This window comes from Saccopteryx bilineata, chromosome 4 (assembly GCF_036850765.1).
Source record: "Saccopteryx bilineata isolate mSacBil1 chromosome 4, mSacBil1_pri_phased_curated, whole genome shotgun sequence".
NCBI classification, from domain to species: Eukaryota; Metazoa; Chordata; class Mammalia; order Chiroptera; family Emballonuridae; genus Saccopteryx; species Saccopteryx bilineata.
Genome location: NC_089493.1, coordinates 68,486,812 through 68,591,420, shown reverse-complemented (window position 1 = coordinate 68,591,420; position 104,609 = coordinate 68,486,812). Strand labels below are relative to the sequence as shown.

Sequence of the window (104,609 nt, the reverse complement as noted above, 5' to 3'; positions counted from 1 at the left end):
AGAGGCCCAAGTAGACCATGCTGAGAAAACAAATGGAGAGGCCCTGAAACTACATAGGGGAGAGGCTGACAGCTCCCAGCAGCTATAGACCTCTTGCTTTTCCAGCTCCAATCTGAATGCAACCTCAGTGAGACACCCCAGGCCACAAATGCCCAGTGCAGCCGTGACTCTATTCCTGTCTCAGAGAAACCAAAAGACAGTAAGTGGGTGTGCTTCTTAAGTTTTGAGTAGGTTTGTTACATAGCAATACTAATTGGAAGAATTACTCAGAAATTTTACAATATGTGAATTGTAGTCCTCCAAAATGAGGGACTAAGAAAAAGAAAAGCTTTAGAGGCAGTGTTGGTCAAATAAGTTTGTAAATATGATATATATGTTTGCTCGCTTGTGACTTATATTGGGTCACAATATAAGTGGGGGACAGGCTATAAGCAGGCCAGGTCGTTGTAGCCTAAGGTTTGGTTTTGGGACTAAGCTTTTCCCCACACCCTTGACTGATTGTATGATCTGGGTGGTGCACTCTCATGAGGAATCCAATTATGCCTTGGATAAGTGACTTTGTATCAGAGACTTCCTTGTTTGTATATTGGATTAAGGGATTTTGGTTTTCTACACTATAAAGTGGGACAGACCAGGAGCTTGGACACACAGTTCCTGCTATCACAATTGCAGGGGCTTCCCTGATCCCTTGCCCTTCATGGGAAGAGCTGGTTTTCTGCTTTTCCCTTGTCTTCTTTTGTGGTTTGCCAGTCTTGGTGAGACACCAATAAATAGGATGGCCCCCCATCCTCTGACTCCACCATTTCTTTATCGTCTGCCCAAATCCATTGGGAACCTGCATGTGAATGGCCACGATGGCGGCTCCTGGCCTTACAGGCAGTAAACTCAAGACTGGAAAGAGGTAGAAGAAATGAAAAGGATGGAAGTTGGGCTTGTAGGCCAAGAGGGCTGCTAGTCCAGATTAGAGCAAGAGGACAGAAGGTTCCAAGAGAAATCAGGCTAAGAAGGAAATGAACTGTGGGTCAAGTAAGTTTGCGAATATAATGTATATGTTTGCTCGCTTATAGTTTGCATTGGATGTGGGGAACAGGTTGTAAGCAGGCAGGGTCCTTGTAGCCTAAGGCTTAGTTTTAAGACTAAGCCTTTCCCACACTTTAATACTAAGATCTTCTCAATACTAAGCTTTTCTCCACTCCCTTGACTGTTGCATGATGCGGGGTGGTGCACTCTTATGAGGAATCCCATCAGTTCTTGGCTCCATTGTTTCTTATTCATCTGTCCAAATCAAACCTGAACCTACATGGCCAGGTGTTAGTCAAATAAGGTTTTTGGTGGGTTTTTTTGTATTTTTCTGAAGCTGGAAACAGGGAGAGACAGTCAGACAGACTCCCTCATGCGCCCGACCAGGATCTACCCAGCACGCCCACCAGGGGGCGACGCTCTGCCCACCAGGCGGTGATGCTCTGTTGTAACCAGAGCCACTCCAGCGCCTGGGGCAGAGGCCAAGGAGCCATCCCCAGCGCCCGGGCCATCTTTTGCTCCAATGGAGCCTCGCTGCGGGAGGGGAAGAGAGAGACAGAGAGGAAGGAGAGGGGAGGGGTGGAGAATCAGATGGGTGCTTCTCCTGTGTGCCCTGGCCAGGAATCGAACCCGGGACTTCTGCATGCCAGGCCGATGCTCTACCACTGAGCCAACCGGCCAGGGCCTTCAAATAAGTTTTTAAATATGATATATGTTTGCTTGCTTATAGTTTGCATTGGGTGTGGGGGACAGGCTGTAAGCAGGCAGGGTGGTTATAGCCTAAGGTTTAGTTTTAAGACTAAGCTTTTCCCCACACCCTTGACTGATTGCATGATGTGGGGTGGTGCACTCTCATGAGGAATTCCATTATGCCTCAGATAAGTGACTTTGTATCAGAGACTTCCTTGTTTGTATATTGGATTAAAGGTTTTGATTTCTACACTATAAAGTGGGGCAGTCTGGGAGCTTGCTCTCTTGGTTCCTGAGGTCAGCATTAGAGAGGAGAGCAGAGAAAGGCCATGTGGAAGAGAGGAGAAGCAGCCAAAGATGGCGGAGTGCTGAAGGAGTAGCCAGTTTGTGCAGAGTTTATGCATGGAGAAGGAGATGGGCAACAGAGGTGAATAGGGCTGGTGAGGTAGAAAACTTTGATTCTAGGAAACTCAAATATGTCAGTGGCTTTGGGAACCCTGAATGGAAAGGGAAGTGTCCCTGGAGTTGGAGCAAGCACCAGAGGAGGCTGACCAGGTTCGTGAAATTCGCTTGGAAATGGAGCAGCCACTCCATTGGCTGTTCCATTTGGAGCAGGAATGGAGAAGGAATCACAGGTTTATGAGTTGCAGATTGCCCTGGAGGTTGTGGAGAGCCAGCAGTGGCCAGAGGCCGGGGCTGAGGCTGGAGCTGGGGTTGCAAGGCCCGCAGAGCAGAAGGCGGCAGCAGCCCGGGGTTTGAGCCGGTGGCAGGAGCTGGTGTTTTCAGTTTCTCTTTGGAGGAAATTGAGCTGGAGTTGCGATCCGCAGTCTCCAGAAGATGAGAGCCCAGCAGCAAGGAGTACCTACTAACTACACTCCTGGTAGGTCTACGATTTGGGCAATAGGGGTGGATGCCATCATGCTCTCTGGAGCAGAGATGGAAATGCTGACTGCCATGGCCACATGCTCCTCCTTGGGACAGAATAAGACCTGCCAGGATGGCAGGGATGAGGGGGGGGGGACTGAGGCGTTATGTGCGTGGACTGATTCCTGGACTATGACCGTAGTGGGCACTGGCTCCGTTGTTGGATGGACTCACAGATTTTGGACAATGTAAAATACCCTGATGGGCTTGGGGGGTGGCTTTGCTGGAGGACCTCCCCCTGCCCCAGGAAGCTTTTCCCATGGCTAGAAAGAAGGCCGAGGACATTTTGCTCAGAGACTGGTGAAATGTACCTTTGTAACTGTTGAAACTGTATGATGATTTGTGCTGTTGTAATTTGTGTAATGTGCCTAATTTTCTTGTGCTGGAATATCTGTGCTTTAGATTGTAAGCGAGCAAAAAAGTAGTGGAATGTTGGTCAAATAAGTCTTTTTTTCTTTAATGTGCCTTGACCGCGAGCCTTCAGCAGACCGAGTAACCCCTTGCTCGAGCCAGGGACATTGGGCTCAAGCTGGTGAGCTTTGCTAAAACCGGATGAGCCCTCGATCAAGCTGGTGACCTTGGGTCTCGAATGTGGGTCTTCTGCATCCCAGTCCGATGCTCTATCCACTGTGCCACCGCCTGGTCAGAAATAAGTCTTTAAATATGATATATGTTTGCTCGCTTATAGTTTGCATTGGGTGTGGGGGACAGACTATGAGCAGGCAGGGTAGATATACCCTAAGGCATAGTTTTAAGACTAAGCTTTTCCCCACACCCTTGACTGATTGCATGATGTGGGGTGGTGCACTCTCATGAGGAATCCCATTATGCCTCAGATAAGTGACTTTGTATCAGAGACTTCCTTGTTTGTATATTGGATTAAAGCTTTTGATTTCTACACTATAAAGTAGGGCAGTCCAGAAGCTTGCTCTCTTGGTTCCTGAGGTCAGCATTAGAGAAGAGAGCAGAGAAAGGCCACATGGAAGAGAGGAGAAACAGCCAAGATGCTGGAGTGCTGAAGGAGAAGCCAGCTTGTGTAGAATTTGTGCAGGGAGAAGGAGATTGGGAGCAGAGGTGAGTAAGGCTGGTGAGGTAGAAAACTTTGATTCTAGGAAACTCAGATAAGTCCATGGCTTTGGGAGCCCTGAATGGAAAGGGAAATGTTTTCCCACTGTGTGTATTTCTTGCCCTCCGGGTGCAAGCTAGGATAAAGATGATGGCCCACCAGTTCTTGGCCCCGTTGTTTCATTACCATCTGTCTGAATCATATGTGAACTTGCACTGGCCCGGCGGCTGTGATGGTGGCTGTGTCTATTGGCTTTACACCAGGCGACTGTGATGGTGGCTGTGTCTACTGGCTTTACACCAGGCGACTGTGATGGTGGCTGCGACTAGTGGCTTTACATATACTTTGGGTTTTGTATATTTATATCTGATATTTTTTAATATTTTGAATGGGTATATTTTTGTAATTAGTACATAATATTTGTAACTGACACGTTAAAACTAAGCAAACAGGCCCTGGCCAGTTGGCTCAGTGGTAGAGCATTGGCCTGGCATGCAGGAGTACCAGGTTTGATTCCCAGCCAGGGCACACAGGAGAAGTGCCCATCTGCTTCTCCACCTCTCCCCCTCTCCTTCCTCTCTGTCTCTCTCTTTCCCTCCCGCAGCCAAGGCTCCACTGGAGCAAAGATGGCCCGGGTGCTGAGGATGGCTCTATGGCCTCTGCCTCAGGTGCTAGAATGGCTCTGGATGCAACAGAGCAATGGCCCAGGTGGGTGGAGCGTCGCCCCCTGGTGGGCGTGCCAGGTGGATCCTGGTCGGGTGCATGTGAGAGTCTGTCTGACTGCCTCCCCGTTTCCAGCTTCAGAAAAAAAAAACACAAAAAAACAACTAAGCAAACAGAGAACCAAGGCAATTATCAACTCCAAGAAAAACAAAATGAATGTACGTACAGCATACTAGGGGGCTAAGATGATAATAATAACCGGTAGCATCTTGTGCCAGGCATTGTTTTAAGTGCTTTTTATATACAGGTCCACAGTCCTTGATTCAAAAACCTTGGAGATATATGTGTTTCAAAAGTTAGATATTTACCCAGAATGTAGGAAGGAAATACATGGCATTATTATTTTATTATTTAACAATATACCCAGTTGAGTCTGAGCAGTATCCTATAATTAAAATTATTTCTATGGCATAAATATAAAAATCCAAATTAAAAGAGATAAACAAAACTTTAAATAAAGTTTTTAGGTCAGTTCCGAGCAGTATTTGCCACCAAATGAATTATGAAAGAATTTCTATTTCAGAGCTTTATGGATTTGAGAATTAGGTCCTGGTCATGGCTCAGTAGATAGAGTGTTGGCCCGGTGTATGGACATCCTGGGTTCGATTGTTGGTCAGGGAACACAAGAGAAGTAACCATCTGCTTCTCCCCTGCTTCCGCTGCTCCTTCTCTCTCTCTTCCCCTCCTGCAGCCAGTGGCTCTATTGGTTCGAGAGCCAGCCTCAGGTGCTAAAAAGAGCTTGGTACTCAAGCATTGACCCCAGATGGGGATGCCAGGTGGATCCCGGTTGGGGCACGTGTGGGAGTCTAGCTCACTATCTTCCCTTCTCTTACTTAAAAAAAAAAAAAAATTGTGGGCCCTGGCCGGTTGGCTCAGTGGTAGAGCATCGGCCTGGCGTGCAGAAGTCCCGGGTTCGATTCCCGGCCAAGGCACACAGGAGAAGCCCCCATCTGCTTCTCCACCCCTCCCCCTCTCCTTCCTCTCTGTCTCTCTCTTCCCCTCCCGCAGCCAAGGCTCCATTGGAGCAAAGTTGGCCCGGGCACTGGGGATGACTCTGTGGCCTCTGCCTCAGGTGCTAGAATGGCTCTGGTCGCAACAGAGTGACGCCCCAGGTGGGCAGAGCATCACCCCCTGGTGGGCGTGCCGGGTGGATCCCGGTCGGGCACATGCGGGAGTCTGTCTGACTGCCTCCCCATTTCCAACTTCAGAAAAATACAAAAAAATAAATAAAATTTAAAAATTTAATAAGGGCTTGTGTACCAATACTAACTTACTCAACCCAAACAACAACCCACTAAGATAAGTCCTATTATATTCTTATTTTATAAAGAACCTGAAGGAAGCCCAGAAAAGCAAGGTGGCTTAGTGTAGGCCACATAGCTAATAAGAGTTACTTAGTCATAATATTGTAAAAACTGAATATTTTAAGTTTAGTAGTACTACTTGACTTTTAAAATTTTTTTATTTATTTATTTTTATTTTTTACAAGGACAAAGGGAGAGTCAGAGAGAGGGATAGATAGGGACAGACAGACAGGAACGGAGAGAGATGAGAATCATCAATCATCAGTTTTTCATTGGGACTCCTTAGTTGTTCTTTGATTGCTGTCTCATATGTGCCTTGACCGTGGGCCTTCAGCAGACTGAGTAACCCCTTGCTCGAGCCAGCGACCTTGGGTCCAAGCTGGTGAGCCTTTTTTGGCTCAAGCCAGATGAGCCCGCACTCAAGCTGGCGACCTCGGGGTCTCGAACCTAGGTCCTTCCGCATCCCAGTCCTACGCTCTATTCACTGCGCCAGCGCCTGGTCAGGCCTACTTGACTTTTATAATGTCACCCACACTCATAATTTTAGTGAGGACCATATTTTGATATGTAAGGATCCAAGGTATATAAGATTCCTACTGTATAATATGTATAAAGCTGCCATTAAAATATGTGTATGTGTGCATGCATGTGTGTATGTGCATGTGTGACATGTAAGTGGATAGACTCTCTGGGAGATGCAACAGAAGCTGGAAAAATCAGCTGCCCCGGAGGAGAGGAGCTAGGGAACTGAAGGATGATAGAAGAGAAATGTCACTTTGTATTGGTACCTTTTTGTACTGTTTGAATTTTGTCCCAAGTAACTGGGTTCAAAAATAAATTTAGCCCTGCCCGGTTGGCTCAGCGGTAGAGCGTCGGCCTGGTGTGAAGGGGACCCGGGTTCGATTCCCGGCCAGGGCACATAAGAGAAGCGCCCATTTGCTTCTCTACCCCCCCTTCCTCTCTGTCTCTCTCTTCCCCTCCTGCAGCCGAGGCTCCATTGGAGCAAAGATGGCCCGGGCGCTGGGGATGGCTCCTTGGCCTCTGTTCCAGGCGCTAGAGTGGCTCTGGTCGCGGCAGAGCGATGCCCGGAGGGGCGGAGCATCGCCCCCTAGTGGGCAGAGCATCGCCCCTGGTGGGCATGCCGGGTGGATCCCGGTCGGGCGCATGCGGGAGTCTCTCTGACTGTCTCTCCCCGTTTCCAGCTTCGGAAAGATGTAAATAAATAAATAAATAAATTTAAAAGTAGTAAAAAGATAGATACCAAAATGTCAGTACTGCTTAGTTAACCCTGGAACATAGATTAGTTTTAGAATGAACATAGATTAGTTTTAGAATTGGAGGCGGAAAAACCTTTTTTGTGACAGAGACAGAGAGAGGGACAGCTAGGAACAGACAAGAAGAAAGAGAAATGAGAAGCATCAATTCTTTGTTGTGGCATCTTAGTTGTTCGTTGATTGCTTTCTCATATGTGCCTTGACCGCAGGGCTACAGCAGAGAAAGTGTAAGGTATTTTTCCCCTCCAAGGAAGAAGGAAGGGCGTAACCACGAAGTGTGGATAAGCAAAAGCTTTATTTAGTACAGAGCATCCCGCCCAACGAGGTTCTCTAGTCCGGGGGACAGGTTGCCAGAGAAGTTACATGGAGGAAACAGCGTGGGGGAAATTTAAAGGGTTGTTAGGGTGGTCGAGGTAATATGACGAGGTGAAATGTCATTGGCTGACAGACAGTCGCTCTTTTTCCAAAGGACTACTGGGAAGTTTCTTTTGGCAAGCATGGGTGTGGGTGATTCCAGCTAAAATTCCCGGGCCTGGCTCCTCACGTGACCTTCCCCATTGCCCATAGACCTTATAGAGAGTGACCTTGCCAGTGACCTTAGGCTCAAGCCAGCGACCCTTATGCTCAAGCTGGTGAGCCCATACTCAAGCCGGATGAACTAGTGCTCCAGCCTGCGATCTTGGGTTTTCAAACCTGGGTCCTCTGCGTTCCAGGCTGATGCTCTATCCACTGCACCACCACCTGGTCAGGCAGGAAAAACCTTCTTTAGGGAGTATGTATATCCTTTATTCAATTACATTTTTGTTTTTCTTTTACTTTTAGATTTTATTTATTCATTGCTATAGAGAGAAAGAGAGAGAAGTGGAGAGGATCAGGAAGCATCAACTCCCATATGTGCTTTTACCGGCAAGCCCAGGGTTTTGAACCAGTGACCTCAGTGTTCTAGGTCAACGCTTTATCCACTGCACCACTACAGGTCAGGTATTCTTCTTATTCTTCTTTTTTAATATGGGACGCTTCATGAATATGCATGTCATCCTTGTGCAGGGGCCATGCTAATCTCTGTATCGCTCCAATTTTAGTATATGTACTGCTGAGCACTCAACAATATTTTTCTGAGAAAGCAATCAGTGAAGAACTAAGGTGCTGCAATGAAGAATGGATACTTCTCATCTCTCTCCCTTCTTGTCTGTCTGTCTCTCTTTTTCTCTCTCACTGAAAAAAGAAACAAACAAAATATTTTTCTTTTTTTTTTATTCAGTGAGAGGTAGGGGAGGCAGAGACAGACTTCTGCATGCGCTCGACCGGGGTCCACCCGGCATGCCCACCAGGGGGTGATGCTCTGCTCATCCGGGGCATCGCTCTGTTGCTACCAGAGCCACTCTAGCACCTGAGGCAGAGGCCATGGAGCCATCCCCAGCGCCCGGGCCATCTTTGCTCCAATGGAGCCCTAGCTGCGGGAGGGGAAAAGAGAGACAGAGAGGAAGGAGAGGGGGAGGGGTAGAGAAGCAGATGGGCGCTTCTCCTGTGTGCCCTGGCCGGGAATCAAACCCGGGATTTCTGCATGCCAGGCCGACGCTCTACCACTGAGCCAACCGGCCAGGGCCAAAATAATAATTTTTATATAGAAGCTCTGTTTACTTAATTGAATTTTAAAAAACTACCTAAATATAAAGCTGATTAACTCATGGAAAAGTTTTCAGGCTGTCAATAAAAAGACAAACATCTCATAATAAAATTTAAACTGTGCATCAAAACAATGCAAGTCGGCTCTGGCCGGTTGGCTCAGTGGTAGAGCGTCGGCCTGGCGTGTAGAAGTCCCAGGTTCGATTCCCGGCCACGGCACACAGGAGAGGTGCCCATCTGCTTCTCCACCCCTCCCCCTCTCCTTCCTCTCTCTCTCTTCCCCTCCCGCAGCGAGGCTCCATTGGAGCAAAGATGGTCCGGGCGCTGGGGATGACTCCTTGGCCTCTGTCCCAGGCGCTAGAGTGGCTCTGGTCGCGACAAAGTGACCCCCCGGAGGGGCAGAGCATCGCCCCCTGGTGGGCGAGCCGGGTGGATCCCCACAGGGCACATGCGGGAGTCTGTCTATCTCTCCCCGTTTCCAGCTTCAGAAAAAAAACAAAAAAAAAACAATGCAAGTCTTTTTCCCAAATCTTTTTCCTCTCATTATTAATCTAACTCATTTTTATAAGAGTCAAGTGTCAGCTCCAAAGCACTGGTACATAATTTCTTTCTATGCAAATACAAGTTTGGACAGGCAAATACAAACTTGGAAAATGGCCAGTATACGTCCTATAAAAATTTGCACTTAATGTTGAGAAAAAAGAACAGAAGGTAACAAGCCAGAATCTATTTCTTAGGACTGAGGCAAAGGTTGTTGGCTTTGAAACCTTTCCTCTTGAATATAGGGTTAGATTTAGGGACTAGCTTCCTTGAATAGGCAAGATTTATATTCTTTCAGGAAGCTTAAGGGTTACCAGGGAGCTATGTCCTTACAGGACCCGTGCAGCAGACCGGATGAGGTCAGTGCACTCCACACTGCAGAGCTGGAACGTCAGCTTCTGGGGGAAGGAGTTGGAAGGAACAAAGAAAGGAGGACGCAGAAAGGGGAGGGCAGGGCTGCTGTGGGTGTGGGTGTTAGTAGAGGAAGCTGAGTGAGTAAAGTGATATGCTACAAAGAAACAAAGAAACTGAAAAGGAGAAGTATGAGGAAGGAGACAAAAAAAGGAAAAATAGATCTAAAAAAAGGAAAAGGAGAAACTGTTCATAAGAGAAGAGGATAGAAAAAACATTTTTAGCCCTGGCCGGTTGGCTCAGTGGTAGAGCATCAGCCTGGCGTGTGGAAGTCCCAGGTTTGATTCCCGGCCAGGGCACACAGAAGAGGTGCCCAACTGCTTCTCCACCCCTCCCCCTCTCCTTCCTCTCTGTCTCTCTCTTCCCCTCCCGCAGCCGATGGCCCGGGCGCTGGGGATGGCTCCATGGCCTCTGCCCCAGGCGCTAGAGTGGCTCTGGTCACAACAGAGCAATGCTCCAGATGGGCAGAGCATCGCCCCCTGGTGCGTGTGCCGGGTAGATCCCGGTCAGGTGCATGCGGAAGTCTGTCTGACTGCCTTCCCATTTACAGCTTCAGAAAAATAAAATATAAAAAAATAAATAAATAAATTTTTTTTTTTTAAAAAGAACACATTAAAATTGTACTAAAATGGAGGACTATTGAAACAAAAATGAGAAACATTCCAACAACATAACCAAAAAGACAGATAAAAGTTAGGTTTTACAGACTCCCCTGCCAACCAATATTGTTTTTTTATTTTTCATTTATTTATTTTAGAGGAGAAAGAGAGAAAAGGTAGAAGGGGAGCAAGAAGCATCAACTCCCATATGTGCCTTGACCAGGTAAGCCTAGGGTTTTGAACCAAAGACCTCAGTGTTCCAGGTCAGCACTTTATTCACTGCACCACCACAGGTCAGGCCCAACCAATATTCTTACAAATCAAAAGGAACCACTAGGCCCTGGCCGGTTGGTTCAGCGGTAGAGCGTCCACCTGGTGTGTGGAAGTCCCGGGTTTGATTCCCGGCCGGGCACACAGGAGAAGTGCCCATCTGCTTCTCCACCCCTCCCCCTCTCCTTCCTCTCTGTCTCTCTCTTCCCCTCCCACAGCCAAGGCTCCACTGGAGCAAAGTTGGCCCCGGATGCTGAGGACGGCTCCATGGCCTCCACCTCAGGTGCTAGAATGGCTTCTAGCTCTGATTGCAGCGAAACAACGCCCCTGAGGGGCCAAGCATTGCCCCCTGGTGGGCATGCCGAGTGGATTCTGGTCCCGTACATGCAGAAGTCTGTCTGTCTGCCTCCCACCTCCCCACCCCCACACCAGCTTCTTACTTTGGAAAAATACAAAAATATATATATAAAGGAACCACTAAAACAGATTTGGCTCCAACATAAAACAAAACTGAAATTTTCACTTTATTTATTTATTTTTTTTGTATTTTTCTGAAGCTGGAAACAGGGAGAGACAGTCAGACAGGCTCCCGCATGCGCCCGACCGGGATCCACCTGGCACGCCCACCAGGGGCGATGCTCTGCCCACCAGGGGGCGATGCTCTGCTCCTCTGGGGCGTCGCTCTGTTGCGACCAGAGCCACTCCAGCACCTGGGGCAGAGGCCAAGGAGCCATCCCCAGTGCCCGGGCCATCTTTGCTCCAATGGAGCCTCGCTGCGAGAGGGGAAGAGAGAGACAGAGAGGAAGGAGAGGGGGAGGGGTGGAGAAGCAGATGGGTGCTTCTCCTGTGTGCCCTGGCCGGGAATCGAACCTGGGACTTCTGCACGCCAGACCGACGCTCTACCACTGAGCCAACCGGCCAGGGCCCTGAAATTTTCACTTTACAACAAAACTACTAGATCTGTCACTAGATATCCTTATCAATTGTTATTTTATTTTTAATGAACAAATTTCAATTTTTTACTTTATTTTTAATATATTTTTATTTTTCGATTACAGTTGACATACAATATTGCATTAGTTTCAGGTATACACCCCAGTGATCGAACATTTTATAACTTATAAAGTGATTACCCTGATAAATCCAGTACCCATGTGATACTTATTCAGCTGGTGATTTTTGAATCATGTAAGAACACAGCATAAATGCAGAAATATCATCTCATTGTATGATAGGAACACTTGACATGCAGGTTGTATTTCATCTAATCCACAAAGGTATTTCTAAAAGGAAATTACACTATATTTCATTCTTACAATTGCAAAAAAAGCATTGCAGTATTAAAACCCTAATGGTAATATGGCAAAGGCCACAAGATGGTGATAGCGTACCCAAAAGGATCTCATTCATCATCACACACACACTCCCTCTTACCAATTTCCCTTAGCAAAAAATTGGCTCAGGGGAATGGGGTGGTGTGAAGGAGAGAAGAGGTTTGAAAAATCTAATGTTAGTGATCAAAACACTTCTTATAACAAAACTTAGAAGTATTTTTCTTTTTGGTTTATCTTTTTTTCCCCATAAAAAAAAAAAGGTACTTCTCTTTTTTTTTTTTTTTTTTGTATTTTCTGAAGTTGGAAACAGGGAAGCAGTCAGACAGATTCCTGCATGCACCCAACCAGGATCCACCGGCATGCCCACCAGGGGGCGATGCTCTGCCCATCTGGGGCGTTGCTCTGTCGCAACCAGAGCCATTCTAGCACCTGAGGCAGAGGCTACTGAGCCATCCTCAGCGCCCAGGCCAACTTTGCTCCAATGGAGCCTTGGCTGTGGGAGGGGAAGAGAGAGACAGAGGAAGGAGAGGGGGAGGGGTGGAGAAGCAGATGGGTGCTTCTCCTGTGTGCCCTGGCCGGGAATCGAACCCTGGACTCCTGCACACCAGGCCGACGCTCCACCACTGAGCCAACCTGCCAGGGCCAAAAATGGTACTTTTAACTGGCAAACACTAAGAAAATATTTTTGAGCTATAGCACTCTGATTTTTATGTATCTACTGATAAAGCGATATACTTTTAAAGTATCTGCTACATTTTGGGGAAACATTCAAGTTTTTCTCCAGTTGCATAAAATAAACTTCAAGAGTCCACTGAAGATTTTATTTCCTTGACTGCAATTTATTTACTTACTCATTAAGGGTTAATCCCTTACCTTAAATTGGTGTTACATTTTAGTTTAATAATGATTCATACTGACATATGGGTACATTTAACTTTTCAATAGGCGAATATACATGCACATACTTTTATCATTTACTTAACAAAGAAACAAAATTTGGATGGGGCAATAGGTTTGAATCCTGGGCCTAAAATGCCAAGAAGTAACTAAAGGGAAAACAGCCTAATGTTTACTTGAAAGCATAAGACTTTATTCCCCAAAGCAATATTAATCGTTAGAAATATTTTTTTCTATTCAGCATCAAGTAAATTCTTCAAACAACCTTAATTATTTTATTTATTTATTTATTTATTTTTAAGTGAGAAGAGGGAAAATAACGAGACAGACTCCTCCCACATGCATCCCAACTGGGATCCATCTGGCAATCCCTATTTGAGGCCCATCCTTAAATCAACCGAGCTATTTTTAGCACCTGAGGCTGACACTGGGAACTGTCCTCAGTGCCCAGGGCTGACACTCGAACCAATCAAGCCACAAGCTATGGGAGAGGAAAAGACAGAGAAGGGGGAAAGGGAGGGAAAGAGAAGCAGATGGTCACTTCTGTGTGCCCTGACCAGGATTGAACCCAGGATGTCTGCATGTCGGGCCAACGCTCTACCTATTGAGCTAACCAGCCAGGTTCTAAATGTTGACCTGAAGCTGATAATGTGTATCAAATGTCATAGAAACATTCTTATCTTTGATTCTATAATTCAACATCAAAGAATTTTCTTAGGATAATCATATTCACATGAAGATTTACAAGGGTGTTTATTACATTTTATAAAAATGAGAAATATGCCTGACCAGGCGGTGACGCAGTAGATTGAGCGTTGGACTGGGATGTGGAGGACCCAGGTTCGAGACCCCAAAGTTGCCAGCTTGAGTGAGGGCTCATCTGGTTTGAGCAAGGTTCACCAGCTTGGACCCAAGGTCTCTGGCTAGAGCAAGGGGTTACTCGGTCTGCTGTAGCCCCACAGTCAAGGCACATATGAGAAAGCAGTCAACAAACAACTAAGGTGTCGCAACGACACCTAATGATTGATGTTTCTCATCTCTCTCCGTTCCTGTCTGTCCCTATCTATCCCTCTCTGTCCCTTTAAAAAAAAAAAAGAGAGAAATACTGGAAAGATCATAGGGAATTGAGCAAATTATCAGACGTTCATAAACTGATATGCTATGTAACCACTTAAATCGTATTTTTCAGGGCATTGTCATGTACTAGTGAAGGGAATATGAAAAGGACAACTTATTGAAAGGGCAACTTGATATTATCTGTCTAAATTATGAATGGGTATACTGTACTTTTTGATTCAGCATTACAATGTCTAGAAATTTATCTTGAGAAAATAACTTGACACATATGCAAATATATATGGACAAAATGCCCACTGATTCAGGCTACCACAGATATTTGTCAGAAAGAGTTCTATTAGCATACAGGAAAAGCTTTTCACAGTCCCCAATACTTCTTTGTCAACTCAGTTCTTCCAATTTCAAGGCATGATAGAGAAAGAGAAACTTAAAATTCTCAGTAGGATCAAGCATGAGGAGAACACAAAGTTTATATATTTGCCTAGTGAACACAGCAAGATTAGTGGTGACAACCTAGGGAAGTGAAGCACACTTAAGACTAACTTGGTGAAATAATTCATTGCACATCTGTAGTTTGCTATTATCAGACATAAAAGAAGGCTACAAAAGAGTTAAAAGACACCTCTGAGTCAGAGTTTCAATCTAATGATTGCCCTTGCAATAAACAGTCACAATGGAGAAAAAAGTATGACAGAACAGGCTAGAGTTTCATACAATGCCCTACTTTGGAACAGATTATGAGAATCCAGGCTAAGACCGACACAAAAGAAGCAGGTCGGTCTCCCACTGTAGTTACATAATTCCTATGGGGAGTGAGGAATTGAGGCCATCTCTCTGCAAGTGAAAACATGATTTTATGCACTGTGTAAAGTAATGCATATGTTCTAAATACAATGTCAGTATTTAATAACTTTCAAATGGTGCACCATTTGGGCAGGATAAAATATAAGCAAGTATGAATTTGCTTTGAGAATAGATTTTTATTTCTTGGTATACTAACACAGCATATTGCATCATGTTGGAAAAAGATAAACACCTTCACTTCCTTGCCCTTTAGATAATAAAAATAAACATCTTTTTCTTCTATAAGGCAGGAAATTTAGGTCTCAGGCCAGAAAGGACAGGAAGTTGGGTTTTTGTTGTTATTGTTATTGTTTTTCAGTGCGCGCATGTGCACACGCACGCGCAGGGGAGAGAGACAGACAGACAGACAGGGACAAACAGGCAAGAAGGGAGAGAGATGAGAAGCATCAACTTATAGTTGTGGCACCTTAGTTATTCATTGATTGCTTCTCATATGTGCTTTGACCAGGGGGCTCCAGACAAGCCAGTGACCTTTTGCTCAAGCCAGTGACCTTGGGCATTTAAGCCAGCAGCCTTTGGGCGCAAGCCGTGTCATGTCTATGACCCCACACTTAAGCCGGTGACCCTGCACTCAAGCTGGTGAGCCCACACTCAGGCTACCTCAGGGTTTCAAACCTGGTCCTAGGCTAATGCTCTATTTGCACCACTGCCTGGTCAGGCTGGGTTTTTTTAGATTTTATTTATTGATTTTATAGAGAGAAGGGGTGGGCGGTGATGAGAAATATCAACTCATAGTTTCTTCACTTTAGTTGTTCATTAATTGCTGTTGTGTGTGCCTTGACCAGGCAAGTCCAGGGTTTTTTTGTTTTGTTTTGTTTTGTTTTGTTTTTGTATTTTTCTGAAGCTGGAAACAGGGAGAGACAGTCAGACAGACTCCCGCATGTGCCTGACCGGGATCCACTGGCACGCCCACCAGGGGCGATGCTCTGCCCACCAGGGGGCGATGCTCTGCCCCTCCGGGGCGTCGCTCTGTTACGACCAGAGCCACTCCAGCGCCTGGGGCAGAGGCCAAGGAGCCATCCCCAGTGCCCGGGCCATCTTTGCTCCAATGGAGCCTTGGCTGCGGGAGGGGAAGAGAGAGACAGAGAGGAAGGAGGGGGGGTGTGGAGAAGCAAATGGGCGCTTCTCCTGTGTGCCCTGGCCGAGAATCAAACCTGGGACTTCTGCATGCCAGGCCGACGCTCTACCGCTGAGCCAACTGGCCAGGGCCAAGTCAGGGTTTTGAACCAGCGACATCAGTATTCCAGGCTGATGTTATATCCACTGTGCCACCACAGGCCAAACAGAAGTTGGGTTTTGAATACTGTGTCAGGAAAAATTAATATAAAGCATATAAACCTTTATTATGTTTCAAGTCAACAAATATGTTTAGAACCTCTACTATGTGCAAGACCTCTAAGAAGTAGAGATGAGAAAGAAGTAGTACCCATACCCAAGGAACTAGTTTCCAGTCTCCTAGGAGTAATCATCAGAATATGTCAGGAATGGAATATGTCATGGATACATCCAGAATTCTATATGGGGGTCCAGAGCTTGGAATATTGGCAGAGGTTTCGGTGGGAGGGAGCATGTGAAATATATTTTGCAGGATGTAAGACTTTGACCTTTATAGAAGCAATGAGAGTATTGATCTGGCAGAAGCACCAGGATGAATAAAGCATACAAGTAGACAAGCTTGCACACATTTTAAAAGAAGTGATTAACCTGGCCTGTTAATTCCAAGCATTGACTTGGAATGCTGAGGTTGTCAGTTTATAGATCCTGGGCTTGCCTGGTAAAGGCATATATGAGAAGCAACAAGCAACCAATGAACAATTAAAGTGAAACAACTATGAGTTGATACTTCTTGCTTTCCCCACCCTTCTCTGTAAAATAAATAAATAAAATCTTTTAAAAAGAGAGAGAAGTGATTAATTCATTCTTAGTGACATTGGGGGTCTATACAACTTTAGGACACTTGAAGTATCTCCCTATGGGAAAAAGTCTAACAACGTTATGGTCACCTGAGGTTCCATTTAAACTAACGTAGCAAGATTAACGGAGTTCTGATAGATAACTAAATAAAATGAAAGAAGTTGGAAGTATTGAAGCAAGATACCCGTTTCCCAAATATGTATGCCCTTATCTATATATTATCCTGAAAATCCAACTGAAAAGAATGGTGAGAGAAGTGAATTCTCAGTTGAGCAACCTGTTATGTATTGACCTCTGTGAGCCAGAAGTGTTCTGATAAATGTGATGGTGGCCATGATAGATAAAAATGGGCTGAGCAGACAGCTTTGGTTCTCCCAGCAAATATGAATTTAACAGACACGATGGCAGAAATAGATCTAGCCAAAAAACAAAAATGGAAGTGAAGCTCAAAAAATGCTTCTATTAAAAAAAAACTAAAAAATGGCCTGACCAAGGGGTGGCGTAGTGGATAGAGCATCAGACTGGAATGCAGAGGTTCCAGGTTTGAAACCCCAAGGTTGCCAGCTGAAGCGAGGGCTTATACAGCTTGAGCACAGGCTCACCAGCTTGAGCACGGGGTCGCTAGCTTGAACATGAGATCATAAATATGACCCTGTGGTCGCTGGCTTGAGCCCATACGTCACTGGCTTGAAGCCCAAGGTCACTGGCTTGGGCTTAAGGTCATTGGCTTGGGCAAAGGGTCACTTGCTCTGCTGTATCCCCCCGGTCAAGGCACATATGAGAAAGCAATCAATGAACAACTACGGAGCTGCAATGAAGAATTGATGCTTCTCATCTCTCTTCCTTACTGTCTATCTGTCCCTATCTCTCCTCTCTCTGTCCCTCTGTCTCTGTCACAAAAAAAATAAACAAACGAACAAAGAAAACTAAAAAATGAATTAATGGTCTGTCACTTGTTCCTTCACCTTCCCATTTCCTGCCCTCTCCTTCATGGACAATTTAATCCAAAATTACATGAGGCCATGAAAGGTGGGTGTCTGTGATTGGAGTATGAAGCCATGGTGATCGAGAGGTGTGAGGAGGGCAGCCTGGTGCCGATGTCAGAGCCTAAGAAGTGTGAGAAGGCATCTGTATGGCATGTGGCCTGGCTGGGACGAAGAAGGTATCTCTACAAGGAGGGGGATACCAGTGTGGTATCCTGAGTAGAGTGCGAATAGAGTGTCTGCAGAGGGGAAGCTTGATACCAAGTGTTGAAGCCCAAGGTGGGGTAAGATAGCTATATCCACGTGGGGCGGGGAAGGGGAGAGAATGAGAGGAGGCCTTGCATGGGTCCAGAGATCAAGATGGGTGACTAGGAAATCCATGAAGGAAGGCAATCTGGCACAGGGTGTCAGACCAGGGTGAGAAGGATGATTATGTAGGTGATGCTCCAGCTTAAGGCAGTGGAACCAAAACAAGATGCAGAAGATATCTGGGCAGAATAGCCCAATGCAGATGGAGGAGGGTGTTCACACAGGTGGAAAGAGGCAATCACAGGAGATATCTTAGTTTCTTTGCTTTTTTTTTTTCCAGAGTCAGAGAGAGGGATAGATAGGGACAGACAGACAGGAACGGAGAGAGATGAGAAGCATCAATCATTAGTTTTTTGTTGTGGCACTTTAGTTGTTCATTGATTGCTTTCTCATATGTGCCTTGACCGTGGGGCTACAGCAGACTGAGTAACCCCTTGCTCAAGCCAGCGACCTTGGGTCCTACCTGGTGAGCCCACCCTCAAGCTGGTGTCCTCGGGGTCTCGAACCTGGGTCCTCCGCATCCCAGTTTGACACTCTATCCACTGCGCCACCGCCTGGTCAGGCAGGTTTTTTTTTTGCTTTATTTATTTTTATTTTTTTAATTTATTCATTTTTGGGGAAGAGAGAGAGAGAGAACGGGGAGAGGAGCAGGAAGCATCAACTCCCATATGTGCCTTGACTGGGCAAGCCCAGGGTTTTGAACCGGCAACCTCAGCATTCCAGGTCGACGCTTTATCCACTGCGCCACCACAGGTCAGGCCAGTTTTTTTTTGCTTTTTTAAAGACTTTATTTATTGATTTTACACAGAGAGAAGGGTGGGGGAGTTAGAAGTATCAGCTCACAGTTGCTTCACTTTAGTTGTTCATTGATTGCTTGTGGTATGTGCCTTGACTGAGCAAGCCCAGAATTTCAAACTAGTGACCTCAGCGTTCCAGGCTGACGTCTACCAACTGCGCCACCACAGGCCAGGCTGGTGCCTTAGTTTCTAAATGCCATTCTCCACCAAAGGAACAGGAGCTCCTTGGAGAAATGGCTGATTGCAAGGCTGGGCAGATAAGGTACAAAATAACCTTGGACTGTCTTGTGCAACAAGCCAGAAAATACAAAAAGAATGATGGAAACATGTCAAAAAGGATAAAGAAGTCAATTTGAAGGGGCTTCTATCCACAATAATGACAGTAATTGATTATAATCCATTGACTAAAATAAGAATTCCTTAGCCAATATGGATATAAATAAATAAAAGAGGAAGTTTGGTGAAGAATGGGATATTTACATAGCCTCAAAGTATGTGTTCCCCAACAAAATACTTACTTACAGAGGAAAAAGAGTAACATTAGAATGGAAAAGCCTGGCGCACATCACCCTTATCAAGTTAACACAAATAATGGGACAAATTAAAATCATGTGCCACCTGACAGAATGCAATGAGAAGAACACTGCATCACATCTTTTTTTGTGTGTGTGGCAGAGACAAAAGAGTCAGAGAGAGGGACAGATAGGGACAGACAGACAGGAAGGGGGAGAGATGAGAAACATCAATTTTTCATTGTGGCTCCTTAGTTGTTCATTGATTGATTTCTCATATGTGCCTTGACCTAGGGGCTACAGCAGACTGAGTAACCCCTTGCTCGAGCCAGCGACCTTAGGTCCAAGCTGGTGAGCTTTTGCTCAAACCAGATGAGCCCGCGCTCAAGGTGACGACCTCGAGGTCTCGAACCTGGGTCCTCCACATCCCAGTCCGACGCTCTATCCACTGCACCATCGCCTGGTCAGGCTGTGTCACTTCTCAAATAGTTCTGCCAAAGATGTGTAACCTGGATCTGACCATGAAAAAGCCTCAGACAAAACCAAATTGGAGGAGACTTCTACAAAAATAAATGATGAGTGTCAAGGTCATAAAAGTAAAGATTAGGGAACTGTTCAAGACTGAAGAATACTGAAGACACAGCTAAATGCAATGCTTAACTTCTGGACAGGATCCTTTCACTATAAGAACATTATTGGGATGACTGACAAAATTTGAATCGGGTCTGAGGATTAGACAGTAATAATAGATCGGTGTTAAGTTCCTGATTTTGATAGCTGTTCAGTGTTTTGAAACTGCCAGTCCGCAAACTGGTCTCTCAGAAATTTCATCCAGTCCGCAAAAGAGTTAACCATCCTTCTGTATGAAGATTATAGACCCAATAATCTTAGTTGATTTCGCTTATGCTTAGGGTGATTTGTGCCTTAGTGGTCCCTGAAATAATTCTATTTTCACCGATTCCCAAGTGTAAAAAGTTTGAAAACCACTGATGTACATGAATGCTATCATTAGTAAGAAACACACATTAAAAGTATTTGGGGGGCCTGACCTGTGGTGGCGCAGTGGATAAAGCGTCGACCTGGAAATGCTGAGGTTGCCGGTTCGAAACCCTGGGCTTGCCTGGTCAAGGCACATATGGGAGTTGATGCTTCCTGCTCCTACCCCCTTCTCTCTCTCCCTCTCTCTCTCCTTTCTAAAATGAATAAATAAATAAATAAAAGTATTTGAGATGACAAGGCATTTTCTCAGGTTAGTCCTTGCAGGAAGAAGACTCTGAGTCAGAATTTGGTGTCCAGGATGTTTATTAGGGAGTGCCTTTGAGATCAACACCTGTGGTCAGGAAGAGAAGGAAGCAAGTTTAGACAGATGGAAAAGCAAGCTGTGTGGAAGGAGGGCTCAGCAGCCTCAACTCACCCCACGAGGAGCTGTGGAGCTGAAGTAGCCCATTAGCGCTGTGCCAAACTGGGCTGAAATGTCTAGGCTCTAAAACCATGCCTGATTAGTCATTGGATATGGGCTGTCCTCAAAAGAGTGTGTGTGAGCTTTGATGAGGCAGCTCTCTGTAGCTGCAGAAGCTGATAACTGAAGTTTGTCTGCCAGATGGTATTCCTAGTAGCTGGAACAAGAAGTCCTCTGTTGTGGAGATGTGTGCCCCAAATCTCTGTACTCTTGTTGACCAGTGTCACCCTGTTAAATTTAATTTTCTAAAAAAACAGAAGTCCTTTTGCAAAGGGAAATTTCAGTGGCTCATCTCGATGGTCATTCCTTGGGCTGCTCTCAGATCCACTTCTTCATATATATTGAGAAATAGCTTCTCCAAGTTTCTTTTTTTAAAAAAAAATTATTTAAAAAATGTTTTTTTAATTTTTCTGAAGTTAGAATCGGGAAGGCAGTCAGACAGACTTCCACATGTGCCTGACCGGAATCCACCCAGCATGCCCATCAGAGGGCAATGCTCCCTATCTGGGGTGTTACTCCACTGCGTTGCAATAGTCATTCTAGCACCTGAGGCAGAGGCCATGGAGCCATCCTCAGTGCCTGGGCCAACTTTGCTCCAATGGAGCCTTGGCTGTGGGAGGGGAAAAGAGAAATAGAGAGAAAGGAGAGAGGGAAGGGTGGAAAAGCAGATGGGCGCTTCTCCTGTGTGCCCTGGCCAGAAGTCGAACCCGGGACTTCCACATGCCAGGCTGACGCTCTACCGCTGAGCTAACCGGCCAGGGCCTCTCCAAGTTTCTGATTGGCCTCTCCTCCTGGAGGAACTTAGAAGTGAAGCCCTCATTGCTACAGCTGGTCTTAGAGCTGCAGTTAAAATGTACAGCCTCCCTCCTCCACCATCCTTTCTAAATCTGTCTCATTCTCAGTCACCCTACTCTTAGATTTGGTGACTTACTTGGGGGCATAATCCAGATTCTCAGCCCAAAGAGGTTTAAATTCCTAGTGGGCATGTCCTTGTTACATTATCAATTTACCATTGTAACAGGGCAAGGAAGTAACAGGAAGCAACCAAGTAGATTGTCTGGTTGCTAAAACATTCTTCCCTACCTCACTGTATAACAGTAGACCTACCTTCTGATTCGGGTTAATACTTCTGTCAAGATTGTTTCTCTAGCCTGACCTGTGGTGGTGCAGTGGATAAAGTGTCGACCTGGAAATGCTGAGGTTGCTGGTTCAAAACCCTGGGCTTGCCCGGTCAAGGCACATATGGGAGTTGATGCTTCCTGCTTCTCCCCTCTTCTCTCTCTTTCTCTCTCCAATAAAAATAAATAAATAAAATCTAAAAAAGATAAAAGATTGTTTCTCTACTTTCAGCCCACTTGTCCCTGGATACTAGGAGCCTAAAGTACCCAGGCAGCAGTTTTAACCAGTAATTCAAAAGGACTTTTGCTGTACACTCTGGTGGAAATATTCCCTTTGTAGAAACCAGGTCCTCTAACCCTGCAGAGTCCTGAATAGCAGGAACAGGAAGCATAAATTCCCAAGGCAGTGGTCGGCAAACTCATTAGTCAGCAGAGCCAAATATCAACAGTACAACGATTGAAATTTCTTATGAGAGCCAAATTTTTAAAACTTATACTATATAGGAAGGTACATTCCTTATTGAGGTAGCGCCCGCACGTTGTATTTTGTGGAAGAGCCACACTGAAGCGGCCAAAGAGCTGCATGTGGCTCATGAACTGCAGTTTGCCGACCAGGGCCCTAAGGGGTCATTGGGAGTGATCATAAGCAGGGCCTACTTCCATATTTTGCTTCTCAGACCAATGTACAGAGGTTGGCAAAAGTAGGCTTACAGCTGTGAGTACACAAAAACAGTTTATTCTTGTATTATTATTGATTGATTGCATTATTTTCCATATGAACAACTATAAACCTGTGTTTGCCTACCCCTATGTTCTCCCTGTTGGGGACACAGCATCATATAAAGAGCTTTGGTTAGATGTGTTTAGTGCATCCTGGAAGATGGCACTCACAGAGGATTGCATCTGAGCTAACACCAGCTGTGCCTTCAGCGAGACACTCCAAATGCTCTATTAGGCCGGGAGCTTTAGGGGGCTGCAGTCGGTGATAATGCCAGTAGACACCATGGTCATGAGTCCACTTTCACACTTTCTTTATTTTAAATTGGGTCCCCTAGTCTGATGCAATGTTATGTGAGGTCCCTTATCAAACATTGTACAAGCTCAGGGTGAGGCCTGAAGGTAAGACCCTTTCCCAGAATATGTCTTCATTCCTGTAAGAATGAATCACAAACTCTTTCAGAGTAGAAGGGTCCCTGAGTAGTCAACTTGCCACCAAATAATTGGTTGGTCTTTTTCTTTTATTGAATGTATTGGGGTGACATTGGTTAATAAAATTATACAGGTTTCAGGTGCACAGTTCTACAATACATCATCTGTATATTGCATTGTGTGTTCTTCACCACAAATCTAGTCTCCCTTCATCACCATCTGGTATTACCTCTCTACCCTCCTCCACTTCCCTCATTCTTTTTTTAAAAATTATTATTATTATTATAGAGACAGAGAGAGGGACAGATAGGGACAGATAGACAGGAACGGAGAGAGATGAGAAGCATCAATCATTAGTTTTTCGTTGCGATGCCTTAGTTGTTCATTGATTGCTTTCTCACATGTGCCTTGACCATGGGCCTTCAGCAGATCGAGTAACCCCCTGCTGGAGCCAGCGACCTTGGGTCCAAGCTGGTGAGCTCTTTGCTCAAGCCAGATGAGCCCGCGCTCAAGCTGGCGACCTCGGGGTCTCGAACCTGGGTCCTTCCGCATCCCAGTCTGACGCTCTATCCACTGCGCCACCACCTGGTCAGGCCTTCCCTCATTCTTGAGGAATAGAGTGTCATATCTGGAGCTCAGTGGCAATAACTAGACCAGCACTGAGAAGTAGGAACCCATGCTGTTGGGCCCAGAATAACCTCAATCTCTTCTACTGTGGCCAGTTCATTCACTTACTCATTGTGCCAGCAATGGAGTGGTCAGTGACAGAGGCGGAGTCAACTGGCTGAGTCATTTTATGTATGAAGTATTTACATCTGACATTTTGCTTTCTTTTCAATATTCCATGTCCTTTTGTTCCTCTATTCCTATAATGTTGTCTTCTTTTGTGTTAAAAAGGTATCTCCCAATGTACCACTTTAATTCCTTTGTCATTTCTTTATACATATGAATTAAATCTTAATTCTTAATGTAGTTCAAATTAATACCAACTTAATTTTATAAGTATACAACAGCTTTGCTCCCAAATAGTTTCATATTCTTCACCCTCTTTGTCTTCCTTTTGCAGGTACAGACTGAACAGTGACCTTATTGGCTGTCTATTTTTCAACAAGTGACACCCCTTTTTATTTTTCTTTTTTCTTAAAGGGGAGTGAAGGGTTAGGGACAGCAGGATGACTATATTGGGATCACCTTGGGTGTTTTTTTTTTGTTTTTTTTTTTTCACTTTTCTGAAGCTGGAAACAGGGAGAGACAGTCAGACAGACTCCCGCATGCGCCGGACCGGGATCCACCCGGCACGCCCACCAGGGGCGACGCTCTGCCCATCCTGGGATGACACCCCTTTTTAACTATCTCCATAACTCTCTGCAGGTCAGTGCCCCTGGCTGTCACTTTAATTTTGCCACTCTTTATCATAATTATGTCCACATGGTTTCTGACAAATGTGTGATGCCATCTGGCTCAATTATTTCTGGGTTGTATTATTTCCATTGATAATAAGAGCTCAGTTTTATAATAGCATCACCTATCATGAGTCCAGTCTGCAAAAGAGACACCACTGAACTTCATGGTAATTCAGGTGCCCTTTCACCAACATTCTTTTTCTTTTCTTTTTATTTTTTTATTATTTATTCATTTTAGAGAGGAGAGAGAGAGAGACAGAGAGGAGAGAGAGATGGGGGGAGGAGCTGGAAGCATCAACTCCCATATGTGCTTTGACCAGGCAAGCCCAGGGTTTTGAACCGGCGACCTCAGCATTTCCAGGTCGACGCTTTATCCACTGTGCCACCACAGGTCAGGCTTTTTTTTTTTTTTTAAGATTTTATTTATTGATTTTATAGAGAGAGGAGGGGAGAGAACAAGAAATATCAAGTCATAATTGCTTCATTTTAGTTGTTCATTGATTGCTTATTGTATGTGCCGTGACTGGGCAAGCCCAGGGTTTTGAACTGGTGACCTCAGCATTCCAAGGCAATTCTTTTTTTTTTTTTTTTTTTTTAAAGATTTTATTTATTCATTATAGAGGGGGGGGAGAGAGAGAGAGAGAAAGAGAAGGGGGGAGGAGCAGGAAGCATCAACTCCCATATGTGCCTTGACCAGGCAAGCACAGGGTTTTGAACCGGCAACCTCAGCGTTTCCAGGTTGACGCTTTAACCACTGCACCACCACAGGTCAGGCTCCAAGGCAATTCTTTATCCACCGTGCTACCACAGATCAGGCTCACTAACATTCTTTTTTTTTTTTTTTTTTTTTTTTGTGGCAGAGACAGAGAGAGTCAGAGAGAGGGACAGACAGATAGGAAGGGAGAGAGGTGAGAAATATCAATTCTTCGTTGCGGTTCCTTAATTGTCCATTGATTGATTTCTTATACGTGCCTTGACCGGGGGGCTATAGCAGACCGAGTGACCCCTTGCTTGAGCCAGTGACCCTGGGCTCAAGCTGGTGAGCCTTGCTCAAACTGGATGAGCCCACGCTCAAGCTGGCGACCTTGGGGTCTCGAACCCAGGTCCTCTGCATCCCAGTCCGATGCTCTATCTACTGCACCACCACCTGGTCAGGCTCACCAACATTCTTTATTGCTGTGGTAGATGGTGTACCTTCCAGGTCCTCCTGTGGAACAATCTGGTGTGTTTTATGGCCTCATATAATATAGCCACACCAGCATACCCATTTCTGAGTTTTTCTTTTAAACTTGAGATAGTACTTGACCTGTGGTGTCTCAGTGGATAAGGCATTGACCTGGAATGTAGAGGCCACTGGTTCAAGACCCCTGGCTTGCCCAGTCAAGGCACATACAAGAAGCAACTGCAAGTTGGTGCTTCCTGTTTCTCCTTCTCCCTGCCTTTCTCTCTCTCCCTCTCTCTTCTCTCTAAATCAATAAAAATAAAATCTAAAAAAACAAAAACTTGAGATAGCATTCACATGCATAAAATTCACCATTCTGAAGTGTACAACTCAGTGGTTTTTAGTATGTTCATGAGGTTGTGCAACTATCACCACAATCTATTTCAGAATATTTTTATCAACCCAAGATGTAACCCTGTGCCACTTGTCATTCAGTCCTCATTCTCCCCTACCAATAGCCCTGGAAACAACTAATTTACTGTATGTCTCTACAGATTTGCCTATGCTGGACATACTGTATAAATGGAATCATACTGTATGTGGCCTTTTATGACTGCCTTCTTGCACTTAGCATAATGTCTTCAAGGTTCATCCATGTTGTAGCATGTATCAGAGTCTCATTCCTTTTTATAAGTGAATAGTATCTCATTGTATCGATTTAGCATATTTCATTTATCCCTTATCAGTAGATGAACATTTGTTTTTTATCCCACTTTTTGGCTATTATGAATAATGCCATTGTAAATATTTGTGTACAAATTTTTGTGTGGACATATATTTTCATTTCTCTTGACTATATATTCTTAAGAGTAGAATTACTGGGTCAAAAGTAACTTTATGCTTAACTTTTTCAACAATTTACACATTAAACATTTAGTTCAGTTTTTCTCTGCCCTCTCACTGCAGGCTAGAAAGCCTCCCTACATGCTACCAAAGAGAACTTCTAGCCATTTATTTATTTATTTGTTTGGTTTTGAGAAAGAGAGAGACAGGGAGAAAGAGAAGCATCAACTTGTAGTTGCCTCACTTTAGTTGTTCATTGATTGATTTTCATATGTGCCTTGACTAGGATGGAGAAGGCTGGGGGCTCAAGCTGAGCAAGTGACTCCTTGTTCAAGCCAGAGACCTTGGGCTTCAAGCCAGCAACCTCTGTGCTCAAGTCCGCAAACTTGGAATCATGGTGATGAGCCTGTGCTCAAGCCAGCAACCTTGGGGTTTAGAATCTGGGTCTTCAGCATCCCAGCTGAATACTCTATCCACTAAGCCATCACTGGTCAGGATAGTGTTTGTTTGTTTTTTAATTAATTTTGTAGAGAGGGAGAGAGTGATGCAGAAACACCGATGTGCTCCTGTGGACGTCCTGACCAGGAATGGAGCCGGCACCCCCTGCTCATCGCAGTGATGCTCTAACCAGCTAAGCTATCCAGCAGGGGTGAGACCCTCGAGCTTTCACACTTGGTTTTCAGCTGCCTGCTAGTCCGCTCTCAGCATTTTGTTTTCTTTTCCTGAAGCTTCAAGAGAGTTAAGCGATAAGCATCCAGTCCCATTATTATAGTTACTATTTCCTTCATATACTGTTCCAGCATACATACTTTCACTAGTGAGCTATCTCAATTCACCACTGGTGAGTTTTTCTAACTGACTGCCACCTTGTGAAAGGGGCTATCCATGCTCCATTTGTCACCAGTGACAAAGTTCTCCTGCCAGATGAATGGTAAATGATTTAGCTCAAGAACCCCATCTTATGCCTGCTCTCTCAGACCTCTCCTGCCTCCAACTGAGGCAGTTTGGGTTTTCCATGAAGCAGACTCTAGTATAGACTTGTGTTCGGGATAATTATTTGGTAGATCAATATCTGTGGATGGGTGGGGAAAGAAAGAGGATTGGGTAACGGAAGAAGTTGATCTGAGATGCAGGCTGATAACGTCAGGTAACCCCAATCAGAGCTCTGAGCAGAAATGGCCCATGGAAGTCGTCCTGCACAGGGCTGACATAGCCAGGCCTTTCTGTCCTTGTCTTGGTCAGCAGTTAGATCTGGGCCACCTGGGAAAGTGGCATCTCCTTGGGCAAGATGACTCTCTGCAAATGAGGCAGAGAGGGAAACCATGAGGGAAATGACAGCTGACAGTTGTGTGTGGACCACAGTTCCCACATCTGGGCAACAAGTCCTTCCTTAAAGGGCAGTTGGTTGATGCATCTCAATGTCCATCACAGGTACCATGTTAACAACTTACTCTCAAATTGTCAGGTAAGAAAAAAAGTTAATTATGTTATGTGTACAACTTTTTTGTAAGGTTGGTATTATTTTTTTATTTATTTTTTACAGAGACAGAGAAAGTCAGAGAGAGGGATAGATAGGGACAGACAGACAGGAAGGGTGAGAGATGAGAAGCATCAATCATCAGTTTTTTGTCATGAAACCTTAGTTGTTCACTGATTGCTTTCTTACATGTGCTTTGACCGTGGGGCTACAGCAGACCAAGTAACCCCTTGCTCGAGCCAGCAACCTTGGGTCCAAGCTGGTGAGTTTTGCTCACACCAAATGAGCCCACGCTCAAACTGGTGACCTCATGGTCTCGAACCTGGGTCCTCCGCATCCCAGTCCAACGCTCTATCCACTGTGCCACAGCCTGGTCAGGCAACTTTTTTGTAAGTTTGAAATACTTTCAAAATAAGGAACTTTGTTTTAAAGGAACGTACTTAAATTGTGACTAAGAAAACACCTAAAGAAAGAACCTTCTGCTGCTGATACAAAGAAAGGGGTATGGTGTTGGGAGATGAAAATTCATTTGAATGGGTAAAATATGGATCACCAGGAGAGTCAGGGGGAGGTAAGATGGGAAAGGCAAGCTGAGGCTGCATCCTTGCTGATGCAACATACCTCAGAATAGGACAAGAAGAGAAAATGCCCATTGCATCACAGACCGGGCTCCAATTTCACTTCACCACTTCTGAGTCAAGTCTTTTCCAGATTATCTTTTTTCTTTTTTTTAAATTGACTTCAGAGAGAGAGGGAGGCAGAGAGGGATACAGAAACATCAGTCTGTTTGTTTCCCTATGTATCCTGACCAGGGATCGGACCAACCTTTGCCTATTGGGATGACACTCTACCCAACCTAGCTACCTGCCCAGGGCTCCGGACTATCTTTATTTTTCCTTTTTTTTAAAATTTATTTATTTATTTATTCATTTTAGAGAGGAGAGGGAGAGACAGAGAGAGAGAGAGAGAGTGAGAGAGAGAGAGAGAAGGGGGGGAGGAGCTGGAAGCATCAACTCCCATATGTGCCTTGACCAGGCAAGCCTAGGGTTTTGTTTTTGTTTTTTTTAATTTTTTATTTTATTTATTCATTTTAGAGAGGAGACAGAGAGGGACAGAGAGAGACAGAGAGAGAGGACCTGGAAGCATCAACTCCTATATGTACCTTGACCAGGCAAGCCCAGGGTTTCAAACCAGCGACCTCAGCATTTCCAGGTCGATGCTTTATCCACTGTGCTACCACAGGTCAGGCAAGCCCAGGGTTTTGAACCGGCAACCTCAGCATTTCCAGGTCAACGCTTTATCCACTGCGCCACCACAGGTCAGGCCACTTTTTATTTTTTTTTTAAAGATTTTATTTACTGATTTTTAGAGAGCGGAGAGAGAAAGCAGCGAGGAGCAGGAAGCGTCAACTGGTATGTACCCAGGCTGACGCTCTACCACCGAGCAAACCGGCAGGGCAAAATCATTCTTAAAATTGTTTTTTTCCCTCTTCTTTCAGAATTGTTTGCCTTTTATTTTTCCTTTGGAATAGTATCTATTGTATAGAGTACAGACCTTCATCTGAGGCTTCTAAAAAATAAAAGACATTTTTCTTTGATGAATGGGCCACAGGCTAAATGAAAGGAGATTGACTTAAACTGCTGTCATGTAAGTAAATGTATTAATGATAATCCTGATTGCTGGGGTCTGAGAGGTTAGATACAGTTACTCCTCATCCCCTTCTTGCTGTCTTCTTAGCTGGGTCCCCTCGGGGCTCCCCCTTCTCCCTCTCCTAGGCTGAAAGTAGAAGGCACTCTGGCTTTCTGTGGGGAGATGGAGGCCTTCTATCTTTGCAGTAACATGCTTGAGCGCGTCTCAAGTTTCACTATTTGACCACATTTCGTTGAGGAATAAATAAGCATGAAAACAGGGAATACTACACTTTTCAAAAAATTTTTCTACCAATTTGAACGTTAAACGTTGAAAATAAGCCCTAAGCTACCAAGAAAGTATGAAGAAAGTTCTATCTTGTGGTTTATTTTCTTTTGATTTTATTTATTCTTTTTTTTGTGTGTGTGGCAGAGACAGAGAGAGGGACAGATAGGAAGGGAGAGAGATGAGAAACATCAATTCTTTGTTTCGGCTCCTTAGTTGTTCATTGATTTCTCATATGTGCTTTGACCAGGGTGCTACAGCAGACCGAGTGACCCCTTGCTCGAGCCAGCTACCTTGGGTCCAAGCTGGTGAGCCTTGCTCAAACCAGATAAGCCCGCGCTCAAGCTGGTGGCCTTGGGGTCTCGAACCTGGGTCCTCCGCATCCCAGTCCAACGCTCTATCCACTGTGCCACCGCCTGGTCAGGCTATTTATTCATTTTTATTTATTTATTTACATAGACAGAGAGAGAGTCAGAGAGAGGGATAGACAGGGAAAGACAGACAGGAATGGAGAGATGAGAAACATCAATCATTAGTTTTTTGTTGCGCATTGTGACACCTTAGTTGTTCATTGATTGCTTTCTCATATGTGCCTTGACCACAGGCTTTCAGTAGATGGAGTAACCCCTTGCTTGAGCCAGCGACCTTGGGTCCAAGCTGGTGAGCTTTTGCTCAAACCAGATGAGCCCGCACTCAAGCTGGTGACCTTGGAGTCTCGAACCTGGGTCGTCAGCATCCAAGATGATGCTTTATCCACTGTGCCACCACCTGGTCAGGCTATTTATTCATTTTTAGAGAGAAAGGACAGAGAGAGGGAGAGAGAGAGAAAGGAAGGGGGGAGGAGCAGGAAGCATCAACTCTCATATGTGCCTTGGCCAGGCAAGCCCAGGGTTTCGAACCGGCGACCTCAGGAAAGTTCTATCTTGGATAAAAGCACTTAAAGGCACTGGCTGGTTGGCTCAGTGGTAGAGCAGCGGACTGGTGTGCAGGAGTCCCAGGTTCGATTCCCGGCCAGGGCACACAGGAGAAGCCCCATCTGCTTCTCCACTCTTCCCCCTCTCCTTCCTCTCTGTCTCTCTCTTTCCCTCCTGCAGCCAAGGCTTCATTGGAGCAAAGTTGGCCCAGTCGCTGAGGATGGCTCCATGGCCTCTGCCTCAGGCACTAGAATGGCTCTGGTTGCAACAGAGCAACACCCCAGATGGCAGAGCATCGCCCCCTGGTGGGCATGCCAGGTGGATCCCGGTCGGGCGCATGCGGGAGTCTGTCTGCCTCTCCATTTCCAGCTTCAGAAAAAATACAAAAAAAAAAAAAAAAAAAAAAAAAAAAAAGCTCTTAAAGAATATCTGTGCAAAAAACTGAATGAAAGAAGAGCGAGCTGGCTTAGCTGTAGGAAATCAGGGTTTAAGTAGGCAAGCCTCTGAATGCAAACATTAATAACACCCCTTATTTATACAGTATAGTTGATAAGCATTTTCAGAGTGCTTTCAAACACATTATCTCATGTAATCCCTGGAACAATCTTGCACGGGAGGTGAGGTAGGTGTTAATTATAGTATAAATTTTATAACATTGAAAAGATAAGATTAAATGACTTGCCTGGAGTCTAACCACTAAGTGGCAGAGCTGGGGCCAGTCCCCAAGTCTGCTGACTACTGTGTGTGCCAGAACAGGACAGGATTCTTTCCGTTTCAGAGTGCAGCCCTCAGGGGTTGCTGCTGGTGGGGTTGTCTTATTTAAAATGTTCATGGGCTGTTTGAATGCGGACTCAATAGAGGAAAAATCACTGGGCTGGGATGTCCTTAAGCTCTCCACAGTAGTAAATACAAAACAGATGTATCTAAATTAAAGATAATTGCACAAAGCTATGTGGATGAACAAAGTATAGCAAATAAGTTTGATTTTGCCCTGATTTTGGATAATGCATTTAGGATTGTTAGTCTGAAGTACACTTAAATGAAGATGAGCTTGGAGCTGTTTTATTCCAAGAAAGAGAACCATGAGTTATTGTTGTTTGCATATAACAGTAAAATGCTAGGCTGTGTTGCTAAAAACATGAAAAACAAACTGAAAGCTTTTGACAAAATTGTTTTGTCCTGTATTTGACAAAATGGTAATGAAGCTGTACCTGGAATCATTTCTATAATTCTGCCCCAAAACCTTAAAAAAAAAAAAGGTCTACTAAATACACCAGGTCATAGAAAAGGGCAACTAAAATAACCTAAGCAGGAAGCTGCTTTAAAAATAGTACTATAAATTTCAGTTGCCCTGGCTGGATGACTCAGTACATTAGAGTATCATCCCAAATCACAGAGGTTGCTGTTTCAACCCCTGGTCAAGGCACATACAGGAATATATTGATGTTTCCTCTCTCTCCAAAATCAATGAAATAAACATTAAAAAAAATAAATTCAGCCTGACTAGGCGGTGGCGCAGTGGATAGTGTCAGACTGGGATGCGGAGGAACCAAGTTCGAGACCCTGAGGTGCCAGCTTGAGCATGGGCCCAACCAGCTCAAATGTGAAATGTGGGCTCACCATTGAGTGTGGGGTTGCTGGCTTGAGCCCAAAGGTCGCTGGCTTGAAGCCTAAGGTCACTGGCTTGAGCCCAAGGTTACTTGCTCTGCTGTAGCGCCCCCCCCTTTGGTCAAGGCACATACGAGAAAGCAATCAACGAACAACTAAGGTGCCAACAATGAAGAATTGATGCTTCTCATCTCTCTCCCTTCCTGTCTCTGTCTGTCCATATTCTGTCCCTCTCTCTCTCTCTCTGTCACAAAAAAAAAAAAAAAAAAAAAAAAATTCAGAAAGGTGAATATTTGGAGGAAATCCTTAGTCGCCTTTTTGAAGTTTATGTCATAGAAAGCAATTGCAGTGACAAAAAACACTTAATTTCCAACAAACATTTATTGAGAGAACATTATATTCAGGCACAATGTTTTAATACCAGAGCTTACAATGAGTAAAACGGAAGTTCACAGTCATTGTCAGAGAATACCAGGCTGGATGAATCTTTTGTCCAATTCAGCATAGCTTTTCTTGTGTTCTTAATGGATTTGCATCTGGTTTATAGTGCATAGTCTCTGGGATTTGGCTGGTGGGTGTTGGTGGCCAGAGATCAATAAACCCTGGTGAACCTGCAGTCAAGTTCTTCAGGGTATGATCTGAGGGACTGGACTCCTCGTACCCCCCAGAGGATAAAGTGAAGTTATGGCTTTTAATAACCTTAATGTTGTTTACCTGGGTCTGCAGACACCATTCTTCTCTATGGTCTCAGCATCTCTGAGCTAGGAAGGTAGAGAGAGTCCCTGTGTGTCTGAGTTACACTCCCAAAAGTTGATTTCTAACTTGGTTGTTTGAAAGTGAAAATCCATTTTCCCCAGAGAAACAATGTGATAAATGCTCAGGCCAACTCTTAGAAGCCTATTTAGCCCACAAGCAGCTTGACCGTGAGAGGACGAGAACTGTGACCCAGAACATTGTTTCCGTGGGAAAATGTGCCCAGCAGCAGAACAAGGTCTTCCTTCCTCCCCCACCTCCTACCTCCGCGAATGGCTCTAGTGTGTTTACTAGAGGAAACGCAGCACCTGAGTGTGGGCAGCTGGGCGCTGTGGCCTTGGACACCTTATTCACTGGACAAAGATGTATCCATTCTCTTACCTCGCTGCCCCTACCCATCAGTGAGGGGGATGAACGCTGGTGGGAATGCTTCCCTGACCCACCTTCTTCAGAGTAGAACTGTTGAGATTCTTCCAGGAAGGGCGTGTGTGTGTGTGTGTGTGGGGGGGGGGTTCAGGGCACCTTGTTCAAAAAGTAGTAAAAAATGTGGCTGAAGAATGAAAATATAGAGCTTTTTCCTTCCAGTTTCTCTCTTGACGTATTATAAATGTGATAACTATGATAACTATTTAATATTCTAAGTAAGAAAAAAGAAAAATTTAAGTTATTAGCATGAATTTTAGAATTAATTTTTTAATTGGACAATGTCAGTTTGAAATATAACTAACTATAAGAGCACTTGACTCCCATGTAGAATCACCCAAATGATGGCCTGGCCCCGGCCGGGTAGCTCAGTCGGTTAAAGCCGTGGTTTTCAACTGCGGGTCTGTGAAAGTAGGTTAGAGAGTGATCGCAATATGCCAAGGTTGCGGTTCAATCCAATGAATGCATAAATAGGTGGCACAACAAATTGATATCTCTTTATCTCTCTCTCTAAATCAAATATATATATTAATTTTATCTTAGAGAGAGAGAGGTGGGGAGACAGAGAGAGAGGGAGCAAGGAGGGAGAGACAGGAAGGAAGAGAAATAAGATAAACTCATAATTCTATCACTTCAGTTGTTCATTGATTGCTTCTCATATGTGCCTTGACTGGGGGGGGGGGCGACTCCAGCCAAGCCAGTGACCCCTTGCTCAAACCAGTACCTTGGACTTGAAGCCAGTGACTGTGGGGTCATGTCTATGATTCCACGCTCAAACCAGCGACCCGTGCTCAAGCTGGTGAGCCTGCTCTCAAGCGGGATGACCTCCGCGTTCTAGGTCGACCTTCTCTTCACTACGCCACCACTGGTCAGGCAAAAAAAATTTTAAATCACCCAAATGACACAATTCCAGTTTTGTAGCATAAAGTAGTCCCCTCTTACCCACAGGGGATACATTCCAAGACCACCCATGGAGGCCTAAAACCACAGATAATACTGAACCCTATATATACTGTTTTTTCTTATACATACATACCTATGGTGATTTAATTCCTAAATTAGGTGCAGTAAAAGATAATAAAAACATAGAACAATTCTAACAATCTATTGTAATAAAAGTTATGTGACTAGCTTTTGGGCCATTGTTATGTAAAATAAAGGTTACTTGAACACAAGCGCTGTGATACCCTAACAGTGCCTCTGATAACCTAGATGGCTCCTAAGTGATTAAAGTGTGGGTAGCTGGAAGCATATATAGCATTGATATGCTGGACAAAGTGATGATTCACATCCCTGGCAGGATGGAGCAGGATGACCCGAGATTTCACCATGCTACTCGAAAACAGTGCACAAGTTAAAACTTATGAATATTTACTTCTGGAATTTTCCATTGAATATTTTTGGGAGCATGGTAACTAAAACCGTGGAAAGTGAAACTGTGGATAAGGAGGGGCTACTGTACACAGAAAAGGGCGGTTCCTTAAAGAACATCAGAGTATTGTTACCAGGGTAAGTAGACTGGATGCAGGGTAGAAAAAAACGAATTCTTTTACCCTTTCCCTGTCTCCAATTTAATCTATCTATCCCATTCATGCCAGAATTATTGTTCTAAAAAACTAATTATATCATCTAAATTCCTCTCCTGCTACCTTTAGCATGAATCCAAAAGTTCTGGCATCCAGTCAAGGCCTTCTCAGTCTAGTGCTAACTTGTCTTCATTCTCTGGGACCTGTCAGACCTGTCCCTTTTTCCAAAGTGTGCCCTGCACATTTATGCCTTTGTATACTCTGCGCTCTCATCCAGAAACGTCTTTTTCCTGATACTTCCTGATGGAATCAAGCCCAGCTCAAATATTCTCTCTTCCCATCTAAGCTTTCCTGATGTCTCCAGTTGTCGACAATTGTTCCTTCCAAAAAGAGCAAGTAATTTGCATCTCTGCTCAGGAAGCACTCATCTCAAGCTGCCTTGTGGTATACTTATCTGTTCCTCTCCTGCTCTCCTCCACTAAAACAGGGCTTTCAAACTCTTTTTTTTTTTTCTTAATTTTTTATTTATTTATTTATTATTTTTTTTATTTATTCATTTTAGACAGGAGAGGGAGAGACAGAGAGAGAGGAGAGACAGAGAGAGAAGGGGGGAGGAGCTGGAAGCAACAACTCCCATATGTGCCTTGACCAGGCAAGCCCAGGGTTTCGAACCGGCAACCTCAGCATTTCCAGGTCGACGCTTTACCCACTGCGCCACCACAGGCCAGGCTCAAACTCTTTTTTTTTTTTTTTTTTTTTTTTTTTTTTTTTTTAATTTTTTATTTATTTATTTATTTATTTATTTTTACAGAGGCAGAGATAGACAGGGACAGACAGACAGGAACGGAGAGAGATGAGAAGCATCAATCATCAGTTTCTCATTGCGTGTTGCGACTTCTTAGTTGTTCATTGATTGCTTTCTCACATGTGCCTTGACCGCGGGCCTTCAGCAGACCGAGTAACCCCCTGCTGGAGCCAGCGACCTTGGGTCCAAGCTGGTGAGCTCTTTGCTCAAGCCATATGAGCCCGCGCTCAAGCTGGCCACCTCGGGGTCTCGAACCTGGGTCCTTCCGCATCCCAGTCCGACGCTCTATCCACTGCGCCACCACCTGGTCAGGCCAGGCTCAAACTCTTTTAACAACAGCACTGTAACATAGCAGTACTTAGCAATAAACAGAAATACACTTTATGTTGTGATCTGACTGACACACTTAGAGAGGGTGGGGCAAAAGTAGGTTTTCAGTTGTTCGTCTGAAAATAATACAATAATTATTAATAATATGAAAATGAACTATTTTGCATACTCACAACTGTCAACCTACTTTTGCCTCACCCTGTATATACCTTATATTTCATTAATATTAAGTACTTTTTCCATTTTAATATCTCTGAAGTCAGGAATGTAGCAATAGGCTATCATATTTTGATAGAGTTTTAGCTTCCTCAATAGCACATAAAATAATGGCATTATCATAATTTATGACGCTGTAGAGTTGTTGAAATTGGTACATGACTGAAACAAAAGTTATTCAAAACAACATTTGCCCTTTGGCCTGACCAGGCGGTGGCGCAGTGGATAGAGCGTCAGACTGGGATGCAGAGGACCCAGGTTCGAGACCCTGAGGTTGCCAGCTTGAGCGTGGGCTCATCTGGTTTGAGCAAAAGCCCACCAGCTTGAACCCAAGGTCACTGGCTCCAGCAAGGGGATACTCGGTTTGCTGAAGGCCCGCGGTCAAGGCACATATGAGAAAGCAATCAATGAACAACTAAGGTGTCTCAACGTGCAATGAAAAACTAATGACTGATGCTTCTCATCTCTCTCCATTCTTGTCTGTCTGTCCCTGTCTATCCCTCTCTCTGACTCACTCTCTGTCTCTGTAAAAAAAACAAACAAAAAAACAAACAAACAAAAACCATTTACCCTTTGTTATGGGTCATGCACTCTAGTTTTTTGCTCTGTTTCATTAAGAAGAAAATGCAGGTCATAATCCACCAAAATAAATTCATTACTCACTAATGAAGTTGTGGAAAATTACTGAGAACTGAAATTATTTACAGCCGTACAATAGAATTAAAAAATAAGATGACTACATACTTTACAATGCAACCATCTGCATAAACATGACTTTAATTTCAAGAAGTTCTTGCTCAAGATATTGCAAATAATTCAATTGCAGTTTCAGGAACTTTCTCTAAGCCCATTTTTCTGAACAATAGAATGCGGACTGACCTCACCTTCATCAGGGTAAAGAGTCTCCTCCTCAACAAGATTACTCCACTATGTTTATCAAACAACTGTTTACTCTTCCAGGCCTGCTTCTTGACCTCCCTCTTTGAGACACTACTAAGACTATCAACATAGTAGTTTCTCTTTGGTGAGCAATAAACCTGGCTTTGCTTGATCAACGGGTTATTTTGGTGGTCTTTGTTGCAAGGAGCTGGCACTACATTTTAAGCTCCTTTTTTTTTTTTATTCAGTGAGGAGGGGAGGCAGAGAGACTCCCACGTAGGCCCCAACTGGGATCCACCCAGCAAGCCCACTAAGGGGCGATACTCTGTGTATCTGGGGTGTTGCTCCATTGCTCGGCAACCAAGCCCTTCTTAGCCCAAGGTAGAGGCCATAGAGCCATTTCCAGCATGGCGGGGCGGAGGCACACTTGCTCCAATCAAGCCATGGCTGCAGAAGAGAGAGAGAGAAAAGCAAGAGGGGGAGGAGTGGAGAAACAGATGGGCGCTTCTCCTGTGTGCCTTGACTGGGAATCAAACCCTGGACATCCACATGCCAGGCAAACACTCTTACCAGTGAGCCAACCATTCAGGGCTCATTTTAAGCTCCTTGAGGAAAGACACAGTGCTTGTTATTTATTTTCCTCCCCACTTCCTCCTGGTCATCCAATATTGATGGTGGAGGGAGGAAAGGTGTATTGGTAATGAGGGGAGCCTTGAGCAGAGGCAGTAATGGATACATAGTGATTGCAGGTAGGTAAGGAGCTCTTGTAGCAGAGGCTGTATTCACAAATTAGCAATCTTGCAGTTGGAACAAGCCTCCCCTTCTTTTTTAAAAAATTTTTATTTATTGATTTTTAGATAGAGGAGGGAGAAAGAGAATGAAAAAGAGGGAAGAGAAGCAGGAAGCATCACCTCGTAGTAGTTGCTTCCTGTATGTGCCTTGACCAGGCGAGTCCAAGTTTTCCCAACTGGTAACCTCAGTATTCCAGGTCAGGCTTTATCCACTGCACCACCACAGGTCAGACAAGCCTCCCTTTTCTCTTGGTTTTATCAACTCACCATCTCCTCTTACCATCAGATACTCAGATGGTGTTGTTTTATGTACATATAAAAATACATAAAAATATATATAACATTATATATACATATAAATTATATAAAACATTTCAGTTCCATCCCAATCACTTAACACTATGTGATCTATGAAGCGATCTTTTTTTTTTTTTTTTTTTTTTGCATTTTTCTGAAGCTGGAAACAGGGAGAGACAGTCAGACAGACTCCCGCATGCGCCCGACCGGGATCCACCCGGCACGCCCACCAGGGGGCGACGCTCTGCCCACCAGGGGGCGATGCTCTGCCCATCCTGGGCGTCGCCATGTTGCGACCAGAGCCACTCTAGCGCCTGGGGCAGAGGCCACAGAGCCATCCCCAGCGCCCGGGCCATCTTTGCTCCAATGGAGCCTTGGCTGCGGGAGGGGAAGAGAGAGACAGAGAGGAAGGCGCGGCGGAAGGGTGGAGAAGCAAATGGGCGCTTCTCCTATGTGCCCTGGCCGGGAATCGAACCCGGGTCCTCCGCACGCTAGGCCGACGCTCTACCGCTGAGCCAACTGGCCAGGGCCTATGAAGCGATCTTAACCTCACGTTTGAAATTTGAAGATGGGCATAATAATGGATAAGGGCTGCCAAGCTTGGTTCTCATTCAGGAAATGGTGATTAAGTCATTGAAAAAAACATCTATGTTGACCGTCTCTATTTTCATAAACACCTACATAAATTTCACATAAACACTGGAAAGACCCCTTGGACTCGGTAAGCCATGATAAAGTAAGTTTGCTTTTTATCCAAGTGGCCCAAGAAGTCACCAATCCCCACTTCTCGTTACGTCTTCCAGTACACCTCTTTGCAAATTCTACACTTTTGTCAAACTAGCCTAGTCCAGTACCCGCAACCCCCACCCCCAAGTGCTCTCCTCCTGTCTTTGCTCACCCTGTTCCATCGCAGGAATACCCTCCCCCTCACCTCCTCAGTATGGGTTCCTTTTCATCCAGCTGAAAGGTCACCCGTGGCGACCTCACTTAATGCCTTCCTCCATACCCTCAGGCAGAATTAATGGCCTTCTTAGCACTTGGTCTCTAACACGTTTGCCCGTAAGTCGGCTGTTGCCTTGTAGCCAATCCATCTTCCCAGTCCAGCCTTCTTGTTCCCGTCCCATCCCCGGTACTGGGACGAAGGCCCATGCTTCTTGGATGACCAGTGCCTTGCATGCTGCGCAGTAAAGTGTCATAAGGAGTTTGGAACCCCGTGCTCTAGTGCGGGGGGGAACTAGCAGCACAGAGAAGGCCCGTCTTTCCACCTTCTCGCCCAGTCCCAGCCCCAAGCCCAGCCCTAGCCCAGCCCTAGCCCATGTGGCTGACCGGCCTGCGTGCCTCTCCCGCTACCCCCGCGGCGCGCGAGGCCCAGTCACCGGCGTTGGAAATTCCAGCGCGTGCAGACAGGAGAGGCTGGCCGGGGGCGGGGGAACCCGTGGAGTGAGCCTGTGACGTGGGGGGGGCGTGGCGCCAGGAGACCCGCCCCTTCCCCTCGTCCTCTCTCGCGGTTCGGGGTTACATGGCGGCGACTGCGGCAAAGCGAGAGCCTCGGAGACGCCGCTGCCGCCAGCACAGCCGGAGACCTGAGCCGACACTGGGGGCAGTCCGCGGGCCCCGCACTCCCCGGATGAGTCGGAGAAGTCCCGTGAGTGTGTGTGTGTACGTGTTTGGGGCGCGCTGGCCGTGCGGCTCGGGAGGGCGCCGCGGCGGGCCCGGCGGCGGCGGAGCCGGCTCCCTCCTCCATTGTGTGTGACCCTCCGGCGGCCGCCGCTCAACAAAGGCGCTTTTGTTCCATCTCCCGCGCACTCCCTGCCCGCCCGCCAGCCCGCCCGCTAGCCCGCCCGCTTGGGCCTGGCCGGCGCATCCCCGCGCGGGCCGGCGGGCCGGGGTCCCCGCGTGGGGCCGGCAGAGCGGCCGGCGCGCCCCTCCCACCCGGCACGCCCCTCGCCGGTAGCCGGTCCTGGTCCCCGCCGCGCCCGCTGGCCCTGGAGCCCCACGTGCTCGCTGGGGCACCTCTGCCTGTGGCGGCTCCGCAGGTTCGAAGCCCGGCCTGGCCGGCGGGCTAGGGGCGGCGGCCGGGAGGGGTGGCCCGGGGAGCATGAGGTGGCGCGGAGTCTCGCCTTCCTGGCATGCTGCCTGTCGACAGGCTCCCGCGTCTCCTCCCCCATCCCGTTCCGGTGACTCGGCCTCAGCTGACTCCTGCCGGGCAAAGTCTCCACTGGACTCGGCACACTGCGTAGCGCGCGCTGCTTACCCGGCTCGTCTTAAGAGCCCTGAGGTCCTCTGCCCAAGTTTTGAGTCTGTCCCTAAATGCGATCCAGAAAACTCGTGAGTCTTAATTCTTAATTTCCTCCCTGCCCTCTACTGCAGCCTTTCCGTAGCCGCGTTGGGGACCTTGAGCGTATCTGTGAAAGTATCCAAATGAAACTTGTTTTGTCAGTTCTCTATAAAAAGGGCCTTCGCTGTGCATTTTTATCTGATTGGTGAGGTGCGTTGAAAAGTAGAGGTGTTTGGCCGCCCTTTGTTCCTCGTTTCACTAAGACTCGACTGGTTCAGGTGTTAGGTTAGGTAGGAGCTCTGTGAAGCACGATCTTTTCGATGCCTTTTCTGTTTTTTTCCTTTGCTTGCTTATTGGGAAAAACTCCAGTGGAGGGAACTGGTGATGTGGAATTGAAAGCCTACTGCGCAGATTTGCAGAAAAATTCGTATTCTTTCCATCAATGATAAACATGCCCTTAAAATAAGTCTCAATATTAACTTTTTTTTTTTTTACGGTTACAAGATGATATGTTGGTTAAAAAAATTAACAGGAAACAAAATGGAGTGCAAACAGCTTCAAAATAGTTTTCTGATTGCTTGATTCTTGCCTTGATATTTTTTAAAGTTCTGATTGGACTTAACCTCTCTTTCAACGTTGGGAAACAGATGGAAAAAGTAATCTGACTAGATAAATGTAGGGTCCAAATAGGAGATTGAACATCTTTTAAAAATTTTTATTTATTGATTTGAGAGAGAGATGCATGCACAGAGAGAGAAACATTGATTTTTTGTTCCACTTATATATTCATTGGTTGGTTCTTGTATGTTCCCTGACTGGGGAAAATAAGTTTGAATTGGGTGGAATAAACTTCACATATCTTTAGCACATAGTTGTTTAAACATGTTTATGAAGGGCTCGCTGTGTGCCAAGATCTGTAAAATCCTTTCACATATGTATATATGTTACATCACTTAAGTATTGCCTTGTGAAACTTGTAAAATTGCTATTGGTATCCTAAAATCTAGGAAATGCCAGATTTGAGCAGGTTGTGTATTATCATCCAGGTATTACCATTCAGAAGAGAGAAAAAAATACCCTCTGGGAAATGGAGAAACCTTTATATATCACCATATTTTGGAGTTCACTTATTTGCTTTTTTTTTTTTTTTTTTTTTTGGTATTTTTTTTTGTGTGTGTGTGTGTTTTCCCAAAGTTAGAAGCAGGGAGGCAGTCAGACTCCTGCATGTTCTTGACCAGGATCCACCTGGCATGTCCACCAGGGGGCGATGCTCTGCCCATCTTGGGCGTTGCTCTGCTGCGGCTGGATCCACTCTAGCACCTGAGGTGGAGGCCATGGAGCGGCCCTCAGCGCCCCGGCCAACTTTGCTCCAGTGGAGCCTTGGCTGCAGGAGAGGAAGAGAGAGATAGACAGAAAGGAGAGGAGGGGGAAGGGTGGAGAAGCAAATGGGTGCTTCTCCTGTGTGCCCTGGCCGGGAATCGAACCTGGGACCTCCACACACCAGATTGATGCTCTACCGTTGAGCTAATCGGCCAGGGCCAGAGTTCACTCATTTGCAAAAGAAGATTAAGAGTAGTGTTTGACTACTTTGTGTAAGAATCTAGAGAAGATCAATTTGAAGATCAGTTAATTTTGCAATAGAAAAAGCACATGATCTAATAACAAGTGCTTGTACTAAATGTTTTACAGTGTTTTGCATAAGTTCATTTAAGCATTGTGAGAATTCATAACTGACAAAATGGTAAAGTTTGCTGTCTCAGGGTACATTGCTGAACGGATTGGGGTCAGGTAGGAGGAAACTTGAAGTGCTGTAAGTCTGAGTTGCGTGATGACTCATCACGCAACTGACTGCTACTGGCCTTCTTTTAAAATACACTGGGTTTCTAGTTGTTGTTTTTTAATGATAGGCTAAAATGTTTCTGTCCACATTATAATTCTCACACAGCGAGGAACCACAGTTTCTCTTTAAAAAAAAAATGGCTTCTTAAATTGCATTTTAGGAGGTTATGGTATATCCCACAGGTGGAATTTTGTAACATTTGTTGAGAAGAAAGATAAAATTGCTGGTCAGTTGCTACAATTAAATGTTGGATCCTAACAGTTCTTTTGATTATTATTGAGAGAGATTTGTATTTACAAAGGACAGATAGTACTTTTATGGTGTGAGTAGAAATTAATCTTATGTTTTCATTGGTAATGTAAAAGTTATCTTTATAATATTTAGGAATTCGTTTAAGTAGTGTAAGTACAGAAGTATTTAATCCAAACATGAGCATTTCATTCTGATGGATTTATATGATACATAGTACTTCCTCCTAATCTATATGAATTTTCAGTTTTAATAAAAACAGCTTGAAATGGGTATTGTTATAGGTACTTTTTCTTTTTTCTTTTTTTTTTTTTCAGAAACAGAGAGAGGGATAGACAGGGACAGACAGACAGGAACGAAGAAATGAGAAGCATCAATCATTAGTTTTTTGTTGCGCATTGCAATACCTTAGTTGTTCATTGATTGCTTTCTCATATATGCCTTGACCGTGGGCCTTCAGCAGACCGAGTAACTCCTTACTTGAGCTAGCGACCTTGGGTCCAAGCTGGTGAGGTTTTGCTCAAACCAGATGAGCCCGTGCTCAAGCTGGTGACCTCGGGGTCTCGAACCTGGGTCCTCTGCATCCCAGTCCGACGCTCTATCCACTGCGCTACTGCCTGGTCAGGTGGCACTGTTTTCATCAGTGTTTTTAAAAGATAAGCTGAATGTAGAGTTTCCAAATTTAGGGCATACACCCAACTTTGGTAATTATGACATTTGACTGGTTTTAAAAAAAGTAATTATATAGCAGGTTGGCTTAAAATAAGATTGAGGGAAAAAAAATTAAGAATAGCAGTTTTAAAAATAAGAAAAGAAAAAAACCCCATTTCCTCATTTTTCATTTTATGTTTTCTCAAAGTGACTTAAAGAGTTTTGTGGGCAATAAAGTGTAATTTTTTAGTATTTATTTATTTATTTAATTTTTCTGAAGTGAGAAGTGGGGAGGCAGAGAGACAGACTCCCACATGTGCCCAACCAGGACCCACCCGGCATACCCACCAGGGTGTGATGTTCTGCCTGTCTGGGGCACTGCTCTGTTGCAACCAGAGCCATTCAAGAGCCTGAGGCAGAGACCATAGAGCCATCCTCCGTGCCTGGGCCAGCTTTGCTCCAATGGAGCCTTGGCTGTGGGAGGGGAAGAGAGAGACAGAGAGGAAGGAGAGGGGGAGGGGTGGAGAGGCACATGGGTGCTTCTCCTGTGTGCCCTGGCCAGTAATCGAACCTGGGACTTCCACACGTGGGGCCGACATTTTACCACTGAGCCAGCTGTCCAGGGCTTTGTCTGTGTATTTTTAATGTCTGTTAAAACTTTGGAGAGATTCTGGAAGAGCATTGTATGATTTGTATAGAGGAACTTTAATAAAGTTTAACACAAACCTTTTTTTTTAATTTGGTGAGAGGAGGGGAGGCGGAGAGTCTCCCACTCTACCCTGACTAGGATCCACCCTGCAAGCCCTCTAGGGGGCAATGCTCTGCCTATATGGGGCGTTGCTCAGTTGCTCAGCAACCAGTCTCTCTTCTTAGCACCTGAGATGGAGGCTGGGAGCCATCCTCAGTTCCTGGGGCCACCTCTCCAATGGAACCTTGGCTGCAGGATGGGAAGAGAGAGAGAGAAGTGAGAGGGAAAGGGGTGGAGAAGCAGATGGTTGCTTCTCCTGTGTGCCCTGACTGGGAATTGAACCCAGGACATCCACAAGCCAGGATGACACTCTACTACTGAGCCAGTCGACCAGGGCCAGTTTAACTCATACTTTAAAATATATTTCCTACTAAAGGAAATACAAACATAAAAGCATTATAGATTTTCAAAGCATCCTGTCACTTAGAGATTAAACAACTACTTCCATTGTTTGTGTTTTAAGAGTATAGGTCGTTAGCTGTATGCATAATACAGAATTCAGAAACAAACTGGATTCATAGCCTTTCTCTTTTCTGTGAGGTATTTTGCCTTATGAAATGGTGAGCCTTACCACTGCTATCTGGTTCCTTGTTCCAGTTGCCTACTTGAATCATGTGTTTTTCTAGGGCCTCTGTTAAAATAGAAGATGCCTCAAAAGTAAATTCTTTGTGGCATTGTTGGCTGACTCCTGTCAGCTCCTTCAGCCTGTTTTGTGGGCTGTTGTTACATCACTCTATAGTCTACTAGTGTTATGGGGATTTTGGTCAGTTTATTGCTCAGAGCCATTACTGAGATGGCAAAAACAACAATAATGTTATTGTAGTTAACGGTTTTTTCCAGGGAGTTGTTTTTTATGTGGAGCTGATGCTTTTAAGGTAGCAGTGTAGGCTGCCATCTGCATTGTTTTTTTCTCCGTGAACTGCATATTTGGAAACTTCAGTGTGCCCCTCTGATAGTTTTTTAAATGTTTGTCTTTCATGCATGCCAGCCTTTTAAATCCATTTCTGAAAAGTTGTACAGAGATTGAATATTTATATAGTAAATAACATTTTTTTCCATTGGTTTTTATTTAAATTTGATATTTCATTCTATTGGTAAAATGGTACCAAGCATTGAACCACTGGCTGCAGGAGGAGAAGAGTGGGGGAGGGAGAAGCAGATGGTCACTTCTACTGTGTGCCTTGACTGGGACTCACACCTGGGACTTCCATATGCCAGGCTGATGCTCTTATTCACTGAGCCACTGGCCAGGGCCTCAAGTACATTTTCAAGAGTTGTCTTTGTATGCTTTCTCCGCATCTCTTTGCTCTTTAGCCTACTCTAGGTTGGCTTCTAGCACCATCTCACCACTGAAGTTGTTCTAGTCAGGGTTAGCAGTGAATTACATTAACCAAATCCACATTGCAGGATCTTGCAGCATTCATTATAGTTGACCACTGTTTTCTGCCTATTTATTGCTTCTCTTAGCTTTTGAGACTGGTCTTCTTGTTTTTCTCTTACCTCATACATTGTCAACTTTTTTTCTCTTTTTTTTTTACAGAGACAGAGTGAGAGTCAGAGAGAGGGATAGATAGGGACAGACAGACAGGAACAGAGAGAGATGAGAAGCATCAATCATCAGTTTTTCGTTGGGACACCTTAGTTCATTGATTGCTTTCTCATATGTGCCTTGACTGCAGACCGAGTAACCCCTTGCTCATGCCAGCGACCTTGGGTCCACGCTGGTGAGCTTTTGCTCAAACCAGGTGAGCCCGCGCTCAAGCTGGCGACGTCGGGTCTCGAACCTGGGTCGTCCGCATTCCAGTCCTACTCTCTATCCACTGAGGCACCGCCCAGTCAGGCATCAACTTTTTTAAAAGATTTTATTTATTGATTTTACAGAGAGGAAAGAGGTGGAGGGAATGAGAAGTATCAACATAGAAGTATCAACTTGTAGTTGCTTCACTTTAGTTCAGGGGTCCCCAAACTATGGCCCCACGGGCTGCATGAAACCCCCTGAGGCCATTTATCCGGCCCCCTGCTGCACTTCTGGAAGGGGCACCTCTTTCATTGGTGGTCAGTGAGAGGAGCATAGTTCCCATTGAAATACTGGTCAGTTTGTTGACTTAAATTTACTTGTTCTTTATTTTAAATATTGTATTTGTTCCCATTTTGTTTTTTTACTTTAAAATATGTGCATAGGGATTTGGCCCCCTGTGTAAAAAGTTTGGGGACCCCTGCTTTAGTTGTTCATTGATTGCTTGTCGTATGTGCCTTGATCCTGCAAACCTGGGGTTTCAAACTGGCGAACTCAGCGTTCCAGGTCGACACTATCCATTGTGCCACCACAGGTCAGACTACCTTGTCATACTTTTTAAGAGGTTTCTCTCCTTTCCTGCTTCTAAGTATTGGTATATCCTAGAGTTCAATCCTGGGCTTTAGTCCCTTCTCTTTCTAAATTCTTTCCCAGGTGGTCTCATTCAACTTATTGTTTTAAATATAGTATGCACATGGATAATTCTCAAATTTATTTCTGGTTTAGACTTCTTGCTTGAGCTACACTTGCAGTATTTGATTGCCTGTTTGATTTTACCACTCAGTTATGTAAATAGACATTATCTAAATAGACTTAACATTTCCAAAATAGATCTTCTTCCCTATTGTTCTTCTCCTGTCTTCCCCATCTCAGTAATTGGCACCCAGGAGTTACACCTGAATCAATCCTTTTGATCTCTTATTCCTCTTATCTACTTGATTGTTAAGTTTTCTTTTTTTCTTATTTTTTATTTATTTTAGAGAAGAGAGGGAGAGACAGAGAGAGAGAGAGAGAGACAGGAGAGACAGAGAGAGAGAGAGAAGGGGGGAGGAGCTGGAAGCATCAACTCCCATATGTGCCTTGACCAGGCAAGCCCAGGGTTTCGAACCAGCGACCTCAGCATTTCCAGGTCGACGCTTTATCCACTGTGCCACCACAGTCAGTCTCGATTGTTAAGTTTTCTTGATCTCCAAAATATCATTTGAATCTGTCTCCTATTTGACATCATTATTTCAACCAGCCTAGTCTCAGCCACCATCATCTCATGGGCCTACTGAAAGAGCTTTTAACTGGTTTCTGCTTTCATTAAACTATCTTCCGTTCATTCTCTGCCCAGTAGCCAGACTCTTTTTTTTTTTGGAGAGAGGGACAGAAAAGGAGAGAGATGAGAAGCATCAACTCGTAGTTGCATCACTTTAGTTGTTCACTGATTGCTTCTCATATGTATGTGCCTTGATGGGGGTGGGGGGACACGTAGGGTTTGCCAACCAAGCCTGTGACCCTTTGCTCAAGCCATTGATATTTGTGCTTCAATTCAGCGACCCTGATGAGAACATGTCGATAATCCTACTCTCAAGGTGGTGACCCTGCGCTAGAGCTGGCAACCTTGGGGTTTGAACCTGGAACCTCAGCATCTCAGGATGATGCTCTATCTACTGCACCACCGTTGGTCAGGCCAGAATCATCTTTTAAAAATGTAAATGAAACCATGTCAATTGCCTAAAGCCCTTTAATAAGTTTTCCCTATCTCTTAGTTATAAAATTTAGATTCCTGCCCCACGTCTTCCTTTCAGCCTATCCAATTTTACCTCCACATTAGTCCACCCTCCCTTTCTTCAAGTTGCTGTGGTTACACTGGCATCTTTTCTTTTTCTTCAAAATACCAGGTTCTGTCTTTGCTGCTTCCTCTGTTGGAATGTTCTTCTCCCACTTCTTAGCACTGCTAGTACCTTCTCATTTAGGTTTCAACTCCTTAGATGGCAATTTCCCAGCCACATAATCAGCACTTGATCATATCTGATGTTATGTTATTTTACTTGTTAGTCTTTCTTTCTTTCTTTTTTTACAGGGACAGAGAAAGAGTCAGGGAGAGGGATAGATAGGGACAGACAGACAGGAACGGAGAGATGAGAAGCATCAATCATCAGTTTTTCATTGCGACACCTTAGTTGTTCATTGATTGCTTTCTCATATGTGCCTGGACTGCGGGCCTTCAGCAGACCCAGTAACCCCTTGCTTGAGCCAGTGACCTTGGGTCCAAGCTGGTGAGCTTTTTGCTCAAACCAGATGAGCCCGCGCTCAAGCCAGTGACCCTGGGGTCTCAAACCTGGGTCCTTCCGTATCCCAGTCCGACGCTATCCACTGCACCACCGACTAGTCAGGCTTGTTAGTCTTTCTTTACTAAAATGTGAACTCTTTGAAAGCAGAAGAACCTTAACTATCTTACTCTCCACGATACCATCAAACAGTGCCTTGCCTATTTCAAGAACTCAGTAAATTTTTGTGGACAAATTTTTGTAAAGTTTGATTCCTTCAAACTTCTGAAGGGAAAAAGTAGTTAGAGATTGCATTGTGTCCTGGCCTGTGGTGGTGTGCAGTGGATAAAGTGTCCACCTGGAATGCTGAGGTCAACGGTTCAAACCCCAGGCCTGCCCGGGAGAAGCAACTATGAATTGATGCTTCCCACTCTTCCCCCATGTTCTCTCTAAATCAGGGGTCCCCAAACTACGGCCCGCAAGCCGCATGCAGCCCCCTGAGGCCATTTATCCAGCCCCTGCCACACTTCCGGAAGGGGCACCTCTTTCATTGGTGGTCAGTGAGAGGAGCACATTGACCATCTCATTAGCCAAAAGCAGGCCCATAGTTCCCATTGAAATACTGGTCAGTTTGTTGATTTACATTTACTTGTTCTTTATTTTAAATATTGTATTTATTCCTTTTTTTTTTTTTTTTTTTTTTACTTTAAAATAAGATATGTGCAGTGTGCATAGGGATTTGTTCATAGTTTTTTTATAGTCTGGCCCTCCAACAGTCTGAGGGACAGTGAACTGGCCCCCTGTGTAAAAAGTTTGGGGACCCCTGCTCTAAATCAATAAATATAATTTAAAAAAAGAAAAGGAAAGAAAAACTTTTTTTTGTGGCAGAGACAGAGTCAGAGAGAGGGACAGACAGGAAGGGAGAGAGATGAGAAGCATCAATTCTTTGTTGTGGCTCCTTAGTTGTTCATTGATTGATTTCTCATATGTGCCTTGATGAGGGGACTACAGCAGACCGAGTGACCCCTTGCTCAAGCCAGCGACCTGCTGCTCAAGCTGGTGAGCCTTGCTTAAACCAGATGAGCCCGTGCTCAAGCTGGCGACCTCACGGTCTCGAACCTGGGTCCTCCGCATCCCAGTTCGACGTTCTATCCACTGTGCTACCGCCTGGTCAGGCAAGAAAAATTCTTAATTGAAAAAAAAAAAATTGCATTGTAATTAATTAACATGTAATTCTGGATTAGGTTTTTTAGCTTTCAAGTACATTATTGGTACAGTGGCAGAAACTTAAATAGGATCTGAGTATTAGATGGTAGTACTATACCAGTGTTGATTTCCTGATTTTGATTGATTATATTTGGTTATGCAGATGAATGTCCTGTAGGAAATATACTCTATTCTCAAAGGGTTGTGTGTTTGTACTGTATTTGTCAATACATTATTGCTTGAGAAAAGTTACATTATTTGAGAGAAGATCATGGGGTTTGAGTTAAAAACCTGAGGTTCAAATTCTGTCTCTCTCACAGTTGCTTGCTCTTGAATGCATTAATTTTTTTTTTTTTTTGAGAGATAGAAAAGAGATGGAGGGACAGACAGGGACAGACAGACAGTAAGGGAGAGAGATGATAAGCATTAGTTCTTTGTTGCTGCTCCTTAGTTGTTCATTGATTGCTTTCTCATATGTGCCTTGACATGAGGAGGGGGGGTTCCAGCCGAGCCAGTGACCCCTTGCTTGAGCCAGCAATCATGGGGGCATGTCTATGATCCCATGTCAAGCCAGTGATCATGGGGTCATGTCTGTGATGCCACATTCAAGCCGGAGACCCTGTGCTCAAGCCAGCAACCCTGGAGTTTTGAACCTGGGTCCTCAGCATCCTAGGCTGATGCTCTATCCACTGTGCCACTGCCTGATCAGGCTAAATTTTCTAAAATAAAGATCTTAAGACTTATTTTGCAATGTTGTTAGGAAGATTTGTGTTAAGAGTATATGCCCAGACCCTGGCTGGTTAGCTCAGTTGGTTAATGTCCCAATATACCAAGGTTGAGCGTTTGATACCTGGTCAGGGTACATGTAAGCATCAACCAATAAAAGTCCATAAATAAGTGGAACAACAAATCAATGTCTCTCTCACAAATTCAATAAATTTCAAAAAGTATATGCACAGCACAAATCTTCACACATAATACATTTTTTAAAAAGTGAGAGTAGGGGAGATAGTGAGACAGACTCCTGCATGCACCCCTATGGGGATCCACCCAGCATTCTCCATCTGGGGCAGATGCTCGAATCAGCCAAGCTATTTTTAGCACCTGAGGCTGACCCGCTTGGACCAACCAAGCTATTGTCAGCTCCTGAGCCACTGGCTATGGGTGAGGAAGAAGGAGAGAAAGGGGAAAGGAAGGGAGGGGTAGAAAAGCAGATGGTTGCTTCTCGGGTGTGCCCTGACCAGGAATCAAACCTGGAACATCCATATGCTGGGTTGATGCTCTATCCACTGAGCCAGTCAGCCAGGGCAGTTGTGACACTTTATTTTTTTCATTTTTAAACTTTATTTTTAGATATTGTAACTTTTTTTTTTTTTTACAGAGACAGAGTCAGAGAGAGGGATAAACAGGGACAGACAGGAACAGAGAGAGATGAGAAGCATCAATCATCAGTTTTTCGTTGTGACTCCTTAGTTGTTTATTGATTGCTTTCTCATATGTGCCTTGACCATGGGCCTTCAGCAGACCGAGTAACCCCTTGCTCGAGCCAGTGACCTTGAGTCCAAGCTGGTGAGCTTTTTGCTCAAACCAGATGAGCCCGCACTCAAGCTGGTGACCTCAGGGTCTCGAACCTGGGTCCTCTGCATCCCAGTCCAATGCTCTATCCACTGCGCCACCGCCTGGTCAGGCAGTTGTGACACTTTAGTTGTACTTGACTGCTTCTCAAACGTGTCTTGACTGGAGGCTGGGGGGTCTAGCCAAGCCAGTGACCCCTTGCTCAAGCCTGTGACTATGGAGGTCATGTTTATGATCCCATGCTCAAACCTGTGCTCAAACTAGTGACCTCAGGATTTCGAACCTGGGTCCTCAGCATCCGAGGTCGATGCTCTATCTACTGCAGCGCCACCTAGTCAGGCTCTTTTAGCATTTCTTGTAGTGAAAGTCTGCTGAAGACAAATTCTGCTTTTGTGTTTTTGAAAATATCTTTAATTCTTCATTTTTGAAACATTTTTCCTAGATATAGAATTCTGGATTGACGGTTTCTTTTTTTTTTTTTTTTCTTTCTTTTTTTTTTTTTTTTTTGTCACTTAAACGGTAATGTTCTATTGTCTTCTGATGTTCACTACTTTTAGTGATGCGTCAGTCGTCACTCCTATTGTCTTTCCCTAGTATGTACTTTTTCTGTTTTCCCTGATTGCTTTTGAGTTGCTTTTTCTGCCCTTCCCCCATTTTCAGGTTTGATTATGATGTGCTTATTGTATGGGTTTCTTTGTATTTATCCTGTTTGGTTCATTGATTTTCTGGGTGTATGTGTTGATGTCCTTTATCAGTTTTGGATAGTTTTTGTTTATTTTTTCTTTATATACTTATATACTTTTGCTCCATCAGCTTTCTGAACATTGGGACTCTACTTTTCAGCTATCAGCTCTTTGGACTACTTAGACAGGTTTTTTGTTTGTTTGTTTTCCAGTCCCACCTTAGGTTTTCTTTACCTCACGTTTTTTGCAGTGTTTCCTTTTTACTAATTTATTGGGGTGACATTGATTAGTAAAATTATATAGGTTTCAGGTGTACAACTTTATAATACATCATCTGTAGTTTGTATTGTATGTTTGTCCTCCCAAGTCAGTGTATTTCTTTGCCTTTTCAGAGTGCCTCAAGGGGGTTATCTCCTGCTTCCTTTTGCTTTCCCCCACCTTTAGGGGGTATCTGCCTTGGACATGGTGGAGGCTCCTATGCTTCATGAGATGCCCTCAGCTTTCCTGCCATGCCCTTAGACTGTTTTTTTTTTCTTTCTTTTTTAAAGATTTTATTTATTGATTTTGGGGGGTAGGGTACAAGAAGTAGTTGTTTCACTCTAGCTGTTCATTGGTTGCTTGTTGTGTGTGCCTTGGCAAGCCCAAGGACCAGTGACCTCAGCATTCCAAATTGGTGCTCTGTCCCCCTGCACCACCACAGACCAGGCACCTATAGCCTTTTGTACTCACTGAAGACCCATGGGGAATAGTTGGCAGGGTGGCTTGTAACTGGTCCTTCTCTGAATTGAATTGTAATGTGTTACCTGAATTTACATGTAGCCATTAAAAGTTGGTTATAAATTTGTCTGGCTTCTTTTTTTTTAATTTTATTTGTTCATTTTAGAGAAGAGGTGGGGCATGGAGGAACAGGAAGCATCAACTCCCATATGTGCCTTAAGCAGGCAAGCCCAGTGTTTCGAACTGGTGACCTCAGTGTTCCAGGTCAGTGCTTTATCCACTGCGCCACCACAGGTCAGGTTGTCTGGTTTCTTCTTAATTCTATTAGTGGAAATTCTTTGTTCTCTTGCCACTTTGCTAAGAATGAGAATAGCCATGTTTTCTTCTCTTATGAAGAACTTGACATTTTCTGAAATTTTATTTAGATTTCTTTGCATCCTTAGCTGTTTTATTTTTATTTCTTTGTACTAGTTTAAATTTACTTACTGATTTTATAGAGAGAGGAGAGGGACGGGGAGCGAGAAGTATCAACTCATGGTTGCTTCACTTTAGTTGTTGTTTGCTTGTTCCTTGTCATATGTACCTTGGCTGGGCAAGCCTAAGGTTTTAAACTGGTGACCTCTGCGTTTTAGGTCAACACACTGTCCATATGCCACCACATGCTAGGGTATTTTTGTTGTTTAAAAAAAAATATATATATATATTAATTAGAGATTTTATTTATTCATTTGAGAGGAAGAAGAGAGACAGAGACAGACAGAGAGAGAGAGAGAAGGGAGGAGGAGCAGGAAGCATCAACTCCCATATGTACCTAGACCGGGTGAGCCCAGGGCTTCAAACCAGCGACCTCAGCATTTCCAGGTTGACACTTTATCCACTGCGCCACCACAGGTCAGGCCCATGCTAGGGTTTTTTAAAAGCTGATTTTGTACCTGGTCTGTGGTGGCGCAGTGGATAAAGGATTGACCTGGAACACTGAGGTTGCTGTCTCAAAGCCCTGGGCTTGCCTGGTCAAGGCACATATGGGAGTTGGTACTTCCTGCTCCTCTACCCTTCTTTCTCCTTCCTTTCTCTCTCTCTCTCTCTAAAACATCAATAAAGTCTTTAAAAAAAAAGATTTATTAAAAAACTGATTTTGGCCTGATCAGGCAGTGGCGCAGTGGATAGAGCGTCAGACTGGGATGCAGAGGACCCAGGTTCGAGACCCCGAGGTTGCCAGCTTGAGTGCGGGCTCATCTGGTTTGAACAGGGCTCACCAGCTTGGACCCAAGCTCGCTGGCTCGAGCAAGGGGTTATTCGGTCTGCTGAAGGCCCACGGTCAAGGCATATATGAGAAAGCAATCAATGAACAACTAAGGTCTCACAACAAAAAACTGATGATGGATGCTTCTCATCTCTCTCCGTTCCTGTCTGTCTGTCTCTGTCTATCCCTCTCTCTCTGACTCTCTTCTCTGTCCCTGAAAACAAACAAACACCCTGGCCAGTTGACTCAGTGGTAGAGCATCAGCCTGGCGTGCAGAAGTCCCGGGTTCGATTCCCGGCCAGGGTTGCGCCCGACCGGATCCACCCGGCACGCCCACCAGGGGGCGACGCTCTGTTGCGACCAGAGCCACTCTAGCACCTGGGGCAGAGGCCAAGGAGCCATCCCCAGCACCCGGGCCATCTTTGCTCCAATGGAGCCTCGCTGCGGGAGGGGAAGAGAGACAGAGAGAGGAAGGGGGGGGGAAGCAGATGGGCGCCTCTCCTGTGTGCCCTGGCCGGGAATCGAACCCGGGACTTCTGCACGCCAGGCCGATGCTCTACCACTGAGCCAACCGGCTAGAGCACAAAATTGATTTTGTAGTTTACTTATCTTGTCATGATAAGGGTGAGCGTAAATAAGGTGAGCGTAATGGTGTCTTTCACCATTCAGCGTTCTAATTAGAAATGGGAATCCTGAGTCTTTCATTAAAGTCATAAAATTTAGAGCTAGAAGAAACTGTAGAAATCATAGTTTTTACTTTTTTTTTTATATATACTTTTTACAGGAGAGAGAGAGACAGACAGACACAGGAAGAGTGAGACATGAGAAGCATCAACTTGTAGTTGTGGCACTTCGGTTGTTCTTTGATTGCTTCTCATACGTGCCTTGACCAGGGGGCTCCAGCTGAGCCAGTGACTGTGGGGTTATGTCAGTGATTCCATGCTCAAGCCAAATGAGCCCGTGCTCAAGCCAGCGAGCTCAGGGTTTTAAACCTGGATCCTCAGCCTCCCAGGTAGACACTCTATCCACTCTGCCACCCCTGGTCAGACGATATCATATAGTCTTAAGCTACATACTTGATCTGATGAGGAAATGAGACCTAGGAATGTGAAATGTTTTTGTTGCCAGCTTACTAGTCACAGATCCTGGCCTAGATGGCAGATCTTTTTGACTCTTTTTTTTTTCTTTTAATATGGGCTTAGTGAAATCAGACAGGAATTTTTCAAAGCACCAGATTCTAGTGTGAATCTGAGAGGCAACTGTTATTATTGTTATTTGCAAGCTTTTATCAGATCTGGACAAAATAAGAAACAAAGGAAGAAGGATATTCCAGAAAAGTTATATGCCGTTTTTTAAATTATTTTTTTTAAATAGGGGACTCTTGCCTGACCTGTGGTGGCGCAGTGGGATAAAGCGCCGACCTGGAACACTGAGGTTGCCGGTTCGAAACCTTGGGCTTACCTGGTCAAGGCACATATGGGAGTTGATGCTTCCTGCTCCTCCCCTTTCTCTCTCTCTCTCTCTCTCTTTCTCTCTCATTCCTCTCTCTCTAAAAATCAATAAATAAAATTAAAAAAAAATCTTTAAATAGGGGACTCTCCAACCAAGCAGGTGGTTCTTTCTGTTCATTTGATCAGAGTTCAGAAATGTTTTTTGTAGCCTTATACAATGTAGCCTTTAGATCCTCACCAGAGTTGGCTCAAAATTATATTTGACATGCTTGCTGTCTGGAAAGCTGTGATGCTAGATACCCTAGACCAGGGGTCCCCAAACTTTTTACACAGGGGGCCAGTTCACTGTCCCTCAGACAGTTGGAGGGCCGGACTATAAAAAAAACTATGAACAAATCCCTACGTACACTGCACATATCTTATTTTAAAGTAAAAAAACAAAACGGGAACAAATACAATATTTAAAATAAAGAACAAGTAAATTTAAATCAACAAACTGACCAGTATTTCAATGGGAACTATGTTCCTCTCACTGACCACCAATGAAAGAGGTGCCCCTTCCGGAAGTGTGGTGGGGGCCGGATAAATGGCCTTGGGGGGCCGTAGTTTGGCCCCTGCCCTAGACCCTGCTAGGATGAACTGAAGAATAGTAAAATCAGTAATGCCAAGGTCTTATGTGTCTTCATGATACCTACTTGATATAACAAACACTGATAGGATTTTTATTTATTTTTTGTGTGTGTGACAGAGACAGAGAGAGAGGGACAGATAGGGACAGACAGGAAGGGAGAGAGATGAGAAGCATCAGTTCTTTGTTGTGGCACCTTAGTTGTTCATTGGTTGCTTTCTCATACGTGCCTTGACTGGGGGGCTACAGCAGAGCAAGTGACCCCTTGCTCAAGCCAGCGACCTTGGATTCAGGCTGGTGAGCTGTGCTCAAACCAGATGAGCCTGCGTTCAAGCCGGCGACCTTGGGGTTTCGAAACTGGGTCCTTTGTGTCCTAGTTAGACGCTCTATCCACTGCGCCACCATCTGGTCAAGCACTGATAGGACTTTTTATAGAATCCCACTTGTCTGATTATTAGGACTATTTCAGTGGCATAGTCCTTCTCCATTACCTCAACGGAACAAATGGGCTATAACAAACTGTAATGTTTTTGTTTCTTCAGTCTGAGGGGGTTGAAATCAATTGTTGTCTTCATGTGTGGCAGACATATGTGTTCACCATAGGGTGTGGCTTCTGGGGAGTGCCCGGAAAAGAAAATACCATATCTAGAAGTCATCAGTAATGTTTCCCCATGGTAGGCAGAATATGATCAGATTCTCAAAAAATTGAGGGTAGAGCTTGTCTTTTCCAAACTTCCTGCTGTCAAGAAATGTATGCTGGCCCTGGCCGGGTAGTTCAGTTGATTAAAGAGCACCATCTTGATATGCCAAGTTTGCAAGTTTGATCCCTGGTCAGGGCACATACAAAAATCAACTAATGAATGCCTAAAGAAGTGGAACACAAATCGATGTTTCTCTTTCTCTTCCTTCTTCTCTCTCTAAAACCAATAATAATTTAAAAGAAGCATACGCTTCTTACATTAGTTCATTCAGTACAGTTTTTAAGTTGTTTACCAAGTACCAGGTACTGTGCTCAGAAAGTGTCAATAAAATTACTTAATCCCAAACCATTTTAAAATAGAGCTACAACAAAGGGGAGAGGGAATGGTACCCTGGAAAATGAAAAATAGAAGATCTGAAGAATGGTGATTAAATTAAATTGGGGAAGATGTCAAAAGACAAGAAAGGAAAATACTAGAAAAGAGAGGAGAAAGAAATAGTGGGACAGGGAGGAATCTGCTATGATGCTCTGGGACTATGCAGTCCATGAGGTTAGGCTTATTTGTCTGTTTTGCTTTTTGTTAGCCCTTGCTATATAGCTTAATGCCTAAAACAATATCTGGCATATGGTAAGCACTTAGTAAGTTTTTTGAATAAAAATATGTAATGGATGGATAGAAGAATTAAAGCCGTTTTACTAAAAGTTGTTGAAAACATCTTGGTTTTCTCTGCTTCTGGGACCATGTTGGGAATGCATTTCCCCACTCCCTGGAAGTAGAAGTGACTGTGTGACCAAAGGTAAATAAAATGTGACTAGAAGTGGTGTGTCATTTTTGGATGTAAGCTTTAGGCACCATTGAGATATTTTCGCTGTCTCTTTCCCTCACATTGAGTGGCAGTGGTAGAGATGGTAACTACTTCAACAGCCTGGATGACCATTTTGTGGGACTTGTTGCATGAACTAGACTTAAGTCACTGAGATTTTGGAGTTACTTGTTACAAGCCTATCCTGACTGCTACAGAAATTTTGTTTTTCTTCTTTTCCAAGTTAGAGGAAGAAAGATAGAGAGACAGATTCCTGCATGCATCCCAACCAGGATACACCTGGTGACCCCCATCTGGGGCCAATGCTCTGCCTATCTGGGTCCAGATTCACAACTGAGCTATTTTTAGCACCTGAGGCAGAAGTTCCATGGAGCTATCCGCAGTGCCTGGGGCTGATGCACTCAAAGGACTTGAGCCATGGCTGTGGGAGGGGAGGGGAAGAGAGAGTGAATCAGGAGTGGAAGGGGCAGAGAAGCAGATGGTCTTTTCTCCTGTGTGCCCTTACCAGAAATTTAATCCAGAATGTCCATGCACTGGGCTGATGCTCTGTCCACTGAGCCACCAGCCACAGGGCCTGGTGTTTTAATTTTTTTTTTTTTTAAGTTTTGCACATTTACTTTTTTAAAATTCATTTTGGAGAGGAGAGAGAGAAAGAAAGGGGGGAAGAACAGGAAGCATCAACTCCCATATGTGCCTTGACCAGGCAAGCCTAGGGTTTTGAACTGGTGACCTCAATGTTCCAGATCGATTCTTTATCCACTGTGCCACCATAGGCCAGGCTGGTGTTTTAATTTTAAGGTCCTACATGCCACCCCAGATTCCTAAGATCATTCACTAAAACTGATTTGCACCTGGGCCTCCTTGAGGTCCAAATCCTGAGAGAGATTCCTGATAACTCCTAGAACTATTCTACATTAAGAGCAAGAGCTTTGTCAAGAATGCATATGAGCAAGCAGTTAAGCTGTAGCCTTTGCCTTCTCTGCCCTAGAAACGTAGCAACTTTAATGAGAGCTTGAGACATGATTTTAGGGAAGAACAAATTTTCTGTAACAACGTCTCTCAGTGCCAGGGTTAGGAGATAGTCCTGGGTGAATATACGTAGAACCCAACCTTTCCCTTCTCTCTAATAGCAACTGGATTTTGGCTGAGAAGATATGAAGCTGGCTGGATTCCAGTTAACTCAAATTACTTACTTGACCCTGGAGAAGAGCAAAATAGGCAAGAGCTGTTGAGGGAGGAGGGGGAGAGCTGTCACTGAGTATGATCAGGCCAGATGACCCATATCAGCATTTAACCTGAGAAGCTCCAGAGTGGAAGATGGAAGAGAGAACCAGAAAAGTAACCTTTATGTTTAAGGCCCTCATCTGAAATTTGTTTTGCGTATCCAGTCTCCTTTACTGGCTACAGGCCAAGTTGTAACTGGATAAGAGAGGAAAGAAAAGCCTTTTTCTATAGAATGGAGGTGATTGGGGGTGATGGGGCAGAGTGAAGTTATTCTTTTATTTACTACTTTTGCATTTTATAATTCTACTTCATACAATTAGGCTTGACTCATAGTACCTGTATTTCTCTTGGTCTGGAGGCTATGCTAAATGACAGAAAGCAGGAGGTAATTTAGGGAAGAGAAGAGTGCTTGATGAGATAGTTGTGTCTAATACAGTTTCAGGGAACTGTCTTATAAACATAGGAAGCTGGGAACCAGACTGGGCTTCATAGAGAGCTTTTATTTCCATGTGGTGGATCAGTGAAAGAAGACCACTGGTAAAGTATAAAGCCAACTTTGTTCTTAAAAATCATTGCTTGCACTTCATTTTATTCACCAAATTGTTAAAAGCAAAACAACATTGACTTAGCTAATTAAAACTTAATGATCTCTCTCCAAGCAGCACGGTATATGCACTGAGGTTGGTAGTAATGGATAACATTTGGAGGTAGAGAAATTGGAAAGATGCTGGAAGGGTCATTTTAAGTTACTATGCCATCATAGTTTTCCTTTTCTTTCCTTGTTGACGTGTGAAAAGTGCAAAAGTAATACAGAGCCTTAACATTTTCTTGAGTGTAAGCCTTGAACTTTGCTTTTATGAAGTTAAACATGAAAGGAGGTGGGGACATTTCTAGAAATTGATATAGATGGAGAATGCTCCGATTGGTAACTTGCTGGTACAGTTGAGTCATATCTGCATGTTTTAGTGATGCCAAGGAGCTCTGATTGATGTGAAAATTGGAGGTGGTTGGAGAGATCAGGATTTGGAATGTAACTACTATGAGGGTCAATTGGATAAGGAGCAAGCTGTTTTCATGGTCATTCACTAACTGAGCATGGGAAGCTTCTGCCTTTTTTTATGGCTCTTAGAGGCACACACACATCCTGACTCACCCCCCCCCCCCCCAATTAGGACAGATCCTGAATATGTATGCTCTCACAGCATTTCGTACCATTCCTTGGTACCACTTGCCCCCTAAGCATTCCTCTTTTTCTTGTGTTACTTTATTGTTTGTCTCTAGGCATACCATAAACTCCATGAGGGCAGGGCTCAAGTCTATTTTTACTTACCATTTTATCCCAGGTATATCGATCAGTACATAATATATAATTAGCAAATAGTTGCTGAATGGAGGGATTGTGACTAAATTTGAAACATTTACTGGATCTACTTTATTCATCCTGCAGAGTTATAACATTAACTCCACCTTACTGATGAAGGTGGGGGTTAATTGCCAAGCTCCTGGATGAAAAGGTGCTCCAATAGCTTTTGGTCTAATACAGGGGTCCCCAAACTTTTTACACAGGGGGCCAGTTCACTGTCCCTCAGACCATTGGAGGGCCAGACTATAAAAACAACTATGAACAAATCCCTATACATACTGTACATATCTTTTTTTTTTTTTTTTTTTTTTTCTTGTATTTTTCTGAAGCTAGAAACGGGGAGAGACAGTCAGACAGAATCCCGCATGCGCCCGACCGGGATCCACCCGGCACGCCCACCAGGGGCGATGCTCTGCCCACCAGGGGGCAATGCTCTGCCCCTCCGGGGCGTTGCTCTGCTGCGACCAGAGCCACTCTAGCGCCTGGGGCAGAGGCCAAGGAGCCATCCCCAGCGCCCGGGCCATCTTTGCTCCAATGGAGCCTTGGCTGGCTGCGGGAGGGGAAGAGAGAGACAGAGAGGAAGGAGGGGGGGCGGTGGAGAAGCAAATGGGCGCTTCTCCTATGTGCCCTGGCCAGGAATCGAACCCGGGTCCCCCGCACGCCAGGCCGACGCTCTACCGCTGAGCCAACCGGCCAGGGCTACATATCTTATTTTAAAGTAAAAAAACAAAACAGGAATAAATACAGTATTTAAAATAAAGAACAAGTAAATTTAAATTCAACAAACTGACCAGTATTTCTATTTTTTTTGTATTTTTCTGAAGCTGGAAACGGGGAGGCAGTCAGACAGACTCCTGGATGCGCCCGACCAGGATCCACCTGGCATACCCACCAGGGAGCGATGCTCTGCCCATCTGGGGCGTTGCTCTGTTGCGACCAGAGCCACTCTAGCGCCTGGGGCAGAGGCCAAGGGCCATCTTTTGCTCCAATGGAGCCTCGGCTGCGGGAGGGGAAGAGAGAGACAGAGAGGAAGGAGAGGGGGAGGGGTGGAGAAGCAGATGGGCGCCTCTCCTGTGTGCCTTGGCCGGGAATCGAACCCGGGACTCCTGCACGCCAGGCCGATGCTCTACCACTGAGCCAACCAGCCAGGGCCCTGACCAGTATTTTAATGGGAACTAGGGGCCTGCTTTTGGCTAATGAGATGGTCAATGTCAGGTTCCATATTTGTCACTGCTAGCCGTAACAAGTGATATGACGCACTTCTGGAGCCGTGACACTTGCGTCCCGCGTCACCAGAAGTAGTACTGTACGTGAGCGATGCTGAGCTTTGCGGCACCACCACACACAGAACTCCAGGAGCACAGGATGTGGACCTCTCACTGACCACGAATTAAAGAGGTGCCCCTTCTGGAAGTGCGGTGGGGGCCAGATAAATGACCTCAGGGGGCTGCATGCGGCCTGCCAGCCGTAGTTTGGGAACCCCTGGTCTAATGGATAAGAAGGATTTTAAAGAATACTACTCATAGAACAATGAGGCAGATCACTGCTGTTGTAAATAATGGGTTCTTTATTTTCCCAAATATTTTTATTGGTGCAGTCCTCACTGTCTAGTGGCATTACAGTTTGTGTGTGTGTGTGTGTGTGTGTGTGTGTGTGTTTTGTTGTTTGTTTGGTTGTTTTTTTTCCTGAAATGAGAAGCGGGGAGGCAGAGAGACAGATTCCCACATGCGCCCAACCTGGATCCAGCCGGCACGCCCACCAGGGGGTGATGCTCTGCCCATCTGGAGCGTTGCTCCTTTCCATCCGGAGCCATTCTAGTGCCTGAGGCAGAGGCCATGGAGCCATCCTCAATGCCCAGGCCAACTTTGCTCCTTTGGAGCCTTGGCTGCAGGAGGGGAAGAGAGAGACAGAGAGAAAGTAGAGGGGAAGGGTGGAGAAGCAAATAGGCGCTTCTCCTGTGTGCCCTGGCCAGGAATCGAACCCAGGACTTCCACACACTGGGCTGACACTCTGCTGCTGAGCAAGCTGGCCAGAGCCTGGCATTACAGTTATATTGATAAAGATTACCTTCTCTCTTTAGAATGGTCTCATATTTCTAAAGTCTGTTCAGGGCTTTCAATGTAGTCCTCATCTGAATCTATAACGAGACTCTGCAGTTCTCAGCATAAGCACAAACTCCTATCTTCCCCAAGATGGTCCCACCCCTTTCCAAGTGAAAGGGGAGATAGAGACAGACTCCCACCCAGCAACCCCTGTCTGGGTCCAGTGCTCTGCCCATCTGGGGCCATACTCACAACCGAACTATTTTTAGTGCCTGAGGCTCCATGGAGCCATCCTCAGCACTGGGGCCAATGTGTTTGAACCAATTGAGCCATGGCTGTGGGAGAAGAAGTGAGAGAGAAAGTGGAGGGGTAGAGAAGCAGATAGTTGCCTCTCCTGTGTACCCTGACTGGTAATTAAACGCAGGACATTCACGCACCAGGCTGATGCTTTATCACTGAGCCAACCAACCAGGGCCCCAAAGATGAATTTTTACCCACGGTCTACCCCTTTTAGTGCTGATCACTCACTGAGATTTCTGAAAAGAAAATGTTTTCACCCTTTTACTTATTTCTGGTCTATAATGCTTCTTGGTTTCACTAAAATTTAAAGGGGGCATATATGGATGAGAGGGGTTTTTGAGCAGAGATCTCATTCTCATGGCTCTCTCTAATCTGGCTGCAATTTCTACTATTGCTATTCTGTCAGATATTAGTGGTGTCATTTTTGACAAAGCATTATTTGTTTTGGATTATAATTGCTCTATTAGTGAACTAGAAATTTAAGCGAGTACTTAGAGATTTTATTTTTCTTATGTTAAGTCTATAGAACTTTGACTTAAAATGTACATTTATAAAATGTAAAAGCTTGACTGAGCTTTAAGGAATTTTCTACAGTAGGGCAGGAAAGTAGAACAATCATTCTATTTCAGGTGGAAACTAAAAAAAAATTTTCAGAAGTACTGGAGCTTTTGAAAAATAACTTTTTCTAGGATATTTGTTAGGGAATACAAGTATCAACATGTATACAAATAGAAAAAATTGACAGGGAACACAGTATTAATAAAAAACCTTTAAAGTCTGAAGTATTTAACTTTTAAACTTTTTACTACAAATTGACAAGCTACAGAATTTTTAGGAGTCTGCTTTTTTTTCTGATTTCTGAGAAGCAGACAGCCTTGCAAATAAATGTAAGAAACCATCTGTTATAGTAAAACAAAGAAAGCTATTATGCTGTTGCTTTTCTTCACAATATTAAAGCAGATACAAGAAGTGCTCATTTATTAAAAGACTTGAGAATAGTGTCAATTTTTGTTAAAGCTTTTGTCATAAGGATCATTTATTTACTTTGTTCTGAGTTATTAGTATCATCAATTTCTCTTTCATGTGTAATTTTTCATGTTTGTTGATTTCACAGAATTGAAGATTTACTCAATTTGAGGCAAGTGCTGTTACCTTATTATATTTTTTTAGAATCTTGTATTTCCACATGTGAAGTATGTAGGAATATGAAGCAGGGGAAATTTAAGTCAGATTCCCTGTTGTACAAAAGCTTTACTACTGAAACAGCTGATGCGCTTGAGAGGCCTAGCTGTTCTCTTAAGCCACAGATTAAAGTTGTCACATCTTCATGTTCAGAATGGGCTGCTTTATTTTGTACTCTGATATGGTTTCTCATTGTCTTTAAATGATTGGCCCTTCGAATAAAGGAATTTGCCCCTGTACCACATTTTAGATCAAAAGTCAGCAACAGGAAGCCTTTCCATTTAGAGGTTAGGCTATATTATTTACACAAACATTTAAATGAGCTACTACATTGACATCTGTAGTAGTTTCTCAGACATGAGATGCATACTCACCCCCAGTGCTAGTAGCCCCTCTGTTGGGAATAGTTATTTCCTAGCCACCCTCCTTGTCCTCTTTGTTTTATTTTTTCCACACCACTTTCTGCCTTCTGACCTGTATGTTTTGCTTATTTGTCAGCCTGTCTTCCCCCACTATGGTATGAGCTCTTCATATATGTACCACTCAGCTCTATAAAATTCTAATAATTTGTTACACTTCAGTTTTTCCAAAAGAAATAACACATTAAAGATATATTGAAGCATACTGTGTAATCTCACCCTGATCCTAATCCCTTCTCTCATCCTTTAAGGAAATTATAAATGTTATCAATCTAATATGGTTTTTATACTTTTGATACGTACATATGCACCCCAAAATAGCATTATGTTGCTTGTCTATGAACCTATTATAACTGATTTCAGCACGCACATTTTTTTTTTCAGCACGCACATTTTTAACTGCAATTTGCTGTTTATTTATTTATTAGCCAAGGGGAGGGGAGGGGAGACACGGAGACAGGAAGGGAGGGAGGTGAGAAGCATCAACACGTAGTTGTGGCACGCTAGTGTTCATTGATTGCTTCTCATATGTACCTTGTACAGGGCTCCTGCCAAGTTGTTTTGCTCAAGCTAGAGACCTTGGGCTTCAGGTCAGCAACCATGGGATCATATTGATGAACCTGCACTGAAGCTGGATGAGACCCATTCAACTGGCAACCTTGAGGGTTCAAACCTGGGACCTTAGCATCCCAGGTCAATGCTCTGTCTACTGAGCCACCTCCAGTCAGGCTGCAATTTGCTTTTCAAATTTTGTGTGTATTTAGTGATTTCAATCATCTCTATTTTTACTATCATATAGCAGTCCACTAAATCAGTGGTCCCCAACCCCTGGGCTGCGGACTGGTACTGGTCCATGGGCCATTTGGTACTGGTCCGCAGAGAAAGGATAAATAACTTACATTATTTCCGTTTTATTTATATTTAAGTCTGAACGATGTTTTATTTTTAAAAAATGACCAGATTCCCTCTGTTACATCCATCTAAGACTCACTCTTGGCCCTGGCCGGTTGGCTCAGTGGTAGAGTGTCGGCCTGGCTTGCAGGGGTCCCGGGTTTGATTCCTGGCCAGGGCACACAGGAGAAGCGCCCATCTGCTTCTCCACCCCTCTCCCTCTCCTTCCTCTCAGTCTCTCTCTTCCCCTCCCGCAGCCGAGGCTCCATTGGAGCAAAGATGGCCCGGGCGCTGGGGATGGCTCCTTGGCCTCTGCCCCAGGCGCTAGAGTGGCTCTGGTCGCAACAGAGCGACGCCCCGGAGGGGCAGAGCATTGCCCCCTGGTGGGCAGAGCTTCGCCCCTGGTAGACGTGCCAGGTGGATCCCGGTCGGGCGCATGCGGGAGTCTGTCTGACTGTCTCTCCCCGTTTCCAGCTTCAGAAAAATACAAAAAAAAAAAAAAAAGATTCACTCTTGACGCTTGTCTCGGTCGCGTGATACATTTATCCATCCCACCCTAAAGGGCTGTCCGTGAAAATATTTTCTGACATTAAACCGGTCCATGGCCCAAAAAAGGTTGGGGACCACTGCACTAAATGACTATAATTCATTATTCTGTTGTTAAAGGTTTAGCTGTTTTTAATACTTTGCTGTTACAAAAAAAAGTGAGCATTTTGCATGTTAGTTAATTTTCAAGCATTCTGTTGCTTGAAAGAATGCTTCCTTGAAACTTCAAGGAAGTTTTCTTGAAGAAAAATTGCCAACTCACAGGGGTGCTATTCTTTTGTGTTACTAATGTTTTAACCCTCAATTCTAAAGAATTTTGTAAAAATATTTTGAATTTCCCTTTCTCATTGGTAGTTAGGAAATGATATAACCTAATGATCCTACATATTGTGAAGACTCTAGTGTGGGATCTGGAGTTTAAGCCAGCGCATTGGAATTGCTTACAACATGGGTAGCTGTTTTGTTTGAAAGTATTCTTAACATATAGTGACTATAAAAGAAGTTCAATGTACCGGTAGTCGTTTATAGCTAAATGCCCCATTTGTGTCATTTTACAGAGTTGAAGACAAGAGCATTTCCTGCAATGGTAACTATTTTCTTTTTTTCTCATCCCTAGGTTGTATCAGAGTAAGATGGACGGTAGCTTTGATTGTGATTGTGGTGAGCTGGAGCCACCTGATCACTAACAAAAGACATCTGTTAACCAACAGCTGCCAGGGCTTCCTGTTGAAATATACAGCAACAAAGGAAGAAAGAAGCAAAACGGAAATAGTGCTTACCAGCACCTTAGAATGATGCTGCTCAGGACCAGTCCAACACTGAATGTATCTGCACTGTGAGGAGAATGTTCATAGAAGCCTGTTGTGTGCATATTTATTCACATTTTTGTTAAATGTTAAATCGTTTAGCACAGTAAATCTGAGTGCATAGTATGTCATTTCATTCCGTTTGAGTTTCTCGAGTGTTTTTTTAAATGTCTGCAGAGTTGCTGCCCCTTTTTTGAACTATGAGTACTACAATCTTTTTAATTCTCAACATGGGGAGAGCTTCCTGAGCTTTACATCTAAGGGGAACTCGATGGGCCTGGTTGGCATATGCAATGAACGTCAAGAAACCATTTTGCTGTGGAAGTAAAATTATTTTTCTTCTCCCTTTTTGAAAGATCTTTTCTTTTAATGCCAGTTTTCTTTCTTGTTTACACAAGTTCAACAATTCGAAAGGAAAAGGCAATAGTAAGGGTTTCAAAATGGCAGAGAAATTTGAAAGTCTCATGAACATTCATGGTTTTGATCTGGGCTCTAGATATATGGACTTAAAACCATTGGGTTGTGGAGGTAATGGTTTGGTTTTTTCTGCTGTAGACAATGACTGTGACAAAAGAGTAGCCATCAAGAAAATTGTCCTCACTGATCCCCAGAGTGTCAAACATGCTCTGCGTGAAATCAAAATTATTAGAAGACTTGACCATGATAACATTGTGAAAGTGTTTGAAATTCTTGGTCCTAGTGGAAACCAGTTAACAGACGATGTGGGCTCTCTTACTGAACTGAACAGTGTTTACATTGTTCAGGAATACATGGAGACAGACTTGGCTAATGTGCTGGAGCAGGGCCCTTTACTGGAAGAGCATGCCCGGCTTTTCATGTATCAGCTGCTACGTGGGCTCAAATATATTCATTCTGCAAACGTACTGCACAGAGATCTCAAACCAGCTAATCTTTTCATTAATACTGAAGACTTGGTGCTGAAGATAGGTGACTTTGGTCTTGCGCGGATCATGGATCCCCATTATTCCCATAAGGTATGTGGAAAGCCGGCTGAGACAGACCTTTACTGATATACATCATTAGGAATAGGTACTTTTGTATTTCCTTCATATATTGTGGCAGAATTTTTAGTTGTATTAAATTTTACATAGTACCTTTTTTCTAATATAGATCTTCCACTCACAATCCTCTGTGTTTAAAATGAAGGTCGAGTGGGATCCTAATTAAATACAAATTTCTAAAAGTGTATGTTTATTTATTGTAATTGAAATTCTTCCTAATTTAAAAATGGAATATGTGTTTAGGGCAGAAATGTCCTATGAAAGTAAGAGAGGTTGCTATTTCAAATTTTAGGTCTTTTGTCTCTTTTGAGTCTATACTATTCTGTTATGCCTTGTTTAGGCAAACTTAATTTAGTTTGAAATCTAAATATACAAAGATAAAATAGGCAGTAAGACTAGCCGAAAGGACTTCCCTTTGTATAAGAAGTTAGTATTTTCCAGGTGAAATCTTGGTCTTTTAGTTTTCAAGTTAAGTGATTTATAGGACTCTGATGTTTAAAATATGCAAGTGGAGCTGCTTTGGTTATAGAGTAGCCCCAGAAGCCCTGCTTGCTTGGCTTCCCTTAGCACGTGTCTAAAATCATTTCAGTCACATTAAGTGTTTGAAATTCTTGGTCCTAGTGGAAGCCAGTTAACAGACAATGTGGGCTCTCTTACTGATATATAATTTAAAAATCTTTAACACAGAAATTGTGTATTAAAATCAAATGGATGGGTAACAAGTATTGTGGATAGAACACTGAGCAGAGTTATACTATCTAAAATTAAGTTCAATTTTACTAAACTCTATGACCTTAGACAGATTCTTTAATCTTTCTATCACCCTTGCAGATGGAGTTAATATACCTACCTTCACAATTTCTCAGGGCTTTGAGGATGAAATAAGGCAACATACGTATAACTGTTTTTGTCAGATGCTTTATAAACGCAAAGTAATAAAGTTGGTTAGGAATGGGATATGTAGTAGAGCCTGGTCCTTGGGTTGTCAGTAAGGAGATTGGCACTGGCTTATAAGTAGCACCTCTGGTACACTTTCCTACCTTTCTCTCACTGATTTGAAGCATGCCTGCTCCTTTGTTAACTTAAGTCTTAAAGTGAAAAACAGCTCATTTTTCTGAAACATGTTTTGAATGTGTGGCCTAGAGTTATCGTGTATTTTGGTCAGCAGACTTCATGTGAACATCATCTTATAGATGGTATATCCCAGGGGGAGTTTAATCTCCATTTAACCTCATAAGTGCAAGAGCCTTGAAAAAAGATATAGAAATTAACAGTATTGTTTTAGGATTTCCCAGTTATTTTTTTGTAGATCAAGGATTTTTTTTTTTTTTTGTATTTTTCTGAAGTTAGAAGCAGAGAGGCAGAGAGACAGACTCCCCCCGCATGTACCCCGACTGGGATCCATCTGGCAAACCCACCGGGGGGCAATGCTCTGCCCATCTGGGGCTTTGCTCCGTTGCAACCAGAGCCATTCTAGCGCCTGAGGCAGAGGCCATGGAGCCATCCTCAGCGCCCGGGCCAACTTTGTTCCAATGGAGCCTTGACTGCAGGAGGGGAAGAGGGGGACAGAGAAAAAGGAGAGGGTGAGGGGTAGAGAAGCAGATAGGTGCTTCTCCTGTGTTCCCTGGCTGGGAATTGAACCTGGGACTTCTGCACACTGGGCTGATGTTCTACCACTGAGCCAACCGGCCAGGGCCAAGGATTATTTAATGAATCAAGTTTTGTGTATTATTCTTCAACTAAAATAAAAAATTAAAGTATGTTTTTGTTTCTTTTGCAGGGTCATCTTTCTGAAGGATTGGTTACTAAATGGTACAGATCTCCACGTCTTTTACTTTCTCCTAATAATTATACTAAAGCCATTGACATGTGGGCCGCAGGCTGCATCTTTGCTGAAATGCTGACTGGTAAAACCCTCTTTGCAGGTTAGAAATTTAAAATATATGGGGAACATTCGTAAGAGAAATAATTTTGCATGTCTCTGAAGAAAGATATAAGATTTGAAACAATTTGTTATATAGTATTAAATTATAAAGATAAAATGATGTGTTTAATATTTAAAAAATTGAGAGAACTTATTCACATGTTCACTGAATTGCTCACTCAGTACATTTAGTCAGAATTCTAATGTTTTGTATACCATTAATAAATATAATTTTGTGTTTCATAGATCCATAATACTTGTTGGTAATCTGTGTTAAATGACATGTGAGTTGCCTAGTTCTGTCAGTTTTCATCACTTCCTGGTGAAATTTTTAGCTATTACTGAAAACCTAATAATTCTTTCGTTGCCTGTGCTGCTCAGTCATCCCTGTTGCTTGGGCTGCCATAGCCCGTTGCCTGTACTGTGTGTGACCTTTCAGAAACAACCAAACAAGTAATTCTTTGCTGAGTTTAGTGCTATGAAGGAGTCTAAAAATGTGAGAGAGAATTTAGTTAAGATGGGAAGAGGCAAACAACCCGTGAAAACCACCAAGTATCATAAAGCGAAGTATGAGTTTGTATATGTATAAAATTAGTAGCACAGACTACGAGAACTGCAAGCTTAGAGAGCTAATTAGTGATGGCTAGCACAGAAGACATAAAGGAGTCAAAGGGTTTTTCACTACATAGGAATAGTGAAGAATTTTGATAGGTGAAAAGAGAGAGAAAAAGTGGAATCTATTTAAGGTTATGTGTATAAATAAGGGCATGAGCCTGGTATGTTGATGAATCAGTGAGAAAAGTTTGATGAAAGCAGAGTGCTAAATAATGAATATATTTATGAATCTGATGGGGCCAGAATACTTAGAAAGTAGGCAAAGGGGTTTTCTTTTAAAAACTAGGAATCTAGTAGGTTACTGGTGATTTTTTTGGTTAGAGAAGTGATATGATGATGATGTAGGTCTTTTTCTCTCTTTTGACTTACTTTTTTTTTCATTGTAACCAATCTTTGAGTGGCCCTCCCAGTTTGTGCTAAGAGCAGAATGAAGGGATTGGAACAGTCTGCATACAAAAAAAGCATTAATGAAAGAAAGATCAGGGTGCATAACAGCATTGTTGAAGAAAGGATACTCTTAAATATCTTTTAAATATTGATACTTATAGCACTCAGCTTATATAACATTCACCAATACTTTGTAATTTTTTTCCCTAAATTCATCTGAAATTTTCTTTCATGATGTGTAATAGTGATTGAATTTCATTGTAGAAAACTGAGAAAATACCAGTGATCACTGGAAACTATAAATTGTTAAGTGAAATAAATTTTTTCCCAAGGAACAACACTATAATTAGAGGATATATTCCTAATATTTAAGTACCTTCTGGCTTATATAAAATAATTACTGTATTATTCATGGCCATGTGACAAATTACCTCAAAACTTAGTGGCTTAAACAACAGTTATCTCACAGGGTTTTTTTGTTACATTTTTTTTTTACAGGGACAGAGAGAGAGTCAGAGAGAGGGATAGATAGGGACAGACAGACAGGAACAGAGAGAGATGAGAAGCATCAATTATCAGTTTCTCGTTGTGACACCTTAGTTGTTCATTGATTGCTTTCTCATATGTGCCTTGACTGTGGGTGTACAGCAGACCGAGTGACCCCTTGCTCAGCGACCTTAGGTCTGAGCTGGTGAGTTTTTTTTGCTCAACCCAGATGAGCTCGTGCTCAAGCTGGCAACCTCTGGGTCTCGAACCTGGGTCTTCCGCATCCCAGTCCAACGCTCTATCCACTGCGCCACTGCCTGATCAGGCTCTCACAGTTTTTGTTGGTCAGGAATTTGTGAGTGGCTTAGCTAGCTGGTTCTAGCTCAGATTTGCTTAGTCAAGACGTTGGTTCAGGTTACAGTCATCTTTCAGTCATCCATAGTCATCTTGCCTGAGGTGGGAGGTTCCGCTTCTAGATAGCTTACTCACATGACTTTTAGCAGAAGGCTTGAGTTTCTTCACAGTATAGCAGCTGGCTTCCCCGGAATTGATGATCCAAAAGAGAGAGCAAAGAATGTTAACATATCTTTTTTTAATAAGTTCTATCAAGATAATAATTCACAGAGCACTTGTTTTGTTGCCTCTTTTGGGGTCATGCAGCTCCGCCAGCTAAATAAATCCTACTTCCTTAAAAAAAAAAAAAGATAATAGTTCACATACCATACAGTTCACCCATTTAAAATATACAGTTCAATATATTTTTAGTGTATTCACAAGGTCTTATAACCATCTAATTTTAGAACACTTTTTTGCGTCCTGGAAGATACCCTGTAAACATTAGTAATGTCATCTAATAACTCTGTGCTTAACTATTTGAAGAAATGCCATACCATTTTTCAAAGCAGGTGTACCATTTTATATTCTCCTTTGCAGTATATGAATTCCAGTTTCTCCACATTCTTACCAATATTTATTTAAAGTGTAGCCTGTCCTATTGTCTGTCTTTTTGGATGTGAAGTAGCAATATGAAGTAGTATTTCATTGTGGTTTTGATTTGCATTTCCCTAGTGACTAATGATGCTGAGCATACTTTTATTGACTATATCTTCTTTGGAGAAATATCTGTCCAGACTTCTTGCCTACTTTTTTTTTTTTTTTTTTTGTATTTTTCTGAAGTGAGAAGCTGGGGGTGGGGGGAGGCAGACAGACTCCCACATGTACCCAGTCGATATCCACCCGGCCTGCCCACCAGGATGCGATGCTTGGCCCCTCTGGGGCGTTGCTCCGCTGCAACCAGTGCCGTTCTAGCGCCTGAGGCAGAGGCCATGGAGCCGAGCCGTCTTCAGCGCCTGGGCCAACTTTGCTCCAATGGAGCCTTGGCTGCAGGAGGGGAAGAGAGAGACAGAGAGGAAGGAGAGGGGAGGGGTGGAGAACCAGATAGGCGCTTCTCCTGTGTGCCCTGACTGGGAATTGAACCTGGGACTTCCACACACCAGGCCGATGCTCTACTGCTGAGCTAGCTGGCCAGGGCCTCCTTGCCTACTTTTTAATTGGGTTGCCTTTTTATAATTGATGTGTAAGAGTTCTTTACATATTTTGGATACAAATGACTTATCAGATACATGATTTGCATGTTATTTTCTCCCATTCTGTAGATCATTTTTTTATTTTCTTGATGGTATGTTTTGAAACACAAAAGATTTTCATTTTGATTAAGTCCAGTTTATCTGTGTTTTTCTTTTGTCACTTCTGCTTTTGGTGTCATATCTATGAAACTGTTGCTAACCTCTGTAAGAGTTTTATAGATTTAACTTTTAAATTTAGATCTGTGATCTGTTGTGTTAATTTTTATGTATGGTGTGAGGTAGGGGTCCAACTTCATTCTTTTACATGTAGCTGTCTAGTTATTCCAGCAGCATTTGTAGAAGAAATTATTTTTTTCACCATTGAATTGCCTTGAGCTCCTTGTCAAAAATCAGTTGACCATGAATGCAAAATACCTTTTTGTGACTTAGACTCACAAGTCACAGCCCTGGTCAGTGGTTCAGTGAATGAGTGTTGACCTGTCGTATGAACATCCTGGGTTCACTTCCCAGTCAAGGCACACAGGAGATGTGAACATATTCTCCCCCCCCCCTTCTTTCCCTCTTCCTCTCCTACAACCAGTGGCTTTACGGTTCCAGCATGGCCCTGGGTGCTAAGGATAGCTTGGAACTCGAGCATCAGCCCCAGATGGGGGTGCATGGGAGTCTGCCTCACTATCTTCTCTCATCTCACCTTAAAAAAAAAAATGAAGAAGCCAGTCACTAAGTACACCTCACACTCAAGAGGAGGGGAATTAGATTCCATCCTTTGAAGGGAAGAGTATCAAAGCATTTATGGACATAGTTAAAGGCTACCACAATGGTATTGTATCAAGAAAGCAAAAATTTAACTTGTTTAATTTTAAGTCATTTAGATCATGCTTCAAGGTGTATGAAATGTGGTCAGAATTTACTGCTGTGTTTATTATACAAAAAAAGGTAGCATATTTTAAATGTTCATTTGGCATATTCAGACATTGCTTATGCATAGCAACAAAAAGAATTAGATTAGAAAAACCACCCCTAAATAATATTATTTTGATTATAAAATCATGTAAACATTAAACATTTAATGGAATTGTTTGTGAAATTATTTGAAAAATTCAGTTATAGTTTCCTTCTAATGCTTTGTTGGTAGGTTTGTGAACCATTCAATAAAAGTGGCATGAAGGGAGATCTAAGTGTTTTAGGTATGGGCCTCAAAGGAACTGAGCAATAAATGGCAAGGATAAGCACTCATTGGAAATCTGTGTATTTTTAACCTATAGAAAGTGTCCTAGCCTTATTTTTTGGTACAACTTAATATATCACTTTGATTTCTAGTAGTTTCTCAAATTATGGAACTCCTGATAGTTAGTTCTCCCTCATACTTTGTCTTTAGGCTGTCTTTCTCATCATAGTAAACCAGAGCTACTTTCTAGTTGCTCAGGCCAAAATCTTGACAAGTTGTCCTTCACCATTGTCAGTACAGATCCTGTGGACTTTCCCTTCAAAATATATCCAGAATCTTAACTGCTTATTATTATCTGTGTCACCACCCCTTCGCCCCAGTTCAGTCAACCATTAATTATGTCTCTCCTGGTCTAATGCACGACCTTCTGACTAGCTTTCCTGCCTCAGTATTTGTTGTCTAAGTCTCATTACCACATAGCAGCCATAGTAGTTCTCTGAAAGCAGAGATCTGATCATGTTATTTTCCTGCTATAACTATAATGGCTTCCTATCCAATTCAGGATAAAGCAGACCCTTGTGTTCTGGTACCACACTGACCTCATCTGTTATTTCACCCCAGCCACTCTGCTGCAGTCACACTTGCCTAATTGTTTCTTAGACATGCCAAGCCTACTCTCTCCTCAGGGCCTCTGTGCCTTTTCCCATCTGCCTGGAATTCCCTTCCTCCATATGAATGTGTGGAGTGTTCCTTGATTTCCTTTTTTTTTTTTTTTTTTGGACAGATAGAGGGACAGATAGGGACAGACAGACAGGAAGGGAGAGAGATGAGAAGCATCAGTTTTTTGTTGTGGCATCTTAGTTGTTCATCAATCTCTTTCTCATATGTGCCTTGACCAGGGGGCTACAGCAGAGCAAGTGACCCCTTGCTCAACCTTAGGCTTCAAGCCAGCAACCATGGGGTCATGTCTGTGATCCCATGCTCAAGCCAGTGAACCTGCACTCAAACCAGTGACCTCGAATTTTCAAACCTGGATCCTCCATGTACCAGTCAATGCTCTATCCACTGTGCCACCACCTGGTCAGGCAATTTTCAACTTCTTAGTGAGTTCTTTCTTGATCATCTCTGTATTAATCATCCTCTGTACCCCTTAGCTTACTCTGTTTTTCTTCATAGCATTTGTCACCATTTGACATAAATGTTTACAGTTACCTGTTTTCCTCTACTAGATTGTAAACTTCATGAAGGTAAGGATTTGGTTTGTTTTGTTTCACAGCTATATTCTAAAGTGCCTTGCTCAGAATAGGCACTAAAGAAAAATTTGAATGTTGGATGAATTTCTAGAAGTTGACAGAAAAGCAAACTGAATGTTTTTTGGTTTTTTTGGTTGCCCATTTAGCCTAAAGTTTCCTCCTTTATTTCTTTAATAGAGGTCCTGAAATGCTACTGCGTAACACATAACTAGAAAACTTTTTGTTCTGAAAATCTAGTTTGACCTTTCATTTTATTGATAGTGAAATCAAGTCATCACCAAGTTAAGTATGTATTCCCAAAGTTATAGACAGGTAGCAGTACAGCTAAAACTAGACTCCAAGTCCCTTGAATTCCAACTCATTGATTTTTTCAGTACTTTGTGATAACTTAATATACCAGATGTCAAAAGTCAGTTTCTTGGCCCTGGCTGGTTGGCTCAGTGGTAGAGTGTCAGCCTGGCGTGCAGGAGTCCCAGGTTCGATACCCGGCAGGGCACACAGGAGAAGCGCCCATCTGCTTCTCCACCCCTCCCCCTCTCCTTCCTCTCTGTCTTTCTCTTCCCCTCCTGCAGCCAAGGCTCCATTGGAGCAAAAGTTGGCCCGGGCGCTGAGGATGGCTCTGTGGCCTCTGCCTCAGGCGCTAGAATGGCTCTGGTTGCAACAGAGCAGGCTCCAGATGGGCAGAGCATCGCCCCCTGGTGGGCTGCCGGGTGGATCCCGGGTGAGCGCATGTGGGAGTGTATCTGACTACCTCCCCGTTTCCAACTTCAGAAAAATACCAAAAAAAAAAGTTTCTTATGGAAACAAGGAACTAAAACTAAATAATGAGTAGAAATGGAAATAGATAGGCTTTTTGAGAAGATTGATGATATTCAAAAACAATGAAATTTGCTGATTAATTTCATTAAAACCACTGACTGAAACCAATTAGTGGTAATTACAGTATTTAGGTTACTTACTTTAGCTTTAGGATGTTTATTGCCACATCTGTAAAATTGAGGAATATGCTTATTTACATTCTATTTTGTGGTTTGTTTTTTTATCTCTTTTAGGTGCACATGAACTTGAACAGATGCAGCTGATTTTAGAATCTATTCCTGTTGTACATGAGGAAGATCGTCAGGAGCTTCTCAACGTAATTCCAGTTTACATTAGAAATGACATGACTGAGCCACACAAACCTTTAACTCAGCTGCTTCCGGGAATTAGTCGAGAAGGTATTGTGACTCAAGAATAACCATCATGAAATGAGCGTGTGTGTGCGTGTGTGTAGGACACTTTAACTTTTTATCCTTAGATGTATGGCTTTCTCTCAAATAGTCTTTAGATACTTGAGGTATACCTAACATTTAAACTCTCACTTTCCCTTTTTTTGCCTGGCACTTAGGTTTGGATCTGTTTCTTTGCTCCTTTGGATAATTTTTCAGATTTGAAAAAGAATATCCCTCTCTTCTAGTTCTAACTCTTTTTACTTTTCCAGCTTATCTCTCTGATTATCTACCATAGGTGAACATACTGAATCCCTAGGTCTCACTTAACTGGAATGGAGTTCTGTGTGGGATATATGATAAGTAAGTGTAGGTATGAGTAGGTAAGAATGTGATTTAGAGATAAGAAAGTGAATTGAGTTGGGTGTAGTGGGGGAGGCAAAGGCTTCAGGACAGGAAGAGGTGGAGGAATGAGCAAAACTCCATAATGAGCAAACACATTACTCGAGTTTGTGGATTGGTGATGGGAGTGCTAAAGAGAGAGTTTGTGCAAGCTTGAAAGAATTAGGAACGTGAGAGAATTAAAACTTTGTTGGCCCTAGGTGGTTAGCTCGGTCAGTTGAGTGTCAGTCCCAAAACAACAAGATTGCAGCTTCTATCCCCATTCAGGGCACACAGAGGAAGCAACCAAAGAGTGTACAACTGGGTGGAATGAAAATTGAGTGCTTCCTTTCCCCCTCCCCTCTCTCTTCCGTCCTTTCTGTCTTTATTTTACTTATTTGTTTATTATATTTTATTTTTGAGAGAGGCAGGGAGCGAGAGAGAGAGAAAGAGAGAGAGAGACAGGCACATCAAGCTGCTCCTCCATGTTCCCTGACCGGGGAATTGAACCTGCAACCTCCGTGGTCAGGACCATGCTCCAGCCGAGCTATCCAGCCAGGGGTTGACTTTTATTGATTTTAGAGAGAGAAGGGAGGGGGAAGGAAGCGTTCATTTGTTGTTCCACTCAGTTGTGCATTCTTTGGTTGCTTCCCATGTGTGCCCTGAATGGGGATAGAACCCACAACCTTATCATTTTGAGAAGAAACTTTTTTTTTGTATTTTTTCGAAGTGAGAAGCGGGGGGCAGCAGACAAACTCCCACATGTGCCTGACTGGGATCCACCATTCATGCCCACAAGGAGGCGATGCTCTGCCATCTGGGCTGTTGCTGTTGTTCCACTGCAACCAGAGCCATCCTCAGCGCCTGGGCCAACTTGGTTCCCATTGAGCCTTGGCTGCAGGAGGGGAAGAGAGGAGACAGAGGAAGGAGAGGGGGAGGGGTGGAGAAGCAGATGGGTGCTTCTCCTGTGTGACCTGACTGGGAATCAAACCCAGGACTTCCACACGCTGGGCCGACCGGCCAGGGCTGGATGATACTCTTAACTGACTGAGCTAACTGGCCAGGACCCCTCTCCCCTGTCTCTTAAAAAAAAAAAAAAAAAAAAAAAAGGCCCTGGCTGGTTGGCTCAGCGGTAGAGCGTCGGCCTGGCGTGCGGGGGACCCGGGTTCGATTCCCGGCCAGGGCACATAGGAGAAGCGCCCATTTGCTTCTCCACCCCCCCCCCTCCTTCCTCTTTGTCTCTCTCTTCCCCTCCCGCAGCCAAGGCTCCATTGGAGCAAAGATGGCCAGGGCACTGGGGATGGCTCCTTGGCCGCTGCCCCAGGCGCTAGAATGGCTCTGGTCGCGGCAGACCGATGCCCCGGAGGGGCGGAGCATCGCCCCCTAGTGGGCAGAGCATCGCCCCTGGTGGGCAGAGCGTTGCCCCTGGTAGGCGTGCCGGGTGGATCCCGGTCGGGCGCGTGCGGAGTCTGTCTGACTGTCTCTCCCCGTTTCCAGCTTCAGAAAAATACAAAAAAAAAAATAAAAAAATAAAAATTAAGCCCTGGCTGGATAGCTTGGTTGGGTGGAGTGTCATCCTGGAGTGTGGAGGTTGCTGGTTTGATTCCCTGGTCAGGGCACATACAGGAGCAGCTTGATGTTCCTGTCTCTTTCTCTCAAAAAAAAAAGTTGATTGTGTCTGCCTGATTGGTGGTAGCACAGTGGATAGAGTGTTGACCTGTAATGCTGAGGTTGCTGGTTCAAAACCCAAGGTCACCAGTTTGAGCATGGGTAGTCGACATGACCCCAAGGTTACTGGCTTGAGTTCAGAGATCACTGGCTTGAGCCCAAGGTCTCAGGCTTGAGCAAGGGGTTGCTGGCTCGAGTTGAGCTGAGGTCACTGGTCTGATCCCGTTAAGACATGAGAAGCAATCAATGAACAACTAAAGTGAAGCAACAAATTGATGCTTTCTCTTTCTCTCTCTCTCTTTCTCTCCCCCCCACCCCCACCCCACAAAACCCCAAAAGTGTTGATTGTATTTTACATCTTTAAAATTATACTGTATTAAGATACATCGATCTCAGGATTGAATAATTCTGTTATGAATCAAAAAGTTAGTGGATATATAGTCCCCTAAACATCTTAAACTTTCTCTGAATTATATAATACATTCATTATTCATATCGCCAATTCTGATCATTCTATATGGTTCAGGTGAGTATGTGTCCAAGTGTTTTAAAGTAACAAGTGTTTTGAGAAGTAGTTAAGCACTAGATGCAAAATCATATTGATGTCTTCCCCCTCCCCCATATATGCTTGGAACTCATATAGTAAGTGCCTAAATAAAAAGGAAGCAGCTGTATTTAATTTCAGCAGGTTATGTGGGCTTCCTTTTAAGTAGTTCTATGTTCCTATGATCTTTGGGTCTATCTTCACAAATTGGATTCCATTGCTTGCTCTCAGGCTTCTAACTTCATAGCCACTGTCATGGCATCCCTGTTCATAACTGGATAGCAGCCACATAGTACTTGACTGTGCCTCAGTTTTCTGTGGGAACTCTTTAAAAAGACAAACTATTAAATCAGAATCCAGAGGTGGGATGGGGAGCAGGGCAGGTATCTGTATTTTTAAAACCCTCTACAGGTGTGGCCCTGCTCGGCAAGGTTGAAAGATACTGCTTAGGGATGAGATGGTTAGGCTTTGGAGTGAGTCATTCCCTCTATTGCTCTGTCTTATCAAAAGAGACAAGCTAGAAGAAATACAGGGTATTTCTGTTGAACGTTTGTAATTAGCTAAATTTGAATCTTCTTTTTTCCTACACTCTTTAGGGTGGGGACCATGTCTCAGTCAGCTACAAACTAACCTATATATTTGGCTTATGACTGGCATTTATTCATAATGTGTTTAAAGAGTATCTTTGATAATGGATTCATTAAGTTAACCATTGGGCAAAGATCCTTGGTATTCACAAGTGACAGAACTATACTCACATACAAGTGCAATGCAGAGTGTTTAAAGTTTCTGAGACTAAAGATTTACTTCATAGATGTGCTCTAAATGAATCAACACATTAAGACTATTAGGAACCCTTCTGTGGTTAATTCTTTAGATGAATAACCTCTTTTTCATTTCCCTCCACACTCACCTCTCATCCTCCCTTTCTCTTTAGTTTACCACATATTTTTATATCTTAGCACACTTCAACACCATTGTTGCAGATAGACCCATTTGGTTTAGAGCAGTGCTATCCAACAGAACTATCTACAGTGATGGAAATATGCTATATATGCATACACTGAGAGTTTAGCCTGGCTTGTTTTTTTCTTATTTTTTTCTCTTTTTATTTGCTGCCTACAGTTTCCAAATGCTAGGGATTTTACAATATATTCCACTTGTGTAGCTGAATATATTTCCTCCTTATTTCTGAGAATGATGACTCTGCTGGGTCAGCCATCCATAACTGTGCCTTCAAGTCTCTCTTGCCTTGAGCCACGTGGGCCCTGGACTAATTAAGACTGACTTTTTTTTTTGGAAGGAAAGCCAAGAACAGCTTGATGTATTATGAAATGACCTCCTAAATTAGAGTAATATAATAGAGGGAGAGAGCATAGGAAGGAAACTCAGCCCTGAGTCACTGAGGGACATGAGTTCAATGAGTTCTTCAGTCTTATTGGGCTGATTAAAGGGTTGAATGAGATAATGGGAATAGGGTCTTTTCTAGAGTTAGTTTTAGAAAGAAGGGCTATCTTTTCTTTGAGATAGAAGGTAAGAATAAGAGGATATGTGACAGACCATAATAAAGAATTAGGAATTGAGGTAAATGTGAATGAAGTAGGTTTATCTGTTGAAAGTGATAAAGAAGATTGAGAGCATGAAAGGATGATGTGGAACATGGCTGAGCAAAATAGCAAAGGCCAGATTGAAATTCTGCAGTATGGATTTGATATATAATATATGTGGCTTTCTGTCTAGCTTTCATCAGTATTCTTTGCTACCTAGACATACTAGATGGTGGAAATGATTCAGAGTTGAAGACTGGTATAAAAAGCCTACACGAATGTGTGGTGGGGTAATGGCAACCTTTGGGCTTGTGAGGAACTGAGTAAGGAGGTAGTTCAGGCTGAGTATGGAGCATAGGAAGATCTGACAGACTTAGTGGGAAGAATTGGGTGTATGGTAGTTCCACCAGGGCCCTAAAATGATCAAGTGCATTGTATGAGATGCTGGTTTGAGCTTGGTGTGAACAGAGATCAACAAATTAGTATCACATCTGGTGAGATGAGGGAAAGAAAGGAGAAAGTCTTTAATAAGTACTAGAGACTATGTTTGAATTTTTTATGCCTTATAAGATATGTATCTTTTTAGATATCTTTTATACATGAAGAACCTGAAGTTCAGCAGATTAAAAAAAATTATTGGTTGGTTTCAGAGAGAAGGAAACATTGATCTGTTCCTGTATGTGCCCTGACAGGACTGAATGAGTTTTGAGTATCAGGACAACGTTGGAACCAACTGAGCTTTCTGGCCAGGGGTGAATTTCAGCAAATTTAAGTAACTAATAATTGAGTGTAGTTAGTGAGTTGCAGAGCTGGGATTAGGACATCTCTGTTAGGTTGAGCCACATGAAATTGCTGTTATTTGACCATTTTTGACGACAAAAATGGTAGGTTCATATGGTTCTAATTAATATATTCCTTTTCTTTTATAACTGGCCATAAAATGAGATCAGGGTACATTTCAAATTTTTGCTATGTTTATTGAATAAATGTATTTTTATTTTAAATCTATAAATCAGATAAGCTAGTTTTATTTCTCTGACAAAACTTAAATTAACTTACCTTTGAATTGTATAGTCCTTGTTTCCCCCTGTATACATGGTGGACTTTCGGGATTGTTAAGGACTTTTATCCCTTTCGTTTGCAGCACTGGATTTCCTGGAACAGATTCTGACATTTAGCCCCATGGACCGGCTGACAGCAGAGAAAGCGCTCTCCCACTCTTACATGAGCATATACTCCTATCCAACGGACGAGCCGATCTCCAGACATCCTTTCCATATTGAAGATGAAGTTGATGATATTTTGCTTATGGATGAAACACATAGTCACATTTATAACTGGGAAAGGTAATTGATCCTAAATTAGAAAAATATTTATTGTATTTTTAATAAACCACAATACAATGAGTTTTAATTTTAAATTGTATATTACAATCAGAATTCTTAAAAAAATTTAGTGAAAGTCTCTTTGGGTTTCTGCTAAACTTATTTAATAGTTACTGGTTTGGATATACATAATAGGAAAAGCTAAATGCTACTTTGAAACATTTTCAAAGCCATTGAGGCACGTTAATGAAATTATATGTTCTTTTTAAATGTGAGGGTTGAAGGTTGAAAGTCTAAAACCATTGTTAACTATTCCTTTTATGAGTGTCACAGGGTTTTTTTTAAGATGTTGGATGAGAAAACTCAACTTTATATAATAAGGTATCTCTATAGTGTCTCAAATTTTTATATATAATTCATTATGTCTTAGGATATCAATTATATTTATATTTAATCTTTTTCATGACATAAATTAATTTGGAGATGTTTAACATAGATTTAGTATAAGGAACTTTTCTAGTGTGAGCAGTATAAAACATCAAAATGATTATTATACAGTTTAAAGAATTTCTTTTCCTCAGCCTCCTTCCTTTAAGTTCTTCTTTTCTAAGCAAGTTGGTATATAATTCAGCTTCAAAGTGGGGTGGTGGCATATAATAATGAATCAATATAATTTAAAATTGTCAGGTGATTTTGGTGTTTAGACTGGTTTGAGAATCACTAATGACAGTCTTAACTTCAGGATTTTAAGTATTTCTGTCTTTAAAAGAAAAATGATTGCCAGTTAATAATTAAAGGAGTTATTGTTGAAATGTTTGTTTACTCCTTTCATTTTTTTTCTCCTAGAATGTGGAGGTATTTGTGCATATGTTTACACTCATCTGCCAACCACTTCTTTTTCTTTCATATGAACATTTTTACCACATGAATATAGTTCTTCCCATAGGCACCCAGATGTGTTCTAATCTCTACATTTCCTATCATACTCAGTTAAGTCATCTAATCTCTCTTCTGTTCTTTCCTTCTCATCCCCAACAGTTTTCATACATGTGTCTCCATCTGCCTCAATCTGGGCACAGGGTGGTCACCTTGCTGTGATGTATCAGTAGAGGACACTGCATTCAGTGTCTCCATATATATGGAGAGTTGTTTTTGGTTTTTTTCCTATTCACTGGTGATGAGAAGCCTTCCTCTCTTTCTAGTGTGTCTGTTACCAGTAGAATGAAGCTCTGTAAGAGACCTGATTGAGATTAGAAATCTGCATTTTGTGGCCGTAAAATGTTTTGTCTGTGGGTGAAACTTGTAGAATTAAACTATAGACATACCAGCCATTCATCTGTTATCTGCAGTTGTGTTTGAGGTGTGTGAAAAATAGAATGAAGAGGAAATAAATGTGAAATGATAATTGGTCTTATTTAAGAATGGAAGAATCAGTTTTATTATTACATACTTTATCAGTAATACCAAATATTGCCTCATTTTGTTGTATATGGTTACAGACTATACCTATCTATTAAGATTATAGTAAGTTCCTGTAGGGCAGGAGAAAGGCTCATAACTTAGACTTCTGTTATTCCCTCATAGGCCTATCACAGTGCTTTCACATAAAAGGCATTCAGTGAATTTGAAAATAAGATGCCTGGGCTCTGGCTGGACAATGGCTAGAGCATTGTCCCAAAGTGCTGGTTTGGTCCCTAGTCAAGGCACATGCATGAACAGATTGATGTTCCCATATCTATCTATCTATCTCTCTCTCTCTCTCTCTCTCTCTCTCCCCCCCTCCCTCCCTCCCTCTTTTTTTTTTAATTAAGTGAGAGAAGGGGAGGCAGAGACAGTCTCCCACATGCACCCTGGCCAGGTTCCACCTGGCAAACCCTCTACCTGGGTGATACTCCATTGCTCAGCAACCAAGCTATTTTAGCACCTGAGGCAAGGCCACAGAGCCATACTTAGTTCCCAGGGCCAACTTTGCTTGAACCATTCAAGCCATGGCTGCGGGAGGAAGGACAGAGAGGGAGAGAGAGAGATGGGGGAGGGGTGGAGAAGTAGATGGTTGCTTCTCCTGTGTGCTCTGACCAGGAATCAAAACCGGGACTTCCACATGCCAGGCTGATGCTCTACTGCTAAGCCAACCAGCCAGGGCCCTTCCTCTTTTTAAAACCAATAAACATTTTAAAAAAGGAAATAAGACACCTGGGCTAACAGCAATACTTTGATTTTTTTTTTTTTTTTTTTTAGGTACCATGATTGTCAATTTTCAGATCATGATTGGCCAATACACAACAATTTTGATATTGATGAAGTTCAGCGTGACCCAAGAGCTCTGTCTGATGTCACTGATGAAGAAGAAGGACAGGTTGACCCTCGAAAATATTTGGATGGTGATCGTGAAAAGTATTTGGAGGATCCTGCTTTTGATACCAATTACTCTACTGAGCCTTGTTGGCAGTACCCAGATCATCATGAAAACAAATATTGTGATCTAGAGTGTAGCCATACTTGTAACTACAAAATGAGGTCATCATCATATTTAGATAACTTAGTTTGGAGAGAGAGTGAAGTTAACCATTACTATGAACCCAAGCTTATTATAGATCTTTCCAATTGGAAAGAACAAAGCAAAGAAAAATCTGATAAGAAAGGCAAGTCAAAATGTGAAAGGAATGGATTGGTTAAAGCCCAGATAGCTCTAGAGGAAGCATCACAGCAACTGGCTGGAAAAGAAAGGGAAAAGAACCAGGGATTTGACTTTGATTCCTTTATTGCAGGAACTATTCAGCTTAGTTCACAACATGAACCTACTGATGTTGTTGATAAGTTAAATGACTTGAATAGCTCAGTGACCCAACTAGAATTGAAAGGTTTGATACCAAAGTCGGTAAGCCGAGAAAAACAGGAAAAGGGAATGGCAAATTTGGCTCAATTAGAGGCCTTGTACCAATCTTCTTGGGATAGCCAGTTTGTGGGTGGTGGGGAGGACTGTTTTCTCATAAATCAGTTTTGTTGCGAGGTAAGGAAGGATGAACAAATTGAGAAGGAAAACACTTATACCAGTTACTTAGACAAGTTCTTTAGTAGGAGAGAAGATGCTGAAATGCTAGAAACTGAGTCTATAGAAGATGGGAAGCTTGGGGAGAGAGGAAATGAGGAAGGATTTCTGAATAACAGTGGTGAGTTCCTCTTTAACAAGCAGCTTGAATCCATAGGCATCCCTCAGTTTCACAGTCCAGTTGGGTCACCACTTAAGTCAATACAGGCCACATTAACACCTTCTGCTATGAAATCTTCCCCTCAGATTCCTCATAAAGCATACAGCAGCATTCTGAAACATCTGAACTAAAACACTCAGCAGACATTTCTCTTTGTATTCATGAAATGTGTTTGTCTTTTTTATTACTAGTGTTTAAGTCATTTTTTTACTTGAATCTGATGGTGTCATTTAGAAAGGATTTTATTAGTTCTTGGTTTTTAAAATCCAGACTTTTTTTCTACATGTGAGATGGTTTTCATTTTAACTGGCATGTCGTTTGCACACAGAATAAAGAATAGAGCAAAATAATGCAATGCAGGAGGAAACAACAGATATGCACTAAGACAAGTAAAAAACATTCTCTCATAGAACAATGATCTGTTTTACAGGAAACAAAAATCTTGCCTTGAAATTTACACAGTGAGACTGTACATAATTGCATGAAAATATCTATTTTTTTCCTAAAACATTTTTCATTCATGAGTATTTTCAAGTTTTTCATACTGTACACATTTCTTAAAACACATGATACCAGCAGCAACTGAAAATGAATGCCGAATTTGGTACACATGTGTTATCTACCTCAAGGTAACAAAAGTATGTGGCAAAACATATACCACCCATAGTGCTTCACAATATGCACTTCTATTTAGCCAGCGTTTATTGTAGTAAACTATTCTTAATAAGAGTCACTCACCATTAATAAATGTTCTGGTATGCATTCTTTATAGTGAAGTGTTACTACATCACATCTTATTTATTTTAGTAAATCAGTATATTTTCTGTATTTAATTATAAAAAGGTAACTTAGTTTTTGAAATTTATTTGCAAATATACTTTTTCCATTTGGCACTATGGTTTGTTGCCTACTTAGCTGAATATATAATGTCAGCTTATCCTGAGGCTGTCCATGTACTTAATTTACTTAAGTATTCATTTTAAGTAAAGTGCTCACTGTGTATAGGAATTTGTATTTTGGAGGTGCTTGATCTATCTACAAAGAAAAATTAGGAATTACTTTATTATAAAATGCTCCTAGAAGTCTTAATTGTGTTTATTTTTTAAAAAAATTGTAATGTTAGACTTGTGTGCATGGAAGTAATTAAGGTACATCATTATTGTAGTTTAAAAGTTGTACATGATAAGACTTATTTTGTTTTTACTGTATGTTTTTACTGAATGATCTATTTCCATCCCAAGGCAAGCATGAATAAAATTAGGTTAAATGTAGCATGTGGCATTGCAGTCTCTTAGAATTTGTTTCATCCATTTTATTTTATTGAATACTGTCTGTATCTTTGGTTATCCTGTTTGAAGAAAAAGGACAAATAAAACATGGCCAGCAAATATGGCTCCTGTATAACTCTTTAGATAATTATAATTAAAATTACCTGCTAGAATGAGCATTACTAGCAGAATCTTTTTCTAGTTCCAATTCTCAGTGTCTGAATTGTGGCTATAGTTTAAATTATATCAAGCTAAAAGGCTTAAAAGAAAGAGGTTGTCTCTTTGTAAAAATCTTTTGTTACTAACCATCACATAATTAAATAAAATTAAAGATTTCTGTAGTCATGTGCAACTTAACGATAGGGATACATTCTGAGAAATGCGTCATTAGGTGATTTTGTTGCGCGAACATTGTAGAGTTCCATATTAGAAACCTAACTGATATAGCTACTATGCACCTAAGGTTGTATGGCGTACCACTGACTTCCATGCGGTCTGTCGTTGACTGAAATGTTACATGGCACATGACTATATTTCAAAACCTCAGTGTAAGATGTGTGGAATCTTTGAGCTACACAGTCAGGAAACTACTTTAAATGTGTTTGTTTTACAGTACATCTTTCCTTTGCTCAAGAACATCCTTTTACCTATCCAAATATAAAACCATTCTTCCTTTAACCTCACTTTTCTGTTTGCCTTCCATCTTTACTTTGTATAGAGCCTGTTCTGTTACCTGGACTTCTTCCTGCCTAAGACCTATTCATTGATTTCATCTGAATTCACAAGCTTTAAAAAATGCAAATATTTTCTGGACAAATATTATCACGTTGTGAATTTAAAAAATATATAGTTACCTTAAATAGGCAAGCTCTTAGAGGGGAAGCTTGAAGTTTTTCACCATTAGGAGTGTTAGATACAGATTTTCATATGGCCTTTATTATGTTGAAGTAATTTTCTTTTATTCCTATTATGTTGAGTTTTTCTTTTTTTTTCATGAAAAGTTGTTGAATTTTGTCAACCTTTTTCTGTATCAATTGAGAGAAGCATATAGTTTTTGTCCTCCAATTTGATAATATGTTGTCTTACACTGATTTTTATATATTGAACCATCCTTGTATTGCAGGAATCCTGCTTGGTTGTGATGTATAATCCTTTAATGTATTGTGGGGTTCAGTTTGCTAGTTTTTTGTTTGTTTGTTTTGAGGATTTTAGATATATTCAGGTATATTGGTCTTTGGTTTTCTTTTCATATCCTTGTTTGATTTTGCTATCAGTATAAAGTTGGCCTCATAGAATAAGTTTGGAAGTATTCCCTACTCTTTAGTTTTTTGTTGTTTATTTATTCATTTTAGAGGAGCAAGAGAGAGAGAGAGAAAGAGAGAAAGGGGGGAGGAGCAGGAAGCTTCAACTCCCATATGTGCCTTGACCGGTCAAGCCCAGGGTTTTGAACCGGCAACCTAGCATTCTAGGTCGACGCTTTATTCACTGCACCACCACAGGTCAGGCCTTCTCTTTAGTTTTTGAGAAGAGTATGATAAGGATTGGTTTAATTCTTTAAATGCTTGGCAGACTTCTATAATGAAGCCATCTAGTTTGGGGCTTTTCTTTGTGGGAGGTTTTTGTGGGTTTTTTTTTCATTGTGACACCTTAGTTATTCATTGATTGCTTTCTCATATGTGCTTTGACTGCGGGCCTTCAGCAGACCGAGTAACCCCTTGCTCAAGCCAGCGACCTTGGGTTCAAGCTGGTGAGCTTTTGCTCAAACCAGATGAGCCCGCGCTAAAGCTGGCAACCTTGGGGTCTTGAATCTGGGTCCTCCGCATCCCAGTCCGACGCTCTATCCACTGCGCCACCGCCTGGTCAGGCTCTTTGTGGGAGGTTTTTGATTATTAATCTCCTTACTAGTTATAGGTTTGTTCAGATTTTTAATTTTTTACAACTCACTTTTTTTTTTAACAGAGAGAGAGTCAGGGAGATAGACAGGGACGGAAAGATGAGAAGCATCAGTCATTTATTTTTTGTTGTGCATTGCGACACCTTAGTTGTTCATTGATTGCTTTCTCACATGTGCCTTGACCACGGGCCTTGAGCAGACTGATAGCCCTTTGCTCGAACAGGGACCTTGGGTCCAAGCTGGTGAACTTTTCGCTCAAACCAGATGAGCCTGCACTCAAGCTGGCGACCTTGGGGTCTTGAACCTGGGTCCTTCCTCATCCCAGTCCGACGCTCTATCCACTGTGCCACTGCCTGGTCAGGCGTACAACTCACTCTTGCTAGGTTATATATTTCTAGAAATGTATTCTTTTCTTTTTCTAGATAATCCAATTTGTTGGCATAAAATTATTCATTATAGTCTCTTATGGTCTTTTTATATGTTGTAATGTCTCTTTCATTTCTGATTTGAGTCTTTTCTCTTAGTCTGGCTAAAGATTTGTTGATTTTGTTGATTTCTATTCTCTTTCTGCTCTAATTTTTATTATTTCCTTTCTTCTGAAAACTTTCATTTTTCTAGTTTTTTTTTTTTTTAAGAGAGACAGACAGGAAGGGAGAGACACAAGAAGCATCACTTGTTGCAGCACTTGAGCTGTTCATTGATTGATTGCTTTCCCATATGTGCCTTGACTGGGGGTACTTCAGCCGAGCCGGTGACCCCTTGCTCAAGCCAGCAGCCATGGGCTTCACACCAGCAAGCTTGGGGCTCAAGCCAGTGATCATGGGGTCATGTCTCTGATCCCATGCTCAAGCCAGTGACCCCACACTCAAGCTGGATGAGCCCATACTCAAGCCAGCAACCTTGGTGTTTAGAGTTTGGGTCCTCAGCATCCCAGGCCGCCACTCGATTCACTGTGCCACCAACTGGTCATGCTAGTTTCTTTGTTTGTTTTTTTTGTTTTGTTTTTAGGGAGGGAGATGAGGAGCACCAATTTGTAGTTGCATAGCTGTAGCTGTTCATTGATTGCTTCTCATACCTGCCTTGACCAGGGGGCTCCAGCCAAGCCAGTGACTCTTTGCTAAAGCCAGCGACCTTGGGCTTCATGCCAGCGACCTTAGGGTCGTGTCAATGATCCCATGCTCAAGCTGCCTACTATACACTGAAGCTGGTGAGTTTGTGCTTAAACTGAGTGAGCCCGTGCTCAAGCTGGCAACCTCGGGATTTCCAACTTGGTATTTCCTTATCCCAGGTAGATGCTCTATCCACTGTGCCGACCCCTGGTATGTAAATTAAGATGATTGATTTGAGGTCTTATTATTTTAAGATTTTATTTATTGATTTTACAGAGAGGAGGTAGAGAAGTACTTGCTTCATTGTAACTGTTCATTGGTTGCTTCTCGTATGTGCCTTGACCAGGTGTAAGGCCAGTGGCTGTGGCTGTGCAGATTCATATTGGATTCAGGCAGATGGTAGAGGAACTGTGGAGCTGGAGGGTGGTGGGCCATTCTGTTTATTAGAGTCTTGCAATGGCAGATGAGCAAGTAACAGGGAAAACCACTTCCCTCTCTGTCTCAGGACTCACAAGCAAAATAGGCTCAGGAAAAACCCCTTTTCCAGCAAACAATGGCCCCTCCCAATGGTGGCAGCCAATCTGCAATTTATTTTTATTTATTTTTAATTTTATTTATTTTTTACAGAGACAGAGAGTGAGTCAGAGAGAGGGATAGACAGGGACAGTCAGACAGGAACGGAGAGAGATGAGAAGCATCAATCATTAGTTTTTCATTGCGCGTTGCAACACCTTAGTTGTTCATTGATTGCTTTCTCATATATGCCTTGACTGCGGGCCTTCAGCAGACCAAGTAACCCCTTGCTCCAGCCAGCGACCTTGGGTTCAAGTCAGTGGGCTTTTGCTCAAACCAGATGAGCCTGTGCTCAAGCTGGCGACATCAGGGTCTCGAACCTGGGTCCTCTGCATCCCAGTCTGACGCTCTATCCACCGCGCCACTGCCTGGTCAGGTGCAACCTGCAATTTATTTATTTATTTATTTATTTTTTTGTATTTTTCTGAAGCTGGAAATGGGAGGCAGTCAGACTCCCGCATGCGCCCGACCAGGATCCAAAATGCAATCTGCAATTTATAATCTGCTGCCCTGAGGTCAAGCACCTGCAGCCTTACATAGACTATACACACATGGTGCTGCCCCGTGCTCATGCACCAATCAGGCAAAGTGCAAGCGAGCAAGCCTAACACACTTGTTTGCCTAGCACCAGGCAAGCCCAGGGTTTCGAACCAGCAACCTCAGCATTCCAGGTCAACGCTCTTTCCTCTGCACCATCACAGTTCAGGCAGATCTTTATTTTTAAATAGACTTTATTTTTTAGAGCTGTTTTAGGTTCACAGCAAGATTAAGCAGAAGGTAGAGAAGTTTCCAGTATACCTACTGCCTCCACACATGCATAGCCTCCCACATTATCAAAATCTCCCACCAGAGTGGTGCATTTGTTTTTTGTGTTTTTTTTTTTAATTTTTATTTATTTATTCATTTTTAGAGAGGAGAGACAGAGAGAGAGAAGTGGGGAGGAACTGGAAGCATCAACTCCCATATGTATGTGCCTTGACCAGGCAAGCCCAGGGTTTCGAACCGGCAACCTCAGCATTTCCAGGTCAACGTTTTATCCACTGCGCCACCACAGGTCAGGCCAGAGTGGTGCATTTGTTACAACTGATGAACCTACATTGATATAACCTTATCACCTAAAGTCCATAGTTCACATTAGAGTTTACTCTTGGTGGTGTACATAACTAGGTTTATACAAATGAATAATGCTTGCATTCACCATTGAAGTATCATACAGAGTAGTTTCACTGCCCTAAAAATCCTTTGTGCTCTGCCTATTAGTCCTTCCTTCTCCCCACCCCCAGACCACCAACAATCTGTTTCTGTCTCCATAGTCTTACCTTTTCCAGAATGTCATACATAGAGTTGGAATCCTATGGTATGTAGCCTTTTTAGACTGGCTTCTTTCACTGAATAATATGCATTGGTCCACTTGATTGTGTCTCATGTGTCCCTGAGGTTTTCTTGACTTTTGTTCATTCTTTTTTCTTCTGTTCCTCTTACTTGAACTTGACAGTTCAAATAAACTGAGAATTCGCTGATTCTTTTGCTTAATAAAGTCTGATGTTGATCTCCTATAGTGAAATTTTCAGTTCAGTTCAGTTCTTGTCTTCTTCAACTGCAGAATATTCATTTTGTTCTTTTTTCCTCTGGTGATTTGAGAGTGAGAGAGAGGCATCAACTCATTGTTTCACTTAGTTGTGTACTCTAATTGCTTTTCATATGTACCCTGACAGTAGGTAGAGCCTGCAACCTCTGTCTGGTGCATTGGGTCAGTGCTTTTATCCACTGAGCTCCCTGGCCAGGGCCAAGTTCTGTTCTTAATCTATTTTTTTAATAGTTTCTGTGTCTTTTATATTCTTTTGTTTATGCATTGTTTTCCTGATCTTGTGTAGTTCTTTATGTGTTCTCTTGTAACACATTAAGCTTCTTTAAACTGAATATTTTATTCATTGTCAGGTAATTAATCTCCATTTATTTTTGGCTAGTTTATGGAGATTTATTTTGTTTCTTTGGGCCGTGTTTCCCTATTTCATCATGTGCCTCATTTTTTGTTGTGATTTTTGCATTTGTAAAAAGAGCTACTTCTGCCTGTGTTTACACACTGGCTCTATACTGGGGAAGGTCATCGCCAAGCATCCCAGCTAGAGATTCTTGGAGCATTTCAAACCTTTTATGGGGATGTGTCATCTCTGTATTTGTATGTGTGACTCCCCTAACGCACCTAACTCGAACCTTAGAGATGACTTTCCCCCAACAGACTTGACAGTTTCTTTTTTCTGAAGATTGTAGTCTCTTGCTTCTTCTGGTATCGGAAACAGTTCGGGTTCTCTGGCACTACAACTTACTGAGCTCACTTTTCCCAGTGGTCCCCAGGCATCCAGGTTAGTGCTGTGAGTCAGGTCACACTGAAATCAGTCTCTTGGGAAGCCCTCCCAAACCCTGGCACATTGGACAGTTCTCTTTCCTTTCTTAGGAAGAAGCTGTGAGGTGGGCTTTTCCTCCTAATCGTGAGCTATGCTGGCTTGGGGGAGGGGCTGACATGATTGAAATGAAATAGTTTTTCTTACCCATTTCAATGTATCTATTTTTGGCGTTGAGGTTGTCTGGGTTACTGTGACTTCCTAACTGGTTTTTGGAGTTCTAAAGGCTTTATGAACCATATACCATTAGATTGATATTGTATTGCGTATGTCCAAAAATAATTTACTTTTTAAATGACTGATTCTGACTTAGAGGAATGTCCGGCTGCTATGAAGCTTTCAGACTTTTGGTATGGTCTTTGTCAATAGGTTTGCTTGGCAATCGCAATTTTAGAGCTATTTCTGAAGCTTGGATATTAAGCTTAATTTGGAGCCCCACCCCCCTTTTAGTTGTTTTTTTTTTTTTCTTTTTTTATATAAAAAAACTTTTTTATAAACCCTTGTGTCGAGGGCTGACTTTCTTGGTTGTTTTTTTTAATGAGATTCAAGCATATAGAAAATAAGATTTTTTTTTTGAATTTTTTTGACAGAGACTCAGAGAGGGATAGATAGGGACAGACAGAAAGGGAGAGAGATGAGAAGCATCAATTTTTCATTGAGCACTTTATTTGTTCATTGATTGCTTTCTCATATGTGCCTTGACCAGGGGCTACGGCAGACCAAGTGACCCCTTGCTCAAGCCAGCGACCTTGGGCTCAAGCTGGTGAGCTTTTGCTCAAACCAGATGAACCCACGCTCAAACTGGTGACCTCATGGTCTCAAACCTGGGTCCTCTGCGTCCCAGTCTGATGCTCCATCCACTGAGCCACTGCCTGGTCAGGCCGAAAATATGAAATTTTGAAAAGTATACATCACTTCCTTTGTCAGTTCATCTGATTTTGATTTTCATCAGATAAACACAGAATACAGCTAAACCCCTTAGTGAAACCTCCCACGTCTCATTTCTCTGCCTTTCTCCTCACAGGTAGATACTTTTCTGATTCTGCTTATCATTCTCATGCATGGTTTTATTATTTACTTTATATGATTTTGTAAACATACTATTTTGTGTTTTAAAATGTTATGGCAGCCTGACCTGTGGTGGCGCAGTGGATAAAGCATCAACCTGGAAATGCTGAGGTCGCCGGTTCAAAACCCTGGGCTTGCCTGGTCAAGGCACATATGGGAGTTGATGCTTCCAGCTCCTCCCCCCTTCTCTCTCTCTGTTTCTCTCTCTCCCTCTCTCTCTCCTCTCCAAAAATGAATAAATAAAATTAAAAAAAAAAAAAAGAAACCCAAAACAAATAAACAAAACAAAAAAAAAATGTTATGGCATATTTTTCATATCTTTTTGCAGTTTGCATTTTCAGTGTTTCTGAAATCTAACTATGTTGATACATACAGCTCTAATTCCATTAATTGCTGTGTTGCAGTGTATCCATTTATATATGTATTATATATATAATATATAATATATATATTTTCCCCCCTCCAGGTGAGAGGAGGGGAGATAGTGAGACAAACTCTTACATGCGCTGCAACCAGGATCCACCCAGCAACTCCTGTCATAATGATTAGACTTTACCAGTATAACAGTTACGTTGGACTGGGTGCATTAATGTGCTTTTTAAGCAGATTGAGAATGAAATTACGTGTTCATTGGGTGCACCCTTACCACTTGACTGGTAGAGACAGAAGTATTGGAACCCCAAGATTGTTCACATTTGAAAGAGCAGTGTGAACTCACCGGCTCTTTCCTCGTAGTGCCTGGGGCAGTCTCCCCGAATAAGCCAGGGAAGAGGGGAATCTTTGTGAGCTCTTCCAGTGGTTGATATGGAACAAGTATCTTACAGAAGAGGGGTGTTTGATCACCTGTGTTGGATCCCTGGCTCAGTTCCAATGTAGAGGTCCAGCAGATTCTAAAGGTTTGCATGTTTACCTTTCCTGTCTTGGTGATGGTGGCAGTGGTTGTGTTACAAATCCAGCCAAGCAGAACATTGACCTTCCATGACCCTGTCCCCCTACAGAGCCTCGCCTAGCCCTTGTTGCTGTGCCGGGTCCTGGGCTCTCACTCTAGCCCAAGCCTGTTTCTTCCTGCCCAGCTTAACCCACAAACTTGGATCCATTTTTGTCTGTATACTTGGACCTCGCTTCTGACTGTGCTTACCGTTCCCACTCCTACCTAACTTGAACCTTAGAGATGACCTCAGCTGCCAAATGAGACATTGAACTTTGCGGTATTGCGAAGTCTTTAAGCACACATGCTTCAGGGTCAGATCCAAACTAAACCCAAAACCGCATTCTACTGCTTTGCTTACCAGCCTTGTATAGGTTATTCAACATCTTGATTTTCTTCATTTGTAAAATAAGGATTTTTAAAAGGCTCTACACTGCCCTGGTCAGAAAGCTCAGTTGACCTAGAGCGTCTTGAAGCACAGAGGTTGCCAGTTCGATCCTCAGTCTGGGTACATACAGGAACAGATTGGTGTTTCTCTCTCCCCTACTTCCTCTCTCAAATCAATTTTTAAAATAAAATAAAAAATAGAAAGGTTGTACACAAAGCCTTTTACCATAATGCCTAGTATTTCATAAGTTATCATTTACCTGTCCTGATTGAATTACTGCCCTTGCTCCTCGAATTAGACTGAAACTCTGACCTTGACTTTGCTTTCAGTATTGCACCCCCTCATCTGAGTACTTAACTTCTGTTCTAGCCATACTGCTCATCAGCTCTGCCCAACTCCTGGCTCTAGTGTTGTTTGGTCTTCCTTACCACCCAGACCTAAACATTTGGAAGCCAAAGCCTGGGAATCATGGAATCATCTTATACTCTTTCTGAAAGACCACATCCAGCCCCCCAGGGAATCCTGTGGCAGTGTTAGATTTGGACCATTTCTCACCACCTCCTCCACTGCTAACACGATCTAATCCACCATAACACATCTGTCAATAACTTCACTAGTCTCCCTGCCCCCCCCCCCCCACAGTTTATTTTCTATATAAACGCTGGAGTGATCTTTTTAACTCATGTCACATTGCTCCTCTAGTTAAAACCTGATTGACTTCTTCTTAAAGGAAATATGAAAGTCTTTGCCAAAGCCCACAAGGCACCCTCATGGCTCTCTCCCAAGCTCACGTGGCTCCAGCCCCCCTGTCTCCCCTCAGGTTGTTTAATAGGAAACTCCCCTCTACCAGAAAAGTTCTCCGCCCAGAGAGCAGCATTACGGCCAACCTGCCTTCGAAGTCTGTTCAAGTGTCACCTTATCTCAGAGGCGGTGGCTGACCAGTGTGTATAGAATAACACACATCCATCGCTATTATACACCTATCCTGCTTGATTTTTCTTCCCAGCACACCAACAGATTTTATATTATATTGTCTCTCTCCCTCCACTTAAAATGTAAGCTCCTTGAGGCAATGCCTCACTGGTCGTGTTCACTGCCTTATCTCCAGCCCCTAACAAGTGCTTGGCATATAGTAAGCACTTGATACTTGCTGGATGAATGAAGGCATGAAGAAAATGAATGATGGGTGCTGTTTTCTAAATTCCTTCTGGATTGATGGGCTCAAGAGCAGTGAGACTCTATTGATTGGTCTGGGTTTTGCTTATTAGCTTTGAGGTTAAATTATGATATCCATGATTCTCCAACTTTCCATAATGTGCAGGAGGGACTCTAACCTTAGGGTTCCTTAGGTGTGACTCTCCAGAACCAACACACACTTAAGTTGCTGTCCTAAGAGCTGTTAGAAGTCCTCAGAAAATGTGGTCTGGTCTGGCAGGTTTATTATCCTGAATTTCATTTTCAAATGTGGGTGCAGTTTAAGTTAATGACTGTACTGCTCCTGACTCAGTTGCTGGCCTGTCTTCCTTTTCTCCTTGTGGAATGACTGTCAGGATTGCACAATATGTTCATTACCCAGTTAAGACTATGCTGGGTAGTCTGTTTTTTATCTGCCTTCTCACTATTCTTGTACATTGTAATGCTGCCAAATGAGCCAGGACTAGATTATATGTTTAGTTAAGGATCTTTGGCAGCAGAAACCATCTTATGCTAGTCTTTGAAAAAAGGAGAAATGATCAGGATTCAAGAACCAGATCTCTGCCTCATTCATTCTTGACCAACTAGGCTTCCTGGTCCAAAGATGGCTGGCTGCTCATTGCTCTAACCTCAAATGCAAATGTAATTTGCAGCTATATAGAATTCTTCTGTTTGGCTGTCCATCCCTCTGTCTCTTTCTCTCTCCCAACTCAAAGTTTCTCTGGAAGGAAATCAGTTAACTGGCACCCCCCTAGTTCAGTTCACTATGGCCAGGAGGCAGAAATATATATGTTGAGGAAGCACTTGTTAATAGAGTGGAAGGCAGACAGCAGAGTTGCTTTTAGTTGGCTGTTTCCAAATGTACTTGCAACACATGAGAACAAGCTCTCTTTCCTCTTAATTTTTAGTCACCTATGGACCATTCTGAGTGTACTGCTTCTCCAACTGGACCCATTGGGGTTCTCCAGCAATTGATCCTACCAACTTATCTTTTGTTGGGTTCATCAAATCAATCTATAGCTTTATTAGTCATAATTTTTAAACTGTTGCATTGGGTTTGGTGACTTTTAAAGCATAATTTAATACTTTATGTGAGCTTCACAATAACCTTAGAGATCAAGTAGGGCACATGTTATCTACACCTGCAAGTTAAGCATACATAAATAGAGAAATGAAGTAACTTGCCCAAGTTTGGGCAGTAATGGAACCAAAGACTAGAATTTAGGCCAACTAATTCTTCGGTGCTTTTTCAGGTTTTTTTGTTTGTTTGTTTGTTTTTTAGTAGAATAAAAATGTGCCTATGTCTGCAAAGTGTCACACCATTCAATATCTTAAAACATTTTTTTTTATTAAATGAGAGGCAAGGAGGCAGAGAGACAGGCTCCAGCATGCACCCCAACCCAGGTCCACCTGGCAAGCCCCCTACTGGGTGATGCTCTGCCCATCTCTGGCTGCTTCTCCGTTGCTCAGCAACTGAGCTATTTTAGCACCTGAGGCAAGGCCATGGAACCATCCTCAGCACCTGGGGCCAACTTGCTCAAACCATTCAAGCCATGGCTGCAAGAGAGTAAGAGAGAGAGAGAAAGAGAGAGGGAAGGGGTAGAGAAGCAGATGGTCGCCTCTCCTCTGTGCCCTGACCAGAATTGAACCCAGGACATCCATACGCCGGGTGAAGCTCTACCACAGAGCCAACCACCCAGGGCCTATTTCACGCATTTTTAATGTATTTTAGTTTCTTAGCTTGGTTCTTCCCAGCTCTCTAATCCTTCTCCCTCTCAGAAAGCCCCACCGTACCCAATAGGTAATTATGTGTATCCTTACATAGCGTTCCTATTTTATATAGACCTATAATATGCACACAGTATACATGCACACACATGCATGTGTACTTCAAAGTTTAAACAAATGATTGTTTTTTAAAAATGCCAGATTGCTGGAATAAACTTTCTTATACATAATGTTTTAAGAGAGGGGACCTACCTGACTCATTGATTTAGCTACCTTCATGCACAGCAGGAGAAAAGACTAAGGAATTCTAAGACTTCTAACATTAAAATGTTAATTTATATACCATCTGGACGCAAGGATGTCAATTGAATTCTGCTGTCCATAATGATCAATTAGCAGAGGAGAATTTTATAGGTTCAAATCTATGTTTCACAAAATATACAATAAATATTTGAAGTCCTGGTGACACATTCATGATAACTACATAGGAGATTTAGGATTTCATTCTTATCAATGTTTCCATCACTGACTCTCTTAGCATTATCTTCTAAATGACTTCATTGTTTAGAATCTTTCTCCTTTTGCACTGACATCACCAGGCTTTATCTGTCCACCTGGTAAGCAGAAAGGCATGAGGATATTATTTTGTACTCCTTTTTAAATTTTATTTTTTGATAGTTTAAAATTTTTTTTTATTGATTGATTTTAGAGAGAGAGGAAGGGAGCGAGAGAGACAGAAACATCAGTCTGTTCCTGTATGTGCCCTGATTGGTATCAAACCTGCAATCTCTACATATTGGAATGATGTTCTAACTAACGGAGCTATCCGGTCAGGGCTCTTACTACTTCTTTTTAAAGCAAGTAATAAAAACTTATTTTTGAAAAATTAGAAAATGCAGATAAGGAAATGGTGAAAATTCTCCATATTCCCATCTTATAGGGTATGATCACTGTTAATTACTACGCTCTCCTTCCTCGTTTTCTCCAAAGCTAATTGCTTCCTTTTCTTTTCCTTTTCTTTTTTTCTGAATTAAGACAGAGGCATGATTTGCTACAGCTTTTTCTGTCCTGTAAGGAGAAGCCCAGAGGAAGTGAGAGAGTTGCCTTGTTGGCTAGCCTTTTTCCAGTTCCATCCTCAGTGGTGTCATTGGCTCCACTTTTCACAACATTGCCTTTGTCCTATCTCGCCAAGATTACAACCAGTAGCTCTTTGTACAGTAAATTCCAGGAGAGAATCAAAGTCTTTTCTGTCAATTCAGAATGTTTTCCACTTATTTTCAAAGGCATTTCTTTTAAATACGGAAATTATATTTAATGGGGTGACATTGATCAATAAGAACACATAGCCTGACCGGGCGGTGGCGCAGTGGATAGAGCGTTGGACTGGGATGCAGAGGACCCAGGTTCGAGACCCCGAGGTCGCCAGCTTGAGTGCGGGCTCATCTCCTTTGAGGAAAAGCCCACCAGCTTGAACCCAAGGTCGCTGGCTCCACCAAGGGGTTACTCGGTCTGCTGAAGGCCCGCGGTCAAGGCACATATGAGAAAGCAGTCAATGAACAACTAAGGTGTTGCAATGAGCAATGAAAAACTAATGATTGATGCTTCTCATCTCTCTCTGTTCCTGTCTGTCTGTCCCTGTCTATCCCTCTTTCTGACTTACTCTCTGTCTCTGTAAATAAATAAATAAATAAATATTAAAAACAAAACAAAACACATAGGTTTCAGGTGAACATCTCTATAGCATTTGAACTGTTAATTGCATTATGTCCCCATCATCCAAAGTCAAATTATTTTCCGTCGCTGTATATTTTCTCTCTTTACTCCCCTCCCCCACCCTTCCCTATATTTATTTTTTTAATTATAGGTGAGAGGAGTGAAGATAGTGAGGCAGACTCCTGAATGTGCCTTGACTGAGATCCAACCAGCAAACCCATCTAGGGCTGATGCTCAAGTATTGGGCTATTTTTAGTGCCTGAGGCTGATGCTCAGACCAACCAGGCTATCATCAGCACCCTGGGCCACACTCAAAGCAATGGAGCTGCTGGTTGAGGGAAGGGAAGAAGATGAGAAGGGGTCCAAGAAGGAGGAGAGAAGCAGATGGTTGCTTCTTCTGTGTGCCCTGACTGGGTATCAAACCCAGGCATCCATACTCTGGGCCAAGGCTCTATCCACTGAGCCACTGGCCAGAGCCTCTATTTTTCTGTATTTAAAAATTTAATTTGAAGGTCTATAAGATAATATTTTCTTTTTCCTCTTCCTGTACTCCCCTCAAAATAGTCCAGTTCTCACAGGTCACCACCACTAGCAGTTTGTTGTACTGCTACAACAGTACAACAAATTCTGGAAAAATCCAGAATTTTTTCCATGCATATATAAACATACATACAAGTATTTTTTTCAAAACTGGGATCATATTAAACATACTGTTCTGCAACTACTACTTTTCCCTAACAATACATTTCAAGCATCTGTCTATGTCAGTAGTATTTGAGCTATGTTTGTCTTTATAATGGCAGCATGGTATCTGATAATGAGGATGCAGAATTTATGTAACCAGTTTCCTGTGAATGGCCATTAATTGTTTACTATTACAAACATAGCTGTAGCAAACATGCTTTATATGCCTTTGAAGCATTTCTGAGGATACAATTCTTCAAGTAGAAATCCTGGGATAAAAATCTACTTTTATCTGAACATGTCAGCAGATCCTGCAAAGGCTGACCTTTCATTCTCAGCTGGTGCTTCTGACTCAGACTGTGCTGTGCCCACTGGAAATGTTTTGCAGGTCACTCCTAGATGCTGAGTTGTCTTCCAGATGGCTGCAGTGTACTCTATTTCTCCACACGAGTGCCCCTTTCCCTTCACTCTGGCCAGCCCTGCAGTCTACTGTGGAGTTCACCTTTTTCATTATGGTTATAAAGACTGTTCTCAAAATATATGTTACACATGTTGCAAAAGTCCTTCATGATTCTTGCGTGTGTGTGTGTTTGTGTTTAAATTTTATATTATCTTCCCATTGAAGATTATTTCAATACACTCAATCTGTCAATATTGTCCTTTATATATTGTGAGTTTTGTATCATATTTAGAATGGCCTGTCCCACACCAAAATTATTGAACCAGTCTTCTATGTTTTATTTTTAAGATTTACTTTACATTTTTCTAAAGACTTTTTTATTGATTGATTTTTTTAGAGGAGAGGGAGAGGAGAGAAAAAGAGGGAGGAGAAGCAGGAAGCATCGACTCGTAGTAGTTCCTCCCAGTATGTGCGTTGACCAGGCGAGCCTGGGGTTTCCAACTGGTGACCTCAGTGTTTCAGGTCGACACTTTATCCACTGCGCCACCACAGGTCAGGCAGGTTTATTTTACATTTATATCTTTAATCAACCTCAGATTTATATGTTTAGCAGCTTAATTTTGATATAATTTACACACTATACAATTCACCCTTTTAAAAGTGAAATACTTCTTACTATTTTCGGAAGGTTGTGCACCCGTCACCACGCTCTAATCTCAGCACATTCTCCTCTGCTCTGCAGAACCCCATCCCCGGTAGCAGTCACGCTCTGCTCTCACTCCCTCTCCATTCCCTGGCAACCACTTATCTGTTTTTCATCTTTCTAGATTTGCCTACTCAGGACATATAATACAGAATCATACAATGTATGGCCTTTTAGGAAGACTTTATTTCACTTAGCATATTGTTTTCGAGGTTCATCCATGTTGTAGCTTCTGTCAGTCCTTTTTTTCCACAGGATAATAATAGGTTATCCATTCACCACTTGGTAGACGCTTGATTTGTTTCACTTTTGGCTATTATCAGTGATGCTGCTATATACGTTAACATCCAATTTTTGTATGGAAGTATTATTTCAGTGCTTTTAGGAGTATACGTAGGAGGGTGATATGGTACTCGATGTTTAACTTTTTTAGGAACTGCCACTTTCTTTTCCACAGTGGCTGCCTCTTTTTACATACCACCAGCAAAGTGTGAGGGTTCCAACTGCCCTGCGTCTCGCCAGTGCTTGTTGTTGCCTATTTTACTTCCCTTCTAGCCGTCCTAGTAAGTATGAAATGGTGTCTTGCTGCGATTTTGATTTCCATTTCCCTAAGGACTAATGTTGTTGAGGTATTTTCATGTGTGTATTGGTTATTTGTATGTCTTCTTTAGAGACATGTCTATCCAGATCTTTTGCCCACTTTTTTTTAAAATGTTTTATTTATTGATTTCTAGAGAGAGAAGAGTGAGAGAGAGAGAGAGACAGAGAGAGAGAGAGAGAGACAGAGAAGGGGGAGGAGCAGGAAGCATCAACTCCCATATGTGCCTTGACCAGGCAAGCCCAAGGTTTCGAACCGGCAACCTCAGTGTTCCAGGTCGACGCTTTATCCCACTACGCCACCACAGGTCAGGCCTGCCCACTTTTTAATTAGTTTTTTAAATTGAGTTCTAAGTGTTCTTTACACATTCTAGATACAAATCTCTTATCAGATGTATGATTTGCAAATACTTTCTCCCATTCTGTGGGTTGTATTTTCATAGAATGAGTTAGAAAATATTCCTTCCTCTCCTACTTTGTAGAAGACTTTGTGAAGGATAAGTATTTGTGGTGGTGGGTTTTTTTTTTTAATGTTTTGTAGCATTCATCAATCAAGTCATCTGAGCCTGGACTTTTCTTTGTGCGAAGTTTTAAATTAATTTCTAATTAATAGATTTATTTTTGCATGTGATGTTAAGGTAGGACTCTAACTTACATTTTAAAAAAATAGAAAGCAAATATTCTAACACCATTTACTGAGTAATCTACTTGTTTTTACTACTTGTAAAGGCTATTTCTTAAGACCATTTTGAATCTTGATTGCAACCTTCTCCTGATGAAACCCAAAAAGGATTTGCTTCATCAGTGGCTGTATTGTTGGCTTCTTGAGCAATTCTGTGTCCTGTTGGCATGTGAGGTTGGAAAACAGAAGGGCCAGGAATGGCTCATGACTTCCCTGCCTCACTATGGCTATGCTGTCAGTGTGGTCTGGACAGCACACAGAGTCCACCAACACTCCTGCGCCATTGTCCCTCGGGCTGGGAGCGTGTCCTTGGATGTCTGCCTGCCTAAACTGCAGCAGAGAGCCAAGCCAGGCCAGCGTCCGCCCCCAGTCGTCTGGCCTCGCTCTTGTGGCTTGGATAACCAACTGCCTTGAGTGACTTCCTGGACTTTGGAATCAGCTTGCCCTCTGGGACCTACCCATCTTCCCCGCACCTCCCGGCATTCTGATTCTTCTTAGACCTTGGATTTGGCCTTTTAACACACTCCAGAGTGTCTACCGCTCCCTCCACACTTGGGAACAGCGAGCCCTGGATTCAGCTTTCTTCCAGATCCAGAACACTGACTACAGTAATTAGCAACTCCTCCTACTCCAGTGCATGCCTCTGCTTATCCCGAAATACTCATCCTGACTCCACCCTGACTCATCCCGCAGCTGCTCGTGATTCAGCATGAACATGCTCACTCAGCACTGACACCCAGGACGTATGACCTTCCCCTTGATTCTGGACCCCCTGCTCTCCCCTGGTAGGATTATACATCACAGATGCATGTGAAGCCATGGGAACAAATAAGGAGGTGGAGAGCAAGAATGAATGGGTGAGAAGAGACCGAGTATGGAACACCAACACTCCAAGGCAGAGAGGGGAGGAGCAGTCAGTGTGGAAGTTGAGGAAAAGTGACAAGAGGTCGATAGACAGCCAGGAAGAGCACGTGGTGATGAGAAGTCAAGACCTGAGAACGTTGGCCCTGGCTGGTTGGCTCAGTGGTAGAGCATCGGCCTGGCGTGCAGAAGTCCTGGGTTCGATTCCCGGCCAGGGCACACAGGAGAAGCGCCCATCTGCTTCTCCACCCCTCCCCCTCTCCTTCCTCTCTGTCTCTCTCTTCCCCTCCCACAGCCAAGGCTCCATTGGAGCAAAGATGACCCAGGCGCTAGAGTGGCTCTGGTTGCAACAGAGTGACGCCCCCGGAGAGGCAGAGCATCGCCCCCTGGTGGGCGTGCCGGGTGGATCCTGGTCGGGCGCATGCGGGAGTCTGTCTGACTGTCTCTCCCCGTTTCTAGCTTCAGAAAAATACAAAAAAAAAAAAAAAAAAAAAAAAAAAAAAGACCTGAGAATGCTCTGGATGGAGGAAGAGGCAGCAGTACAACATACCGCTGAGAGAACTTGCATAAGATATATTGAAATGTACCCATGGATTTGGCAGCACAAAGGTCACTGGTGGCTTTTGCAAACTTCTATGTCAATGATCTGGTAGTCCAAGGCTTCCCAGGGCCCTCCAAATAAAGTGGCCTTCAATTCACTCAATTATCACCTCTTACTACGCCCACACAGACCCCAGGCTCCAGCCATGGGAGCTACCTGCATGGATAGGCATCACATTATCTCTTGCCCGTGTGCTGTTGCCCGGAACCCTTTCCTATTCCCAAACTCCCATATGCCCTTCCAGACTAGCTCAAGTACCATCTCCTCCAGGAAGCCTTCCCTGACCCCCAGGTTCAGTTAGGTGGTCCTCTTTTCTCTTCCCATTACATTGTGTTTTGAGATAAGCAAGGTACATCCCCCCCTCCCCAGGAGTCTGTCTTATCCACCTTTGCTCCCCAGTCCTCTGGCCACTGTGTTCCCAGGCATGCAGGGAAGCAAGTCTTGGTGTTGGAAGTGGGGGTGCATCCAGCTTTGCTCTGACCAATTGGGTAAACACTTGCAAACCAGATTGGCTGGCATTGACAGAGTGGCTGCGTCAGCGCTGTGAGCCCCAGACGTCTCTGATCTTTAATTTGAGATAAGTCGGGTTTGCTGAGACTGGGATCAGGCATGCAACTCCTGGTGACCCAGTTCCTGGGGTCATTAAATTGCAAAATTCCCAGCATTGTCCAGGTCAAAGGCTTTTCCCAGCACTACCTGTGCCCCATTCCCCCCCCCCCCCCCCCCCCCCCGCCTCTGTCTCTCTTCCCCCTCCCTTTTTTATGCACCCATCTTTCAAGTCTCTGTCTGATAACATCCAGCTGACTCACATTTGCTTCTGCCTCGGTTAATCTCTGCTGGATCTTTCCACCCACCCACCCCAGGTCTCCTCCTCCTGTCCCAGCGCTCACGCTTTGGTACGCTGTGAAACGGTAACTGTGAGTTTGGCCTGTCTGGTTGGGTTCACTCCCCAGGGAAAGGAACATTTTCTTCTTTTTTTTTTGCTGAGCTCATGCTTTGCTAAACTACTTGCTAATTGATTTCAGGGAAAATAGATTATATTATTACTGACCCAAGGAGGCAAGCGTTAGAGAGCCAGAAGCTTTTTTGAGCGACTCTGAGCATGGTTCCCAAGCGTGGGAGTGGAATTTTGCAAGATTTACTCTTTACACACTGCTCCCTTAAAATCCATTGCACACGCAGGGCTCGGCACCCCCTTATGGCAGAATGCTGTAACGCCGTCTCCTCAGAAAGGTATAGACACCTCACCACCACCTTGAAACATCTTGTCCCTGTTGGAAAGCCCTTCCTGAGGTTAAAAGGTAGATCAGCTCTGCTTTTTAAAACATGTAATAGCATACACTGTTTTATTCCTGTAAAAAAAACGCTGGGCCGCCTCATGTTACACGGTTTAGCAAACTATAAAAAGATAAAATAAAAAATCACCACAATCCTACCTTCCACAGGCAGCCACTGTTGTCATCTTAGTATATATATTTTTTCTATAAAAATATATGAGCCTGACCAGGCGGTGGCGCAGTGGATAGAGCGTCGGACTGGGATGCAGAAGGACTCAGGTTCAAGACGCCGAGGTCGCCAGCTTGAGCGCAGGCTCATCTGGTTTGAGCAAAAAAAGCTCACCAGCCTGACCTGTGGTGGCGCAGTGGATAAAGCGTTAACCTGGAAACACTGAGGTT

At 43.2% G+C, this 104,609-nt stretch overlaps 1 protein-coding gene and 1 pseudogene across 3 annotated transcripts; one reads left to right on the top strand and one right to left on the bottom strand.

Annotated features, from left to right (window-relative positions):
* Positions 1-8,003: 8,003 nt before the first annotated feature.
* LOC136336980 (U6 spliceosomal RNA) lies at positions 8,004-8,102 on the bottom strand (annotated as a pseudogene).
* Positions 8,103-39,679: 31,577 nt separating this feature from the next.
* On the top strand, positions 39,680-85,736 carry MAPK6 (mitogen-activated protein kinase 6). Of its 3 annotated transcripts, none has more exons than XM_066276305.1 (6): positions 39,680-39,846; positions 65,628-66,812; positions 68,620-68,764; positions 75,311-75,475; positions 80,751-80,952; positions 83,170-85,736. In XM_066276305.1, the coding sequence occupies exons 2-6, from the start codon at positions 66,258-66,260 to the stop codon at positions 84,269-84,271; spliced, it is 2,169 nt and encodes a 722-aa protein (XP_066132402.1). In that variant the 5' UTR covers positions 39,680-39,846; positions 65,628-66,257; the 3' UTR covers positions 84,272-85,736. The 3 variants fall into 3 exon arrangements, with proteins under 3 accessions (XP_066132402.1, XP_066132404.1, XP_066132403.1); XM_066276307.1 differs by having other exon boundaries at positions 39,680-39,860; XM_066276306.1 differs by lacking the exon at positions 39,680-39,846 and adding an exon at positions 40,379-40,529.
* The last annotated feature ends 18,873 nt before the right edge of the window (positions 85,737-104,609 follow it).

Coding starts and splice junctions, on each gene's coding strand:
- MAPK6 (XM_066276305.1), top strand. CDS start 66,258: ATGGCAGAGAAATTTGAAAGTCTCATGAACATTCATGGTTTTGATCTG. Junction 68,765..75,310: donor TGGTAAAACCCTCTTTGCAG/GTTAGAAATTTA, acceptor TATCTCTTTTAG/GTGCACATGAACTTGAACAG. Junction 75,476..80,750: donor TCCGGGAATTAGTCGAGAAG/GTATTGTGACTC, acceptor TTTCGTTTGCAG/CACTGGATTTCCTGGAACAG.